The sequence below is a fragment of the Apodemus sylvaticus genome, chromosome 4 (genome assembly GCF_947179515.1).
Source record: "Apodemus sylvaticus chromosome 4, mApoSyl1.1, whole genome shotgun sequence".
NCBI lineage: Eukaryota > Metazoa > Chordata > Mammalia > Rodentia > Muridae > Apodemus > Apodemus sylvaticus.
In genome coordinates, this window is record NC_067475.1 from 85,681,390 (window position 1) to 85,825,568 (window position 144,179).

A 144,179-nucleotide genomic window follows, 5' to 3' on the forward strand; every position below is an offset into this window, starting at 1 on the left:
AGCTATAAAAATACAAAACCAGACCATGGAGGGAAATATACTACAAAGGAAGTTTCATCATGTGGATTTTGCATACTACAGTGGAACAAGTAGTATTTTCAAAATATCTGTGGATCTCCAAAATTTCACAAAATTACCTCATTTGGGTAGGGGGTTTTGCCAGATAATTCTTCAAGGATGTTGTAATAAGATCTTAATGGAGTTATGATAGTCCTAAATCTAAACACCGGTGTCCTTGTGAGAGACAGAATGAGAGGCAATGTGAACACCAGGACAAAGAGAAAGGAAGGCAATAGAAAGAGAAACGGATGCAGAGATTAGAGCCGTTGGGCTAAGGAATGCCAGCCATGCCTGAAGCTGGAGGGAGCACGCCAGAAAAGATCTTATTTAGGTCCATTGCAGTAAGAAGTCTGAAAACGGAAACCAGGAGGATAGCTCAGTGGTTAGGAATATTTGCTGCCCTTTCAGAGTTTGCTTCCTAGCACCCATGCAATGCCTGATGTCAAGGGATTAGATGGCTCTACTCCTCCTGCTTTGCTGAGTGCAACAAGGATGATCTGTTTCCACTTCTTGTCTAAAGCTGACTGCTACAGCAATAAGACTTCCAACATCCTAGAGTTTCATGTCAGAGCTTCAAGAAACGCCCTCTCAGGAACTCCCTGTCACATGCCTGGCCTACATGTCTCTCTTAAACTGTGCAGAGAGAAAGCCACAACTCCTTTCTTTGTGTTTTCTTCATGACTCTAAAGCCAGAACCACATGACTGATGCTACACCTGATTTGGCTGGGCTGCAGAAATGGAGACTGACCCCTTTCTTGAATTACAATTGCATACTCTTTTCTTTGTTGTTGCTTTTCAGAAGCATAAAAGTCCCTCAGGTAGTTCCTTCTCACAAGTTAGAATCTTAGGTGAGTAGAGTCTTGCCCTGAGGCCATCTATCCCTTTAGTCTATTTCTTATTAGGCTTCTTATTTCTTTCAGCACAAGCCTTGACTCCAACATTTCATTTCCTTTTGACCTTTTTCTACCCAAACTATGAGTTTCCCCTTGAACCTTCTCATTGTAGATGTGCAAATGGGTGAGTAGTAATAACTGTGGGACAGAGTCAATAGTAAGCGGTCTTAAAACATTCTCTGCCAATGAAATTAGTCCAAAGCTTTTTAGTTTGGTCTCAGGTATATTTTTTAAAGAAAAGGGCAGAAAGCAGCTGCATACTTTGTCAAAATATCACAAGAGTAGTTTTTTGTTTTTGTTTTTGTTTTTGTTTTGTTTTGTTTTTTAGCTCAGCTGCCAATATTAGTCCCCTCTGAACCACCCTTTTGATCTGGACCTCTATAGTTCTCAGCATTAATGTTTACCAACCTCCTGCTGAGATGGCCTATTAAGCCCACTTAGAATACTCAACCACTTCCCTAATCCAAACTCCAGTCAACCCCTGGTACCAACTCTTAGTCACTTTTCAGTTGTTGTGACAGAACAACATAACCAAAATAACTTATAAAAAGAAACCTTTATTTGGGGGGGGGTCACAGTTGCAGAGGGCTAGAGTTTGGAACCATCATCATGGGTAACATGGCAACAGGCAGGGATGGTAGTGGAGCAGTAGCTGGGAGCTTACATCCTTTTCCACAAGTGGAAGGCAGAGAGCACTAACTAGGAATGGCATGGGCTTTAAAATCTTCAAGGCCCTTCCCTGTTACACACCTCCTCCAATAAGGTCACACCTCCTTATCCTTCCCAAAATCTTCCACCACTATTTTGACCAAGATTTCAAATACATCGGTCACATGATACATGGATGCCATTCTTATTCAAACTACCATGAGAAGCTTGTCATAGTGTATATAAACTGCTCTCCGGAGCAGTGCTGCTGAGTGAAGCAATAGACTCTGGGGTGGAAAATGTAATCAGTAAAAGCCTTCACAAGCTAGAGGAATAACAGCATACTTATTTATGCTTTATCCACATTTACAGAAATTATCTGATCAAGGAACTATGAGGGGAAAGTAAGAGAGAGCATTAGAGTGGTCTAGTATGTTTATCTCTTTGCTTTTCTTTTGGCTTTGTGTTTGAAGACAGGATCTCGTGATGTAGCCTTGTCTTGCCTGGACTTGTGGATCTCCTGACCTGACTTCCTCAGTACTGGAATCACAAGTACATGTCACCATTCCCAGGATAGGGTAGAATTTTTAAGGTGTCTAAGTAGTTCATGGTACAATATTTGAAGGAGAGAGTTTGAGAAGATAGTACATTTGCACAATGAAAAGCAAGATGTTGAAATATAAATATCTTGGGGTAGCTGTAATAAAACACCATGACCAAAAGCAACTTGAGAAGGAAAAGATTATTTCCTTTTCTTCAGCAGGCAACAATTGGTTGTAACTTCCAGGCTAAATTCCTTAGTTTGAAATCTTAATGAAAACATTTAGTTTTAATTATCTCATAAGAATGTGTTTATATAATACTTGAAAGTTTCATCACTGCAAGTATGCTATAATTATTCTGCTGTATTTCACAACAGAGCAGGAGGGCAGTGGGCTCATTAAAGAAAATGAATGCATGCAGGTAGTTCATTAAAAATACACTTATTTCTCCTTTGTCTACACATTTTTTTGTTGTAAAGGGAAGTTTATACCTGTAAGGTCTTAAGCCATAGGGCTATAGGAAATGAACATACAACCTTTGCATGACTAAACAGATGGAGAGGCTTAAATTTAAATGACTCTCATTGAAACGTTGCAAGAATTCTGTCAAAGAGCTAGTACATGGAGCAAAATTTGGGAAGTCCTGAGCTAGAAAGACTGAGCCCAACCCAAAGCTCATCAGAACCTAAAGATCACATTTGCAGATTTACATTTTTCTGAATTGACTCAGTTAAATAAATGAGAAAGACAAACAGTGTGACTAGTACTATAGCTTGAATAAAAAGTATCCCTCACAGGCTCATGGATTTGTACAGCTGGTTCCCAGCTGGTAACACTATTTGGAGAGTTAATAGAACTTTTGGGACATGGAACCTTGATGAAGGAAGTGAGTCACTGCAGGCTTTGAACAGTTATCTTCTCCCCCTTCCACTGAGTCTGCCTATCCACCCCATCCCCTCGTTCTGCCTGCGTATGAGATGTGATTGCTCACATTGCTGCTCTTGTTTTCATGTCTTCCCCATCATTATGGGCATCTAGGTCCCTGGAACTCTAAGCCAAATTAAACTTTCTTCCTTAAGTGGCCTTTGGTCATAGTACTGTAGCTAGCTACTGAGCTATAGTTTTGTCATCTCATGAAAGTATTCTAAACATTCTTAAAAGTTTAAAGTAGCTTTTGTACTCTAAAGTAGCTTTTGTAAAACTGGTCTCTGGATCAGCCCTAAATTCCTATAAATTGTGACCCTGAGATAAAGGTTAACTGCTAGACCACTTAACTGCTATCTCTACACTTCTGTAAACAATGAATTGCTCTCTGCAGATGTCCAGAGCTGCCTTTATGTATACAACACATTGTATATTTTGCCCTAAATTACTCTAACTGGAGAATGCTTGCTTCCCACTAATCTGTTTGGGCTGGTCCCTCCAACAGTTAATGAAAACTCCATTTAACTTATTCAGGTCTCTTGGGAGATTTTCTCTTTAAGTACACATAACAATACTCTATTACAGCAACATCAACAAAATAACTAATACTACTACACAGTGATAACTACTGAATTGTTTTAGTGCTGTAATTTTTCTCAAGAAGCAAGAGGAAAAGTAGGTTAAAAACATTCACTAGAGTCCCTGGTGTTAGAAGAAGAAGGAACTTGAGTTTATAGGGTGATGGATGTCTCTTTCACTGCCCTAAGGAACAAACTCAGTTTCCTAAGATGCTGTGGTGTGGTTCAAAATTCCAAGGGCAGCTTCAAACACTTCCTTAAACATTAAGGCTTGACCTAAATACTTACACTATCATGTATTTTTCCAGTGGCATTTGTTCCCAGTAAAGTGAATCTCCTAACATCTCACGGGTGTCTACTGTTGAATTTCATCCTGCAGATGTTTGCTTTGCTGCTTCATTCAGTTTTTTTCCTATTTCAGAGTGAAATCTTGTGTTTGCACTGTTTTCACTGAACACTCAGAATTGCTACTGTTTGCCCTGTTTGGTGGTTCTTTGTTATTATTTTTAACTACTTGTTAAAAGTACACACAAAGCCGGGCAGTGGTGGCGCACGCCTGTAATCCAGCACTCTGGGAGGCAGAGGCAGGCGGATTTCTAAGTTCGAGGCCAGCCTGGTCTATAGAGTGAGTTCCAGGACAGCCAGGGCTACACAGAGAAACCCTGTCTCTGGGGAAACCCTCCCTTCCCCCAAAAAAGTACACACAAATGGTCCTGGAGATGGGTCAGTAGGTAAATATACTTGTCATAGAAAATAACTATCTGAATTTTAGTATTATTATATATGGTAGAAGGAGAAAACTAACTTCTGTAAATGTCCTTTGACCTACCTATGCATGCAAAAATAAATAAATAAACATGTAAAGAAGTTTTCAAACACAAGGGAAGAGAAAATACCATGCAAGTAATAGCATCTTTTAGAAAGAAAAGTCCTGAAAAGCATTTGGTTAGACTTTCAGATGAGAAGTTATGCCAGGTCAAAAGATGTTAGGAAAATAAAGAGGTGATTGAAATTTTCTAAAAAATATACAAAAACAAATCAAACGATAAACTATTGTAGAAATGCTAGATCTCAGAGTACTGGCTCCCAGAAATAACAACCATCAAATTAAATAACACCTTTTCCAAATTTAATGAAATGATAGTTTTAAAAATATTTTTAGATAACATTTCATTGAAATTTTGTGTAGATTTGATTTGGGAATTTGTGTGCAGGTCAGTCTCTGCAAACCAACTTCCTAAGAGTTATACACAGCCAGGTGTTGGTGGTGCACACCTTTAATCCCAGCGGTCAGGAGACAGAAGTAGGTGACTCTCTTTGAGTACAAGGCTAGTCTGGTCTGCAGAATGGGTTGCAAGCTAGGCAGGGATGCATAGACAAACCCTTGTCTTTGAAAACAATAATAATAATAATAATAATAATAATAATAATAATAATAATAATGGTGGTGGTGGTGGTGGTGGTGGATTTAATCAGATTCACTGACTCTAGAAAACCTCTCTTAATGCAAAGGGTTTCCTAGAGGACTCCTCACACGCTGGCTGGAGAAGATGTTGCATCGATTCTCTCACAAGTGAGGACAGAGCCAGGGTTGTACTAAGATATTTGGCAAGTAGTGTCAGCTAACCATTTTTCATTGTTGTTTTCATTGTTGTTTTGCTTTGTTTTAATCCCTTGTTGTTTATTAAAATACTCTAGAAAAGAAAAAAATTAAGGGGAGATGAGTTTATTCTAGTCCATCATGGAGGGGAAGGAAGGCAAGCCAGCAGGAGCTCAAAGTAGCAGGTCACACTGTGACTTCTGTCACTGTAGAGCAGTGAGGAACTGCTTTCTGGTGCTCAGCTCACATTCTAGTTCTCCACCTTTATTCTGTCCAGGATTTCCTGCACTGGGAAAAGGTGCCACACACACTGAGCAAGTCTTTTCCCCTCAATTAAGCCAATTAAGATAATACCCCATAGAGATGCCCAGAGGCCAGTCTCCTAGGTGATGTTAACTTCTGCCATCTTGACTGTTAACATTAACTATTGCTTATCTTATTAGGTATCTCAGAGATTGTGGCATTTTATTTTATTTTAGGGGCAGTAGAATAGAAGATTTTATGTGTAATCAGAATTACTTTTAAAACAGATTCATACTATCCACTTTAATATCTGAAGTAAAATAAATACTACACGGTCCACCTTTATTATTCTTCTGCACTTTATATTTTTCTGAAACCCCTGAAAAGGGATTTAAAATGAAATTTAAAAAGTGGTTTATTTATCCCAATTGAGTGGCAAGGATTTACATCATTTCATATCAGAATTTTAGCTGTTTTGTATCTGTTAGCACGTAACAACATTCGATATAGCAAGTGGAAACTAACGAGGAGTCTGACTGTAACCCTGGAGCTCTGAAGATGCTGGGCATGACAGCTCTAGCTTTACCCATTAGGAACGGCAAGGCCTGGACTTCGGTTCACACTCCTGTCCCCATCCAGGACTTCTGTAGCTGAGATAAAGGAGACAAAAATGCAGGAAAAAGTGTTCATCTGACCCCTTGTTCCAAGGGGAAAGTGGAGCACATCAGTGTGTCCTTTTGAAAAACACTCTCACAAATAAGATTACACAAAATGACTCAACCAGTTGAGCTGCCATGTGACCCCGTGGTCGTGTATGAGCAAAGCTTAGAACCACATGTGCTGAGACATGTGCCGGCAGTGTCTGCAGCTCTTCTGGCTCCAGTAAAATGTTAATAAGAGTTGTGGATTTGAATGCCCTGGATGATCAGTTTGTTTTTGATCAAACAAGTACACCCAGTCTGGTGCCTCACACAGATCTGTTCCCCGTGACTCCTTGGCTTTCAGCTGGCGTCTCCTTTACCCAGGCGCCTCTTCCAATCGCCGTTGCTTTCTGTGCCTCCCTGTCTTAGCCCTGTTTTATTTTCTCATGGCCTAGTAAAAGAAGAGAATTGATAAAGATATACTAGAGTCTAATCATTGAGAATTACGTGACAGTCTGCATGAGAGAAAGAACATGGACATCACATGAGCAAATGCTTGGTTTGCATACTGGCTCTTTCAATAGACAGCTAATGCAGCCCAGGAAAAATGAGTTCTCAGAGGGCAGAATACAGTAGCAGGCTAGTTGAGAAGTTCCTGGGTCTAGAAATTTCAGAATAGTCTGGAGAGACAACCCACTTCCAAATCAGACACAAGGCATAGCTAGCTGCTAGGTAATAAATAAGTGAATTAACCTAGTGAGGAATAAAATGAACCTGGCATAGGAAATGCATTTCACATACAGTTTTGTTTTGTTTTGTTTTGTTTTTAGACTTCAATAAGTGTTTTGTAATCATCTATACAGGTAACTTTGCAAACATAAGACAGTGATAAATCAATCATGAGAATTAAAAAAAAAGTTATCATTTGGACATGAAATGTCTTCCACACGTTCATGTGCTAAGCCTTTAGTACCCAGCTCATAGTACAATTTTAGGAAGGGTTACAAACGAGGGGCAATGGGCTCACTGGAAGAGGTACGTCACTGAAGGCTTGACTTTGGAAGTTTTACCTATTTCTGATTTCTCATTCTGTTCTTCTGCTCTCTATCAGGACATGAAAGTATCTTCCATCTCTCTCTCTCTCTCTCTGTCTCTGTCTCTCTGTCTCTCTGTTTCTCTCTCTCTCTCTCTCTCTCTCTCTCTCACACACACACACACACACACACACACACACGCGCGCGCGCGCGCGCGCGCATGCATGCATATACCTGTTAACATGGTGCCCTGCTTGGGCCCAGATTCAGTGCAGCAACAGACTATTGATTGAAACTGCTACAAGTGTACTAAAATGAAGTCTTCTTTCGTTCTCTTGGGTATTTTGGTTAAAGTGACAATCGAGAAAGAAACAATAATAAAAACAACAACATCAACTAACCAGGCAGGAATGACTGGGCCACAGCCACAACTTTCACTGAAAAGCGAGTTGTAGACTTACTTTCATTCACGTGGACAGAGATGAGACATAAACAAGGCTGCAAAGCTTTAATCTTGTGCACTGACTTTCCTTTGAGTTCCTGGCGCCTCTTTCTTCCGGGCTCCATGGATGGGTAAGTTTTTCCCTGTGCTTCACTTGCATTCATCTGTGATTGCAATGAGCAAAGGGCAAAAGGAAGGTTCAGTTTTGTTGACAAATGCAAGCTGTGTCCTTACATTCCCGTTCGATGCTGAGTTCAGAAGGTATAAAAAGAAGTGACACACAGAACCTGTGTACTATAAATACAGCTTCCTGAAAAAGTTCGATATAGAACTAGATGATAACAAGCAAATTTGATCAGGGCTACGAATTTGAATAGGAAACAAGTAGGTGAAATTATTGAGGAGGAAGAAATCACTTCTTGGAAGCATCCTCTAGAAAATGGTCGGATCCATGTTTTAAAGGCCGAGAGACCATGAGTAAAGATGTCTGGGGTCAGGGGAGGAGGCCCATCGGCATTGAGACCACAAGCCTAAGGTCTCCATGCTCACCCTCCTTGGGACCTACAAATCATAAGCTGAAGAGCGTGGCTGAAGTCTTATGTTCTGTGTGGGTGCCTCACAGTTCAGAAAGGTGGCATCCAAGCAACTTCTTCTTTCTGAAGTTTGCACTTTCCCACTGGAGCATTTCCCAAGTTTGCCAGAGTCACAACTTCTTATCATATGTCTAATGTTTAAGGCTTCATCATATTTCAATGGCAAAAGCAAAAAACATTGATATTACTGGCATTCAGTCAGTAAGGCCCAATGAACAATTGGGCTTGAAACCCAGTCTTTCAAACTGTGTATTGCAGTAAAGGCCACAGAGGTTTCCGTCATTCTGTTGATAGTAATATAGTGGGTGATCATTGTGCTTCTTAGAGTTTTCCAAAAATCATACATTATGAATGAAATAAGATCTTTATGAAAGTTTTTTATATAATGTATATTTTGTTAATTTTAATATTTTCTCAATAATACATTATTTTTAAAATTCTACTGAACTGTACACTAAAGAATCAATTTTGACCAGTTCTATTGTTTGAGTAAACATTTTATTCATTCATTCATTCATTTATTCATTCATGAAGTATGAAGATGGAGCCCAGGATCTGATATAATCTAAGCAAGCAATCTACCAATGAGCAAATCATTTTCAGGGCTTTGTTGAAAAAAATCTTAATGGCCAATGTATCACCTTAATCTTAAGAAAACTTATTTGTCAAAATGTTCATTAAAATTTTACCACAAATTACATCAGTAACAAAAAAAGTAGGTTTCATAATAAGTCTGGGTCAAAATAACTGAACTTGTGTTTCAGAGCTCATTGTAATTGTGTTTACAGAACACATTTTAATAAACAGAGAAATAAAATAATAGTGTGTTTCTAAGATTTCTGCACGAACTCCTTGTTCTCTAAGACAGAGCCCCAGGTCCTGGTTCCTTGGTGACTGAAGCTGTTCTAGGCCTTTATTTTCTTATTTACAGGACTGGTAGAGAACATACAGCTGTACTCACCTTCCCAGCATGCTTTGCTCTCTCCTTTGAAAAATAATAAAGAAAAAAGTCCTACAGTTGTTCTTTGATAGCTTCATTCCTGCTTTTTCTCCAGTCTAACACAATTACCACCAAGCAAATCTGTTCTTTGGCTTAACAAAAGATGTGTTGGCGAGCTCCAATTGGTGTGATTAAGGTACAACCTAGTTAAAGGATACTTATTCCTTCTAGACTCCCATCAATGAAAAGAAACCAAATACCACCAACAGAAAGCTACTTCAAATACAGTGATTCAACCTGTCTGCTGCATTGAATGGCTGACACTGCTTTGCTGGGAAATGATTAAAACTTAATAGAAAACAATCACTTAGTCTCTAAATATATTAGACCTTGTGGTGTAAGTATACAGGTGTTTTCCTTCTTCCAAAGCACAGCCTTAGTAGACCTGGGGAGCTATTTGGCTGATGTTTTTAGGTAAACATAATGAAAGGGTGTGGAGGTACAGTCACTAGGAAAACAGAGGAAATCAGAACAAGAATATGTACTTGGGGGTGAGGGCTGGAGAGATGGCTTGCTGTTCTTCAAAGAGACCTGGGTTAAGTTCCCAGAACTAATACAGCTGTTTAAAAGAGCCCATTCCACAAACTCTGGTGCCCTCTTCTAGCCCTATTGGGTGCTGGGAATATGTGTGGTGCACATACATATATACATACAAACACTTGTACATACAACAAAATAAATAAACAGATATGGATGGTAGACATTTCTGTAATCCCAGAGCTTTGGAGGCTGTTTTCTCCATTCTAAGATATCTTAGAGTACATAATCAGACCCTTCCTCAAACAGTCACTGAGTCAGGTTGATAAAATAAATCAACCAATCAATGAATTAATCAATCATAAGACCACAACAAAGATCTGGGCAGCCGACACCTAGGCAGTTCCTATGGAATATTTTAATGAAAATATAAAGTTCTTTCAGAATTCGCTTCTAAAAGTTAAGAACACCGGAGCACGGATTCATGGCGGCATTCCTACTCGCTCAGAATGTTCATGTCCCCTGCAGTATGTAATTGCTACATTTAAAAAAGTCAACAATTGGCTTGGAAGGTGGAGGCAGTCAGTGGAAGACAATGAAGCATGCACATCAGAGCAGACGGGCTGTTTGTTAAAGGAACACCATCATGTCTGGAAAAGTAGCATTTGGTAGTGTTTAGCATCTCAGCGTAGCCCAACACAACCCCCTGCATATACTTTTCATGGTTCTAACCCCACAAGATCATGTCTGCTCGCTAGAAATCACAAAAGGAAACCTAGAGATAAACAATTTGCCTTAAAGATTCTTTATGTTTCAGATAAAAGCTCCTATGACCTGACAGCAGTATGCCCTGAGCCAGCAACAAGTCTGGACCAGGTCATCTGTGTATATATTATGGATTCCAGTTGGATGTTTTTGTGGGATTCCTGAGTGTGGGAACAAGTTGGTTTCTGTTTTCATGACTTTTTTTCTTAAGTTCTTTTCCTTCTGTTTGTCTTGTGTAATTCCAAAGTGTTAGTTTTTGTTTTATTACATTGTCTTTTATTATATTATATTTTATTGTTATCCCTTAAAAACCTTTTTGTTTGTTTGATTTCTAACGTGAGGCAGAAGGGAGTGGATCCAGATGGCAAGGGAGGTGGAGAGGAACTGGAGACACCATAATGAAGGTATGTGAGAAAAAAATATCTATTTTCAACATTGACAACAAACCATTATGCCTGTTTCACATTCTTGAGGTTCTGTTACTCCAAACCACAATGAAAGAATGTTTTATCTCAAAGATTTCCATTTTAGCCAGGTAAGTAATTATAATTTGAATCTTTTAATTCTGCATGTTGGTCACTTTTCCCTCCAGGACAGCTCCTTGGATATCTATGTGTATATAGTTACATGCACTTGAAATATGAGTTCACAATATGACTAAAGGACATTACCTGTGCCCATGTATTCTTTGGATCTGCCATAATCCCTAAATTAGATCTGCTACTTTGAATTAGAGCATATTTTGTCAAGAGCTGTGGAAAATTCCCAATATAAGAGTGGAGGTGTAGCTTAGGCAGAGAACTTGCATAGCACGCCCGTGCCCCTTGGTTCCATCCCAGGTTCTGAGAAATGAATGGAGAGGAGATTAGAAAGGGAGGGATGGAGAAACACAGGAAGACAAAGAGACTATAAGATGTATTGGGCACCACCTATGGATAACTGTAAAACTTTGAAATAAGATTCTGAAGAGGGCTGGGCATGTAGCTTAGTAACAGAATTTGCCTAACATGCACAAGGTACTGGGTTCCTTCCCCCATATTGAAACAAACAGAAACCAAAAATCAAAATAAAAAACAAAGGAGAAATAATTTCCAAGTCTGAAGTAAACTTCAAATCATAAAATTTTCCATGTAGAAAAACAATTGTGTATTGGCCAGACTATTTGGGTGTTATAGCAAAATATTATCAACAGTGAATGTATTTAGGTTCTGCAACAGCAATTTACCCACCCGGAGTGGAGGTCCCATTCTCTGACACATCAATTTTAAATATTTGGATGATTTGTCTAGAATTTGGAAAATGAACCACTAACTTGACACTTCTTAGGAGATCCATGCAGAATGCAATGTTACAAAAAGGGAAATTATTCTGTTCTTAAAATAATCTACTTTCTCTAATTTAGAGACCAAGAGCCCTTTTCTATCCCTGGGTATCACTATGATGAGCAGTAAGTAAAGAGCACTTTGCAGCACTGATGCCTTAAAGAAAGTGAAATAAGTCATTTCTCTCTCTCCTTTAAGTATCTACCTCGCTGCAAACTTAAGTCAATCAGGTGTTCTCTGACCCACACCCTCTGGGCCAGAACAGGGGGCAGTGAGCGTAGCCCTTTCCTATAAAACGCCCTGTCTCATATGGGTAAGGAATGACTAGGCCAGTGCCTGAGCATAGAGCTTGTGAGGCTGGTACACCAGAGGAGTGTGGCAATTTCCAACTTCTCCAGTAACACAGCGTTTCTTTATCATATACTATTTATCAATTAAATATTTAAATTTATCAAACAGTAATAAAGTAAAGAATTGAATGTGCATTGGATTCTACCAAATCACAAAACTTAAAAGCTTAAGGAAGTTACTATAAAATTTAAATCAGTTTCTTTTTTCCTCACATTACCCAAATTACAGTTAGAGCTAAACCCAGGAACAGGTTCTGGCTTCTGATTACTCTGAGAAACTTGAAACTGAAGTATCTCTTTTGGAGTGGGCTAAGTGGGCAACATGCTCTGTGTCAAGTTCCCAATAGCAGTGCGAATTGCCTATGGGCAGGGTGATGGAATTTCTGACTTGGCTCAACAGAACTCGAAGCCATTACGTGTGAGAGCAGTGACGTTGATGGAAAGGCCGTTGTGCCGCTGCTGTCTCTCAGAACTGTAGACAAGTGGTAATTGCTCGCTTTTTCACCAGGCACCAGCATGAATGGGTCACTCCTTGTCACTGGCAAGCCTCAGCCGAGTATACATGTTTAAGGTTGGTACAGTGTGCTTCTGTTGACTACAAGAAAAGAGCTAAGCCAGATGGGCTCTAATATGGACAGGATGTGGCTCTCAGCAGCAGCAGCTTGTTCTGGTGAATTTCATTCTCCAAGAACATTTCAATTCTTTTACATTCCCAGTTTCCCCTTAACAAGCTCCCTATCCACTCCTCCCTCCACACCCCATGGGGGTGCTCCCCCACTCTCCCAAACACTCCTGCCTCAGTGACCTAGTGTTCCCCTATCCTGGTTCATCAAGCCTCCACAAGACCAAGTGGCTTCCCTCCCAATGATGCCAGATAAGGCATCATTGCTTCATATCCAGCTGGAGCCATGGCTAACCCCTGTGTACTCTTTGGTTAGTGGTTTAGTCTCTGGGAGCTTTGGGGGTTCTGGTTGGTTGATATTGTTGTACTTCCTATGTGGTTTCAAGCCCCTTCAGCTCCTACGGTCCTTGCCCTAACTTACACATTGGGGTCTCCACACTCCTGATGTTTGGCTCTGTACATCTGCATCTGTGTTGGTCTGGCTCTGGCAGAGCCTCTCAAGGGACAGCTATACTGAGATCCTGTCAGGAAGCACTTCTTGGCATCAGCAATAGTGTCTGGGTTTCGTGCCAGCAGATGGGATGGATCCCTAGGTGGGGCAGTCTTTGGATGGCCTTTCCTTCAGACTCTGCTCTACTCTGTCCCTGTGGTTCCTTTTGACAGGAGGCATTCTGGATTAATATTTTTGAGGTGGGTGGTGGCCCCATCTCTCAACTGGGAGCCATGACTATCCACTGGCTATGGTTTCTACAGGTTCTCTCTCCCCTTTGTTTGGTATTTCAGTTAATGTCCTCCCTGTTGAGTTCCGGGAACGTCTTGGGTTCCTGGCCTCTGGGATTTTCTAGTGGCTACTCCCAATTCCCTCTTTCCAACTGCTATACATGTATGTCCTGACCCGCAGGACAGTCAACAGGGCCCACGGACCACCTAGGAGAAAATGTGAGACAAGAGACGCAAGAGATGGACAGCAGGATAGTATTTTGATCAAGCTGTCAAATTTTATTTTTTATACATGGCAACATAAAGCGAAGCAAGCAAGGTGTAGGGAAGGGTAAAGGGGGCAAGACATTGTTTTGGGGGAACAATCTCAGGGAGCACATTGTTTCTCAGGAACAGTTTCTCAGAATTGTCTCTCAGAATTTCAGGAAAAGGCTGGCTATTGCTGCAGGAAATTGGCACAGTAAATCGACCACAAGGAGGTGAGGTGGAAAGGAGTTGCTATGGTAAACTAACCACAGGTGAGCTCTGTTTGCTCTAGCCCACTCAGGTGAGCTCTGCATGTACTAACCACCTGGATACTTGGCTAATCTTGAAAGCTAGTATTTTTCCTACTGAAAGCAGGCTTGAAATGGCTGAAAGGGGGAGGTTTTGAGATCTATGTGAGAATGGCTCCTGGCACACATACTTTCAAATTCCTGACCCTTTTTTACTTCTCTCCCATCTCCTCCCATATTTGAACTGCCCCTCCCCCATTTTCCCTCCCCTTTCTCTCTCCCTCCTACATGCCTCTCTCCCTCTACTTCCCCAAAATTAGTGTCTACCCACTACTGAGTAGGACTGACATTTCAATTCTTGTTTCTCAGGAGTTGGAAGATGACCCTACTGGGAGAGGTTAAACTTTTGTCTATAATGTCATTCTCTTTAAGGATTCTTACAACACTAGAAGAACTTTATTGGAATTAAGTAGTTAAATGTAAATGTCTATGGACTTGGCCTCTATTGATTTATTTGATGTCTTCTATGTTGGATATAAAAGCTCAACTTGGCAAGTTAGAGGGTTCGATTTGGCTCACCCTGCTAGCAAACAAGGCTGTGCCCAACACAAATCCACCCTCAAGTTACAGAGGTTCAGTTCTGAACCAGTACAAATGAGATCCTGGCTAAGAGTGTAAGCTGGGTGCTGATTGGCTGTGTCTGGTAATCAGAACACATAAAAGGCGAGTACTAAAGTATCTGGGAAGGCCGACCCTGCTCCTGACCTAGCAAACTTGTGTGGTCCTGAGACACTTCAGTACTATGAGTGGGTGCCCGTTTTCAGGAACCAGTGTAGGGTGAGTGTTTATCTCTGTTCAAATGGAAGGAAACTCTCCAGCCTTAGCCTACACACAGTTAAATTTCTGGACTTAAAAGTTAACTCCTTGCTCATTATTTTCTTCACTTATTAATAATCCAGACAGAATTAGTAACAGAATTACACTTCCTTATTTTATGGTCTCTGCGTTTTTGTTTTTTGATTGTTTTTGTTTTTTATGTTGTTTGCTCAAACTGCAGATACACTTTGAAAAAATTAACTATGGAAGACAATGAAGAAGACAGAGCTCAAACTGGGGTAAACAGAGCCAGCAAAGGAGGCCTTATCTATGGGAATTACCTGCAGGTAAGTAAGTGGTGGCAAGCCCTCACTGGGGTTCGCTGCTGTCATCAGCTACTAAATTGGCTCCGTGGTCTTTCATTTGCCTGTATTTTTTCAATCATCAATACTTCTCTTAACCTTAGGACCTAGCCATAGATATCTGTGCCTTTTCAAATTTGCCATAGCAAGTTAAGGGGTGAAGTGTACCTTCCTAGAAGAGGTTCAGCAAGAGCAGAAAGTTCTGTATCTGGACAGAAGACTGTGAAAGATAAAGCACAGTGCAGATAGCAGACAGGCTCTGCACAGCACATGCAAAAAAATGTGGTCAGAACTCTGAATCACCATAGGAAGTCTGCAAATTCCACATTACAGCGTAGAAATGTTAAGGGTACACAGAACGTTTTCAAAATCATTAGTAAATAAAAGACAGCTTTCCATCAGGAATTTATGGTTACTTTTCAGATAAACAGTTAAGGTGGAAGTGGTTAAAGTTCTCATACCCCTCACCCCTTTTTTGATAGTTTTGTAAGGATAAAGTGATAAAGCATGTAAAACCTGCCAGAACCCTTTCAGGGGGAGGAGAGGAAAGTGTTGCAGACTTGAAGCTGGCCAAACAAATGGTTAGCTTCTCCCCACACTTGCCGGACAACATAGGCTTTTGAGAGGATGCTCACGTTGAGAGGATTCAGTGCTGTCTCACTGAATATTTTGGAGAAGAATGGCAACTACAATTATTCCTAAAACCACAAATTTAATCTACTCTTTTTGATGAAATGCATTTACTATTTTTTAAAAAAGACAGATCACAATTTGAGAGTTTTGGACTTGGGGTTACTTTTTCCAGAATTGTAGTCTGCTTCTTGTTAATGTCTGCTCTCACAACCCAAGAGCTGAAATCTTAACATCAGTCTTCTCATTTTCTTATCAAAAGTTGGACAAGATTTTGAATGCGCAAGAACTTCAAAGTGAAATAAAAGGGAATAAAATCCATGACGAGCACCTTTTTATTATAACTCATCAAGGTAAGCCGTGAGGGTAAGAAACAACTAATGAGTAGTCATCAAAGTAATCGTGAGGGTAAGAAACAACTAGCGAGAATTGCAATTATTCATCACCAGCAGTGCAAATGTGTCTTTATCTGTAAGGCTGTAAGTGACTGAGAAGCTGTCGCTATATACTCTTGAGAATATTTCTTGTCATGAAAAATCTCCCAGGAGCCTCTCGGGACTTTTGTCCTCACCTTTCTGTTCCTTTCAGTGCCCAGATTGTACTAGTCTCCCAGCTTTGTCCTTAATTCAAGAGAGACCTTTCAGTTCTCTAAGTTTCACAGAGGATTTGCAAGTGAAGAAGCCATTTTATTTTTCATGAAGCACTTAAAATTCTGTGTTCCAGAAATATTTTTTAACTTTTTTACAAATTCATATAAGTTTGTAAAAATGAAATAATAAGCAAAAATGTATATTTTTATATTTTGTGATATTTTTCAGATTTCTTATTTCTAGATAGCAGTGTTCAGGCAAGAAGTCTGTGTTTTCAGAAGGGCCTTGTTCTCCAAGATGTCATGAACAGTTTCACACATATTAAGAATGTTTGCTGTATGGTTGACAATTCCATGTGACGTTGTGCATCCATCCAGGAACTCTTATCTATTCTATACACTCAGAGTCTTTTTCCTTTCCATGAGTTCTTGTCCTTTGTCCAAATGAGTTCTTACTTCAGTTACTAACATCAGAAACTCTTTAAGTGAAGAAATTAATGATTGGAAAGAGTTGGCTCATTGTATTGTCTGTCTTTCATTTGTTTCTCTTTAATTTTTATTGGGTTGTACTAAACATAAAATCAGTAAGAGAGGAATCCCAGATAATCAGCATAAATGGAACTCAAAGATAAATTTGAATCTCATCTCTACTGTGGCAAATTACACAATCTTAGATTTCTTAGAATTAAGACCTCTTATACCAATTGAGGAGTTATTCTGTATTCATACTTGTTTCCATGCCAATGAGATGAAATAATTCTCAGTAAACACTGAGAGTCTAGCACACACTAAGCTTATAACAGGCTGTGGCCATCATGATTTACTAGTTTTCTGCACTTTGGTTACAATGTGCTAAGAGTGGCTCATAGAGCTACCCACATGATGTTAGACCTGGAAAGAGACATGCAAAATAATTAACAAGCATCTGATTTGTTCATTACTTAAATATAAAAATTAGATCTTCCCCAAATCTTAACCATAACTGAAATTATAGTTGATCTTACTTTCCTAATTATCACAGATACAGCCTTTATCCATCGAATGGTACCACATGGAGTCTACCAGGGATATCAGAATGTTAGCTCTTATGCTCATCTACTTATTACACTGATGAATATATTTGCTAATTCATTAGGTAGACAGCCAGTGCCAAGCATTGTGCTGGTTACTGAAGGAAAACATAGACAACTAAGATGAAAATCCTTCTTTTGTGGGATTTATACACTTAGGTGAAGGGCAAACTAATGGAAAACAATCATTTTCTTTGCCACGAGCAGTCTGGAAACACAGTGAAACAAACTGCCTTCCCAGGTCTGTCATGTTGTTACTATAATATAGAAAATAAAAATATAATAATAATAACAACAACAACAACAATAATAATAATAAAGCTATGGAGTGCTAGGATTTCAGGATCTAAACTGACAGAAAAAGGAAGCTGTCAATTTGAAAGAAAGTTGGGAGTACAGTGGAGTGAAAAAAAAAAAACCAAGCTCCCACTTAAACAATGAATTCATGAGATTCTTAGGCAAATGGATGGAGCTGGAGAACATCATGCTAAGTGAGGTAACCCAGTCTCAAAAGATCAATCATGGTATGCACTCACTAATAAGTGGATATTAGCCTAGAAAATTGGAATACCCAAAACATAATCCACACATCAAATGAGGTACAAGAAGAAGGGAGGAGTGGCCCCTGATTCTGGAAAGACTCAGTGTAGCAATATAGGGCAAAACCAGAACAGGGAAGTGGGAAGGGGTGGATGGGAGATCAGGGGGAGAGAAGGGAGCTTATGTGACTTTCGGGGAGTTGGGGGGGAGGGGCCTGAAAAGGGGAAATCATCTGAAATGTAAATAAAAAATATATCTAATAAAAAAAAGAAAGATAAAATTTGTTCACTGTATAGAGGGATTAACTAGCTGATAATAAAGCAAATTCAGTTCTTTATCCCAAATAAAAATTTAATTAATCAGATATTTTGGCCCTTACTATGCATTTTCTCCTATGCTAGGTTGTAGGATTTTTTAGTATCAGTTGTATTATTTGGTGGCATCCTGGAAGGAAAAGAAAGAACTTATGTTCTTCAAAAGAAATGCTCTCACAGAATTCAGGCTCAAGGGGCCCTTGAGTGAAAGCAGGAATTCTCGGACTGGCTGACTCACTTAGAAGACAGGGGCATTTGAACTCAAAATGTGATTCATGTGATGCTTCAGGGGGCTGTCTGCTTTCTCTTCTGTTTTGAGACCACAGGGCTCTAGAATTTTTCAAATAAAGAACAGCCAAACTCAACAAATCCCAAGAAGCAAGCACCACTACCACCACCAACAATGAAACACTACTGTAAAATATAAGACCTTACAGTTTTCATTTAGGTTGGAAATTGTTCATCTCTGTGGAGGGGTGACACTGAGGAGCATGCATCTATGCAAGAAGGAAGAATGGGCTATCCTAAAAGACCCAAAGAAATACATTTCTAAGGAGGGACCACTGTAATAATAATGTAGATACCATTTAAAGTAAAATATCCAGTATATTAGAAATTCAAAAAATTAGGGATGATTACAATTAAATGCTCATCTCTAACATAAATGATTCCATGATCACATTTATTATTTTTAAAGTTCATTTTTTAATTTGTCCTATGCATTTGTCCTATAATTGTAATCAAAAGGGTACTTTCTGACTGACTTTTTAAATTTTACAGCTTATGAACTCTGGTTTAAACAAATACTCTGGGAACTAGATTCTGTTCGTGAAATCTTTCAAAATGGTCATGTAAGTTTCAATGTCATTAAATTGATTGATTTTTGCATAACTTCTAAAAGCACTTAGAAAGTATGAAGTTAATATTTTAACATATATTTAACTAAATCCCAAAACGAATCAAGAGTTTTGGATATTTTTTTTCTGAGAAGTTTCTACATATTTCACATCTTCAATTTCCTTTAAAAGACTTACTCGTCACTTTAAGTTGTTATAAATGGGGTATATCGCAAACCCGGATAGTGATGATCCTATAGCAGGTAACAGAATTCTATTTCTATTTAGTATTACCTATGGCAAGATAGGTGAAGGGAAGGTAAGATAGACTAGATGAGGGAAATGAAAGAGGATGAGTTGGAAGAGTAAGGAAAGGGGGAAAGATGAGAGAACAGCACCCAGGGACTAGAAGTGCAGCTGTAACTGAGAGACCCACTCCCAGCTCCTTCTGTCCCAAAACACTACCATAGGTCCTTTCTCTGAGTCTCTGCTCCAAGAGCAGTGGTTCATTCTCTCTCTCTCTCTCTCTCTCTCTCTCTCTCTCTCTCTCTCTCTCTCTCTCTCTCTCTCTCCTCTCTCTTCCTTCCCCCCCTCTTTCTCTCTCTACTTCTTTTCTACTCTTTCTTTCCCTCTCATGTGAATACAAGACCTTGACTTGTCAGTGGCCACCTAGGCTTTCAATGAAGTATAGATGAAGAGATTTAGTCATTTATCTAATCCTTTCCTAGAAGGGTTTCCTTCAGCTTTCTTTTCTGAACAAAGCAAACTAAAGCAGAAAGAGGCTTTGAAGTCAGTTAAAGCTGCTCTCCTGGATAGCTTCTTGCTGCTTGTAGCTTTTACTACCGCACCTAAGCTTAAGGAATGGGCGGAGCTATCAACCCCCACCCACCTTCCCTTGACTCCATGGATTAATGACACAGACACACCCAATTGTTGAATTTCAACTTGCCTTTTGACACAATTGCTGGGCACTACTATCTCCCTCCTGGAAAAGTGTGCCCTTATCAATACTCTTAGCTCTGTACCTCTCCACCTGCCCTAAACTTTAGTTGCCCAGATACATCTGGTCGCTGCTAAACACTCCTGACCACTCTCCTATAGGAGTGGCCTGTGTGGCCACTCCATCCGAGATCTCACATAGCTGGTCACCTTTTATCCATCAGAAGCAAGGTGAACTCTTCTCTCCTCTCCTTGCATCTGTCTCTTTGCCTCCAGGGATCTGGAAGTACCACCCAGCAATTGGCCAATGGCTTCTTTACTGACAGATCAAGAACCAATTGGGAAACTGGACCTTAGCATCGGAACCACCCTTACACCTTCTAGCTTGTATCTATGTAATTTTCTACTTTTATTTTCTTTTTTTTAAAAAAAAAACCACTTTGTATTAATCTCTTGCATGCAACTCAAAATTGTTCTTATCTTAAAATATGGCAAAATTCAGTTCCAACTTTCTCTGTTAATGTTTACACAAAACTAATAGCAAACATTATCACTCCAAATCTATTCTGCATCTTCTCTAAATCCATTTGACCACTCAGTGTTTTATCCCCCAATATCCCAACATCAGGTCAGGGATGAGAGAAACATGCTCAAGGTGATAGCTCGGATGAACCGTGTGGTGGTCATCTTCAAGCTCCTGGTACAGCAGTTCTCCGTTCTGGAAACAATGACTGCCTTGGACTTCAATGACTTCAGGTGTGTGCTTCCCAATTCAGAGTGTAATGGGGCTCACACACTCCTCCTGGTTCTATAAAAAAAGAACATATATGGAATGAATGGAGAAGCCTGTTTTGTTAGGGCTTGAAGGACACTGGGAGCATTGGATCACAAGCAATTCAGAAGTGGTTAAAAACACTGCATGACTCATTTTTAAATTCAAAACTAGATGATAAACTAATTTTTTACAACAAAGGTTATTAGCTGTAAAATGGCTTAAGTAAGCGTATGATATAAAAATACGAGAAATAACAGGAGTATATAAATTAATACAACAGCTGAAATGTCAGTGTTCATCATATACTGTCAATTTTAGCTCCAAACTCTTAAACACACAAAGCCATCTGCATATGTCTGTGTGTTTATATCTACATCTGAGTACAGACTTACATCTTTAAAAAGCACACATGCAAGCATTTTTTCTAAAATTAGATAAGAAAAATTCTCAAGAAATTTAAAAGGAATCCATCATATTGTGTAATAGGCAAAATTCCAAATAAGTTTCAAAGTAAAAAAAAAATGAAGTTGAATAATTTGTGGTAGTGGCTAAGAAATTAAAGTCTTAGCATTACTTAGGGGATTTAGAAGATATAAGAGTTTTGATGGTTTAGTAACGTTTCTGGTCATCTTTGACTGGACCAGGCAGAATTTCATTGTTTAAAGCTATTTTATCTCACTGATACCCATCTAGGTAGGAGGATGGATGATAATATTCATGACTAGAATTGGTAGGTAGGATTACATATTTGTATACAATCTTTAGCCACTGCTGAAAAACACAATTTACTAATATTCACCTGTCTTTTTCTTAGGAAAGAATATACACTGTTATTTATGTGTATATTTAATCAATGTTTTCTAATGGGAAATTTTTTTATTATTTTTATACATTACTATATACTAAAGTATATATTCTATATAAATTGAAATATACGGCATTTCATAACTATCAAACGTTCTAACCAACTTCAAATTGGTCCACAGTTAAAATGATGTTTAAGTACCTCATTTTTTTTATTTATGTAAGGAGCTCCTTATGTAGAATCAGGTGCCTGTCAGCTCCTGATATTTTGATAAACCATCTTTTTAGAAGAAAACATTACAAGGATAAAGAAATCACATATTTTCCTTGCTTTATTTCTTCCCTTCTCAGAGAATACCTATCTCCAGCATCAGGCTTCCAGAGTCTACAGTTCCGGCTGCTAGAAAATAAGATTGGTGTTCTTCAGAGCTTGAGAGTCCCTTACAATAGGAAACACTATCGTGATAACTTTGGAGGAGACTACAATGAGCTGTTGCTGAAATCAGAGCAGGAACAGACGCTGTTGCAGCTGGTGGAGGTAAGAGCACATGAGTAGACTCTCAAGTAGTGCTCCACCCTGCTTGTAGCATAGCATCTCTTGTATCAGAATTCTAACAGTCATAGGTATTCCAAGTATCTGGGCTAATATCTACTTATCAGTGAGTGCATACCATGGGTGTTCTTTTGTGACTGGGTTACCTCTTAGGATGATATTTTCCAGTTCCAATCATTTGCCTAAGAATTTCATGAATTCATTGTTTTTAATTGCTGAGTAGTATTCCATTGTATAAATATACCACATTTTCTCTATCCAGTCCTCCATTAAGGGACATCTTGGTTATTTCCAGCTTCTGGATATTCTAAATAAGGCTGCTATGAACGTAGTGAAGCATATGCCCTTATTACATGCTGGAGAATCTTCTGGAAATATGCCCAGGAGTGGTATAGCAGGGTTCTCTGGTAGTTTTATGCCCAATTTTCTGACAAACCGCCAAACTGATTTCCAGAGTGGTTGTACCAGCTTGCACTCTCACCAGCAGTGGAGGAGTATTGTTCTTTCCCCAAATCCTTGCCAGCACCTGCTGTCTCCTGAGTTTTTGATCTTAGATTCTGACTGGTGTGAGGTGAAATCTCAGGGTTGTTTTGATTTGCATTTTCCAGATAACTAAGGATGTTGAACATTTCTTTAGGTGCTTATCGGCCATTTGATGTTTTTCAGTTGAAAATTCTTTGTTTAGCTCTGTACCCCACTTTTTAATAGGGTTATTTGTTTCTCTGGAGTCTAACTTCTTGAGTTTTTTGTACATATTGGATATTAGCCCTCTGTCAGATGTAGGATTGGTAAAGATCAAGAAGAAGGAAGAACAAAGTATGGATACTCTGGTCCTTCTTAGAAGGGGGAACAAAATACCCACAGGAGGGAAATACGAAGTGTGGAGCAGAGACTAAGGAAAAGACCATCCAAAGACTGCCATCCTAGATCCATCCCATATAGGGTTACAAAACCCAGACACTATTCTGGATGCCAACAAGTACTTGCTGACTGGAGTCAGATATAGCTGTCACCTGAGAGGCTGTGCCAGTGCATGACAAATACAGAGGAGGACACGCTCAGCCAGCCATTGAACTGAGCATAGGGTCCCCAATGGAGGAACTAGAAAAAAGACCCAAGGAGTTGAAGGAGGTTGCAGCCTCATAGCAGGAACAACTATACCATCCAGTACCCCCAGAGCTCCCAGGGACTAAACCACCAACCAAAGAGTACACATTGAGGGACCTATGGCTCCAGATACATGTGAAGCACAGGATGGCCTTGTTAGATATCAAAGGGAGTAGAGGTCCTTGGTCTTAATAAGGCTCGATGCTGTAGTATAGGGGAATACCAGGACAGGGAAGCAGATATGGATGGATTGGTGAACAGGAGGATAGGGAATTTTGGGGGGGAAACCAGGAAAGGGGACAACATTTGAAATGTAAGGATAAATCTAATAAAGAATAAAAATAAAGAATATATCTAATAAAAATGGAAAAAATTCTAATACTCTTATCAAAATGGTGTTGCTTTCATGATAAAGACAGGATAAAAGATACTAAACTTGTAATTGAGCTTACTGAAACATTTAAAATATTAGAATCTGACTGATAAATTTAAAAAAAATTATATAATAGTATGTCAATATCTAAGAGATTCATCATCAAATATTCCTACTGAGAAATATGCACTTAGCTGATTTCTTGCCTTGATTGTGCTTGATTATTCAGTCAACATTGGTTCTCTGTAATATTACATAATTAAAAAAATGTACCAAGAATTTTTACTAATTAAATAACTAAAAATGTTCTCTTCATGAAAATTCCTTTCTTATTCAAATTTTCTGGGAATTTATAAATGGTGTTTATGGATGGTTAATTTAATTTTTTATGATAGCATAATACAAGACTTGTCTTGATTTTTATCACTAAGCTTTGTTCTTAGAAATTAAAATTTTTCTCAAACGAATTGGTCCTTTAATCTCCTGGGTATAATAAGTGTGAATTTGGGTTACTATTGCCTATATACTATTAAAGAACTTATTACGATGGAGAAAAATGAATAAAAAGCTAATTTCAAAACTAATGCACATTAAGAATGTGTAAAGTATAAAGTTAGTTTGATTTCTAGGTTTCAAGGCCATTCTTAATCTTAGAATGATTACAGGAGGGGTGCAGAGATGGCTCAGTGGTTAAAAGGCTTACATCTTCCCAGGGTTAGTCATTTGGTAAAACAGTAAAATAGTAGACAAAACATATTGGTGTTATTTCCTAAATTAACAGAATGAAGGTGAAGACTAAGTTTTACAAGTAAGTTATCATGTTTCTCAAAATTATGAAGGTGTTAAAAATTTAAGTTTAACAGGTATTAACCTAAATAATTATTTACCTAAGGCATGGCTGGAAAGAACACCTGGTTTAGAGCCACATGGATTTAATTTCTGGGGAAAGTTTGAAAAAAATATCTTGAAAGGCCTGGAAGAGGAATTTCTAAGGATTCAGGTAATTATGAATTCATATAATAAACTTACTGAGAAAGAATTAGAAATTTAACCCCAAATTATCTGTTATTTTCATAATTTTCCTTTTATAAATGTATCTTCTTAGACTATATATTGCATGATTGATTTAACTTTCTCCATAGGTGTAAAATTTATGCCAAAATAAGACCTTCATTATAAAGAAAGATTTTTACCTGTTGTAATCAAGTATTGTTTACATGGTATTGATATATTTTGATCCTAATTGAAAATTATATATTTTGATAATTCAAGGCCCAAGTGGCACAGAAGAAAGAAACTAGGCAAATATAGTTAACCACCTATGTTTTCCTTTGCTATTATTTTTGCTAGGATCTCTGCATTGGCTACAGACAATACTAATTTGATCTTTTAAAATGAGATCATCTCGAAATTTTCTTCAGAATATAGGTCTCACACCCTGTCTTCATGATTCAACTTCTGTAGCCATTCAGTTTTGGCAGCTTGAGAATTGGTTCTTAAACCATCTACTTCAAAATCATGTGATATAGATTCAACTTTCATTTAAACGGTAGACCTCTGTGACAGCAAACATTACTTCTTGCATCATTTTTCTTTCACACAACATATAAAGTAAGGATGTCTGCTCCCAAGGAGTATGATTGTGTATTCATGTTTTAAAGCATTTTGATGTTAGGTTACTTATAGCTTTGTTTCCCAAGAAACTCTCATCCCCCTGCCTTTGTACTTTCGCATTCTCAAGTGACATTCATATACATGAGTCCAACAACCCATCTCAATTTTCTCTATGACTCCAACCGATTCTCTAACTCTCCCTCCCCAGCTCTTACTGTTCACTTTACCTTCTGCTTCAACCAGTGGCGCTCAAACATTTATCCCCAGCTTAGATGTCCCCTTAGATCTCAAATCATGCATCTAATGTTCTGTTTAGTCTCTTCTCCTGATCCTTTTAAAACAAGAAAAGAAAATTAATAAGGGAAATTCCCTCCCATGAGTCCTCACCTTGACCCAGTCTTTTCAGAGTTAAGTAAGTTTTCCTCCCAAGAGCCTTCAACTGTCAAGTAAGTCACCTAGGAGTGGTCCTTGTTCCTACTCCTTTTCAACAACGATTTTTTTTATTTTAAACATTTATTTACTTTATTTTTATTTGTATGAGTATTTTGTCTGCATAGAATTGTGTGCCCCAGGTGGTGCCCTCAAAGGTCAAATGAGAGTGTTGGATTTCTGAGCCTCAAATAACAGAGAGCTGTAAGTGAACAGGTAGGTGTTAAGAACTGAATCATGGGTAAAAACAAGGATTCCTAATCACTGAGCCATCTCTCTAGTCCTTCACCAATATTTCTGTAGGATGGCTGAGTCAGCTTTGTATCTTTCAATTGTTCTTACATGTTTTTTACACCTACCACCAAGACTAACATGAAAGTCTCTTGACTGCCCCATGCCTTCCCCACTGTATGCCTTTTGGTTTATTCTCTGTGCTGCAGACATAATTGTCTTTCCAAAATGCAAACCTGATGGTCTCTCCCTGTTGCCTAAAACCTCGTGCATTCCATTGCTGTTTGCAAGAAAAAGATAAGCTATTCACAACATATACCTAAAGCTTTCATATACCATGTGGGCCCACCTCACTATGTTGCTCCCACTAGCTGAGATAGCTCAGTATTCTGAATCCTCTCAGTTTAAAATGTTTGCCAGCAGGTCTACGCATTCTAACTTGGCCAGCCTTCTGGCTGCTGCCACTCCCTATGATGATGTTTGGACTTTTGTGTAGTGCTGTTCATGATTTTAATGCTGTGCTTGGGTGACTAAATGCATCCCATCTTATTCCTATTAAGTGAATGTTTTTGAGGCAAGGTGATTCAGTTTTTGCTCACAACTTTTATGGCTGTTTCTTTCCAGTGGACATTTACTTAGTAAATGAATAATCCTTGGCAATATTATTGCACTCAGGCTCTCACCACTGGTGTACTTGCTCAGACGAATTGAGGATAAGTGGGCCGGCCACTCAGCTCTCATCCAGATGACCAAGTGCAACTGAATGGGGGTATGGGGGGTAGGCATGCAGATAAAGCAGACTTTCGTTAACCAATCAGAGACTTTTAAGGATTTTAAATAGCATTAATACTAGTTCTGATTAAGAAGTAACATTCTTCTGAGACTGGCATTATCTCTACCTTAAATGATTATTATAAAATAAGATCAGTACATATCACTTGTTAATCATTTTGATCCATCTCTAAGGAGTTTTCTCAAGAGAATTAGGCATTATTAATTTATTTAAACATAAAGAAAATGAGAGACCAGCAAGTATATGGAAGATTCCTACTTGTTGGACCTGTCTTCCATAGTGTACTATTGGCTGTTAAGATTAATACTTGAGGTACACACTTGTTATAAGCTGAGAATCTATTTTTTCTCAAAGAATCAATTTAAAACATCAATGCAATCTCTGCTGGGGAAGATTAATGCAATATTTTCCCATAAGGCTAAAAACGACTCGGAAGAAAAAGAGGAACAGATGGCAGAATTCCGGAAGCAGAAGGAGGTGCTGCTCTGCTTGTTTGATGAGAAACGTCATGACTGCCTACTGAGTAAAGGTAATGTGCTGTCCGAGAGTCTCAGACCTCAAGGGCACATGCAGGAAGATTAAATACAAGCCATAAGCCTGTCTATCCAGACTAACTTGGAGGGAATCAGGTAAAATGGTTTACCTACTCAGAGAAGTGAGAAGTGGGTTAATACTGCTTCTGACAGGCCTACATTAACCATCTTGATGTTCAGTGTAGTTACAAGACTCTAGCAAACATTTCCATACTATGTGCTACACCCAAGGGTACCAAGGTAAACTGTGATTGTGAAGTATTTCGGAAAGCTTTTAGAAATATGCAAAACAGCCGGGCGGTGATGGCGCACGCCTGTAATCCCAGCACTCTGGGAGGCAGAGGCAGAGGCAGGTGGATTTCTGAGTTCCAGGCCAGCCTGGTCTACAGAGTGAGTTCCAGGACAGCCAGAGCTATACAGAGAAACCCTGTCTTGAAAAAAACAAATTCAAAAAAACAAACAAAACAAAACAAAAAAACAACGTGTTTTCATCCGCACCAGTTGCTAGCCTCCATTATCTAGAGATACTTAGTGAAGCGTACTAACATTTACCTCTCACCATGAAGGGCAGAGCATTTTCTTAGCTTACAAGTCACACTCTAGAAAACCAATTTTACATAAATTAGAATGAACAAACACAAACCAAAAGTACAATTTTTGGGTTTCTTTTTTTTTTTTTTAGATAGAATCTTAGTATGTACCCCCAGCCATTAAATCCATGATTCTCCTGCCTCAGCTTTTAAGTATTGGGATTACAGATGTTCACCACCACACCTAAAACAAACAAATCAAACATAGACAAACAACAAATCACTTTCAAATAGGGATCTTGGTTAGTTTTTGAAGTGATTGGAAAATATATGTGCCATGGGGGTTACTTATTCTTTATATCAGGCTTTCCTAATATAGCACTTAACATTTCAGAATATAAAATAATATATATATAATACTAAAAATAGACAATATATTATTTTGACTTTTAAAACTATAGATTAAGTACAAGCTAAGGAATAAAAATCTAAACTAAATGTTGGCTCCTTTCTCTGAAAACACATAGTACATTTAACTAAGATGACAATTCAAATTAATATGATTGTCTGAAACTATCGAGTTGAGACTTGCTGTGAACTTCAGATCAGTGCTAAAAGTCCTTGGCTCAGGCAAGCTAGAGCCTTGGACTCTATCCCTAGAATCAAGAAGAAATGTTAATGTTGAAAATTTCCTATGTATCCTACAGGTGAACGAAGACTGTCATACCGTGCACTGCAGGGAGCACTGATGATATATTTTTACAGGTAAAAAGAAAATTATAAAAAAAGTTGGAAGGAAAATTGAAGAGTGGATATGGTCTATCAATTGCAATCAAAATTTAATTTAGTTTTTTAGTAATTTGTTTTTTGGTAAAAACACTGAAAAGGATTACTTTAAATAACAAGTCTGTCTTTACTCGTGTAGAAGGCTACTTATCCACATGTGCAGACAAGCAAATATACATTATATATTTAACAGAAAGCATTGTGTATTAGTCATTAAGTGACCTAAAAGATCAAAGCTAATCTTTTCTTAGAAGCCCAATTGTGAAATTATTATTTTACTAGGAAATAGTTTCAGAGATTTCTCTGTTTTATAAAATGAAAATTAGAAGCCAGTTAGTTCAGCAGGTGGGTAAAGGAGCTGACACCCTGAGTTTGATTCCCAGAAACTACAGGGTAGGAGAGAGCTGATTCCCTCCAGTTGTCTTCTGCCTAAAGGCACTCCAGCCATTGCATGCACATAGCCTGCATAAAGAAAATATAATGAAAGCTAAAATAAAAACGTACATCAAGGAAAATGTTTCATAAGCAGTTTTCTCCTTGGTCAGTGGTTTTATATAAAATCACCTTTAATGTTTAAAATGTTTTCAGGTTCTGCTGATTGTTGGTCTTCTCCTTGGATCCCAAGAATATGTGTTCAGGCAGTATGCACTCCTTTGGCAAACAAGCTTCAAGGAGCTTTTTGTAGAATCTGTAGAATATTTTGCAAATTCTTTTGGACCTATTTCTTTAACATCAGAAGAAACAAAATCTTTTAGCTTTTTACCCATCCTCTCTAAATAGATACCCTAAGTACAATACGTATCAAGAATGTTTATGGCTTCAATGAAAAAAGAAATCCCAGGACACTAGGGGACACAGAAATGTTTGCACAGTTTAGTATCTGCTTAGAAGCATTTGGTAACTGTTAGCATTCTATATAAGATATTGTAACGTGTCTCCTTTTAAATAAGACCATATTAGGTAGGGCTCTTTGGCTAATCACTTCATATAAATTACATATAAGTTACATGGAACTATCTACACATCTGGGCACTGAATGGTGACTGAGAAGACACTCCTAAGTACCAAGTTAATCAAGGCCAACCAATACACAGACACTTCGGCCTGTCTTGATGCACTGGATTTTCTTAATCAGAAAGGACTTCCTTCTGCTTTGTCCTATAGGGAGGAGCCTCGATTCCAGGTCCCTTTCCAGTTGCTGACCTCACTTATGGATATAGACACACTCATGACCAAATGGAGATGTAAGCCCTTCTTTGTCAAATCCCCTCACCTGCACCCTGTGCCTTTACCATTAGACATTTTAGGGATCGAGGAAAAAAAACTATTTTAATGTATTCTAGAGTGAAAAGAAAATGAACGTTCTGTCAGTTTTAATATATATCTTAATCCTCATTCTAATGCTTTGTAAATTAAAATCATTTGTTTTATTTTGTCTTATTACATTAGCCTTTAGTTAATTCTTGGCTGGTGCTTAAAATAATGGGTCTCATTATGACATTTACAAACCCAGTCATCATTGTACCATATGCTCTCCTGCCAACAACCTCTCTTTCATTCCATCTCTATCTGATGCCTTCTTCCTTGCACATGTCCCCCTTTGTATGTTCATGTACATGCAATTAAAATGTGGCCAAGTGAGGAAAAGCATTCAGTATTTTTTATCTTACTCCTGAGGACTCCCTCAATCCCTTGTTTCTCCATCCATCCTGAGTCTTGGTTTATATAAGTTAACATGATGACCCTCCAATGCATAACTAACACTGTTTTGTTTTGTTTTTTATTTTTAATTTTCCTGGAAGAAGGATCCCTCAGGGAAACAAATGGGAAGGATTCAAAAGCCACTATGTGACCCTCCCTCTGAGTTACTGGGATCACAGGCCAAAAGCAATGAAGAATGAATTAAAATGTGTATAGGCTAAACCACAGGGGTGCTAGGCAACCGGATGGTCTCCTCTGGTGCTCCTATTTGACCTTTCCATCTGGCTAAGTGATAAGGTGTCAGCCTTTGCTGAAGCAATAATCATTACCAACCCTTTGGTTTTAGAACTCTGTGAAGCTAATGGCATAAACATATTCATGCAGTAAATTTGTATGTTTGTCTAGATAATCACGTGTGCATGGTGCACAGGATGCTGGGCACCAAGGCCGGCACTGGGGGATCCTCAGGTTATCATTACCTGCGTTCAACTGTGAGGTAAGTCAGGCTTCTCATCACGGTGGAGGTCTGCAAATCTTGACATCTACAAGGCAATGCACATCATTTTGGGAAAGTTATGTTTGATTCTGTCTGAACTGCTAACAGCACACTCTAGTTAGATGCTACTATTCCTGTGGAAACGGAAGGTCAAAAACCTCAGTCAAAGAATTTCATCTTTTTTTACCCTGTGTCGAAAAGTGGTCTAGTATCAATGGCTGCTGAATCAGCAATAGTACAGAGCTGTGATTCTCAACATGCCAGTAGTGACCCCATGACACTTTCCCAGGGGTCACCTAACACCATCCAAGAGAAGTTATGTATTTACATTGCAGTTCATAACAGTAGCAAAATTACAGATATGAAGTAGGAACAAAAATAATTTTATGGTGTTCACCACAACGTAAGGAACTATATTGAAGGATTACAGCATTAAGGAGGCTTGAAAATTACTGGTATAGAGGAATCAGTAGTCCTTATATCCAGAAAGAAAAGTCTTCAATAAATTCCAGATGAAATTTTTGTTCGTTTGTTTGTTTTTTAACCAAATTTATTCTTTGCATTTTCATAAGTGTATTCTGATTACTCTCATCCCTTATCCTCCCTTCTCTCCTCCCTTTCTTTCATATAAACCTACTCTCTTCCCTACTGTTCTCTTATTCATGTGTTTTGTTTGTTTTGAGATCCTATCCATTTACCCAAGGCCACCTGTTTGACCCTGGGTTTGGAACTCTCCCTGGGAGCCTGGTGGTTTTACCAGTCCTTACTCTGTTGCTGTCAGTGTCTCTCCAATCCCCCTAGTGTATCAGCAACCATCAGCTCAGTGGGGGAAGATGTGGACTCTCCATCCATGGTTTTTTGTTGACTGACAATTCTCATGCAGGCTTGATGCAGGCAAGCACAGTTGCATCAGATTCAAGAACTTAGTGGCTGAGTCATTCCCAGAAAATACCATCCCATGGCCTTGCTTTTCTTATCTTCTGATCCTTATATTCTTTCTATCCTCTTTTCTGAAATATTCTCCGAAGGTTATCAGGCAGCTAGGGGGCAAGTATAAGTGTCTATTTATGATTATAGCTCATTTTGATTAAACTATAATTCTTATCATTAATTCATCTAATGTCTTTGCCAGACAACTCTGTTTCTTCATATACCTGTTTTATTTTAAAAGTATTTTCAACTACTCACAGAGTGCCTTTATAAAAAATGTCTATAAGAAAATGCTCAGTGTATATTAAGGACTTAAAACACGGTAGCACAATTTCTGGGAAATTCATGTTCCTGTTCTTTTTTTGTATAATATTAATATTTACAATTTTTTATTTTTTATTTTATTTTATTTATTTTATTTTATTGTTATGTTTTTTTTTTTTTTTTTTTTGGTTTATCAAGACAGGGTTTCTCTGTATAGCCCTGGCTGTCCTGGAACTCAAGTGCTGGGATTAAAGGCGTGTACCACCACCAGCCAAGTTGAAATTCTTATCATTGTTATACATGTTAACTTTCCCTTGGAAATGAATTCTATGTAAAACAAAAACAAAAACAAAAACAACAAAAAAAAACCAATAGTTTTTTACAAAATGATTCTTTACAAAGTGAGCACATTGTACAGCATGGTCAGGGACATAATGAATGTTGACGATGGATAAATCATTATCTCATTTAACTCTCATGAAATCATGGCCAGAGGAAGTATTGTAGGCTTGGTTTAGAGAGTTTCCCCTCTTCTGCTTCATATCCATGGCCCCATATGATGTGGACAAGTGACCGAAGCAGGAGTCCAAGCCAGATTTAGTTGACTTCAAAGGCAAAGAAAGGTTCTTCCTCTATAAAACTTTACCAGGGTTTGCTACCTTAAAACTATTCATTCAAATAGCTGGCTAACAAACAAAAAAGTAATTTTCATATGAAAAACAGTCTATAAATATGTGTAATAAAGCCAAGATGATCTTTAAATTTACCAAACCTTCATAGAAGTTATATGATAGCTACTTTGCAATTAGAAAATATTTTCCAATGAGTAATTAAGAACTTTATATTTTAAATGTCTAACTTTACATACCAGCCTTTTATAATAAAAAGTGAGGGGCCTAGTGCCATATCTTGGCAGTTAGAAATATTTACTGTTCCTCTAGATTTTGATTCCTAATACCCATATTACAGTTTACAACTGCCTGTGATTTCAAGTCCAGAGTGACCTGACATCTGACACCTTTGGCCTCACTAGTACCTACAAGCACATACCTGCATACAGACATATACATAAATGTATTTTAAATTAATAAAAATAAATCTTAAAACAAATAGGAAATAAGGGCACAATCTTATCTACATGAATACAATAGCACAATAATTAATCTCTATCACTCTGGTCTGAATCAAACACATTACTATCTATAAACATTAATCTAGGATGTGATTAAAATTTACATAATATTTACCAGTGCTATCTAGAAACCAACCTATGTACAATGTACATGTAAGGTATGTTGAATATTAGCTATTTATGTGAAATATTTTTGAAGAAATATGAAGTAAAACAGTTTTCATACCCACAATCTAACATGTATGCATGTATATGTTTCCAGTGACAGGTACAAGGTTTTTGTGGATTTATTTAACCTTTCAACATATCTGGTTCCCCGACACTGGATACCAAAGATGAATCCGATCCTTCACAAATTCGTTTACACAGCTGAGTACAGTGACAGTTCTTATTTCAGCAGCGATGAATCGGATTGAGTTCTTCTGAATATCAGTGAAAACTACAGGATTTACAGTTGGCTTTTATTTTATAAATTTTTATGAATACATGATTGGTGTAATATATTTATATATGTACTTCAGTGACATGATGTTTTGGTCCAATTCTGGAAAATCGTTCATGATCTTGCATATTATGATGATGTGTGAGTAAGCAGATTATGCATTGTGATAAATAATTTAGTAAAATGTTAGCATTGTCATACATATGATGAATTCTTGTTACGACTCAATTTACCCAGACACTTACCTCAGTAGAACCACTTCATGAAATTATTACCCTATTGCTTCATACTTTATAAAGCTTGTTGAGCAGTTACTTTATATTATAGATACAATAAATGCTATTTTTCTGTACAAAATTTATCCAAACAAATCCTTAATAAATTTAGTTTTTGCCTGTTCATTGCTTGTAAGAACTCAGGAATCTTATTTTTTTATGACTATCTTTATGAGCAGTGGCAGAAATCTGTCTGAACTTTAACCTGAGGGATGCTATGATACTATTATTTTGCCTGCTCCCAGAACTCAAAGGCACTTAAATATATCACAGGAACCCAGCTCAGTTCCCAAAATATGTTACCCCTGATACCTTTTGAAGATGCTCTCCTCTCTTGTGTCAACAGCAACAGCATTTGTTACTTATACTGAGGACCCTGACACTTTCTCCTGCTCAAGTGCTGGACTGGGAGGGACATGGTTAATGCTAACACATAGAAATGCTGCAGAAATAAGTAGCACTTTTATGGGAAGAAAAGATCTTTCCAATCCACTGAACAGGTCAACTGAATAAACAGAAATCATGTCCACTTGTAACAAGAATATGATGCCTACAGTTTATGTCAGGTGCCAAGTATTAGCCTTTGTTTTTTCTAGCTTGTTTTGGCTGTTGGTGGCATTTAGCTAAGTTCCTGATATGGGAGAAACTACAAAATATTGTATAAATTTTCTAAAGATTCAAAATTTGAATTAACAAGTTATTTCCAAGAATCAGGAAGTTCTTGAAAGAAACAGACTATAAATCAGTCTCAATTAAACTCATTCTTAGCTGCTTTGTGATATGCATGTAAAGTGAGACCATTTATGTACTAGGTTCTGCAGTGTGGAAGTGTCTACTTTCCAATTTTTAATATGTAAGAGAAGAGATATGGTACTTTTGCAGACTTTTTGTCAGTATTCTCCACACTATAATAGCATGCATTGTGTTCTTTTATCCCAGATAACTTAGAAATGACTTAAGAGTATAGAAAATGCCCAGATTATATCGAAATAAATTATATTTCACATATAAAAATGGAGTGTTCCTACATTTTTGGACCTGTGGGGCTCCTGGAACTGATATTCCAAGGTTGTAGAAGGAAGATGACCATGGATTTCAACTACACCACTTGTGTGTATGTAGTATGTGCATGTGTGCACACTCACATGTGTACTTACATAACACACAATGAGGGTTAAACAGATATAATACATAGGAAAATACCACGGGTACTAATGGCAGAATCTGAGAAATCACTAGACTGAAAAGCCAATGCTGAAATTGTGCTTTGCTAACTCTCTGCATGGTATGATCCTAATGAAACACCAGTTTCTGTCTAAATGGGGAATACTTATTTTGTAAGCTTCATTTTCTCTCATAAAATAATGAAAAGGCTTAAAAATAGCTGTTTTATGACTTGACTGCCTTAGAATCCTGGAATAAGTGATACCTGTCAATGTTTAGCTTTCTACAATAGAACTCAATGATTGAGTTCTTTGTATCTATATTTCTTAGTGCCTAAGCTATAAACCATTACAGGAATTCTCCCTCCCAAAGGATTCAATAATTCTGAGTGTAAATATCACAGTCTGACTGCGCTTCATATTTAGAGTACTTAATGCAAATATCATATTTGTACTAATGACTCCTCCACTGGACCCCATTCCCCTTTTCTCTGGGGACCAAGGACCCAATTTAATGATAATTCTTAGTGGAGTTTCAAAGTCACTGCAAGGTTGACTGATTTAACATTTGCAATGGGGAACTTGTCAAATCACTTCCAGGACCTGTTGGTGACCTTCAGTATGAATCCTATGTAGTAAGTAACACATTCAGCTGCTCTGTCTCTGGTTTTCTGGGGCAGGAGCACCTATGAGCTGGTATATATGAGTCATCACTCATTTACAGAGGATACAAAGATAGAGATGCTCTACCATGATGCTTATTTGAAAAAAAAAATGCATATTATTTTACAGATATTTTGGGATTTCTAATGGTATAAAACTTATGAGTAAAATGATACCATTATTTTAGAAATGTAAATCTGGGCAAATACAATAGATACATTATAATAGTATCTTTCACAGCCATCTGGATTCTGTTCTGGAGATAGTGTTGACGACCTACTATGTTAAAGGTCATAGAGTTTAGTTACTAATAAAGGTTGTCAGAATAAAAGGGAGTTACTTATACCAGGCTCTAATAAGAAAACAAAAGTAATAAAGCTAACAAGTCACTGAATGGGGGTATTGCATATAATTGCTACATAGCAAAAACTATCACAAAATGTGTTTGAAGTATATCACATCACATCAAAGGTCATCATAGCTCCATATAAAAACAAACAAACAAAAAACCAACCAACCAACCAACCAAAAAATCAAAACTAAGCTTTCATGAAGATATCTCCCTGGTGACTACCTAGTTAAGCTTGAGTGCAGATCTCTGAGACTCTGGGCAGTCATTTACAGTCATAACAGAACAGCTTAATGATCTTTGTTTTACCAGTAAAATCCCCTGTCTCCCTTTACCTCTTAGACACACTCATACACATCTCCAGCTGCATTCATTGTGGAACAATAAACTCATTATCTCCACACAATCAGCCTTAGTTATTTTAATTTTAGGTTGGCTGGAGACAACTGACAAGTGTAGATAGGAGATAGTAAAAGTGTACCTCCCAGAAATGATGAGAGAAAGAGAGGATGGAGACAGATGTAGGAATGGGTTCTAAGGAGGAGTCACCTTGATTGAGGTCTAGAATTCCTTTTGTCTCTATGGCCTGCTTACACAATAGCAATGATGCTGACAGAAAGAAAAGGGTAAGGAGCAAAGGAACGCTGGGCATTGACAACAGATATGGGAAGATAGTAAGGGGAATCTTGGGCATGGTGGGGTTAGAAGTATCTATGGCAGAAACCACATTGGATACATGGCTTTGAATCCAAGAAAATGTGTGAATATATAAAGCTTATCGATACCAATAAATAAATATATTAGTGCTCATAAATAATGATTAATTATAGACCACATATTTAAGAGTTCTTTTTAGAAAGGGGCATAGTTCAAGATCCACACATCTTTTTATGTATTCTGCCTCTCTTTGCTGAAACTACTTTCCTATCTTGTGGTGTAGTTCAAAGGAGCAGAGTCAAGGATCCAAAGCAAACTGTCATATGGCTTGACAGAGTTGAATGCAACTTCTGGGCACAACAAATACTGCTGGACAACAACAAATACTGCTGGACAAGCCTCTAACTCTCTAAAGACCTGAGGCACCTCATGACTTCCAAGTCATTAATTATAGGTAACAATGAAAGCATAGTTGCTTCTTTCCATTCCATTGAGTACAAACCCCCATATGGATCCTCCCACTCCCACCTTGACTTAACATGCCAAAAAAAAAAAAAAAGAGTTCTTTTTAAGTCAAAGTCAAATATAGGATTCTTTATTATAAATGTTATCAATCCAGGACACTTAGGAGGTAACAGTCATTTTGAAAATTTAAAACTGCTTCTGCATTTGAAACTGGGTATTAGACATTTGCTGATAACATACTGAAAGTCATTAAGAACAACTATAGCTGGACTAAATTCCTTTCTGGATTCCTTCAGTAATTAGACTACCTTATTAAAAATGTTAAGAACTTTCTTCTGCCACTTCCCTACACTCTTTTGCACATTTGTTTGAGATTGCTTCTCAGTGGTACAGACAAAAGAGTACGGAGTTTTGTTCTTGATGCTATTATTCCTCTAAAAGACATAAACAAGGAACAATGTGAGTAGGTGTCGGAGAACTTTGTTTTTTAAATAAGAGATTGGGTAACAGAAATGGAATATAACCAATGGGACTGAGGTTTTTTTGGACTGAAAGGTGAACCACCAGGAAACCATAGAAACTGTATGGTAAAGGACAAGAAAGGTAATAAATGTGGACCATACTTCGTTCTCTACTACATCAGGAAGAAGGCAAGAAGCTAAACATTTTGGATGCTTGACAGTGAAGCTTTATAGACATTATGCCTCCCCAGAAGTAGCACGGGATACTCCCTATCACATAGCCATTGTGTGTTTCACTAAACTTCAGTTGGGTTGTCTCTCTGAAGATGGGATTCTCACATTTCTTCTTTGTGCATAGTTGTTCTATTATCTAGAGTAAGGTCCATTTGCTGAGATAAAACAACTGATATTTCAAATCTGTACACGTGGATTCCCATTTCAGAAGGCCACTGTAATTAATTGTGCGGTACACACCGAATCAGACTGAGAGTTCTTGTAGATGAGGTAATCTAAAGCTGGTGATTGTAAGTCACAAAAGAAAACAAACTTCATCATTTCTTTGATGAGATTTCTTCAACCTGACCAAAGTACTTCATTAAAATAGCCAGAAAGACAATAAGCAAGCAAAAATCCCAACTGCTTCCAGATGGAGGACACTCTGTGACTTCCCACCCAACTCTCAGAAGTATACTGTCCCACAGATTCTGTTGACCAGTCAATGTGCTGGGGAATTTCTATAAACTTTTGCTGTTCATCTCTGCAAAAATAGAATGTCCCGTGCTGCTTTACAAAATGCTAGTTGGCTCTAAGAACCTGTCCATAGACAAGATGTTGAAACCTGATGGTGCATAATGCTTAGAATTGAATATTATATTAAATCACACCATGAAGTGCATCATATTAGTAGTTATCTCTTGAGGAATCCAAAACATTTCATGATCACACGAAGACAGCAGCAACAGAGTCTGCGATGCCTGATACAAATGGTAAAAAAAGGGGAAAAAAGCATTAACAGTAATCAATTTCCTCTACACAATTTGAATTACAATTTGAATTTTCACTCATGTTTGGCATACGTTAGTGTCTTCTAACAAATTAGCAATTATGTCTAGAGGGAAGAAGACATCTGAGAGGTGAGAAAAGGCAGAGCCATGGAGGTAATTCTGAACCACATCTTCACTGTGTGCACTGGACTCACCAGACCCCACACTCCGGTCAGAGCTTTGAACACAGTCAACTTTGAAAGCAAACTAGACACAGCTCCCTGCCACCTTAAGAAGCTATGTGAGTCAGCCGCAGAGGCTCATGGGCAGCAGACTCTCAGCTGTGAGTCCCAATGGCACCAAGTGACTGAGCAGCAGGGGTCCAGGTGACTGCCTTGCTCTGAGAAGTTGGCTATTTCCAAAATGGAAATCATTTCGCTGTCTAATAAGACAGGTCAGTTATTAATTTTCATAGACTCTATGCTATGGGCTAAGTGAACAGTAATCACTAGATTGTAGCAAAACACTTAACTCTCCAATTTTGTTTGTCTCAGAGGCTTAAAGGGCCTGCACGTTTGTGAAGATTTGTGTGCCACATGATTAGAACTCATTACAATGAGAAACAAGTGTTTCTGCATGCACTTTAGTTTAACTCAAAGATTTAGAAAATATGATGGTTTTCCACACCCAAATCTTACACTACAGCTCTGAATACAGGTTTCAGCATCAGTTGGTGGACACTGAACCACCTCTTTCCAGATGCTCTTTTGTTAGGTTTGTTATACAATATAAAGGCATCTGCCATTTTGGTAAGTCTTGCAGTTTCTATGGGCATTGTGTAAGTCTTTTCCAGGTGACAAGTTGCAAATTAAGTCAAAAGAAGTGGTTGTACAAATTTTCATACTTTAACACAAAGAAAACCTAAATCCAATTTTTTTCATGTTTTCTTTGCTTTTGCAACATCGGAGATCAAATATATATATTTCTCATTTCATTAACAGGGTAAACAATGAGATTAACACTACAAAAGTACACTGAGCCCATTGGAAGCACTCATGTCTGTCATGATAATATATTCAAAAACCCTTCATATTTAGCCTGGAGTTTTCAACACAAATTTATGACTTACCACACACATTACCTCCCATTTTCACATGGGCATAGCCTTCTACTCCCCAAGAGTTTCCCCAGGAATTTCGTACCATCCAATATGGAGTATTTCCTACAAAGGTAAGATGATACACTGATAAACCCATACTGATTAGGAACAAATACATTTCCGTATTTAAATTGAGTATGCCATCAATGTATTTGCTTTGAGAAGCATACTATAAATATACAGCAATAATGTGCATTGACTTTCTGTAAATTATTTTCTGCAGGTGGTCTCTAAGTTCATTTTGTTTATTACAGAAGCAAACAGCCCAAGGCAAATGCGTTCCCATGGAATTAGCAGGTGGAGTGTTAAACACGTTTGATAAACTATCAGGTACTTCACTCCTGCCAACACTTACCCTAAACATCACAGATGAAACATTCACTTTATGTGAATTTAAAATTATCATTCACAGACTAGGCTGTGGCTCAGTGCTGGTCTTGTATATGAAAGCCACGGGATTGAATGCTTAGAACCACATGCACACACACACACACACACACACACACATACACACACACTGGCACACCCACACAGAGTGGGGGGGAGGAAGGAAGGGAGGGAGAGAAAGAGAAAGAAAGACGGGGAGGAAGAGAGAGAGAGAGAGTAGGGGAGAGGGAGGTGGGGAGAGAAGGGGCTATCAAAACCCTATTGATCTGTCAAGACAATTCCATGAAGACCATAGACAGGCAACTTCTGAGGCACAGCAGAACACCTCAGCAGCATCCACATAGCCTTAGTTATGAGCCCAATTTGGAGCAGGATTTGGTGACCTAGTACTTACCTGTTTTATCAAAGCCTGTGATGAGAACTGCATGGTTTGCCTCCCCACTGGAGCAGTGATGCTGAATTATGCCCCCCAGATAATCCTGCCAGCTCACCGCATCAACTATCACAACCAAGGGGCCAAAGGACAGAAGTGCTCTGGCCATTTCGTCTTCTTGGTTACTATCAAATGAAAATGTATACATAGGTAAAGAATTTAGCTTTTAAGGTAAAAGTAAAAATGACATTTTAAATCTGTGTTACATCAGTGTATGTTTAAAAACAACCACAAAAGACTACACAATGACATTAAAATGCAAGAAAAAATGACAGTCCAGGACTGTGTAGGACTCAAGGATGTTAGGAGCTCACCCTATTTCCATATCTTTTGCTATGAACTATTTCTGTTTTACAGTCTTCCCAGGGACCAGGAATTTTGGCCTTCCAGACATGTAACACATATTCCAATCAGCATGAAACACAAAAGAGAAACTCTGCATCCCTGTTGAGAAGATTTCCAGCAAATAACATTTTTGGGTGTATGAATCTCATTGGACAGAACTCTGGGACCAGCTCAGGCTTGTAAGGAGATATAGAAAAAAGTTTTATATTTGGTAAACAAAGCATTTCTTTAAACTTCAGGGTTCCTTTTAATAAAAGAAGGTGTAAAGTTTTGATATTTGTAAATACTTTGACACCTCTAGAGATGAATATCTGAAAAACAACAAGATCCACTTTTGTCAGTGAATGTTCAATGTTGGAATTACAAAGAAGACTCACTCAGAGGAACACTGGGAGAGGTGTCAAAAAATAAGGAAACTTCAAGATGCCAAGAGAACTAGGTGCTAGGTTACCAAGATTGCAAAGCAAACAGTTACTGATTTATAGCAAAATCTAATGCTACTCAACATTTGGCCTTCATCCATCCTAAATGTGTATGATCAAGCCACTATTTACATCTTTCAAAGGCCAGGTGAAGGATACTGAAACCATGGTACTGATAGTTAAGGCCGTAAAGATAGCATGTGGTGGTTTATTGCTACCACAAGCTATGAAGGATTAGCGGCTTTCAGAGTAAATGCTTCCTTACTGAGCCAGCTGCAGCCAGTTTCCAATGAGGGGACAGTCTACAGATGAAGGTCCTCTGAAAGCCTATCAGTACAATTGACTACAACAGAAACGATGACCTCATTGTACACAGGGGTCTTTCAAACTGATATTTGGCTTTTGGAATTGTTGCTCTAATAACTGGTGCACAGAAGCATTACAAATATGGGGAGAGAAATATAAAACTTTAAAAATTTTCATGCCCAAAGACTGGCTTCAGACTTCTCTGAATATTGGGTTCACATCCCACCTGTATACTGTAGTTATACCATCTACCATCCATACACTACACAAGTCTAAAATTATATAATTTAGCTGGGTGTGGTGGCACATGCCTTTAATCCCAGTACTTGGGAGGCAGAGGCAGGCAGATTTCTGAGTTCGAGGCCAGCCTGGTCTACAGAGTGAGTTCCAGGACAGCCAGGGCTACACAGAGAAACCCTGTCTCGAACCCACCCACCCCCTAAAAAATTATAGAATTTAATAGACTGTATGTTGGGTGGCATGTCTAGCATGAGTTTTCATTCTATACAATAAATCTATAATGAATCTTATATGGTTTTTAATCTTTATAATCTTTCTCTGCTTTCTCAGTTACCCAAGAACTAATTCAGCTCAGTCTAGGTTATAGTATACAATTCAACCTTTTTGTCTTAAAATTTTTTGAATATTTTGTAATTCATATATATTATCTATATTTACACGAATACAGTAGCCCCTGTCTACTTAAGAGAACAAAAAACACATAATAAGTCCCTCTCATCAACAATCCAGTTTCAAGGACACCAAGAAAGATGCTAAGCACTCAGGCAGAGAAGATGCAGAATGTCACCATTCTTCAGCGCCAAGTAGGGAGTCATCGACATAATTTAGTAACAATCTCTGCTTAGAGCCAGATAAGGAAACAGGGAAGGTGCTAGCAGATTAGATATAAGCCAGCCCATAGTCATGACTCTCAGATATCTGAACAAGTGACACTGCCATCATTTCTTCTGCAGAGAGCATAGCTTTCTCCAAGTTAAACTCTGTGGCCTGCCCTATGTGTGCCCTTTGTCAGTCCCATATGTCCTACACTGCTGAGAGCCAGTATGGATTTCCATGTGGTGACATTTTATTCTACAAATCAAGAACTTAATAAAATCTATAGTGATCAAAGAACACCCTTAAATTTTCTTGTCACCAGGTTTATTGTTTTAGGTCAATACTCTCTGTTACTGACACCTGGATATTATCTCCTCTTCCTGAGAGCTTGGTGTGATAATATGCTCTGTCCTGTGTCTGGATCCCCTGCAGGGCAGTCACTCCCTTCCCTTTGGTTATCTGCATAGAAGGTCTCACAGGACAGTTTGAGTAGTATGAGTCCTGGATCTGAGGAGCAAGAGTCCACGGGAGACAGCTAGCTTGATGGTGTTTTGCCTTAAGCCTGGGTGCTGTCTGTATTTTGACTCTACCCTCTTTGTTGATCTTTTCTGTTTCTGCATGATGTCTTGTGGAGGACTGGTGACTCACTTTGCCCTGCATGATATGATTTGAAAATTAGACTGTGAAGACTGTAGACCATGATCTCAGATCTAGAGAGGGTTATGAACAGGCTCAGAGGTAACAAGGCATGATCTTCATCCCAGCCTTATAGTCCATAACTCAGTGACCCCAAGTCGTAGGTTCACATCTGATACAAGGAGCGAGCCATGCCTGGGATCTGGACCCTAACCGATATATCTTCCTTGGTATTTTCCTTGGCAGATACCAAGGAAGACCCTCCAGCCCCAGCTCCCAGCACAGCAGTACATACTGCTGCTTCCTAGAATAAGGTGACCTTCCAATAAACCCAGGAATCATGCAGCATGGGCACCTCTACCTCAGAGGCACCCTCATCTAAAGGGTCTTATAAGGTGATTGATAGCAGTTTCGATAAGGCTCAGAAGTATGCATCTCACATGCAAGCGCAAAGTTCCTCAGTCATTGGCAGAAGTCATAAGTAAGATCCTGGCTGAAGAACAGAGCACTTTGCCATGTTCTTCTCCCCTGTCATGGTGTCTTGTGGACACTGCCCACATCTCTCAACTGTGCCGATATTTCCTTGATAATCTCCTCCTGCCTGAGACATTCTTACCTCATTCTGCTAATTCCGGATTTTCATTTTTTTTTTCAGTCTGAAAAGACTAGACTTTTCCATCAAGAAGGGTGCAGTACCAGGCCCTCAAAAAAAGAACACCCCGATTTTCACCTCTAGTCCCTTGGCAGGTCCTCATATACTGGCCTTGATCTCTTTTCTACTGGAGACACACTGGTCTCCTCCTTGCTCTGTAAGCTAAGCAGGCTTCTGTCTCAGGACCTCTGCACTCCTCTCCTCTGGTGGAGCAATGATACTACCTTCATGAGCTCATTAACTCGGGCTCACTCCTCAGGAAGGCTCCTCTGGTCAGCCCTTTCTTGGACTACATACCCTCCTTTCCCTGAGAGGATTCCTCGTCCAAATCTTTTATTTTGTCCCTTTTAGAAGCTCATTCACCAAACACACCATGTTTCTATTTGTGTTGTCTGTCTCCATCACCACAGCATGATCCTCAAGGACAGGACTTTGTTTATATTGTTTATTGTTCAATTTCCAATAATAAACACTGATCAGTAGTTATCAGACTAAAGGAATGAACATAAATTCATGGTCTTTATGAAGCCTGATTCTTGCAGTTTGAGGTTACTATGAAATGTTGAAAAAATTCAGAAAATGGCTGTAGGTATTATATAGCACTAGAGTATTCTCTCTCTCCATCCTCATTCATCACCCCTCCCCCATTTAGGTGAAACTATTCTTCTTTCTCTTTCCTATTCTCCACTTACTGTCTTGTACCCAGGAAATAGCTATTTCCTTGATTCCATGTAGAAGTCTGGCTTCTCCTTTGAATAGCTTTCCTTTACCCTCCAGGAATTGACAACTAATAAGGACATATTTTCTTATTTCAGGAAGTGGATTACTTTCATTCCCTAAGGGGACAATGGCCAAGGTCCTTATAGCCAGAACCTGTGCAGCCAGCCATGAAAGCAAGGTTCTATTGTGTGCTCTTAGGGTCATGTTCATGTCCTTTGCAGCAGGAAATTCATTGATAATCTTTAGTGTTCTGGGCACTTATATGTTGATTTAAAGGGCCATATTTTGTTCAAAGATCTAATTTTACCCCTAATTGCAATTATGTTCCATGTAGATGGCACTGGGACTAAGGCATAAGACATTCTATGTCCATGTCTGAACGAAATTCTTTTATTCCTGGTGATGTTTCAATAATGACAGAACAATCCAAAAAGTATTTAACAATGGTGTCAGGAGTTGCTTGCTTCTGTTGTTCAACTTCCTACTCTAAATATCCATTCTACTCTTCTTTGGTACTAAATGGCCTAAAGAGTTCTCTGGCCAACTTTGATTTTTTTATGTGATTTTTAAAGGTATTTTAATGATGATTTACTCTTGAACTCACCCAGATTCCCCCTGCTTTTTTATTTCCAGCACTCTTCCTTCCCTCTTGACATCTTTACTCATCCTGTATCATTGCCACACTCACACTACAAGCATGTCTCGCATTTTATCTACATTGCTGCAATCTTAGCTCCAAGTTTTAATGTGATTGGCCTGAGTTTTTCTAATAGTTGCTTACTTGAAAACTCCAAGGAATATAATGTTCAGAAGGGTTTCTTGGTATGTATCTTTGAGAGATTATAAAAATCACTTGTAAGCAGGGCAGTGGTGGCATACACCTTTAATCCCAGCACTTGGGAGGCAGAGGCAGGTGGATTTCTGAGTTCAAGGCCAGCCTGGTCTACAGAGTGAGTTCCAGGTCAGCCAGGACTACACAAAGAAACTCTGTCTCAAAAAACAAAAACTAAAACAAAACAAAACAAACAAACAAAAAAACCCAATCCAAACCAAACCAAACCAAAACACTTGTATTCCACATCCAATCCAAATCCATTGTATTTCATATAATATGAATTTGGATAGACTCAAATATTAAGACTGAGAAAAGGGCTCATTGTTTAATTATCTGAATTTTGTGAGTGGTGGTAGATATAAGTTATAACTTTAAACTCAGTTAAAAGCTATTCATTTTAAATTTCTTATTTATAGTGTGACTGTACATAGAATGTATAGATTAACTTTAATAGCCTTCTTTGACACCCCACTGTGACCATCAGTTGAATTCTTTAGTAGGAAGTTGGTTCTGAACTGAGAATATGCAATATAAGTGTGCCTTCAACAAAGTTATTAATTCTGAAAACAGATTGTGTAGAAATACACACACACACACACCAGTTACCTGAAGTCATATGCAGAAAAATCCTTGACAGAAACGCCAGATTGTGATGGAGGAAAGTAGCGGCACAGGCCATTTTCTGCCTTGAATGGGTATTGTGAATCCGCCACCAACCTCAACTGCGTCTAGAGGAAACAGAAAGTATTCTCTGCCAGTTTGAAAGGTTAAGTAGAGCTTAACTTCAATGCAGCCAAAGAGGTCAGGCCTAACCAAAGCAGCTTGTGGACAGTTTAATCTTAAAATTCTATCTGAAACCCGGGAGGTGATAGACTCTCAGGACTCAAAGGGAGGGACCTCAGATAAAATGCCAGAGTAGGGAGAGGGAACTTATAGAGCCCACCTCCAGCAGGAAGACTGGGCATCCAATGAGGGAGAGGGGGCAATCCCACAGGCACAACTCTGGCCCATAAGTGTTGCTGTCTGAAAGAATTTCAGGGATGGAAATAGAGAGGAGTCTGAGGAAAAGAAGGTCCAGTGACAGGCCCAAAGTGGGATCCAGCTGAAGGGGAGGCCCAAAGTGGGATCCAGCTGAAGGGGAGGCCCAAAGTGGGATCCAGCTGAAGGGGAGGCCCAAAGTGGGATCCAGTCTCCAGGCTGTGGAGCACTCACAAAAAGGTGAATAGCATGATCACATTCCAGATGACCCAACAAGCAGCTGAAAGAGTCAGATGCAGATATTTGCACCCAACCAATGGACAGAAGCAGCTGACATCTGTTGCTGAATTAGGGAAAAGCTGGAAGAAGATGAGGAGAAGGGCAACCCTGTAGAAGAACCAGCAGTCTCAATTAATCTATAACCCTGAGATCTCTCAAACACTGGACCACCAAAGAGCCAGCATATACCAGCTGATATGAGGCCCCCAAAACACATAAAATAGAGGACTGTCAGGTCTGTGTTCATTCAGAGATGATGCACTTAACCCTCAAGAGACTGAAGGCCCCAGGGAATTTAGAGGTTAGGTGGGGTGGGAGATGGGCACATCCACATGGAGACAGAGAGTTGGGGAGAAGGTATGGGATGTGGAACAGTTGGAGGGTGGACAGAGGAGGGATAAAATATGGAGTATAGATGAATAAATAAATAAATAAATTTAAAAATAAAATAATAATCTAACTGCCATCACTAGGTGCTTGTACCAAACATCCAAGAAAGTAGGAATCCTCAACTTTTACTTTTTTTATGCTTTCCCTCTCAGGATCACATTTCCTGAGGGCATACTAGGGCAACACACTTTCCTTCCAGGGTTCCTAAGACCAAGGCAGTAATGCGCTGTGGCCAGACAGTAGCCAAATATTCTTCCTTCATACTGCCGAAATATCTCTTGATGTGCTGCATTTCTTGTGGTTGCCTGTACAGGTCCACAGGCTGAACTTCTTCAAAGGGTGGAGGCACAATCACTGTTTTCTATAATGTGGCTAGAGCAGTCACTGGCCTGTAAAGTGAATGTGGAACTGGAGGGCATTTGGGTTTGGTCAACACTGACTGGATGAATTTTACAAAGGCCTCTTATTTTCTCACTTCATGCTACTGGTGCTGAATGTGGAAGAGTCAGAGGGAAGAATAACAAACCCAGGCTGTGACAAAGGGCTGCTGTGGCATGTGTGTATGTGTGTGTGCGCGCGCTTGTGTGTGTGTGTGTGTGTGTGTGTGTGTGTGTCAGCATATAGTTTTATCTGGCTTGGTGACATAATTCCAACTTGTGGTATCCCAAAAGTCATTCAGAACAACCATGGAAACAAGTTTCTGCATGTCCTCATCTTTCTGAGAATTTAGATGACAGGTTTCCATGCGAAAATTACCTACTAAGAAAAGTGAAGAAATCTTTACAATACCTTTCTGAAAATGTGTTTAGGATGTCTTCACCCCTCGATAGATTGATAGCTAATTTTCCTGGAAGCCATTACTTCTAGTATCTTCAGGGTATGGGATGTAACACACTTGAGCTCTGGCCAAACACATGCCTGGCCTTGTTTGATTCCCTACAGTATATAATTTTCCTGATTAAGTCATTCAAGCTTTGTCTACTTAGATTTCTGAACACTGAACCTTGCTTAATATAGGAGGAGTAACTGGATTCTGTGAACACAGCACATAAGAGGAAATGGGGGAGTAGAAAGTGGAGATGATTACCTCATTTAGCCAGCTCAGAGCACCGAGAGGAGAGCCACCGTGGCAGCCATAATTATTATAGGAACAGTCGATGACTTGCTGCACACTCAGGTAATCCAGAGGTTTCCCTTGAATTGCACATGCTGACTCTATTGCACTCACCACGCTGAAGGCCCAGCATCCTCCACACTGCTCAGAAGACAGGATTAGTGAATGCTAGCATACAGTATCTAAGTTAAATTAACCAGTGTCTGTAGATACAGCCATACAAAGAAAATAATAATAATAATAATAATAATAATAATAATGTTTCCAAATATCAGAAACATATAAAGTAACCATTCATTCAAAATGAAATTAAGATTCTCTCTTGAGCATTGCCATCTCATTAATTATTAAAACTAAATCAGCAATGTCACTACTACAAACTAAGTAAGCCAGGTTAATAAATCAGGGGAGGTCAAGAAAACACTTAGAGGGATGATTGTTTTATGATTAGTCAGTAACTTCTGCTTATGAATCACTGCTTCTTGGAAAAGAGTAAATGGGTTCTAAGGAAAGGCAGTCCCCACATGAAAATTTTACAGTCTGAAGGAATAGCAGGAGGGGGAGGGAGGGGAAGGGTAAGAATTCAAAAACTTGGCGAAATCATAAAACCACACCATATCCTGCAGAACTAGCACAACGAAGTCTTGAGTGTACTTGTTGGATGATGCTCTGAATAAAACTGTGCTTTTCAAAGGTCTTACTTAGGTCTCTAACCTCAGTCCCACAGCAAAGGAAAATAGTCACCAGCTGAAGATGAACTGATCTTCTAATCTGAGAAAAGTGAGCGTGACTGGGGACAACACACCCATAGCTACCATCAGTTGAGCCACTGAGGAGGATCCTATAGAAACCCACTACTGCTGAGTATTTAAATTCCTCTGGGAAGGACTGGATTCACACATAACCTACTACTTATTTGCTTACTTACTTACTTACTTACTTACTTACTTACACACACACACACACACACACACACACACACACACACACACACACAGATGCAATGATTCTAATCTAATTGGTGGCAGATTCTAATGACCAACTATAAACACCTAACCTGAGAACTAGGAAAGAGCAGTTTAACCAGATAGAAACTAGCACCCTAGTGGGTACAATGCCCTTCCCATGCATGGAGGGGGGGAGGGACCTAGCTGCTGATGCCACCTGTGAGTGCCATCCTGTGGCTGTATGGTCGTCTGTGATTGGCTACATAACCTATGCTGATGGTGGAATACATTGTAGTAGGAAATGTGATCTGAAAAGAAAAACGGCACATACTCTTGAAACTTCCTCAAGCTACATGGGCCACTGTGTATTACAAGCCCCACCCATCCCACACTGTGCTGCCATTTTCTTTCCTACATAAGTCACTTTCCAAAAAAATCTTCCCTCTCAGCACTCACATCTGAAAGCATACTGTGGGTCCTTTTCATGCTATATTCCATTGACATTTTTATGTCTATTGTTGTCCTTAGATATTTGTAGATCCTTCAACAAACAAAACCAAAAAGTATTGCTTTGTTTGTTAGGTTTTGTGTTTGTTTTAAAAATGTTTCAAAAAGCTTTTAAGCACTGTGACCTAATCTGGTTGTTCCATATCCACTCTCCCCTTACCATCAAACTTGGACTTAGCTGATCTGTAACAAGCATATGTAATCTTGAATCTATTCCGAAGACACTTCTAGGGACAGAGGTTGGGTGATATATGACATTATAGGTGAGTATGCAGAACTTGCCTTCCAACAGAGCTCACAGGATGAAGTAAAGGTTAAAATCCAGACACTGTGTGACTAGACTCAGTTCATTCTCTGGTGCACTTTCCTTTTGAATTATCTATACAGCTAGTAATTGCATTTTTCTTCCAGCAGTTAGTCCTAGATCTCCTGGTTTGCATAGTAGTATGGCTACTGGGATATATATATATATATATATATATATATATATATATATATATATATATATATATATCCTTGAGGTGTATATGCATCCAGGGCAAAGGTCATGGGTAAATCAGCACACTCGGGCAGGTTTAAAAGTCAGACCTACATAACTATCTCTCCTTCATCAAAGAGACTTCTCTTCTCTTTTTTATAATGGAGGCGTGATTCTACATAGAAAAAAATCATGGGTTCCTTGAATTTGACCAATAGTTACCTTCTAATGCTTAGAAGACAAAGAGCAAAAAAACGATGTCGTGCTTACCATTTTCTGGTTTCTTACTTCATTTATAACATGCTTGTCCCTCCAGTCAAATCTCAATGGTAAAGACACATTGGGGACAGGTCTCTGTCCTTCTGCTGGGTATCTGGGAGCCCAGGCAGGTTTGCTGCCTAAATACAAAGCTGTACAGAAAGGAGAAAACACAATGGAGAAAGTATAAGATGAAGGGCTTCTCTGGGGACTTGTTTTTGAAATACCTTGTAAAGCAAAACAGCCACTACCTAGTTGGCCTGTCACATGGGATTTTTTTCCTCAGTGCTTTTTGTAACAATAAATGCACTTTACTGAAACCTAGGAATGCAATTTTAACAATGGGACTAGAGCTGATGTAACATGACTTGCTTGAGAGAATTAGGCCACTCATGACAAATGTGTATAATTGACATTGTTTCTTTTATTATTACTCATGAAACCATGAATATTTGAAACAGAAATGGTGCTAGACAACTACCAGCATGATGAGAAAATTGATAATTGCAGCTACTTGGATGTGCATATAAATGTATTTAGTTATTAAATAATGATCAGTGAGAAGTAGTCCTTAATTCACTTCCCTTATGTTTAGCACATGGTACATACTTCAAAGTTGGCATCTTAAAATACCAATCATCACATGATTTATGAAATTTTCAATTAAAATACTCCTTATAAAATCAGTAAATTAATCAAAAGTACTGCCAGACCTTACCTTTAAACTCTTCAGGAAACAGATAAGAAAACTGATTTACTCCATAGAAGGCAGTAGAGTTTTCACGAGGAAAAGAATTCAAGTATCGGTGTCTATTAAGGCTTTCCTAAAATAAGGAAAACAAACTTGATATATCTACTATTTCAGTTTACAGAAGTCATAAATGTATAACTAACTTGGAGGTATTTTTTGGGGTGCAAATGTCAAATCTGATTTTTCAGGCTGGGCAAAATGTGCTGTATGCATCTGCAATTCTGTAATTCCCCACACATTCTGACATTGTGTCACACACATACTTTTTAAAGTGTCGACAAGCACTAGACACTGGTGACATACTGTAATTAAACAATTATACATAGGAAATGTGTCCTGCATGCATTTTTCCCCTCTGTGCAGAGAAACAAAGACTAAAAAGGGGCTAAGTTAATAAACGAATGAAGTCCATTCTTTTAAGCTGAATTCAAGATTGTCATTTGGGACAAAAAGGTTTTACAAAAGATTCAGTCCTAAAAATCTCCCCAGAAGAAGGCCTGGTTTTCCTAGTTAGCTAAAAGAAAAAAGTGTAATCATAACTATGTGTCATCAAAATTTATCTTAGGTTTGCTTTTTCTATAAAGATCCTTAAATTTCCCAACACCGGCTCATCACGCATGCTACAAGGAAATTCAGGGACCACTCTTCTCCATGCTAGCCTGTGTATATATTGACTTTTGCACTTAAGTGCTTTTGTTTATGACTTAGAAAACAGTAAGCAAAACAAGGACACGTTTATCAGTCTGAATTATCACTATGTGACCCACACTGAAGACATGTCCAGAACACAACATCTCCCCCTCAGCCATCTGCCTTTTTATAATGACACATGTGAAATTTCCATAGGCTCCCCTCTTAATGACCTTTGCCTGTTGATTTTCAGCAAAATCATGGCTGAGACTCAACATGGTCTTGCTCTAACTGAATGTGACTAGAAGGACTGCTAACTAGTGAATTTTATAAGTCGTTTTGAGTTTCAGGAACTTGCTTGTGGAGAAGCAATGGTTTGAATGTAACCCACAGATATACATCCAAAAATAAAACTAAAGTTAGAAGGCAATTTTTCATTGACAAGAGTGATAACACAGGCCACCAATCATTCATAAGATGGCTGATTACTTTCCTAAGCTGGAGAAGGCAGGGCAGGAATGGAGAATGCAGGGTGTTTGGAACCCTCGTCAGCCATGGCCACATGCAGCTGCGAGAACTTGTGTGGCAAGCCTCCATCTGTGGGAGTTGAGCTGTTGGTGGCAGAATTGTCAGGAACCCTCTGCAGGAAGCTACGGTTGTTAGGGTGGCAAACAGCTGATGTCTGAGTTCTAAGGCGGGCTATGTAAGACAGACACAGAGAGTCTTCTGATAGATTACTATTAAATAACAGCCACCTGGAGATTTGACCTGTGCAGAAAACAAACAAACAAAAACCAGCAAAAAGCCCAAACAAACAAACAAACAAAACCAAACAAGAAACCAGGATTTCTGTCTCGATGTTCTCTATCTCTATCATTCAAGGTCAGTGTTAGGCTGCAGTCTATGGCCGAGCCTGGCTCTTCCTGTTCTCTGATAAGTGAGTACCTGGGATGAGGTAAAATGTGAAAACAACACATAAATTACCATATTGGGCAGGAAAAGGCTGTGATTACCATGCTTCTGGCATTAGGAAACTAATTATTTTGACCAATAAATTTTACAACTTGTATGAAGTAGAAAAACTGCTTAAGAACATGGACAAAATAGAAAACATGAACCTTTATCAATTTACAGCATTAAAACTGTAATAAAATTTGACCAGAAAGAAAACACTAGTTCCAGATGGCTTCAATGATGAATTCCATCCAAATAAGAAGGAAATAACATAAATATGACAGAAAACAAAGGCAAAGGATATTTTGCAACTTAAACAAGACCAATGTGACCTTGAGTCCGAACCAGAAAGAGTCATCCCCAGAAATCAGGACTGCACATGAATAACTCTCATGAATATAAATGTAAAATCCTTAGTGAAATATTAATAAATCAAAACCTGACAGCATTTCAGGCAGACAATACATCATAATCAAGTGGAGCAGATACAAAAGTGGTACACGCACTAGCACAGGAAAACTCCAACATAAGGAATCTCTTTAACCTAATAGGGAGCCAAATGACATGGAGTTCTTCCACAAGACACTGTGTGTTGTCTGGGATCTACAGCATGTTGGGGTTTGTGAAGCTCAGACTATCTGGTCACCAAGCAGAGTAACAGTATTAAAAGAAAACAACATAAGATTGATCTATTGCAAATACTTGCAGACCTAACTGGAAATGATTAGAAGACAACTACCAGACCTCCTCTAAGATGTGGCTCTCACAGCAGCAGCAGCCACCCACGGAGAGCTCCTGTGAATGATGATCTATTTCACTTGCTATACCAGACACCAGTTTCAGGCTTCCCTATGTCAGTAGTATCACTCCTGCCTTCCTCAGCCCTCTAGATCTCTGCCAGGGACAGTCTACTTATCACTGCTGAAGTCTTGGAGTTCTGTGTCATTCTGTTGCTACCCTAATTTCACCTCCCTCCTTTTAACTCTAGTAACACTAAAAACTCCTCCCTACCAGATTCTGAGGAAACAGAATCCTCTTACCTCCCTGGGCTCAAGATTTGAAATAAACTGAAATAAATGTCTTACCATCAAAATGCAATGTAAAGGTACGTATTCAATCTCTGCCCCGCTGTCTTCATGGACAAATTTGGTTACTAGCAGAATATAGGGACTAACTATAATATTGTTGGGAATATACATACACATCATATACATGTATACATACACATATACATATTGCAATCACAGCAGGATAAGTGCCCAGTTAAATATCCTCAAGCTCTATCTTCATTCTTAAAAGCAGAACATTATAGGAAACCTCATTCAAAGACCCTGGTTTTTCACCTTGCTTAGGTTAGAATGCAACAAGTATTTCTTGTGGTACTACAAATGAAGCCTAGCTACTACAGCAAACAGTCTGCTATTGTACTCATGATACAGCAATGCTGTCAGAACAGGCGATCTCAGAGCAGAATGCAAGGCTAGCTTTAACCTAACACGAGGCTCACAGTGTTTGAAATTGCAGTTCATTTCTGGGATTTTCTGTTCTTTCCAGCCACTGTACTCGTGCCCTCCAATTTGGACTGCTGAAGCAAATGTCTCGAAGCCTTAACGGCTGGGAGTCTGCATATGACAGAGAGCAGGCTAATGGTGAATTAGTGAGTTCCAACATAAAGCAGCAGAGGCTATGATGGTGTGTAGGTACATGGTAACCATCTCTAAAGCTACATGCAATGTGCACAAGTGCAAATTGGGGTAGAATATGAGGCGTTACATATGTGAAGTACATATCCTACCACTGAACTGCACTCCAGCACTTAGGTTGGAATCACAACTGTATTTAAGAGGGAAAGACATGAAGAGGAAGTGAGATAGTCCTTATACAAGAAAAATCAGAGTAACAAACAAGAGCCTTTCAACAGATATAATGGGAAGACAACTACAGCAACCTACTTTCTATTTTGTTTAATTGACTGATGTACAATGAGATATCTGATGCCTTAGTGAAAGAGAATTTAAGGATAAAGAATTTGAGGAAAATTCCCAGTTTTTATAAAAAAAAATAGGAGAAAATCTGCCTCTTTGATTTTGATAACTATCATACACCCACAAACGTCTCTAATCAACACTGCATCTTAAGATCCCAACTCTAGAAAACCCTATCTTGTTACCCTTCCAAAGACTTCAGACAGCCAAGCTTCTTCTACCCCTGCCAGTTAATTGTGTGATAATATTATGGAATCTCTTCCTTACTAACTTGCTTTACTGGCCTAGCAAAGTTGTTTCTTTAGTGCTTGGAAATGCTTCCAATCCCACAGTTGGAAAAGACAAAAACAATGTTTACTGGAAGTCAGAGGCAGAAAGAGCTGTTCGCATCTGGTAGAGATAAAAGATAGCACTGCAGATAAGGGGCCTGGACTGCTCTCAAGTGGAAATTAGGCTGGAGTTTTAACATTCTTCAGAAACCGACATTTTTTCCGAGAGATCAGAAAGCCTCTCATTCCACCTCTGGTGTCTTGACTATCCACACCTTTCCAAGCAGGAGAAACAACATAGCACAGGATTGTTTTGTGTATGACAGTTGATAGTCACAGATATCTTCAACTAGAAACCCATGGGGTATTAGGGAGGTCTTCAGTCTACCCCCTAGAGAACAGTCAGAGAACTTTTTTTCTTGCTGGTTGTTAATATAAAGACCAAATTAGACATATACATTTTTTCCTTTCAATAATGTCTGCAAAAAAGGCAAATTCTGAGGAACAATTTCTTGGGCCCTTTGTTCTCTAAGAAGAATGTTCAAAGCTACCAAGCCCAGTTGAGGAACGGGAAGGTTAGATGCCGCGGTGGCCCAGTGATGTCTGTAAAAATGATATTTTACAGACAGAGGCAGAAAAGAAATGCCTCCTGGGAAGAACGGAACTCTCTGGAAGCTGTGGAAGCTGATAATCTGACCTGGCAATTTACTGTACTCTCTTACTTTCTTGCTATTTAAAATGAGCCATTAGTTCCCAAGTAGCAGTTTGCCTTGACTTCCTCCTTTTCTCTCTTCACCGGGATTCCTAAGGCCTGGCTGATAATTGTTCCTCAGAATTTTTCATTAGGTACCAAGGCTGGTCTTGAACTCCATGTCTCCAGTGACCCTCCTGCTTTAGCCTGTCAAGTACCTAGGGCTGCATGAAGTCACCCCATTGCCCATCTTGTAAGGTCTCTTTATTCTGAGCTCATTTTTTGTTAAGCTTTGATCTTATTGGTCCTCACTGGCAAATCCTCAAGTGTGGTGGGTAACAAATCTGTTCCACATATGCATGGAAGAATGTTCTCTCTGGAAGGTCTGGTAAATCTAAGCAGGAACAAACATACACAGACTACAAGCAACATGATCTTGTTCTCTCAAGACATGGGAATTGTAAATCCCAGATAAGAAGATGAGACTTATGATATCCCTCATTAAAATGGGATCATTTTTACATGTGCTTTTATGAATTGAGAGAATCTATTAAAATGAATTATAATACCCCACATATATAATATGCTGTTTATTTTCAGTTAGAGTACATTGGATGAACTTGTTTCTACCTTCAAAACTACTATAACTATTGAGGTGACATGTGTCAGTGTAATATAACCTCTCGGAGGCCCCCCACATACATTATTCTTCACGTGTCACTAAGGGCATCTACATCAGTTCCTAACACAGGATAATTGACAAATAAATTGTAGGACAAGTAAATGGTCAGAAGGATTAACGAACAAACATTATCAGATCTGAGGTTTTTACAGGTTTTACTATATTTCCATTTAGATGATCTGTGCTTTAAGCTAAAAATAACCTGAAAATATCTGTGGAACAAGATTGTTTACTCTCAAAGTCACCTCTTCATGAAAGTTCTCAAGCAGACACAGATGAGGTGTACTTGGAGGAGATAACCTAGATATCTGTGGCTCATCATAAACACTCATTTAAACACGTTATAATAATCTACTTATATATAAATGAGCTCGGACACATACACAGGTTAATGAAGACGTAGCATGAGCCATCACAGTGTTGAGGCAAAGCTCCTCATTGTATGTGAAGCCACACACTCGGTGGCATGTGAAGATTATTCTGAAGGGAGCATGAAGACAGCTTCTATTGAATCCCTTGCTGCATCTCTAGCCTCTAATGTCCTCCTACGCTAAGAATACAGACTGCTTTTGGTCACTGGTGGAGGGCAGTTAGGGCCCTGGCATTTCCCTTTTGTTTTCTAGAGAGACAAACAGGTCTCCTCTACTGCATGCTTCACAGAGTACTATGCCTCCTCAGATTCAAAGCTACAGCCAAGCATGGACAGGAACATTAAGTAAGCATACAGCTCTCCTCTATTTTAGTAGGCCTTCCATGGTGGTTTTTGTCGTGGTATCAAAAAGCTGAGTCTCTCATCCGCCTTCCACGGGAAAGGTGAAGGTAAAGTGACGATCATCAGCCAGTGCTCAGAAGAGACCAAGAGCAGAAAGCCAAGCCCACCATGCAGGAGCGTGGCTCCCCTTCCTCCCCTTCCCCTCTCCTTCAGGTAGCATGTAAGACATCCCATAATAAGCCACGGAGGAGTCTTGTCTCATTGAATAAGGATGTAATGATATTTGGGAGGGCTGCAGTTTAGCTTTCCTTTAGGGAATATTCAGTGGAATTGAGAGTGTTTCATGACTCAATTTTGCTTTGTAACATACTTTAAAATGTTTCATTTCATTGTGAAACAAAGGGATTTTGTAGATTCTGTATACAACGTGCCTAGTAAGAAAACAGTAGAATCTCTAATCAACTAATTCAACAGAGGACATGATTTTATAAAAAATTGACGCTTTTTTGGACGTATAAGCTGAGTTTTACTTACCATATATTTTAATCCTTACTGCAAAGCCAGAAGAATCCTTAATACCCTTACTCACCAACACTGCTCTCCAGCTGGCATTATCCAGGAGGACTCACTGCTTGTAGCTACCATTTAAGGACTAAATGCTCGGAAAGCAGGCCACCCAACTTATCAGGAAAATTCCTGCTAACAGGAACTGCTTGGAAAGCTGTTTCAGTGTTTTTAACCCAAAGTTTTAAAAATGTATTAAGATTTGAAACATTTTCTTCAACTTCCAACCTTTACTTTCCCACACAGAACCTTGGTTTTATTTCTGCTCAAAAGAGAATCTAGACATATGTCTGGGAATTACAATTTCTTCATGAGTAAAATATGAGTAGGCATGAAAATTATAATTCACACACACAAATTTGATTTCATAATAGTGACTATGACTGCTGTAATTGTGACTGTACATTTACTAGAATTAGGAATTTCTGTTGAAATAAACCTTTGAGCATATTTCTGTGCGTGTTTCTACATAGGTGTAACTGAGTAAGGAGCCCATTGTAAACTTAGGAGGCACTGTGTCATGTGCTGGGGTTCTGGAATGAGTAAAGACGGAACAGTGAGCTGGGATACAGTATCTGTGTGCTTCCCTCCCTGGCTGTTGATGTAGTGTGGCCAGCTGCTCCACACCCATGCTACCATGACATCCCCACCATGAGAGACTGTCCCCTGAAAGTGTGAGCCAAAGCAGACCCTTCTTTTTTTAATCTGCTTTCGTTGGAAACCTCCCTTTATTTCAACAAGGAGGAAAGAAATCATACACTTACATTGTTGGCCTTCAATATTCAAGATTAAAGATAAAAAACGATTTTGCCAATAAACACATTATCAACACCCACGACACTGAGTACTTCACCCCAGTGTGTCTGGTGCATCAGGAGATGGAGTCAAGGACAGGACTCAGTAACACACAGGCCAAAAACTTTGGTGAGAAATAGACAGACAGCTCTCTGATAACAAGAAATGACCTCAAAAGTAACAAAAAGGAGGGGGGGGGGAAGCACACATTTTGATTTGAGTACAACACAAGAGTAGCTAAAGCCAAAGAAGGCCTGACTGAATACTGGAATTTCTCAGGCCAAAGAGGACAAGCAGAAGAGGGCGGAGCTATGGAGTCCCATGGAAATTTCAGAAAATGACGTCAGGAAACATTAGCTAACTGGCCCACCAGCGCCATTCCTGAATTCAGACAGACTCTTGAGTCAGAACAGGTGAGTTTTCTTTTCTAATCAAATCAGAATGGCATCTTCTCAGATGTCATATCCTATCAACTATAGCAACTAGGGCCAACTGGAATCCTCATTCCGGTTAGTTTTCCTGGTTACTGGGTATATGTATCTGTGGTTAGCTAATTGCTCCATTTCAGAATTTTAAGGTTGGCGAGTAATTGAAGAATTATTAAGAAAAATTTTAAAAAGCAATCCGAATTTAAGGCAATGAAATGTTTCCTTCTGATACACGTCAGTCTCCAAGTCAGAAAGAACTTTATAGGAAAGCAGTAGACAGGCAGTTCGAGGACAGAGAAATCATTAACCCGAATCAAGGAAGAGGGAGCCAGTGCCCCCTGCAGGCGGCTTTATATACGACAGGGGCAAGTTTGGTGTGGGAAAGGCTTTGGGATTGAGAGGATACTTCTTCCCTTTAGCTTTGTCTTGGACGTCTTTTGGTGCTTTGGGGTGCGGCGCTTAAATCCTTGCCCTGGGGAATGAAGGCTCTACTAGGGAAAAGCGCGCTTGGAATTTGGGTCCCTCCCTAGGATTCCCGGGGCAGCGGACAAGTAGAGGGAGGGAGCTTGGTACCCGCAAGGCTGCCGCCTCCCGCTGGTGGCTCCATGGCCGCGTCCCGGCGACCCTTCGGCCTAGACAGCAGGAACACAGAAGCAGGAGGATCGCCAACCGAGGCTCCATCCCGGCCAGAGGTCCTCTGCGCCCAGCCCGCTTTCTCTTTCGGTTTCTCGGCTCCGCCCAGTGCCTGAGTTGGGTGCCCGCCCAGAAGTAGAAAGCTGCTGGGGTCCCCGCTGTTATTATTATTATATTTTTTGGTTGGTGCTTCTTGGGATTATTGACTTTTTGTGCTGCTATTTAGCATCAAGAGTTTCCCTCTTATCTAATGGGAAAGAGAGCAATGAGGGATTTATACGAAAACAAGAAGATGCGAACGATTGTGTTTCCTGCTGTCTGAGATTAAGCCCATTATTTTTCTTCCTGCTGTTTCAAGTTGAATATGTGTTCGTTTAATGTGTGTAAATTTAAATCAGCAGGTTGTATGAGGGCATATGGTGTGTGCTTCCCTCTATGGATGCTTACAAATACTTGACAAAATTGTTGCTGCACAAAACCACACAATTTCTTGTGGCCATCACCACTTGTAGAAAGCTGCACCCGCTTCCGAAGTTTGTAATGAAATTTAGCTAAGTAATTCTCAACACTTCATTATATGCTGAGCACGTTCTGTATATTTCTCTGTTTCACTGTTAAGGCTGCTTTAATTTTTCTTATTATTTATTATTTTGTTTGCTTCTTGCTTGGCTTATTTCATAATCCACCCACCTCACTTCCTGTCCCTTGCTTTAATTAGCTGCCCCCTGCTTTAATTATTTTTTTTTTTAAATCTTGCTTCCTTTTACGGTGGTGCTGGTGTTTCGAGTGCAAAAGAAACAAGGGGAACCTGTTCAAACCAGTCAATATGTCTGCCTGCTCACACACATCTCAACTTAGGTTTCTGGTACAGTGTGTCAGAGCTTTCCTTAAAAGAAACTGGGTGACTTAAGATCTGTGATCCCTGGTTACCCTTGGGAGAAGGTGGCCGGCTGCTTCTCAGAAGGGCTTATGCACACGAAATGCAAACTATTGTTTTGGAGTGAATCCTTACTCTGTGTTTCTCTTTTATCCCTTCTCTATTGTCCAAAAGCAGATCCTTCATAGATGAACTGTAACCAGGTTCCCAGAAATGGGAATGTCTGTACTGTTTCTGTCTTAGCTTCTGTTCTGGCATCTATCTGAATAATCTAATCCTAGTGTTCATTTTCTGGGTCCCCCATCCCCAGGCCTACCCCAACTGCCCTCCTTAAAACCCTAAACCCCTCCCCTCCCCACCCTACTCTTGTTGGATTGCCCCATTGCCTCTAAGCATCTGTAGCCTTTTGAACCATAGCACTTTTCTGGAATTACAGCTTCCTGAGAGCGACAATTTTATTTCTTTAGTCTCTTATAAACCAACAACATATAGTGGGCATTCAATCAGTAAATTTTTGTTGACATTAACTTACTAAATTTAGTTCTTTATTTTGATCACAGCAATTATCCTGAGGTTGGCCATTTAAGCATAAATGTTCTAATTCAAAGGATTGTCAAACGACATAAATTATGATCAGAAAAATAACTTCAGTTTAGTAATAGAGGAAGAGAATGCATAGAGATGAGTCAGCTGCCAGAAAGGGTCACTTGCACAAGTATTGCTGAGATTAGCATAAGCAGGAATCTGTGGGCTCCTTGCTATCTCAGTTACATCTGCATTGCTAAACTTTCCTAGAGGAACATCGCCTTATCACAGAGGGTCTAAAGGACCTCCCTGGTGTGTCTCTTCATGCCCAGCTCATACTTTTTATCACTAGGTTTGCATCAGAGAACACAGTTACTCCCTGTACCTAATAAAAACTAAAGCTATAAATCAGATGTTGTTTCTGCAGATATGAGAAGGCCATGACATCCACAGTGAAGACATCTGGAAAAGGTATTTAAAATAGATTATAATGGGTCCCGGAGAGCCAGGTTCATGCATCGTGACAGTGATAAAGTGGGTGATAGAAATCACTATCACTGGAGGTAAAATTCATAATACTTCATGAGCAAAGAGGCCTCTATTTTCACTTTACAATGATGGCTTCTGTAACCATGTCTGTGGCTCCGAGAAGAGAGAATTCTTCTTAGGCTATTGCTCAACCAACAGAGATAAACAGAGATAAAATGTGCAGAAAAGCAGACAGAATTTTCTCTGAGATTGATAACCTAGCCATATCAGCCAGCTTCCTATTACTGTAACAAAATAGCTGACACCACCAATATACAAAGAAAAACGACTTCTTTAGACTCTTGATTATGAAGGTTCCAGTCTAAGGTCGGGCAGTCGGATTCGTTCCTTTGGCTATTTGTCACAGTTGAAAGATCAAGGCAGATGTGGCAATGGCCAATGCAGGAGCCTGAAGGCTGAGAGCCACTTCAAGGGCACGACCTAAGAGAACTTTCACTGGGGTGTTCATTGTCTTCCAGTAGCAGTGCCTAGAGACCAAACATTTAACAAGGGGGCCCTCAGGGAAACTCTGCATCCAGACTCCAGGATTAACTCTGGGTTCCTCGAGTGTAGAGGGGTCTGAGAAGACAGACTGAAGACCACTTTTTGCTACTCACAGCTTGGTGTGTGTGACCATCAAGGCAACATCACCTTCGAAAGTGTGAGGGTAGAAATGCATCCAGTGTGTCCCACAGACCTAAGGGAAATAAATGCAAAAGACGCATGGAGTTTCAAAATAATAAGGGTGGGTGACTGTGAGATAAATAACAAGCAGAAATCCCGAGGCTCTTCATTAAATTAATTAACTAAGAATGAAATTAGAATTATATGCTATATAGTAAATATACAATTATTTTAAGGGCCTGGAAAAGGCTTTTATCTGGAAGAAGCAGAGGTAAATATCTACTGTTTTTTAGGATGAATGTATACACAGAGGAGAGTGGCAGGAACTACTAATGTTTGATGGCGTGTGTGGATGGGGGTGGGGCAGGGTTTGTGTAAGGGTCCAGCCACTGAGACATGGCTTATGACGTGTGCAAGTCGGCCTCCTTGGATTTTAAAATTTAAAATCAACCAAAAAACAGGGGACAATGAAGTTGGGATGGGGTGAAAGTGGGTCTGCAAGGACTGGGAGGTGAACATGATAAAGATACATTATATGTATGACATTATCAAATAAATATTATATTAAATATATAAATTACAAAGAATGGCATTACATAGGAGGAGACAATTTCATCAAATGTATAAAATAACATTTGGAAGATATTTCCACCTTGATTTAGTTATCTATAGTACATATAAAAATAATCTCCAAACATGGGAACTCACAATACTATATCCTGTGCACTCAGGATAGCTCACGTCACTGCTGAGGTCTCAGACACCGCCGATGATATGTGAAGTTGTCCGAAGTTCGTAGGACTTCCTTCCTATCTGTAAGCAAGACTTCTCAGTTGTGCTGACAGCTGATCTCCTCCAGAGTGGGTCAGTGTGGATGCAGAGGACAGGCAGAGGAATGAGAAGGGACCACAGCAGAGATGTTAAATCCATCCTGGACACATCAGCTCTTCTGTCTGTCAGAGACCAAGCCTAGAACAGCACCACAGCTGGGAGGCCACACACTTTCGAGATGTGTTGAGTGTGCCACCATCTGCTGCCATCTTGCAGGCCAGTTATGCTGCCTCTAGCTTATGTCTGCCATGTGTGACGCTCTAGGCTAGTGCATGTGTGCACGTGCATGTGTGTGTGTATGTGTGCCTGTGTGTGTGCACGCACACTGTGTGGGTGTCTGTGCCTGTGCGCGGGTGTGTGTGTGTGTGTGTGTGTATGTGTGTGTGTGTGTTTATATAATAGCTTTAGTCATTATATAGTCATGATATCCATCTCCTTAATTCCATTTTTTTGAATCTTTTAAGTTTTTTCAGTTATTAATCATTTTACCTTAATCTTAAATTGCTTTTCTGGGACGTTGTGTTGTCTGTTTCTGCTATTACTTAAAAAAAATTAGGTATTTATAATTTGCGAGCTACGTAGCCTTATAAAACATTACAGAAATTTTAACTTTTCTTATAAGAAAATGGTAAGAATTTCTCACATTCAAAATCTCATAGTAAGTTCCTACTGTAGTGAGCATCAGCATTTCCATTTGAAGATGAGAAAATGGAAGCCCCGAGAACTTGTTCACTTGTTTGAGGTTGCGTGTTTACATACGCAAGACTCTGTGACTGGAGTCTGTGGACTTGGCAGTAACCCTTCTCACACCACCAGTCAGCTCCTCACTGTCATGGTGACATAACTTATCACATAGCCCAGACCTTCCCAAGGCATGCACCATCCTTGGTTATTAGTGGCAAAAATGAATTGCATGACATATTATGGGCATAATAATAAAACAAGACAAAACTAACTGAAGTAAACTATAGAGGATGTAATAGTTTGACTCTCAGACTGAGACACGGTGGATCTGGGGCCATTCCCACCTCTACAGAATGGTGTGAGCTTTGCACATCACTTAGAGACATGGCTGACCTTTGATAATGCATGTGAATAAATATATTCTCGACACATTGAATTATTTTCTTAAGTTTTATTTGTCAACCTATATTATGAGGAGGGCATCATTCCTATAGGGAATTAATTACCAAAAACCTGTATGAAAGATTTCATTTTTATCTTTTTTTTTCCTGTTAATTTCTCTTTCAGAGCTAGTTTGATGTTGTAGCCTAATGCTGCCTTGGAATTCACTATATAGTCTAAGCTGGATTCAAACTCATGATCTTCCGTATTTATCATTTAGAGTGTCGAGACTGCGTGCTAACCCAGCACACAGGTAAATTTTGCATCTGCATTTTTTGTTTGTGCCAGGCACCTTAGTTCCTTTTCTAACAGCTTTGAGAAAATGATCTGACAAAGGAAAAGGCACCTCAGACTGGCTCACAGCTCAACGGTTCAGTCAATAGTGGGGGCTTGGAGGGAAGTGCTGGGAAAGCAGGTGCTTGAAGGAGCTGGTGACATCACCTCTAGTCAGGAAGAGAGAGCCAAGATGTGCACTGCTCTCCCGCCCCTTTTCTCTGTGTGAGCAGTGCAGTATCGCAGTCAAACACTGAAACACTAGAGAGCAGGTCTTCCCAGATCCAATATATCAATCCGGATACTTCTCCGTAGTCGTGCCCACAAGCACATGGGTGACACTTCACACCAGCACCAAACCATGACAGGCCCCGCCTTTTTATTTTAAATCTTTGCTGTTGTTGGTGTCAGTTGGGTTTCCACAGTCATTGCAGTTGTTTTTAATACCTTACACTGATAGCATTCCAGATGGATGATATAAAGTCTGATCAAGAAAGCATGCCATGCCAGGTCCCAAGGAAGTAACATTCACATTTCCTTGCTGATCAGAAGGGAAGAAAACGCAGTCAGAAATGGGCAGGCGTTGTCAGCCTTCTAAAGCGGCTCTGTGCCACGTGGGCACAGCAAATGGCAGCGAGACAAGTTGCTGGGACTGTGGGCCAGCCCAGGAGAACATGGGCTTCCTGCAGTCAGCCTCTGACGAAGGGAGAATGGAGGTAGTGAAAAGCCAGGGTGCTCACTTTCTTTTCCACTCAGCTAATGGAACAAAATGCCCCCGAAAAACACCTGAAACCATGGCAAGTTTCTATGGTAACCTCAGTCCTCAGTCCGCTTTTATTCCAAAGGCATTTGAGTAAATGTGCAGAGATGAAAGTTTTCGGCCTGCTGTGTGTATGCAGGGTGGAGTTTGTGTTCTAAAGGCATGATCTTAGCCTCATTATCTACTAAAGCAATATTCTCTCTCTCTCTCTCACTCTCTCTCTCTCTCCTTCTCTCTCTCTTTCTCTCTCTCTCTCTCTCTCTCTCTCTCTCTCTCTCTCTCTGTCTCTCTCTCTCTCTGTGTGTGTGTATGTGTGTGTGTGTGTGTCAATTTAAAATACCAAACAAGTGTCATTTTTGTTGTCTACAGAAATAATTCTGGTATATTTTATCTATGGTTGTATATTAATGCTGTATTATGATTTAGAAGGTATGTGTTTCCCACAGGTTATATAGACCCTGCAAGTATCATGCTTGTGACTTCCACTACCTGTGCAAATATTATATTATTCAGAAGGAGAGATGTAAATAAAGCTAGGCTTACTCAGGGAAGAAATATATGAATGGGGGAAAACAGTCTAAGGTGGAACTTTTCACAGTCCTATAATGTAAAAGCTGTCTGTCTTTAACACAAGGGAATATGATTCCTGATGACTTTATCTTTTATAAATATAGCAATTCCTCCCTAATCCATTCCCTCTTTTTTTATTCGATATAATTTATTTACATTTCAAATGATTTCCCTTTTCTAGCCCCCCCACTCCCCGAAAGTCCCATAAGCCCCCTTCTCTTCCCCTGTCCTCCCACCCACCCCTTCCCACTTCCCCGTTCTGGTTTTGCCGAATACTGTTTCACTGAGTCTTTCCAGAACCAGGGGCCACTCCTCCTTTCTTCTTGTACCTCATTTGATGTGTGGATTATGTTTTGGGTATTCCAGTTTTCTAGGTTAATATCCACTTATTAGTGAGTGCATACCATGATTCACCTTTTGAGTCTGGGTTACCTCACTTAGTATGATATTCTCTAGCTCCATCCATTTGCCTAAGAATTTCATGAATTCATTGTTTCTAATGGCTGAATAGTACTTCATTGAGTAGATATACCACATTTTTTGCATCCACTCTTCTGTTGAGGGATACCTGGGTTCTTTCCAGCATCTGGCAATTATAAATAGGGCTGCTATGAACATAGTAGAACATGTATCCTTATTACATGGTGGGGAGTCTTCTGGGTATATGCCCAGGAGTGGTATAGCAGGATCTTCTGGAAGTGAGGTGCCCAGTTTTCTGAGGAACCGCCAGACTGATTTTCAGAGTGGTTGTACCAATTTGCAACCCCACCAGCAGTGGAGGAGTGTTCCTCTTTCTCCACAACCTCTCCAACATCTGCTGTCTCCTGAATTTTTAATCTTAGCCATTCTGACTGGTGTAAGATAAAATCTTAGGGTTGTTTTGATTTGCATTTCCCTAATGACTAATGAAGTTGAACATTTTTTAAGATGCTTCTCCACCATCCGAAGTTCTTCAGGTGAGAATTCTTTGTTTAACTCTGTACCCCATTTTTAATAGGGTTGTTTGGTTTTCTGGAGTCTAACTTCTTGAGTTCTTTATATATATTGGATATTAGCCCTCTATCTGATGTAGGATTGGTGAAGATCTTTTCCCAATTTGTTGGTTGCCGATTTGTCCTCTTGATGGTGTCCTTTCCCTTACAGAAACTTTGTAATTTTATGAGGTCCCATTTGTCAATTCAGTATCCCTGACCTCAAGCAATACTACAGAGCAATAGTGTTAAAAACTGCATGGTATTGGTACAGTGACAGGCAGGAGGATCAATGGAACAGGATTGAAGATCCAGAAATGAACCCACACACCTATGGCCACTTGATCCTCGACAAAGAGGCTGAAAACATCCAATGGAAAAAAGATAGCCTTTTCAACAAATGGTGCTGGTTCAACTGGAGGTCAGCATGCAGAAGAATGCGAATTGATCCATCCTTGTCTCCTTGTACTAAGCTCAAATCTAAATGGATCAAGGACCTCCACATAAAGCCAGACACTCTGAAGCTAATAGAAAAGAAACTGGGGAAGACCCTTGAGGACATCGGTACAGGGAGAAAGTTTCTGAACAGAACACCATTCCCTCTTGAATATTTGCACTGACCCAGCAAATTTTGAAAGGTTTTGGTCATTATTAAATCTTTTATAGTCCCAAATAAATGGACAGAAGATTTGGGCATTTAGAGTAGAGAAAGAAAGAAAGAAAGAAAGAAAGAAAGAAAGAAAGAAAGAAAGAAAGAAAGAAAGAAAGAAAGAAAGAAAGAAAGAAAGAAAGAAAGAAAGAAAGAAAGAAAGAAAGAAAGAAAGAAAGAGGAATGAAAATGGAGGAACCGTTCTTTAGTGCTGGAACATGCGGAGGGAGAACAACATGAAATTGCCTGCGTGCCTTGCTGAGAAGGTCTGATGTTACAGTAGGGAAGATAAAGTTGCTATTCTGGGTGTGAAACAATCACAGTAAGTTCAAGAGCTTCATGAAGCACACAGCCTCTGGCAGGGGCTTCTGAATCCTTCCTGCAGCTGTGGTATTTGTTTGTCAGGTGAAACATTTCCCTGGCTGGTGAGGGGCATCAGAGCCTCCTCGGATTCTTTGTTTATCTGCTTCTTAGTTTTCTTCAGTTCTCAGTTTCTCTAAGACATTATGCTTTTAAAACCACCACGGATTGTTTTGTTTTTTAATTTAATTTAATTTAATTTAATTTAATTTAATTTAATTTTTTTGGTCTTTTGAGACAGGGTTTCTCTGTATAGCCCTGGCTGTCCTGGAACTCACTCTGTAGACCAGGCTGGCCTTGAACTCAGAAATCTGCCTGCCTCTGCCTCCCAAGTGCTGGGATTACAGGCCTGTGCTGCCACGCCCGACTTCGATTTTTTTTTTTTTAAATCACAGCCACTGCTCACCTGTTTCATGAAGTGATCCCACTAGTAACTTCTGGTCGATAGCTCTACCCTTCTGTGAATTGATAAGAAGGGTACATTTATTGGTGGCCTAGGACCATCGATCTCTATCAAGTTCTCATCTCCTTAAATCATCAATATTGCTCATAATATGATAAATGAATAAAACATTAACAACCTTTGCACGTTAATTTCAAGATGGCTGTTGTACTAATAGAATTTCCACATTATCTGGCCATATTTTTAAAAACTTTATGCCCATTTCTTCAGAAATTTTTCCCAGAAACAAAGGAATATGAAAAAATAGGATGTCTCAAAATTAAGGTATTGAAAGATAATACATTCAGCAAAGTGGCTGGTTACAAAACCAACTCAAGCAAAGCAGTAGCCTTCCTATACTCAAAGGATAAGCAGGCTGAGAAAGAAATTAGGGAAATGACACCCTTCACAATAGCCATAAACAACATATTTTGGTGTGACTCTAACCAAACAAGTGAAAGATCTATACAACAAGAACTTCAGGTCTCTGAAGAAGGAAATTGAAGAAGACCTCAGAAAATGGAAAAATCTTCCATGCTCGTGGATTGGCAGGATTAATATAGTTAAAATGGCCATCTTGCCAAAGGCAATCTACAGATTCAACGCAATCCCCATCAAAATCCCAACTCTGTTCTTCATAAAGTTAGAAAGAGCAATTCTCAAATTCATCTGGAATAACAAAAAGCCCAGGATAGCTAAAACTATTCTCAACAACAAAAGAAATTCTGGGGAATCAGTATCCTGGGCCTCAAACATTACTACATAGCAATAGTGTTAAAAACTGCATGGTATTGGTACAGTGACAGGCAGGAGGATCAATGGAACAGGATTGAAGATCCAGAAATGAACCCACACACCTATGGCCACTTGATCCTCAACAAAGAGGCTGAAAACATCCAGTGGGGGAAAAAAATAGCCTTTTCAACAAATTATGCTGGTTCAGTTGGAGGTCAGCATGCAGAAGAATGTGAATTGATTCATTCTTTTTTTTTTAATTGATCCATTCTTTTTTTCTTTTGTTTAAAAATTTTTTTATTCGATATATTTTTTATTTACATTTCAAATGATTTCCCTTTTTCTAGCCCCCCTACTCCCTGAAAGTCCCGTAAGCCCCCTTCTCTCCCCCTGTCCTCCCACCCACCCCTTCCCACTTCCCCGTTCTGGTTTTGCTGACTACTGCTTCACTGAGTCTTTCCAGAACAAGGGGCCACTCTTCCTTTCTTCTTGTACCTCATTTGATGTGTAGATTATGTTTTGGGTATTCCAGGTTTCTAGGTTAATATCCACTTATTAGTGAGTGCATACCATGATTCACCTTTTGAGTCTGGGTTACCTCACTTAGTATGATGTTCTCTAGCTCCATCCATTTGCCTAAGAATTTCATGAATTCATTGTTTCTAATGGCTGAATAGTACTCCATTGTGTAGATATACCACATTTTTTGCATCCACTCTTCTGTTGAGGGATAACTGGGTTCTTTCCAACTTCTGGCAATTATAAATAGGGCTGCTATGAACATAGTAGAGCATGTATCCTTATTACATGCTGGGGAATCTTTTGGGCATATGCCCAGGAGTGGTATAGCAGGATCTTCTGGAAGTGAGGTGCCCAGTTTTCTGAGGAACTGCCAGACTGATTTCCAGAGTGGTTGTACCAATTTGCAACCCCACCAGCAGTGGAGGAGTGTTCCTCTTTCCCCACATCCTTGCTAACACCTGCTGTCTCCTGAATTTTTAATCTTAGCCATTTTGACTGGTGTAAGGTGAAATCTCAGGGTTGTTTTGGTTTGCATTTCCCTAATGACTAATGAAGTTGAGCATTTTTTAAGATGTTTCTCCGCCATCTGAAATTCTTCAGGTGAGAATTCTTTGATCCATTCTTATCTCCTTGTACTAAGCTCAACTCCAAGTGGATCAAAGACCTCCACATAAAACCTGACACACTGAAACTAACAGAAAAGAAACCGGGAAGGACTCTTGAGGACATGGTCACAGGGGAAAAGTTTCTGAACAGAACACCAATAGCTTATGCTCTAAGATCAAGAATTGACAAATGGGACCTTATAAAATTACAAAGTTTCTGTAAGGCAAAGGACACTGTCAAAAGAACAAAATGGCAACCAACAAATTGGGAAAGGATCTTTACCAACCCTAAATCCGACAGAGGGCTAATATCTAATATATACAAAGAACTCAAGAAGGTAGACCCCAGAGAACCAAATTACCCTATTAAAAAATGGGATACGGAGCTAAACAAAGAATTTTCACATGAAGAACTTTGGATGGCTGAGAAGCACCTTAAGAAATGTTCAACATCATTAGTCATTAGGGAAATGCAAATCAAAACAACCCTGAGATTTCACCTCACTCCAGTCAGAATGGCTAAGGCTAAAAACTCAGGAGACAGCAGGTGTTGGTGAGGATGTGGAGAAAGAGGAACACTCCTCCACTGCTGGTGGGATTGCAAGATGGTACAACCACTTTGGAAATCAGTCTGGCGGTTCCTCAGAAATCTGGGCATGACACTTTCAGAGGACCCTGCTATACCACTCCTGGGCATATACCCAGAGGATTCCCTGGCATGCAATAAGGACACATGTTCCACTATGTTCATAGCAGCCCTATTTGTAATAGCCAGAAGCTGGAAAGAACCCAGGTATCCCTCAATGGAGGAATGGATACAAAAAATGTGGTATATTTACACAATGGAGTACTATTCAGCCATCAGAAACAATTAATTCATAAAATTCTTAGACAAATGGATAGATCCGTAGAACATCATACTAAGTGAGGGCAACCCAGTCTCAAAAGATCAATCATGGTATGCACTCACTGATAAGTGGATATTAGCCTAGAAATGTGGAATACCTAAGACATAATCCACATATTAAATGATTTCCAAGAGGAACGGAGGAGTGGCCCCTGGTTCTGTAAAGACTCAGTGCAGCAGTATAGGGGAATACCAGAACAGGGAAGTGGGAAGGGTTGGATGGGGGAATAGGGGGATGGAAGAAGGCTTATGGGACTTTCGGGAAGTGGGGAGCCAGAAAAGGGGAAATCATTTGAAATGTAAATAAAAAATATATGGAATAAAAGATTTACTGATTGGAGTGCATCTTCATGTCTGACCACATGAGGGCAGCATAGTATCTCTTAAGACAGTATACTGGCGACAAGGCTAGAATCTTGTATAAATGCCATGAAAAAAATCATGACTATATGATTAAAGCTGGAGGACTCAATAATGGTCTTTTTATCCATATTTTCACTTTCCAGCTGAAGGAACTGAGGTCCGAGGAGAGAAATTAACAAGTCCCTTCACACAACTGATGTCTTTAAAGGTAGGCAGAAGAACGATTTGATATTAAAATAGGTAGTAATAATTACATTCACCAAGCACCTAGGTATTTTAAAAGACTTCTTATTATACTGTAATATTATGTGTGAAAACATTTTGGCTGAAATTGAATATATCTAGTAAGGAATTAGCCTCAGAAATGTTCCTTCCTGCAGAATTAGACAATTAAAATGATAGAATTAACATTTCCAAAAGACTTCAGGATAAACTTGGAGGCAGTAACATGAAGCGTGTAATTCTTAGGGTATTCATTAGCACTTCTTCACAATCATGCCTTCATGAGTTCTTGTAACACCATAGCACTGTCTCCGAGGAGACAGAACTGCAACCTTGGGAACAGGGCACGGCGGTGCTACCTCGACATCTCTCATTTTTATATCTTCACACCCACACCTTGTTACATAACACACAAATACGTGTTCATTTAGTGAGAATTGTTATATAACACACAAATGCATGCAAATCCAGTGAGAAACGTGAAAGATCTGCTCTCAGGTAAGATAAAGATAGACTGGAAAATGTAGATAAATAGAAAAGGCTTCCTATACAGCTGGCAATCCTGCCCCTCTGCCTCCTGCAGGTCTTGACCTGCCCTCCCAGTTTTTTTTCCTTCCCTGGTGCTACTGTTGTCACTCCCCACAGCTTCCTTCCAACAACCTCATAAAATGGACTCTGTGGTGGGTAGTGTATGCATCAACCTGCCAAGTCAGGGAGGGTGATGTTATTTGATCAAACATAATCCTAAATGTTTCTGGAAGGCCGTTCTTGGATGAAGTGTTTGCAGTGGCAGAGCAGTAAAGACACTTGCTGTTCATAATTGTAGGGGGACAGGAACTGGCATCAGTCAGTGGTCAGTCTGAATAACATCTTTCTGGGCATCAGAGTTCTCTGCACATGGTTGCCTTTACCATTAGATACTGGTCATTCCTGCCCCCAGACACACATGGACACACTGGTTTTCTAAGATGTGTATTTTTAGGCCTTTAGACCGGAATTTCCCATCAGCTTTCCTGGTGAAAGAACTTTGGAACTGGGGCTAGTCTTGATCTTCAAGCTTCCTGCTTCCTGAGTTACCCTGCAGATCTGGGGCCTTGCTACCCTCCCTAACTCAAGGAAACCATCTCTTTAATATGTGTCTCTCTTTGTATATACATTGTTGGTTGTCTTTCTCTGAAGTATTCTGGTAATTGAAATTCATTTTGTCTTTAATACATTTTTTGATTAAAAACAGAGCAATTTGACAGTAATTTTAAGCTGATGCTATATATGAGTTCAGTGCATAATGTGTTAAATAAGAATCTTGATCTCATGTTGACAATGACTCGTAAGTCTCAAGGAATCTTACTGTATTTGGCTTTTAGTAGGCATTTAAACAGGCATGTGCTGAATGGATGGACACACAGATCCTATCAATTCTATTGTGAAAGAATTTTTATTTCTATCAGAGCACCAGTGTTTTTCTTCTCTGTGTGTAAGAGAATATTAAAATTATTAGTTTACTGCAAAGAAAGTGCTTAGCATTTTGTTGCTAGGATACTGCTTGGCTCAGCTACGAAGCCATGCATCTTATAATTTCCTCTGAAAGGATCATGTGAGCCTAGGAAGCTTTGAGTGGATGTGGAAAGAGCAAATCAAGTCCTGGGTGAATGTGTTTTGTCTGACATGGGCTTGGCAGTGTCAAGGACCAGTGCCTCTGACTCATGAGAAACTGATAAAGCCTTCCTCACAAGGGTCAAACAACACCATACTCCGCTCTGTGGGCAAATATTAGCAATGTGTGCACAAAGAAGCAAGCACAGCTTCCTCCTGGTTGTCTTCAGCCTGAGACTGCTCATGCAGATACCTCCTACTTGGCCTACATAACTCCTTCTCACTGTGCAATGTGTAATCAGCAAGCTGAGGTGCTTGGTTCCTCAAGAGTTGGTGCCACTCCTTGCAGTGTGCACATTCTACCTGACCCCAGATCATCTGCTTCCCTATCTGTCATTTCCTTAGCATCTTGTCTGTCTTCATCCCTTCACTCCTAGCCCCTCATGGTGGTGTCAGGGTACCACACCATGCAGGATGTGGAGGGGCACAGCAGATTCCAACTGTGTTCAGCCTACTGTGAGGAGTCTTGATATAAGTTGCAGTCTTTAGTCAGTGTGTAAATGTTTTTGTTTAATTCACTCTGTTAACATATATAAGTACTTTGAAAATCCAGCTTTCAATATGGCATTGGTCATACAAAGGAAACCCACAAGAATGACTTAATTTCCAAGTTTATGTGAGGAACAGAGAGGTAGTATTTTTTTTTTTTATTCTTCTGAAAGAAACTGGCTCTTTTATTCTTCTAAAAGAAACTGTGGGTAGTCAGAACACATTGTTCCTGAATGCCATGGTTATCTTTGCCAGAACCTCTCGGTGACCCAAGATCCCTGCCCACTGCAGTGAATCTCCTGGGTGCCATCTTCTCCTTTCCTTACTTGGCGCTCACATCTGGTTTTTCCCTTTCTTTGAATGTTGAAGGACATATACTTATTCACAAAGGAGATTTGCTCTCTTTCACAATACAGTATCGCTGGCTCATTTTAATCTTTTGATGATTTTTCTTCTCCGATCTTACTCTCTCAAGCAACACACATACTATTTTCTTCATAAAAAAAAACAGGAGCTATTTTCTTCATAAAAATTTACAGCAAAACTACAATTTTCTTTTGAATTTGTTTGGCTCACTTAACTTCCTACCATAAAATATCAGGAAATTTATCATGGCAAAATCTTGTTGGTATTTCTGGCTGGTGTATTTTGCTGCACGTATAATGCTTTATCCAAAGCAAAGGATCAATAAATGCCTTTAGAAATAAATTGCAATAATAATTTAAATTCATTTCATGAGAATTGAAGTCAATATTCGAACCTAAATCTCGCTTAGTACAAATGTTAAAGAAAAACTTTGGATATTGATTTTCTATTGAAAATACAGATGTGTAGCATTTTAAACTTTAAATGTGTATTTCATTGTGATCAATTTGAATCAAAGTGCTTGTATGTCTTAAGTTAAAATAAAATATTCTGGGATATTGTTGCTGTTGCCTAGGATCAACCAAGCAGGATTCCACAAAACTTCAAAGCTCAAAGCTCATACTTGAATGGGGCTAACATGAGATCAAAAGCAGGGCATGTATTTTGTGTTCAGAACCTATAAATCTTAATGACAGAGGTCAAGATGAAAGCATGAACTGTCCTGCCTTACTGTATTTCATAAGCTTGCTGATACTTAAGTGGGTTTTTCTGTTTGTTTGTTTAAAATAAAAATGCAATACATAAAACCTAATGAGGGATTAAGTCTATTAAGTAGTCAAGATTCATTACAGAGTTACATTGATTTATAATTTCTGTATCTGAGGAACAATTACTGTTCTTCTAAAGAAACTGAGTTAATGGTAGGAAACAGAGATTGACAGCTAACATCTGCCAAACTCTCATGATGAACCTTGGGTCTTATCTACGGTGGGTGATTGAGTATTTGAAGTACCTTCCTGTGGTTGAATATGTAACAATAAAGACTTGATGAGATTGACTATGCAGAGACCAGAGCTAAATTAAAAAAGAAAACACTGCTTGGCAAAGCATTACCAAAACAATACAGCAAATGGGACAAATGAAAGTCAAGGGGGTGTGCAGTAAACCCAAACCAGGGGAGCATCTGGAACAAAATGGGAGGAAATAACAGGGCAGAGATACAGCTGCTCCTGATTTGTGTACATGTGATGTTCAAATCTTGTGTTTGCACCACAGCACTAGACACTGGGCTCTAGTAGCCATCTTGTACTTGCATGACTGGCTCAGTTGTGCTATTTGGCATTAATCTTTATTTTTTTGGCTGTACCTCTATAAATTCTCTATAGATAACTTTTTTCTCCTAACTTACTTTGGATACCAGGTCTCTTTATTGACTGTCAGACCATGCATGCATTGTTCTGCTGATGAACCAGATGAAATGATGGAGTACGAGTTATGAGCTGACCCCTCGATTAGCATATTGAATTTCATCGGGTTATGTTCTTGGAGCCTGTGCTGTTTGCCATGAGAAAGACATTCCTCAAGGAACATCCTTCAGCCTGGACATGGAGATAAAGACCGGAAGCAGCTCATTCTAGTGCAGGAAAGCCTACGCCAGTGCTGATGACCTTTGCTAGTCCACACACTGCTCACTAACGTTGGAAGGAAAAAGGATTGTTTCTATGGCCCATTAAAATTTGGCAGGGGTGTCTGTTATATAGCATTACTATAACACTGATAAAGTGCCCCTAAATCACAAATTTATTAAGGGGGAAAAATAACAGAAAAATACTTCTTTTATGTCTGTGATGAACAAGTAAAGATTTACTTGTGTCAATATCTAAAAGCAAGTAGTGGGAAAGGAGCCACTCTGACCTGTGAGGTGCTGGTATCACCTCTTCATGCTAGAAAGTACGCCTGATATGAAATTGTATAAAGAGGCACTACTACCTGCCCAGTGGATCTTCCTAGTGAACTTGTGAAAGTGTTTAAGTAAACTGTGTGTAAATTGCATATGCAATTGCAAGGCCTGTCATAACTCCCCTGCATTATAAGAGAAAAATCTTGTATTACTTAACATTCGGTTCTTCTTGATTACAGTGTCCTTTCCAAACAAGGGGGCATTGTGGGAACACCCTTTTCACTACAGGATGTGTGCTGAAGGTTAAAGCACTGACTGCTCAATTGTCTGTTTTAAAAATGCTACCAGGGCATTTGAGCGTATTGAAGGTGTCTGAATTTTCCTCACTTTTCAGCACTATGAAGAGAATGTTGTTCCCTTTAAGGTTACTGGCAGGCACACACTGTCAGTGTCTGTGAAGAGTTGAGTATTCAGGAATTGTTGCTAATTGCCTCTCCTCTACACTTCACATCGCTACTACAGAGCTGGCAAAAGACTCTTTTGTTGCAATGAATTCCATCTTTGTTTTCAGATACTAATCAGTCTTTTGGAAGGAATGAATGTTGCTGTTAAAAGCAAGCAGCAAATATAGATCATACTGTGAAGGAAAGTTCTAGCTAATACATGCATTACCACACACAACCCTGAGATCTGAATTAAAGGGCAAATTATTTTTCTCCTACAAATATTCAGAAAATCCAACTTATGAGGAAATTTTATGTGATTAATCATATATATATATACATGTATATACTCATGATCATATTAATAGCTCTTATTCCTAACACATTGCATAATCAGCAGAAACAAAATTGTTAGTACTGTTACAAATAAATCAGTTAAACATAAGCATATTTTCAAAGATAATTTGGGATAGAAATATTTTTACATCCTAAACTTAGAAGTATTGGTTTTGAGACTCTGAAGCCAAATCATGTTATATTCAGTAACACCAGCCTTATAGGTCAATAGCAGTAAATATTTAATGAATAACTTATATGATGAATGAGATATACTTGCTGAATCGGATCATTGTTTCCTCTGCAGTGATATTTCCTACGTGTTAAAGATAACTGCATACTCAAGTATCAGGTTAGAGACCCCATACTTACAAAATCTAAATAAAATTAATGTATGATTTCCTACAGGGAACAAGCAATGTGAGCTGTGGAGATATTTATTTGCTGTGATGAATTGAGTTACTGCTAGCTGCCATTTATAATCTTTGTTCAACAAAACTCCATAGCATACACCAATCAAATAGTAAAAAAAAAAACAAAAAACAGATTTATAGAGACTTGGAATTTTGTTCTACTTTTCTGTCTTTAATGGGTGTAATGAGATTTGTTTGTATTAAATTGAAGCAATAAGTAACGCTAATCTAGTAAAGTAACTATCAAAAAAAGGTCCTTTAGTAGCAATGGCTCCTTTCTTCTGACTATGACCATGGAATGAGGTGGTTGTTCAGATTCTTAGCTCACTGGTGATTAAACATTTCCAAAGAAAACTGACTGGTATAGAGAAAGCACATGTAGACCCTATATGGAGGACAGAGAGGCCTTATCATGCAAAGGGCCAAAAGAGAGACTGTGTAGCATAGCTCTCCATGGTATTTTATGTTCAAAATTAAAAGTTCAGATGCTTTCTAGATTCTGTGTAGAGGGACTGCGTGTCTGCCGTGGCTCTCTTCCAGGTGGAGGTGGGGCCAACTTGTCTCAAAGGCGATTGAGGTTAGAGGATATGATGGAGACTATGAAGTCGTTAGCTGCCTACATGCCAGGGAAGGGCTTAGTCATCAGGGAGAGGTAGCTGCTCCCAGGCAGCATAAGCACTGGTGTAACAGCCAGCTGCAATTCAGCCAAGAGACAGAGCTTGGGGATTAACAGGACCCAAGAACTATCAGGCTGGTCATTATACATTATTCATTATTCAGCATACATTATACATTCAGGCTGGACCTCAGGCCGCCCGAATGAACTTGAGACACTTTATATGATTCTTCCTCAGCTTCTCTTGGGTGACCTTGACTCACAGCAAGCACCGTTCATCAAGCATCAGAGAGGGGATGGCAGCAGGAAGACTAGACTACACGTCCTTAATCTTTCTAGGTGAGATTTAGGAGAAAACCAGCTTCATTACTAAGGTTCAGTCGGATGGGGCTGGTACTGCGGAAGGTAAATAAAACCATGTACAGACAAATATCTGTACTTTTGATATTTATTCCACTCTAATATTTAATGGGGTTTTTTTTTGTTCTCATTCTACGCACTACAATGGTATTATCAACATGCGTGAGGATTTTCTTTTTTACTGTACGTATCGTAGGTGTCTGTATCCATGTCTGAGAACTAACAATATCTTCTTCCAGCCACATGTTAAAAGGCACCATGAATCATTGTGGCCAGAACCAGACCGGGAAAATAACAGCCCTGCGTCTGGGGACTGTCTGAGGAGGGATGAGAAGAGAGGAGGAAGGACTCCTTAGCCTTCAGGGAAGGCAGTCCTGAGTCATACCAGCCCCAACAGAGATGGCAGCACTAAGGTCTCCATTTTACTGCCAGCAGCCAGGATAAATGCAGAGAGTATAAACCATGGAAAGGATGGAGAGTCAACGGGAAATCCTAGCATTCTGAGCCACATCAGAATTCCCATTCACCAGCACAGCTGCCTGCCTGCCTCCTGCTTTCTACACAAGGCGGACGCAGGCCGCAGGCCGTAGAGGAACTGACTGACAAGCAATCCTGGTCATGTGGCTATAACAAGAATGAATACCTTTCCCTAGCACAGTGGAACTCTCCAAAGGTAGCTTTAAGCTGCCCTGCTGTGGAACCCCAGGGCATGGTCTCAGGTGAACTACCAAGAGCTAGAGTTGTGGGTGACTAGAGGGTTCAGATGGAGTCATTCCCTGCCAGCATTACAAAGAACTGTGAGGGGAATCTACAGAGCATTTCCTACCTGTGCTCATGCCAGTGGCAGCACCGACGTCATTTCACAGCAGGTCTGCCTCAGATAGAGGACCACCAATGCCTCGTGTGGTCCAGCAGCAATTTCCGTTATACAAGGACATCTATCCCTGTTCCCTGCCTGTCTGCTGGTCAGTGTCAGGTAAGGGAATATGGTTTAGGCGTGTGGAGGAGGCAGTGATTGGGAAACCTAAGTCTTTCATTAGATCATTTTGTAAGCATATTAAGTACATGCAGGAGGGACAGACTGAATTAGGTCTGAGATTGCAATTTTATCTTGCACAGGATTGCATTTTAATAACAATAAATATTCATACCTTATGAAATCTTGCAAGATGACATCCAGTGGTCGGAGAAGAGCATGCAAATGAATGTGTCTGGAAAAACTGTGGCTGGAAAAATGTAAATTCATTTTATTTTTGTAGCAGCAACAAACTACTTATAGTGACTGCTATGAAGCTTGATGAAAGCAATATGAGATAATTGCTTAGGAAGGCATAAAGAAAACTTGCTTTTACTAATAGGTGCATATTAATACATAATTTGTCTCAGCTCAAGATCTAGTCACCCTGAACTCTTTTAATAAATAGGACATTCTTCTCTTTATTTACACAGCATGCTGTACCCAACGGATGTAAAATAACACTCCCTAAGATGAACAGCTAATAAGTGATGGATGTGGGAAAAACTTAGGTAAATAGCCTGCCCAAGCCAGCCCTTATTCTGCTGAGACTCCACTGCCACCAATGGAGGTGGCCAGTCAGACAAGGTTAACACTGGGTGTCTGCGCTGTTTATTGTAGCTCAAGGGACATGAGGGCATCCGTTCAGGATGGGGATTCTAAACAGACATGTCAAAGGTCTATGATCATTCCTTGTCAGTTCGAATCTTGATTCTTTATTTTAAAAATTAAGAAGATGGCACAATTCTGGCTTCCCTGTGGCTCTCCTTTGTTTGGATGATGTGCTTGGGTACCATGGAGACTGTGTCTGCAGACTGGTGTTAGCACGCCATTACAAACATTGCCTGTTCTCGCTATGCCCAGGAAGAAGACTTGTGTTAGCCTTGTGTGGCAGCCTGCCATCTGGGCTCGCTCAGGCTTTCTCTCTTGACACATGTTCACCAAGTGACTCACTTCCTCTTTGTGAGCTTCTGTACAGACTTTCCAGTGTCTCTGTTCATGCCCATTTGAAGAATCAATGACAAGAGAAGAAAGAGGCAGAATCCAGGGTCAGACACAGAAAGTGACCTTCAATTTTTTTATTTTAATTTTGTAGATACTGGAAGAACTCTGAAAACAGGCATTAGCTGGGAGCTTTATTAAGATTTTTTTCATCATTAGTTTTCCAGGATTGAAAAACACAAATTACATTATCTGATACATGCCTATACTCCCAGTCTCCTATGCTTTGAAATTCAGGGAATCTTTAGAATTAATACTTGGTCTGGACTCAGTATTTAGTTGCATCTTTCTGGTCTATTCATGATTTCTGTGTGTCTGCTTAAAACTGTTTATTTTATCATTAAGCCATGACATACTTAAGTTTGATGCTTTCTATATATTATTTATATACTTTAACTTTTACCAGGACGTTGCATGTTTCCTCTCATTGATGCTGCAACTATTCCATAGATTAATATCTGAGGAATTTGAATCTTACTTTTTATACTTGTTTTGGATTTCTTTCCTATATATAATGATTTAAATGACTTAAGAGCTAGGTAGTGGCTCGTAGATGTAATTTCAGCACCAAGGAAGCTAAGGCAGAAGGATTGCCATTGCTATAAGTATGGGGATAACCTGGGATACACAGTGGGTTTCAGAATAGCTTAGGCTATCAACTGAATCCTTTCTCAAAGACCAAAATCAAGCAAACAAACAAACTGTAAAATAACTTGAGCTTGATTGGCACCACTGCACAACTGAGCAGATAGGCTAAGCACTAGTCTCTTAACCACACCATGGAAGTTATTTCTTAGCAGAGGAGAAAATAGTAATAGAACAAAAGGAAGGATTTTTAGAGACTCTTATTAATAATGTCATAGAAATCAAGAGGTTTGGCTCAAGCACATTTTGTTCCCAACACCCATGAAAGGAAGGAAAATTTAAACAGAATATCTAACTCCACTTGAAGTCTTAAGGCACAACTATTCAAAGTATATTTCTATTTTGCCCTAGTGTCTTGGATAAGCTTCTGCTTAGTTGACTGGAGGCCAAGTCCATGAGTGGACATATTGGTTTCAATGGCCAGCTTCATGTTATTCAACTCTGTTGAAGTTTATATTCTTATACCAAGCAGTAGCTCTTTTGTTGTTTCCCACAGTCTTCATGAAAGCTAAAACATCCAAATAACAACATAAATCATGCTTTATTGACAAAGAAGGTGATGATAGTATCTGAATTTATTGGCTAGACTCCATGCAAAGAAGTAGCTCAAAATATTTAGCTTTTAGATGCTGTATGAATGTCCAAATCTCACAAAAGGAAGGTAAAGTCATGGCTGGCAGTGAATACTATACATGATGATAACATGTATAAAAGTTGAACTGAAGAAATATTTTAAGTTTTACATTTACGTTCCAGTACATAGAGACAACACTTTGATGTGTATTTTTTTTAAGTATACAGATTACAACCAGATTGTCTTGACTGATGCTGCTGTTTGGGTCATGGGGCCATTTGGTATCTTTCCTGATTTCTTTCCTAAAGAAGAGAGATGATCAGTGGTCTAGAGACAAGGGCTGTCATTAGTTTAGTTGCTCTGAGATCATGGGTTAGACATAGCAGAGAGCTCGCTGTATGAAAGCACACAAATTTTGCCTTCATGTAACCAGTTAAGTGGCCCTGTGAGCAGGCTGATTACCATATGCTTGCTCTTTAGAGTTGGAGGACAGGTGCATTACCCTGGAGTCACTGTTAAAACAATGATATCTACCAGTTTCTTTAGTATCCCTTTGAGTCTTTCCTCCAAAGCAATACAACCATTGTACTGGATGGTTATTTGAAAAGCTCAGTGGGTAAAAACCCTTTGAACTGTACTTTTCTATTTAGCTCAATAAGGACATCTGAAAGCCCATTTCCCATTTTCTTTCATTGAGACTAACTCAATTTGACAGTCCATACCCAGCAGAACTATATATCACCATGTGAACTAGAGTTGGCCAGCTATTTAAATGCTCTCACTGAATATACAAGACAATTTCTAACTTCTATTTTGTTTACAGCCTGATATGCTAGGAAAACTTAGACATACAATGACTGCTTTTGTCCTATGTAGACTCTACATCTGCTTATTAGATAAGCAACATAACATTTAGTATTCGTTACATGGAAAGGTACTTCAGGAAACCCCCTCTTTCATAATATTCTTTTTTATTTTAATATTCAGTCTTTTGTAAATTTATAACATGCCAGATGTCTACTATGGCCACCTAAATCAGATGGTTATCCATAAACATAAATTATGCACATAAATATAGATATAACACTAGCCGTGCAGTAGAATGAACATTTGGGACACGCCTTAGATCAGTTTCAATGGAGGGCATAAATTTTGTCTATGACTTTCTGATGCTTTTAAAAACTGTTCCAAAATCAAATTCATCATTATAAAATATTACTTATACTATGACTATAAACCTTCGAACTCTGATTATGTTTGGGTCACATCATTTGAAGTGCTGAAGGGAATATCACCAGACATCGTGACATTTGCTCTCTTCCTTTCCAGTTCAAATGAAGCTCTGACTCCAACAAACTCATCTTTGATCTCTTCATGCCTTAACACCCAACATTTGCGAGTGTATTGTAGTGGTCTGATTACTGAAGCAATGGGGGTTTTGCTATAAAGCTCACTTAGGAGTTGATTGTTCCTAAGAACAGCCTGTAACCTAATATGTAAGACAGTTTTAAGATAGACTCTTCTGAACATTGACTTGGTTTCTTAAATAGCATGTCCAGGTGCACAATCTAACAAGCCTGATTCTCTAGAGATGCAAGACACGGTGTGGGAAGGCCCAGGAAAAAGAGTCTCTCACAGGACTCTTCCAATCTAAGAGAATGTGACACATCTGAAGATAGCTAAGAATCTGATATGCACAAATGCGGTGGAGGTAGGAAGTGGGCAGGATGCCACCAACATTCCAATGGTTTGGCTTTTCTCTTAGAATCAAATTCAAACTTGTTCCTTTACCACAGGCCTACATTAGTGTTTTTTCCTGTTGGCTAAATGTCAGAATCTAATGCCTGCCTTTCAGAATGAGATATTTAAGCTTTACCCGCAGGGGCCCTTTGGCTTAATCATCCAGTGGTGATCCCCTCATAGGGACAGAGCTGCACCTTCATGCTGAGAGTCATTGCCTACCTAGTACATTCTCCTGTGTCCATTTAGCTTCTCCCACCTGCCGCCAACCTCCCCTCCCCTGACCCTGCTCCAAACCAGTGACTTCTGTGTTCCCAAGCAGGTAGCTGGTAGCATCCGTTCCTGGTTACCTTTTTGCATGTAGATCCAGTGGTTGGTATTGACAGTGTTCTTCCAGGATCTTTAGTATATTAAACAATACATGCCTTGTGACTAATGATAACCTAATTAATGCTCTTATAAACTGTGGGTGGGTTTCACTTTATAGAAGGAACCCAATGTATAAAGCACCAGTGAAATATACACATACATGGCAGGGCTAGAATTTGAGGTTATGTAGTTGGTCCTTAGTGCCACGAAGCCCAACATTGTCAACTGTCTTTTCCTTCGCATCATTTATGCCTTTATCCAATGTTATTTCTACGAGCCAACCGGGCCCCCTCAGCTCAGTCCCATTACTCTCTTGCTCCCTCTAAAATCATCATGTTTACTCACATGCTTGAGTAGATGCGAAGCTTATTTTTACAGTATAACGACATATCTTTATTCATCACCATGTTTCTAGTACCATAATCTATCAGAAAGAAAGTTTCAACAAACATTCATGAAAGTGAAAAATAAATTTCTTATGTGCTAAATATTCAAAGTGTTGATGAAACTGTTTAGAGAATTGTTCTCTTCTGATGCTGGGCTGCCATAAAATCCTGTTTGAAATGCTGAAGGGATGGCACAGAGGTTAAGGAATATTTGGTTTTATGCACCCAGTATTTTATCAATGTGTGCAGATAACACGTGTGGTGTCTGCTGTACTGCATGTGTGTGTGTGTGTGTGTGTGTTGTGAGAGAGACAGAGACAGAGACTCCACACTCCGTGTTTTCCTTCTCTAAGATGCTTCGGGCAGCCTGGTTGCATATGGAACATCACAGAGGTCCTGATCCATTGACTTAACGATTAATAAGGTCCGAATGTCAGAACTCTGCCACAAGAGGAACTGGTTGAAGCCTTTGAGGTCCTAATGGCAATGCTCTTGCTCTGTGAAATGAAAACAAGGAGCTGAATTCCACTGCCTTTAGACATACGAAGACACATTGTGTCCTTAGGGAATTCTCACTGATGTCATTCCATCCTGAGACAAGAATTTTGAATGGCTTAAGGGATAAAAATAAGGGTTACAGAGTCAATTGGCTGGTGATGGTTTTCAAGTCTGCATTCAGCACTTGTCAGATCTGTGAACCTGTAATTATTCTCAAATCTCTTCTTTGTTTCCATATTTTTCAGTGGAGTAATAATAATGTGTATTTAGCAAAATATCAGAAATGAGATGCATTAATATTTGCCTCAAGGTCACTCATCTATGAGAACGAAATTGTAAGTCATATTCTTACATCTATTTGAAGTATACATGTCCTAAAGAGCACATTTGAAGCACTTACCTGAGAATCTCCATTCTAGTAAGTGTTAACCATAAACCAAATACTGTACCATGAAAGCAGATCCAAGACAGAATGGGGGCATCAAAACTTACCTGGATCTGGAACCATGTAGATTTTGAAAGAGTTTTTGTAATGCTGGCCTCAACAAATTCACAATTTGTTGCCACTAAATTCACAATTTCCTATGTCCTCTGGAAATAGCATTCCTGGCTTACTTTGTGACGTCTGGAAATACTGTAACTACTGTCTACTGTATCAGAGATCCTGGAGCTATGAGTTTCTTTTGTAATAAAATTCTGATTAGAACCAGCCTAGCAATAAGAGACAAACATTGAACACTCTGCTGTCGCCAGGATGCATATGACTATTTGGCTTTAATCTTTGCCATTTACATGTTCTCAAATTTCATGGCCAGGAGAGCTAATGACAACTATTGGATCTGATTCTGCCCTGGGCATGCCTCAATACCCTAAATTCCTGTATGACTCAAAATACCATCATCACAGGCTAAGGGAAGGGTGAGAACTTTGTGTTTCATTTTCTTCCAAATCTAGCTCCCATGATTAAAATTCTGAAGTCCAGAACATGCAGTGCTTAATTATCCAACCACCACTGAATCTCATTCGAGCAAAAGCAGTTTGATCGATGGGTCCAGCTGTGACCATTGTGCGGCTTGAATTTTCTGATGGCTTTAAAGTGTTGGCTGTGCAGCTGTCATCTGGAACTTTATAATGCGCTAGCATTAAAATGCCAAAGCTATTTTACAGTCCTGTCGACATCCATGAGAGAGATGGCATTCTTAAGGAGAACCTCAGTGTACAATTTGTTACACATCCGAGTGATGCTCTAATCAGCACTAATGTTTTTGTTTCTCTTAAATTCCCGTATTAGTGTAATTGAGCAGTTTTGAATAGAGTTAACCCAGGATAGTTTTTTCCCCCTAAGTGGAGGGCGATTAAAGTATTGAGATCTCATTTTGCTCCTGCCTGCACAATGTTGCTTATGATGGCTGAGACCATGGAATGGGCTTCTTGCTTTATTCATTTCCATAAAATTTGCAGTTTATTAGAGACTTGAGAGAGGAGAATGAGTTCCAAATTTCTTCTCAGCAATGTTGGCAGAATGAGTAGGGAACAGAAGAAGCTCCACAAACAGGAAAACTAACTTCTCTTTTAGCAAGACAGGACAGAGAGACTGAGGCAGTGGCTTCTTAGTTTGTTTCTGACTTATCTGTGATTACAGGATGTGATTAGTCGGAATCAATCCCAACTGCCATGGACCACACTCGGCAGTTCATCCACAGAGGTATGGAGGTGGAATTGGAGAGAAACACCTATATCAACATAAGAAAGAAAGAACTGGGTATGCAAATAGTGAGGAAAGGAATAACAATGTTTTCATGCACTGAGACTTGGAATGCTTATAGTCTTTTGGGGGGGCTCTATACTGTGTGGCAAGGCCTAATTTATTGTAGCTAAGGCATAAGAACAAGCAAACCCTTTGTCCTGGAACTTTGTATAGAGTAGATAAAACCTTATACTGGGAAGATCTGTAGTATAGCCCATAGGATTACATAAGGGCCCATTCCATAGAATAACTATCTGAGGCAGGGCTCAATCTAATATTCTTGGTTCACAAGTCCATTTCAACAACTGACATCACATATTGTGGCCTTTTATACTATTTTGTACTTTCATACTATTTCAGCACTGTGCTTATTTTTTTTATTTTTTATTTTTATTTTCTATATTCTTTGTTTACATTCCAAATGATTTTCCCTTTCCTGGTTCCCCGCTCCCCATAAGTCCCATAAGCCCTCTTCCCTCTGCCCTTTCCCCAGTCACGCCCCTCCCACTTCTCTGTCCTAGCAATCCCCTACAATGCTGCATCAAGCCTTTCCAGGACCAGTCTTTTCAAGAAGCAACAACAGACACGCCTGTTCCCCAAGTCTGCAGGACAAAAGCAATTTAAATATAAGTAGGGTATCCTGATGTCTAATGTTGAGTAAATAGACAACAATTTAAATATAAGTAGGGTATCCTGATGTCTAATGTTGAGTAAATAGACAACAATTTAAATATAAGTAGGGTATCCTGATGTCTAATGTTGAGTAAATAGACAACAATTTAAATATAAGTAGGGTATCCTGATGTCTAATGTTGAGTAAATAGACAACAATTTAAATATAAGTAGGGTATCCTGATGTCTAATGTTGAGTAAATAGACAACAATTTAAATATAAGTAGGGTATCCTGATGTCTAATGTTGAGTAAATAGACAACAATTTAAATATAAGTAGGGTATCCTGATGTCTAATCTTGAGTAAATAGACAACAATTTAAATATAAGTAGGGTATCCTGATGTCTAATGTTGAGTAAATAGACACTCATTGACATGCAAGGTCATGTCCCATGAGAATATTTTTACATCTTAAAAAGTGAGCAAATTTGGTTCATAATGTTTTTCATGAAATGTATAGGCTGTTGTCTGGTGTGTGTATGAATGTGTGCATGTGTGTTTGTGTGTGTGTGTGTGTGTATGTGTGTGTGTGTGTGTGGTGTTGTCTTTTTCCTTTTTCCTTTTAAAGGCTATTTCTAGTTAATCTCAAAGGATTCTCAGAAAATGCTTGTTGGGGTTTTCAGTAAAACTGAGGAAGAGAATTAACTGATGAGAGGAAGGCTTGCTAATGTGTTTATTACAGTATGCATTAAGACATTGCTAGGAGACTATTCCACACGAACTAGAAAATCCTTTGCAGCTGTCAGTGTAACTTATCCACCCACATGAAATATCTTAACCTCTGTTTGCTTTTAGATGAACTGAATTTTTCAAGTTAAACTTCCTTCTAGTGACTGTTCCCACTTTTCACACTTAGCATTAGCCATTAATGTTCTCCATCTCTTTAGTTCAAAGAATAGAATTCCCATTTGGTGCTTTTCAGTCCTAAAGACTGGAAGTTTGACTTTGTTCCCGTTATCCGTTGGTCATTACCCAGGAATCAATCCTGCTGCCATGCAGCTCATACTGCACTATCTGAGATTTCTACAGAACAGGGAAGGAACTTGCTGATTGTAATTGAGGACAGCACTGGTCCTGTGGGGAACTTCAGCTGGAATCTCAGCATTGGGCTTCACAGTGTTAGGAAGGATGGTAAGAGTGTACACTTTCAAAACTACCCATGTCTTCATTTCTATTTATTGATTTATATCTTCAGGCATTCACAAAATGGAAGAAAGTAACACATTTTATAAATGCCTATTGTTTATTTTTATAATAAGCATCAAAGTTAAGCTTAATAATTACAGATAGCATACTGTTGGTCAAACTAAAAATAATCACATGTAATATACATTTTATGTTATTTGTTCAGATAAGATCTTTTTATGTACCCCAGAGTAGCCTCCAAATCCTGATTCCCCTCTCTTCAGCCTTATGAATGCTGAGATTACAGCTATGTGCCATCACAGCTGGATGGGTTTTTAAAATTTTAATTTAAAAAGGAGTGTTAACTATTTTATACCAAAAGTGGCTTCTATATAGCATATTTCCAAACATTGATATTAATCAATAAAACTTGTTTTAGTAATAGTTATTACCTAAGCAGCTCTGGATTAACTCATCCTTTACCTCCTCACATACTAGGTTGTCTGTATTTAATTATACCTACTTATACCATATATTAAATTGTTCTATATGTTGTTTCAAAATCTGTTCTTCTGGTGTTAGTTAGCAGGAAGTGAAGAAAAGGAAGGTAATTGAAGATAGAGGAAGTTTGAACTGGAAATGATAGCTAATCCTTGCAAGCCCAGGATCCTGTTACTTGGGATACTGAGGGATGAGGACGCTATGAGTTTGGGTGCTCTATGGAATACAGAGTAAGATTCTGGGGAGAGAGAGAGAGAGAGAGAGAGAGAGAGAGAGAGAGAGAGAGAGAGAGAGAGAGAGAGAGAAAGAAGATTAATTATAAATAGATATAGGGAAATAAATGATATATAGAGATGATAGATGTATAGATAGATAGATAGATTGATTGATAGACAGACAGACAGATAGATAAGATTTAACAGCAAAAATAAAGGATATACTGAAGAGATACACCATGTCTAAATAGCAAAGTCAAATATACATAGAAAAGCATTGATATGAGGATGAGTAGCAACCGTACTCCTTTTCTTACAAGCACGTTAATTTCACAGGGTAAATATAAAGCAAAATATAGACATAAAATATAGCAGAGAAAACAACAAAGATAAATAGGAAATAATAAAAGAAATAATGATAAATCACAAATCACAGCCAATTAATTGCAAACGTATACATCAACAGCAAAGTGCATTAGAAAAACATATTGTAGAAAAACTTATCTCAAAGATGCTGAGAGAAAATTATCATCAAGCCAAAGTATTGCTTAACAGTGAGAGTAAAATAACTTTACAGGGACGGCTTTTAACACTTTTGTAGTTCTGATAAACAAATCACTAATCAATGACATGTATTAAGAAAGAAACCAGTTAAGACTCAGAAAGGAGCTACAATGAAGATAAAAGTCTGGCATAAGACAATGAGAGAGAGAGAGAGAGAGAGAGAGAGAGAGAGAGAGAGAGAGAGAGAGAGAGAGAGAGAGAGAGAGCTTAGTAATGATAAATAAAAATTCAATATGTTCAACACAATGAGAAAAAGACAAAGATATGCAAAAGTTGAAAATGAAGATGATTTAAATATTTTTTTAGATACCTGTGCTATTTAGGGATGAAACAGCACAGATTAATTCTTGCATTTTCTTAGACCAAATATGAACAATAAAAATGTAAAGATGGGCCGGGCGGTGGTGGCGCACGCCTGTAATCCCAGCACTCTGGGAGGCAGAGGCAGGCGGATTTCTGAGTTCGAGGCCAGCCTGGTCTACAGAGTGAGTTCCAGGACAGCCAGGGCTATACAGAGAAACCCTGTCTCCAAAAAACCAAAAAAAAAAAAAAAAAAAAAAAAAAAAATGTAAAGATGGGAGTTGGAAAACAGATTTAGTGTTTAAAAGTACCTGTCACTTTTGCAAAGAAGTGGGGTCCTATGGGAACATAACATACTCTTCTCATCTTTGTACCCATCAGACATGCAGGGAGACATTCTCTGCATTCTGTAAAACATTCATATATCTCAAATAAAATAAATCTAAAAAAATCATAAAAATGTAAGCAATAAAAGATTGTTTTTCTTTACACTGAGAGAGACCAAGGGGACTTGCAAGCATAAGCATGCCAAATGATATCCTTTGGAACAGACACATAAAACAGAAGGAAATTTTAAGATAAATGAAAGTGATAATTTCTATTAGTTGTCAACTTGAGATCTGGACTCAAGTAAAAGAAACATCTCTGTGTGTATCTGTGAGGCAGGTTTCCAAAGCATTATAGAAGAAGGGAGAGCAGCCACTATGGAAACTTTCAGTGGGTGGCCCAAATGTCAGGAGGTTTGAGGAAGAAACCATGTTATCCACCTTTACTGCCACCTTCCTGATACTGCTGTAATCATCCTTTCATGGCAGGTCCAGACTCTTCAGCCTAGCCATGCAGGCAGAAAACAAGCAGCTCCTAGGTAAGCCCCAGGCCTTTGACACAGATTGAAAGGGCTAAGGCCTTGGACTGAGCAGCTATCAGCTTCTCGGCTTCTTCAGAAAGAGCACGACCTTTATTAAACTTCCCATCCCCTAGCCTACAAGGCATCCTATTAACTCTAATATATGCAGACTATTGATTATATTCTCTCAGAGAATCTTGCTTAATGCAAACAGCTTCCAGAAGCATTTTCAAAGCATTGATTAATTTTCCAAAGCAAGAGAAGAACAATTAAAGTGGAAATTATTTGTGGACCTATTGAGTGTATACAAAAGATGGCAAAATATTATAATGTGTAGACTTAAGACATCAGATTTCAAAAGACCATGTTGACATTTTATCACTCTCTTCCTATTCTCAAATACCTACAGCTCTTTCCTATGGAAGAAAATATTTCTCTACCTAAATGAACATTGGGCAAATGGTCAAGCTGTTCACAGCTGCAACCACACTTCTTATATCAGTTTTTGTGGATTAGTTATCTTCCTCTTTATTGTGAAAAGATATCTGACAGAGACAAGTGCAAGATGGAAGGATTGTCTTTGCTCACATTTCCAAGATTCAATTCATGGTGGAGGAGGCACCATTTTGGGAGCTACAGTTGCTGTGGAGTATGTGCGTCCAGGAAGAGGAGAGGAACAAAGAATCCACAGTTAGATATTTCTTTGTTGATTTTTTTAAATCAAGTCTGGGATAGTAGTCAATAGGATGATGCCACCCACTTTCCAGAAGATCTTCCCTTTCTAGACTATCTTGAGAGGCATGCATTAAGTGTATCTTCTAGATAATTCTAAATACTTGTGATAGTCAAAACTAAGTCATTCCACTTGGCCTTTGTTTACTCGTTGGTTCATTCTATTGATGGGATTTTCTTTTTTAACAATCTTCTTTTTTGTTCTATGTGTTTCTGTTGAGATCAGAAAGTCTTCTGAAGAACAGGATGCTGCTACCGCATTCTTTCATTTTTTAATGCAAAATTTATTTGAAGTGATTCATAAAATTGCAGAAAATAATTGAGTTGTGTAGTGGTTCTATATACTTCTTTATTGTATAATATCTAAATTATGGTAAATTTATGTCCTCAAATATTTATCACTTCTTTTTGGTAAATCTTTCAAAATCCTATTTCTAGCTTTTTGAAATATAAAATGTATCAGTGTCAACTGTAATCCTCCTATATCAGTAGTTTATAGGAATTTGTTACTCTTGTCTAACAGGAAATTAGTACCTAACTCTACATCATTTTGCAAAGAATCTTTTTCATTTACAAATTCTATGAAGTCAGTTTACATTTTGAAAGATTCAGCGTGACTGAAATCAAGGTGTTTGTCTGGGTTTGACTCATTTTGTAAGGGTCTCCAGGTACAAATGCTAAGAGTCCATTCCTTTTAATTCCTGGGTAGAATTCCACTGTGTACATGTACTATGATTTCTTTACCATTTATTGACTTATAGACATTTGGGTTATTTCCATTAATTAGTAACTATGGATAATTAGACTTGCATGGTCTTGAATTCACTGATTATATTTTCATTGAATATTCATTGGTAATAGATTGTTGCCCCTTATGGTAGTGCAGAACATCCATACTGATGTCAGTGATGTCAGTAGTATAATGCACACTAACAGCAACACTGTTCAAATATTCCCCTTTATTTTCTGTCCTGCCATTGATTGTTTTCTTTAACCATTTTGTCAAAGTTTTCTTTTTGGAGTCTGTTAATATCCTTGTGGCTTTGAATTTTATTGTCACGGTGATTAGTTATGTTAAACAGTTTTTGTATATCTGTTGGTCATTTATTTATCTTCTTTTGAAAACGTTGACCTATTGTAAATGATCACTGGATGAGCTAGTAGGCATGCTGGTCAAGAACAACTGGGAGAGGGGTGACTCGAAAGATAGTTCTGCAGTTAAGAGCATGCACTATTCTTGCAAAGGTCCTGATTTGCTTCCTAACATCCATGTCAGGAAATTCCCAGTTCCCTTTAACTCCAGGTGTATTATATATCTTCTTCTCATTGCTATGTGCATCTATATGCAGGGACACATAGCCACACACATATCCACATATAAATAAATAGAGTTCTGCAGCTGTTGTTGTAGTCTAACAGAGAGACAGAGGTGGTTTGTCTATTTTGAAAGTATAGTCAGAGACAGATTCTCATAGGAGCCAGTTTTTATATAGAATTACAATGATGAGAGCATCTGCTGCCTGTCCTTACTGCTGGGCAGACTTTTGGAGGGTCTGATATAGTGATCCATCCTAGAGAACCTACTGTACTTGGAGCAGTTTGTAGGAACCCCCTCCCATCTCTAGAGTCCCAGAGCTGCTGCTGGGGGCCTGACTGGACTCCCTACCCAGCAACCTCCAAGCCTGCCCTCCCGAATACCACTCCCCTTCCATTCCTTCTGCCCGTTCTGCTGCCTGTCACTCTGCAGGAGTGCAGAGAGGCCTGAGAGCACAGGTACCACCACTGCTGTTACTCAGAGGAACCTGTCCAGAACCTTTGGGTGGAAGCCTTCTGGTTTCTGTCTCTGGATGGAGACCATCCTCTGCCACAGTGTGCCATATCCAGGTTGTACAGGGAGATAGCTAGCCTCCCAGGACTCTGTGAGAGCACAGAGCTGATCCTGGGCCACAGAGCTACATACACAAATACTACCACAAGAGAGCTGGTCTCCCAGGAGTGCCTACATACCTGTGTGCACAGAGAGAAAGGGAATCCTAGGAATACAGATACACAGGCTTGCAGAACAGATAAGCCACAGTCTAAGACAGCAAAACCAGCTAACACCAGAGATAATCAGATGGCAAAAGATAAACTCAAGAACATTACCAACAGAAACCAAGGCAACATGGCACCATTCAAACCCAGTTCTCCCACAACAGGAAGTCCTGGATACCCAAAAACAATGGAAAAGCAAGATGTGGATTTAAAATCACATCTCATGATGCTGATAGAGGACTTCAAGAAGGACAAAAATAACTTCCTTTAAGAAATACAGAAAAACATGGGTCAAAAATTAGAAGCTCTTAAAAAGGAACCACAAAAATGCCTTAAAGAAATACAGGAGAACATGGGTCAACAGATAGACACCCTTAAAAAGGTAACATAGAAATCCCTTAAAGAATTACAGGAAAACAAAAACAAACAAGTGAAGGAACTGAGCAAAACCATACAGGATCTAAAAAGGGAAGTAAAAACAAAAAAGAAATCACAAAGAGAGACACCTCTGGAGATAGAAAACTTTGGAAAGAAATCAGGAGTCATAGATATAAGCATCAACAACAGAATACAAGAGATAGAAGAAAGAATCTCAGGTGCTGAAGATTCCATAGAAAACATTGACTCAACAGTCAAAGAAAATACAAAATGCAAAAACCTTGTAATCAAAAACATCCAGGAAATCCAGGACACAATGAGAAGACCAAATCTAAGGATTATAGCTATAGAAGAGAGCAAAGACTTACAACTTAAAGGGTCAGTAAATATCTTCAGCAAAATTATATAAGAAAAGAAAAGAAAAAAAAAAGAAAAGAGATGCCTGTTTACATACAAGAAGCCTACAGAACTTAAAACACCAGAACAGAACAGAAATTCCTCCAGTCACATAATATTCAAAATACCAAAGGCATAAAACAAAGAAAGAATATTAAAAGTAGTAAGGGAAAAACGTTAAGTAACATTTAAAGACAGACCTATTAGAATTACTCCACTCTTCTCACCAGAAACTATGAAAGCTAGAAGATGCGGGAAAGATGTCATACAGACCCTAAGAGAACATAAATGTCAGCCCAGGCTACTATACCCAGAAAAACCTCAATTACCATAGATGGAGAAGACAAGATATTCCTTGACAAAACCAAATTTACAAAATATCTTTCCACAAATCCAACTCTTCAAAGGATAATGGGTGGAAAATAACAAAACAAGGAGGGAATGTATTTGCTTCTTTTTGTTCTAGAGCTTTCCGTTGTGTTACCAAGCTGCTAGCGGTCTGAGGCTGGTCTTAAGTTCAAACAAAAACAATGGAAAACACACATACACATGGACTTTGAACAATGTTCTACTCAATGAAAGCTTGGTCAAGGAAGGAATAAAGAAAGAAATTAAAGACTTTTTAGAATTTAATGAAAATGAAGACACATTATACCAAAATTTATGGGACACAATGAAAGCAGTGCTAAGAGTGACTCCAAAAAGAAAATGGAGAGAGCTTATGCTAGCAGCTTTATAACACACCGGAAAGTTCTAGAACAAAAAGAAGAAAATACATCCAAGAAGAGTAGATGGCAGGAAATAATCAAACTCAGGGACAAAAATCAACCAAATAGAAACCAAAAGAACTATATAAGGAATCTACAAAATCAGCAGCTGATTCGTTGAAAAACTTAGCAAGATAGATAAACCCTTAACCAGAATAATGGGAGGGCACAAAGGCACTACACAAATTAATAACATCAGAAAAGAAAAAGGAGACATAACAACAGAAACTTAACAAAATTGGAAAATCTGGATGAAATGGACAATTTTCTAGACACATACCAGGTGCCAACATCAACACAGGATCATATAAACCATCTGAATAGTCCCATAAATTCTGAGGAAATAGAAGCAGTTGTTAATAGTCTCCCAACCAAAAAAAGACCAAAACAAAACAAAAAAAACCCAGGACCAGATGGGTTTAGTGGGGAATTCTATTGGATCTTCAAAGAAGAGCTAATAACAGTATTCTTCAAACTATTCCACAAAATAAAAACACAAGGAACACTACCCAATTCATTCTATGAAGCCATAATAACACTTATACCTAAACCAAACAAAGACCAAAAAAGGAAAGAAAACTTCAGACCAATTTCCCTTATGAACATTGATGCAAAAATATTCCAAAAAAAATTCTTGCTAACTGAATCCAAGAATACATCAAAACTATCATTCACCAGGATCAAGTAGACTTCATCGCAGGGAGGCAGGGATGGTTCAATGTATGGAAATCCATCAATGTAATCCACTACATAAACAAATTCAAAGAAAAAAAAACCCCACATGATCCTTTTGTTAGATGCTGAAAAAAGCATTTGACAAAATTCAGCATCCATTCATGATAAGTGTTGGAGAGATCAGGAATTCAAGGCCCATAACTAAACAAGGTAAAAGCAATATACAGCAAATCAGTTGCCAACATCAAACTAAATGGAGAGAAACTTGAGGTAATCCAACTAAAATCAGGGACCAGACAAGACTGCCCTCTCTCTCCCTATTTATTCAATATAGTACTTGAAGTTCTAGTTAGAACAATTAGACAACAAAAGGAGGTCAAAGGGATACAAATTGTAAAGGAACATGTCAAAAATCACTATTTGCAGATGATATGATTGTACACTTAAGTGACCCCAAAAATCCCATCAGAGAACTCCTATAGCTGATAAACAACTTCAGCAAAATAGCTCGATATAAAATTAACTCAAACAAATCAGTAGCCTTCCTCTACTCAAAGGATAAACTAGCTCTCAAAGGATAAGAAATTAGGGGAACGACACCCTTCACAATAGTTACAAATAATATTACATACCTTGGTGTGACTCTAACCAAGCAAGTGAAAGATTTGTATGACAAGAACTTCAAGCTTCTGAAGAAAGAAATCAAAAAAAAAATCTCAGAAGATGGAAATATCTCCCATGCTCATGGATTGGCAGGATTAATATAGTAGAAATAGAGCTAGAAAGAACAATCTGAAAATTCATTTGGAATAACAAAAAAAACCAGGATAGTGAAAACTATTCTCACAACAAAAGACATTCTAGGGGAATCACCATCTCTGACATCAAATTCTACTACAGAGCATTAGTGATAAAAAAGTGTATAGTATTGATACAGAGATAGGCAGGAAGATCATTGGAATAGAATTGAAGACCCAGAAATGAACCCACACACCTATGGTCACTTGATATTTGACAAAGGAGCTAAAAAAAAATCCAGTAGAAAAAAGACAGCATTTTAAACAAATGGTGCTGGATAAACTGGAGGTCAGCATGTAGGAAAATGCAAATTGACCCATTCTTATCTCCTTGTACAAAGCTCAAGTCCACATGAATCAAGGACCTCCACATAAAACTGGAGACACTGAAGCTTATAGAGGAGAAAGTGGGGGAGAACCTTGTATACATGGGCACAGGGGAAATTTTCCTGAACAGAACACCAATTGCTTATGCTCTAAGAACAAGAATTGACAATGGGACCTCATGAAACTGCAAAACTTCTGTAAGGCAAAGGACACTGTCAATAGGACAAAACAGCAACCAACAGATTTGGAAAAGATCTTTACCAATCCTACATCCTATAGAGGGCTAATATCCAATGTATACAAAGAACTCAAGAAGTTAAACTCCAGAGAGTCAAATAACCCTGTTAAAAATTGGGTACAGAGCTAAACAGAGAATTCTCAACTGAGGAAACTCAAATGGCTGTGAAGCACCTAAAGGAATGTTCAAAGTCCTTAGTTATCAGGGAAATGCAAATCAAAACAACCCTGAGATTCTACCTCATACTAGTCAGAATGGCTAAGATAAAAACCTCATGGCACAGCAGATGCTGATGAGGATGTCAAGAAAGAGGAACACTCCTCCTTTGCTGGTGGGATTGGAAGCTGGTAAAACCACTCTGGAAATCAGTTTGGCAGTTCCTCAGAAAACTAGACATAGTATTACCTGAGGACCCAGTTATACCACTTCTGGGCAAATACCCAGAAGATACTCCAACATGTAATAAGGACACATGCTCCACTATATTCCTAGCAGCCTTATTTATAATAGCCAGAAGCTGGAAAGAACCCAGATATCCCTCAATGGAGGAATGGATACAGAAAAATGTGGTATATTTATACAGTTAAGTACTATTCAGCAATTAAAAACAATGAATTCATGAAATTCTTAGGCAAATGGATGGAATTAGAAAGTGTCATCCTGAGTGAGGTAACCCAATCACAAAAGAACACACATGGTTTGCACTCACTGATATTAGCCCAAAAGCTCAGAATACCCAAGATACAACTCACTGACCACACAAAGCTCAAGAAGAAGGAAGACCAAAGTGTGAGTGTTTTGGTTTTTCTGAAAAAGGGGACAAAATACAAAAATAATTATCGAGACAACGTGTGGAGCAGAGACAGAATGAATGGCCACCCAGAGACTGTCCTTCCTGGGAATTCATCATATAAACAGTCACCAAACCCAGTCACTAATATGGATGATAAGAAGTGCTTGCTGAAAGGAGCCTGGTATGGCTGTCTCCTGAGGGGCCCTGCTAGAACCTTACAGATACAGAGGCAGTTGCTAGCAGTTCCCAATGGAGGAGCTAAAGGGGTTTACAGCCCCATGGTAAGAACAATGATGTTGGCCTACCAGAATCCCCAAGGCTCCCAGGGAATAAGCCATCAACCAAGGGGTACACATGGTTCCAGCTAAAATTGTGCCTCATAGGGCAGTGGTGGGAGGAGAGGTCCTTGGTCCTATGAAGGCTCAATAGTTGCCCCAGGGCTTTCTGGGAGGAAAGGAAAGTATAACATTTGGAATGTAAATGAAGAATATATTTAAGAAAAAAAAAGAAAGAAAGAAAGAAAGAAAGAAAGAAAGAAAGAAAGAAAGAAAGAAAGAAAGAAAGAAAGAAAGAAAGAAAGAAAAATGAGAGCAGGCTCAGAGTAAGCCAGGAAAAGAGCCTCCTAAGCACAATGGTGGCAAGCTAGGGTATGGGCTCCAGAATTACTGATCCAAGGGAAAGTGGGCTGTACAGAGCCATATTGGGGTAGTCATGCACATGGTTTGAGTTTGACATTGGTCAAGGACAATCCCTGGCTTCGGGCAGGAATCTGCTGTTAATAAACATAATAGGGAAGTAGGTTAAAGCAGGAATTTTTATCCTTGGGTGGAGTACTAAAAGTGTCCTTGACTATGGTCAAGGTTAACTTCTCCCAGATAGCCAGGATCCTGCTCCACCTAGGGTGGAGTGCTCGAAGTAAAGGTTAAGCTCATTGTTCCTCCGGGTCTAGGAATTCCTGAATTGAGCAGGACCCACCCAGCTGCTGGAGCAGTCAAGACAAGGACCTCCAAGAGAAGCTAGACAACTTCCACAGGAACTCAGTCTGGAGTCTGGGGCGAAGGGTTTGCCCAAACAGTTAAAAGGTCTGGCGCCATTAAAGTTTCCGGCCTTGATCAGTGAAATATTGTCTTGGCCCTTCTTCTTTTCGCCCCTTCCCCATCCATCCCTCAGCTTCTGTTCCAGCAACCCAGTTTGTAATAGCTGCAGGCAGCTAAGGAATACAACAGTGGGAGATTGCCCTGTAAACTCTAAAATGTTTGAAGTGCACATGACACCATTTCAAATGATGGATCTGCCCAGAAAGAAATTGGAACATGGGTCATAAGAAAAAGAATGTCCCAAGTATAGACGGAATATAAACTCAATGTTTTATGAGAGCAGAAAGAACAACCTCATTTCATTTTGCATCAACATAAATCCTATGGAAGAAATGAACTAAATTTCTATATTCCATTTATATACTAAAGGATCAGAAGACTTCCAGTCGATGTGGAAAAAGGATTTGAGAGCTTTGCATATTTTGCAGACTCAGAATAATTAAGTGTGATGGAAAACTAGCTATTGAAGGCATATTCAAATACATGCAGTAAATACCCTTTACTTTATATAAACAAATACCCTAGCACTCTCAGAAAATTAAATTTAAGCCATAATAAATTAGCCTTCATTTGATGCTATATTAAGATGATTTATGGGTGCTGGAGAAAAATTGAAGGTGACAGTCATAGTTCTACTTCATTTCAAAATTTACTTGTGCTGAACCACCAGAAGAACTGGGCCAGGTTTTCTAAATATCAAGGCTACTGTGCTTGTTCATCTCCTAACTTATTCAAGGGACAGCTAAGGACATGGATCTTTGACACTGCTAAGTTTATAGAACCATATTTATGTTAGTGGCCAGTTCTTAGGATCATGTGCTTGAATGAAGAGCTAGCCCCTCTATGTTAAGAGGTCTTTGCATGGGCTAGGAGGATGGCTTAGTGGTTAAGAGTACTGACTGCTCTTCCAGAGGTCCTGAGTTCAATTCCCACCAAACACATGGTGGCTCATAACCATCTGTAATGGGGATCCAATGCCCTCTCTGCTGTGTGTGAAGACAGTGGCAGTGTACCTATATACATGAGATAAATAAATAAAAAAATAAAAAATCTTTTTTTTTAAAAAAAAGAGGTATTTGCATCAGGCTACCAGATTAAGAAATAATGATTAAACAGTTTATGATAATATTGCCAATTTTCCTGGCATATTTTCTTTCTGCTCATGCAACTAATGTAAGCACTGCAAATAATAAATGCCAGTTAAGAAAGGTTTTCCCAAGGGCTAGGTTGATCTCATTTTTAAGATACATTGGTTAGTTTGTTATGTGAGTCAGATTCATCTTGGCTGTGCAGCTGTTTAAAAGCTAGCTAGCTGTGTGCCCTTTAACAGAAGACTATGCAGGCTGATATTTCATTACTTTCAGATTAGTTGATCAACAACCTACAGCACAACATTAACTTTGGTTCCTGTGAAATTGTTCAGGCTAATAGGTTTCAAAGGTTGTTGTTCAATTTATCTGCCTATTAGAAGAAATCATTAAGTAGAAGTAAACAGCTTTTAGAAATGAGTTTTTCATTTACTGGTGGGAACATTTTTCTTTAAGAAGGCACAATGTATCATATAGTTAAAGCACTAATTAAAAATGTTTTCCTTTGATTTACCTAATTTTCCTCAACTGTATTAAATAATAGTCAGTCATGGGGCTGGTGTGGAGAGATCAAAGAGCCTTGTGCTCAAGTTTGTCACTGAGGAATTCGTAATGACTCTCCTCTGTACCTACTCTTGGGCATGTGGGGACTGGGGGTTGGGGGGAGGAAATCTATTTTATCACACAAATGAGAAAAATCTTTTTCATTAAAAGAAGAGCTATTTTTAAAATATAGAAGCTAAGTCAAATATAGAAGTGACCGTTTGCATATATGGAATATGTTAAAATATAACTACCTGATCATTGCTGCAGACTATGCTTGTATTTATATTGTTTTTAAACTAGCATTATTGGAAGTTCATTTCTCATTACACCATTGAGTCTCAAGGTGAACTGAGAAGCTTCAGTCTTTGCTTGTGTTTTGTTATTTATGTTAATAGAGCACATTCTCCATTCTGCCATTGGTTTGCTCTAGAACCAGAATGTAAAGCTCTTTGGATCACAGCTTTCCCAAATGACAAATAGAGTTGGAGCTCACTAAATCACATTTCATCCTGTGTCTAACATTTCATTATGTTCAACTCCCATTTTGTGATATATTTTCTGTACTATGTGATAAACATCACATATTATAGAATATTTGTGTCTGTATATATATATATACATAAATTCTCCCTTTTGCCTGTTAAAATTGATAGCAATGAAGATACAGAACTCTCCAGATGTTGTGGCATACCCCTTTAATCCGTTCACATAGGAGTCAGAGACAGGCAACTCTCTATGAGTTCAAGACCAGCCTAGCCTACATAGATAGTTCCAGGCCAACCAGTAATGAATAGTGAGACCCTGCTAATAAATTAAAAATAAAAATTTAATTAATATTAAAAGAAATATAACTTGAGGTATAAGATTATCATCAAATCATAATTTACTTGAGTACAATACATACTATTTGTATAACTTCTAAGCCCATGGCAGATTTCCTATTGATGGGTGAGTTGGTTAAAAAACAAAAACAACTTCTTGAGTTCTTTATATATATGGGAAATTAGCCCTCTATCTGATGTAGGATTGGTGAAGATCTTTTCCCAATTTGTTGGTTGCCGATTTGTCCTCTTGATGGTGTCCTTTGCCTTACAGAAACTTTGTAATTTTATGAGGTCCCATTTGTCAATTCTTGCTCTTAGAGCATACGCTATTGGTGTTCTGTTCAGAAACTTTCTCCCTGTACCGATGTCCTCAAGGGTTTTTCCCAGTTTCTTTTCTATTAGCTTCAGAGTGTCTGGCTTTATGTGGAGGTCCTTGATCCATTTGGATTTGAGCTTAGTACAAGGAGACAAGGATGGATCAATTCGCATTCCTCTGAATGCTGACCTCCAGTTGAACCAGCACCATTTGTTGAAAAGGCTATCTTTTTTCCATTGGATGTTTTCAGCCTCTTTGTCGAGGATCAAGTGGCCATAGGTGTGTGGGTTCATTTCTGGATCTTCAATCCTGTTCCATTGATCCTCCTGCCTGTCACTGTACCAATACCATGCAGTTTTTAACACTATTGCTCTGTAGTATTGCTTGAGGTCAGGGATACTGATTCCCCCAGAATTTGTTTTGTTGCTGAGAATAGTTTTAGCTATCCTGGGTTTTTTATTATTCCAGATGAATTTGATAATTGCTCTTTCTAACTCTGTGAAGAATTGAGTTGGGATTTTGATGGGTATTGCATTGAATCTGTATAGTGCTTTAGGCAAAATGGCCATTTTAACTATATTGATTCTACCGATCCATGAGCATGGGAGGTTTTCCCATTTTTTGAGGTCTTCTTCCATTTCCTTCTTCAGAGTCTTGAAGTTCTTGTCATACAGATCTTTCACATGTTTGGTAAGAGTCACCCCAAGATACTTTATACTATTTGTGGCTATTGTGAAGGGGGTCATTTCCCTAATTTCTTTCTCAGCCTGCTTATCCTTTGAGTATAGGAAGGCCACTGATTTGCTTGATTTGATTTTATAACCTGCCACTTTGCTGAAGTTGTTTATCAGCTGTAGGAGTTCTCTAGTGGAGTTTTTTGGGTCACTTAGGTAGACTATCATGTCATCTGCTGACTCCAGAAAACCAAACAACCCTATTGAAAAATAGGGTACAGAGTTAAACAAAGAATTCTCACCTGAAGAACATCGGATGGTGGAGAAGCATCTTAAAAAATGCTCAACTTCATTAGTCATTAGGGAAATGCAAATCAAAACAACCCTGAGATTTCACCTTACAACAGTCAGAATGGCTAAGATTAAAAATTCAGGAGAAAGCAGGTGTTGGAGAGAGTGTGGAGAAAGAGGAACACTCCTCCACTGCTGGTGGGGTTGCAAATTGGTACAACCACTCTGGAAATCAGTCTGGCGGTTCCTCCGAAAGCTGGGCACCTCACTTCCAGAAGATCCTGCTATACCACTCCTGGGCATATACCCAGAGGATTCCCCACCATGTAATAAGGATACATGCTCTACTATGTTCATAGCAGCCCTATTTATAATTGCCAGATGCTGGAAAGAACCCAGGTATCCCTCAACAGAAGAGTAGATGCAAAAAATGTGGTATATCTACACAATGGAGTACTATTCAGCCATTAGAAACAATGAATTCATGAAATTCTTAGGCAAATGGATGGAGCTAGAGAACATCATACTAAGTGAGGTAACCCAGACCCAAAAGATGAATCATGGTATGCACTCACTAATAAGTGGATATTAACCTAGAAACCTGGATTACCCAAAACATAATCTACACATCAAATGAGGTACAAGAAGAAAGGAAGAGTGGCCCCTTGTTCTGGAAAGACTCAATGAAGCAGTATTCAGCAAAACCAGAACGGGGAAGTGGGAAGGGGTGGGTGGCAGGTCAGGGGGAGAGAAGGGGGCTTACGGGACTTTCTGGGAGTGGGGCGGCTAGGAAAGGGGAAATCTTTTGAAATGTAAATAAAAAATATATCGAATAAAAATATATAAAAAAACAAAAACAAACAAATAAACAAACAAACAAAAAAAAACCAAGGAAACATATGGCATACAGAAGGGATAAGGAGTTGTGTACTTAGAACAGCATGGTGCTTATTCACAAATCATAATTTTTTTACTTTCTTCTCAAAAGTTTCAAAGTTGCTTTAACCATTTGGGGTTTTGGAGACATGGCAAGTTCCATTTGAAAATTTTGATTCATAATTCAATCTTGGTGAATCTAATTTACACCATTCATGAAATGAGTCCAGCAGTGTCTTGTTCACGGTGTTATATGATGGCTGAATAAGATGGGGGTCATCCATTCAAGAGAAATTATGAGTGCCTGCTCATTCTCCTACCAATGGAATATATTGGAGAGTATGAATGCTAAGGCTCCTCAGTTCCAGAGGAGCCTCAGAGTAGGCAAGTAAAGAAATTTGTGATATGGTGGTCTCTTAAATTGGTAGTTGTCCAGCATCCACACAGCCTTTAATGAGAGTTATTTGATTCTTTTGTGTAACTCAGGGAGACAATATATATATATACCAAGCCACTGTCAGTATTTTGCTTGTGGTCACATGAAGTTTGATCATAAAAGTCTCCTGAAGGTCTGTCAGATAAAGTCTTGGCCAGCAGTATGGTGGGGGTTGGAAGAACTGGAATGTAACAGGAGAAAGAGAGCTTTTCTTGAAGAAGACTCTAGGTTGCAGTCCCTTCTTCATCCTCTGTCGTTTCATCCCAGAAGGAAGCTGAGTGACTTTGGTCTGCTACAAGCTCTTGGTCACGATGTGTAGCTTTCCCATGACGTAAAGCAACAGGGATAGCCAATCACAGGCTAAAACCTTTCAAGCTGAGTTGAAATAAACCTTTTTTTTTCATATAAGGTGATTGACTTTAGGTGTTTGTTATAATGGTGCAGACGTAATGGTGCACCATAGCAACTAGGCATTCTTTGGGCTTTCTCTGGTTATGAGACTCAGTTGGTTCTGTCCTTTGTGGGCAGTAGAAGCTTATTCTGTCTACGTCTAACAATCAGATTTCCTTCTTTTCAACTGGAGACTTAGATACCATTTATAGAACTAATGCAATATTACAGAATTGACAGTCTATTTAATTACTGAACAATTATATAAACTGAGCAGAGACGTTTGTAGCTTTGTACAGGGGATCAGGCATTTCCCAAGAAAATTACATTTCTTCAAAATTACTCAAAGTTGGTTCAGAACAACCAAATAAATATTGTCAGATTTTGACATTTACCTCTATTTTAAAAGTAAAATTCAAAATATTGATATATACTGTATGTAATCCTAACAGTTTAACTTTCCACATTTAAAATGCCTTTTATACCAATACCATGTAGAGGCTTTATTTATTTATTTATTTATTTATTTTTTTGTTTTGTTGCTTTTTTTTTTTCCTATGGTTTTTTGAGACAGGGTTTCTCTATGGAGTCCTAGCTGTCCTGGAGCTCACTCTGTAGAACAGGCTGGCCTCGAACTCAGAAATCCGCCCAGCTATCCATATAGTTTTATCACTATTGCTCTGTAGTGCAGCTTTAGATCAGAGATGATGATTCCTACAAAAGTTCTTTTATTGTTCAGGATTGTTTTAGCTATCCTGAAGTTTTTGTTTGTTTGTTTGTTTTGTTTCCATATGAAGTTGAGAATTTCTCTTTCCAGGTCTGTAAAACATTATGTTAAAATATTGATGGGAATTGCATTGAATCTTTAGATTGTTTTGGACAGATGGCTATTTTTACTATATTAATCCTACCAGTCCATGAGCATGAGAGATCTTTTCATCTTCTGATAACTTCTTCAATTTCTTTCTTCAGGAACTTGAATTTCTTGTCATACAGATATTTTACTTGCTTGGTTCGAGTTTCACCAAGATATTTTGCATTCTTTGTGGCTATTATGAAGGGTTTTGTATCCATAATTTCTTTCTCAAACCATTTATCCTTTGTATTAAGAAGGGCTTCTGATTTCTTTGAATTAATTTTGTATCCAGCCACTTCCTGAAGTTTCTTATCAGCTGTAGGAGTTCTCTGGTAGACTTTTGGGGGTCGCTTATGTACATTATCATATCATCCTCTAATAGTGATACCTTTACTTCTTCATTTCTAATTTGTATCCCCTTAATCTCCTAAGTTGTCTTATTGCTCTGGCTAGAACTTCATGTACTATATTAAATAGATAGGGGGAGAAGGGCAGCCTTGTCTGGTCCCTGACTTGTGCCATGAATTTTCTCTCCATTTAATTTTTTGTTGGTTATTGGTTTGCTGTATGTTGCTTTTATTATATTTGGGTATGTGTCTAATTATTCCTTATATCCATGTTATTTCCAAGACTTTTAAAATGAAGGAGTTTTAGATTTTGTAAAAGAATTTTTCAGCATTTAATGGGATGATCATGTGAATTGTTCCTTTTAGTTAGTTTATATGGTGGATTATGTTAATGAATTTTCATATATTAAATCATCCCTGCATCCCTAGGATAAAGTCTACTTGAGCATCATGGATGAGGTTTTTGATGTGTTCTTGGATTCTGTTTGAGAATATTTTGTTGAGTAGTCTTGCATTGATGTTCATAAAAGATATTGGTCTGAGATTCTTTGTTGAGCATTTGTATGTGTTAGGTATCAGGCTGACTATGGCTCCTAGAATGAATTTGACAGTGTCTCTTCTGTTTCTATTTTCTGGAGTGGTTTGAGACGAATTGGTATTATTTCGTTAAAAGTCTGGTAGAATCCTTAACTAAAAACCATTGTTCATAGACGGTTTTTGGTTGGGAAAATTTTAATGGTTGCTTCTATTTCCTTAAGGGTTTTAGGACTGTTTAGATAGTTTGCCTGGTCTTGATTTATTTTTGGTAAGTGTTATCTGTCTAGAAAATCTCCTATTTCATTTAGATTTTCCAGTTTTGTGGGGATTCAGGATTTTGAAGTAAGATCTACTGATTTTTTTAAATTTCCTCAGCTTCTGATTTTGTTAATTTGTATACTGTCTCTCTGCCTTTTAGTTATTTTGGCAAAGGATTTGTCTAACTTGTTGATTATCTTGTTGATTTTCTCAAAGAACCAGCTGTTGGTTTTTTTTTTCTTTGCGTTGTTCCCTTTGTTTGTTGGTTGCTTTCAGTCCTGAGTTTGACTATTTCCTGCTATCTTATCCTCTTGAGTGTATTTGTTTCTTTTTGTTCTAAATCTTTCAGGTGTGCTGTTAAGTTGTTAGCATGAGATCTTTTCAGTTTTTTATGAAGGCACTCAATGCTACAAATATTCCTTTTAGAACTGCTTTCATCGTGTCCCATAAGTTTGGGTAGGTTTTACCCTCATTTTCATTGAATTCTAGAAAGTCTTTACTTTTTTTCTTTATTTCTTCCCTGGCCAAGTAATCATTGGGTAGTTCAGTTTCCTTGAGTAGGTGGGCTTTCTGTTTTTTCTTTTGTTGTTAAAGTCCAGCTGTAATCCATGGCAATCTGATAAGAGTCGTGGTTTTTTGTTTGGTTGGTTTTTTTGCTTTTGTTTTTTTTCAATCTTCTTGTAACTGTTGAGGCTGTCTTTGTGAGTGATTATATGGTCAATTCAAAAATGGTTGCATGAAGTGCTGAGAAGGTATATTCTTGAGTGAAAGGTTCTGTAGATAATGTTAGGTCTATTTGGCTTATAACATCTGTTAGTTTCATTGTTTCTCTGTTTAGTTTTTGTTTCAATGACCTGTCCTTTGATGAGATTGTGCAATTAGAGTCCCCTAGCAACAGGAGCAGGAGCCTGTTCTAAAAGCTTTTGCAGATATTTTCAATCAGTTCCCCTTACTGGACTGCTTTGTCTGACCTCAGTGGGAGAGGCTGCACCTAACCTTTCAGAGACTTGATGTGGCAGGCTCCGGGTGTTGTATTCCATAGCTACCTGCAGCTATTATGAACTGGGTTGCTGGAACAGAAGCTGAGAGATAGATGGGGAAGGGGCGAAAAGAAAGAAGGGCCAGGACAATATTTTACTGATCGAGGCTGAAACATTAATGGTGGTCAGACCTTTTAACAGTTTGGGCAAACCCTTCCCTCCCGACTCCAGGTTGAGTTCTAGTGGAAGTTGTCTAGCTTCACCTGGAGGTTCTTGTCTTGACTGACTGCTCTGGCAGCTGGGTGGATCACCTGCTTAATTCAGGAATTCCTAGACCTGGAGGAACAATGAGCTTAGCCTTCACTGAGCTTCTCCACCCTAGGATAAAAATTCCTGCCTTAACCTATTTTCCTATTATGTCCTAATGGCAGATTCCTGCCTGAAGCCAGGGATTGTCCTTGGCCAATGTCAAGTACACTCTCAGCACTCACCCAAGGATCAGAGAAGGGAAATGGGAGGATGGGAGGAGGGGCCATGCAGGGGCAGCCATCAGATGCAAAATGAATATGTAAATGAATGAAAAAAAAGCCATTTAGTCTTTGTCCCTGCAGTGAGAGATACTGAGGACATCAGGAACATGAGGGATCCATGGAAAGTTCCACACAAATGCATAAAAAGCCATAAGTTACATCTCTGCAAACCTGTTATACAGGCAACAAAAGCCATTCTGTTTTTGTTTAATGACATCCTGTGAAGATGCAAATCACCCGCAAGCTGGCAGGAAATGTTTCGCATTCAGCACCTGCACAGCTCAGCTGTCAGGAGGACCATTCCCAGGGAAAAGTTGCTTCATAAACAAGGTGCATCATTTCCGAGCCATTCCACATACGATCATTCTCTTTTGACAGTTAGAATAAGAATGTTTCCTTTTCCCTTTTCCAGCTGGTAATCATTAATATGAAATTGTTAGAATAAATATCTCTAAGATTTTAACCCCATTCCTCTATTGTGTATTTGGGTTTTTCATTCCAGTTACAAGACGGAATAATATTGTGGTCCCATTCTACATTGTTTGTGCCTCCTTTCTTCCCCTGTCACTCAATAAAAGAGAAATCCGAAGAAAAGCGTATCTGGCATGAATCTCTGTGGTAAGGCTGCAATATGTCTTATTTTGTTCTTATGTTTTAAACATGAAATTCTGCATAGGAGGAAAGGTTCTCAGGTCATGCTGAGTATCTGCACTGAGTCTCACATAGCTCAACTCCATGCACTCCAGTTGTCTGTCCTCCTTTGGTATGTTTCCGTATTTTGAAGTATTGAAAGAAAAAGAAAAACCACAAAAATGGCTACCTCCCTGTGGATTCATTGTCCATGTGGCTAATAGCAATGAGGCTGTAATGCTACAATACAGCTTTAAATAGCTTTAATGCTGAGATGGATTTTGCCATTTCTTTATGTGAGAACATCTTTGCTTGTTTCTAGCTGTAGTTCTGCAGACATTGAAAAATACCCTTTATTTGAAATATGGTATGAATTATTTTATGTGCATTATTTCATTGCTCCTTAAACTTATTAGACTACTTAGTGGCTCATTTGTATGGGTGAGAAAATTGAAATTAATACAAAATAATCTAGTTATGAAACTAGCTGCAAGTCAATAGTGTAGAAAGACTCCAGAGCTCACTGTCTGACTGTGGCCATTGCCATTGGCACCTGGACCCTAATGTGATAACTGGCTCCAATGATGGCACCTTGAATACACTCTGAGGACCATACTCACTTTTGGACTTTTGAAAGCTAAGAAATCCAACACCCTACCCATGTCCTACCCCCTCTCATTTCCTCCCCCACCTCTCATTCTTTCTTCCTCTCTCTTTCACTATCCTGTTTCCTCTCAACAACCCTCCCTCCCCCTTCCTTCTTCTTTCTTCCCCTCATCTCCTTTTTTAAAAATGAATATAATCTTCATTTACATTTCAAATGCTAAAACCTTTCCTGGCTTACCCTGTCCCAGGACTCTCATCCCCCCCACCCTCCCTTCCCTCCCCCTGCCTTCAAGTATATGCCCCTCCACCTGACCCACACCCACCTCTCCCCACACACCTCCATTTCCCTTTTCTGGGACATCTATTGAGCCTTCACCAGACCAAGGATGACTCCTCCCACTGATGCCCAACAAGGCCTTCCTCTGCCTTCCACACTTTTGGCTGGAACCATGTGTACCCCTTGGTTGTTGGTTTCGTCTCTGGTAGTCTTGGGGCAGCTGGGTGGCCTACATCATTGTTCTATTCCCTCTTCTTCTTCCCATCCATCCTCTCCCTTCCTCTCCTTTTCCTTTCCCTTATACTTTTCTTCTAGTTCCAAACCCCTTGTAGCCCTTGACATGTTCTTTCCTATATCCCTTTGTGAAGATATATACCTTTTATACTGAAATTAAAAACAAAGACCTTACAAGTGATCTCTTCACTTCACCATAATATTTGAAATTTATTTGGGATTACTATATGGAGGACTGGCTGATAAGACTATGTATTAATTGCAACTTCTATATAGGGAAGCAGGTTTTTTTTTTTTTTTTTTTTTTTTTTTAGCACAGGTCTTTTTGTTTCCATCAGGATTTACTATTTGTGCTGTTGATACAGAGTTAGTATTTGGCATACGAAGATATTGGAAAACTAGCCATAAAAATATTTTATATTATTGAAGTTGCCATATTTAATGAATGGAAACTATAATCTTAAAATTGTCTAACTGGACTTCTTTTGTTACCTCACAGAGGTTCATATACATTCTACGAACATAAAACTAGTCTTTCTACTGCCAATAGTATTAATATGAATGTTTACAGTCACAATGCAATATTGGCTCATTAACCTAGGAACTATCCAATTGCATTAAGTAGAATTCTATTTATGAATGAGCAGTAGAGACTTGAGCATGGCAGATTAGGGTTGTAATGAGATTATCTATAAGAATGCAGGTTCTTCAGAGTCTTTCTAACTCTGCAATCTACAGTGATGTCTATTGTGAAGAGCTTTTGATTTGATGTCAAAGGACACAGATCACTTATCTGAAACACATACTCATTGGTTAATAGGACATCATAATTAGATGATTGTTTTTCTCTCTCTCCTATCAAGCTGTCCTTTACCTTTGATGATGACAAGAAAACCAGTAATAATGTTTATGACATAGGACAAAGACATTCTTCTCTAGGTATTTGTTGCATCCAAAAAGAACATAAACTTGCCTTCAGACTATAAGGCAAATTCCATCATGTTATTAAATGGTTCATGTTTTAAGCCAAAGCAACTTTAGCTAGTGACTAAAACCTGTGTCTTCTCATGACTAAGCCTGCTTTAAAAAAAATACCTTCTTATTTCACTATGCTATTGTATTAAAATGTGTCTGATGTTGTGACCACAGGGAACTTGTTAAGGGGAGTGTAAGAAAACGAAGAACATCTGTACTTACTTTCGATAAATCTAGAGCTTTCTATAAAATGTCATGACAGTCCAGAATACTGGAGTCAGTAGATATGAATAGCTGTCAACAGCCTCCCATCAAACAGACTGCCTACCAAGTGTCTTATCTGAGATCTCCTTAGGAAAGATCAGTTTTCTTTTAATTAAAGGAAAAATATCCTAACTGTCTAAGTGATGAACTTTTGCTTGAGGAAATATATGATTATGGCTTCTAGTTACCTTTGTCTGTATCTCCTGTTGTAACAAACCCTGTGTTATATCTCCAGAGTGAATACACACACACACACACACAATGTTTCTTAAGAAAAGATAAAGAAATCTTTTTAATGTAGTTTCATCTCTACAAAATTTCAAGACTAGTGTACCAAGAGATGTTGTAGAGGCAGGGAACATGGTAGTAGCTTCTGTGACTCATACAGCCCATTTTACATTCCCTCAGGTATGCATTTCTGCTGTTGAGTTTGAAAAAAGTCAATTGTATAATGAAACAGCCATCCACAAGCAAGGAAAATAGTTTTTATTGTCTGTCAGTCTTGACCTAGAAAGACATTATTTACTGGCTTAGTATAAATGAAGACGTATCTTTACATAGTGTTTTTAGCCTTTCAAATCTCAGTTTTGGAAAGAGCCAACATAAGGCACAAAGAAACACAATTATCTCAATACTGTAGACAGGGTGGCATGGCGGAAGAAGAATCACCAGCCCACTGGTGATTAGAGTCAACCGAATCTTGATCTATGTCCACAGCTGTTGGCTCAAGGCCCCACCAGCACCTCATAATTTCCACGACTCTCCTCCTGCATTTGCACAGTCATTGCAGATGGCTCCATCACTCCCAATATCATACTGAGATGTTAGACTTTGTACTCCATGAGATATCATAAGCATATTGAAATTTGTGGTAGCAGAGGAATGATCTCATCCTTCAAGCATAGCATCTACCGCCCTGAAAATTCAACTTTCTTACTCTCTAAAACATTCCAAAGACCACTTTAGTAACCAAAATCCCTCAGGAAAAGCTAACTACTGTTCCCTCTAGTCAATCCTAGCAACTGGCCTGGGGTATGCATAAATAATATTCTCCAGATGTAGAATTTATGACTGATAGGAGGGAAGTTAACTCTAATTTCATGAAAAGGTATTACTATTATACAGAAAAACCTCTAGCCTTCCTGAACTGGGTGAGGTCACAGGGGCAGGGGACTGCTAGGCCTTTCTTTTTATGTCTATTCTGTCTCTGCTGATTTTAATAGAGTCAAAGTTGCTGGTGCACAGTGCTGTTGTTTTTGTTTTTTGCTTTTTTTTTTTTGACAACCAGTGGCTATAGGCAATGTAGTGTGTATGCTAAAGAAGTCTACAGAGCAAAGAGAAACACCTTGGAAAAGTGGATCCATGCTTCAGGCTGAACTGACCATACATGGACCTCAGAGGAAGCTTACAGAGAATGATACCAAGGATGCACAGTCTGGAGTGTGTGTGTGTGTGTGTGCATGTTGGGATAAGAGCCATTGATCTCAGGTAACTCCTACTTAGAGATGATGCTATCATATTCTCTTTTACAGTGTAGAGACAGCATCTGGTAATTGAATGATGAGCTTTTCATTCATACAAATAACTCAAATATATAATTAAAATCAGTAGCAAATAATTTCAAAATGTCACAAAAATTCCTCTGCATTTGGGAATGCCTCTATAAGTCCTGACTAAGTTTATTAAAAATTTAGTTTTCCTGTATTTCTTGAAGAGGAAATTCTACTATAAAATGTGCTTTAAACAAAACAAAAACAAACAAACAATGAAAGCAATAAACCCGCCAGTTAGTAATGCATGGTAGAAGAAGGGTAGAGGGCTGAGTCTAGAAAAGGAAATTTTACCTTGACAGATAGAATTCCATGCCCATATAGAGCCTGAGAGGCCATTTGTTACATTTACCTGGAATGTAATTTCCACTTACATTTCCCATTCATTAAAAAAAAAACAAAAAAAAAAAAACTATTTTGTAAAAATTTTACCACCCCTTGTTTTCCTCTTTCAATCTGGGAAATGGACATCTTTTAGTGTTTTCAAATGTATAATTTCTGTATCATTTTAATTCTGGATTCTATATTGTCTATCATGCATTTTCTCTATTGCACTTTGTACTGGCTCAATACAAAACTAAATAATTCTGAGGTCACTTTCAGGAAGAGATTCTAATTCTCATATTAAGGAATTGAAAATATACATCTAGGTTAAGCATTCATTAAACATAGTGTGAATCTTCCCAGGGGCTATGGGAAAACAGGAGGAGCCAGAGACACTCTTGCCCTAGGGAAGATCTGCCTGGAGGATTTTAGAAGTTCTTCCAGTCATCTACTGAGTACTTTCCTTGACATCCATCCCCTAAGTGTCAGACAGAACTATCACTTTAGATGGACCCTAAAGGTACACACATGTTATGCACTCACTGATCAGTGGATACTAGCCCAAAAGCTCAGAACATCCAAAATACAGTTCAGAGACCACATGAAGCTCAAGAAGAAAAAAAAATCAACAGAGTGGTCCTCAGGTTTTTAACATTGAAAATGTCCTGAATTGAGGAAATAAAGTTTGCCCTTTCTTCTGTCCCTTTTGTCCTGGCCCTCCCACCTGGCTAGAATTCAGCTTCAAAGAACCAGCAGGCAACTCACAGCTCTCTCTGACTCACACTGGGCATTTCTCTGTAGGCCACTAATCTAATAAACGATTCAGCCTGACTGCTGAATTGATGAGTCTCAGGGGTGAGCTGTAGGCAGAACAAGGACTTGCCAAAGGCTGAAAAGCAGTAGACAAATATTCTGGAAGGTTTGCTAAAAACAGCTTTTTACCCACATATGGTCATATTGCTTTAGAAGAAACTTCTATCCTGTGCTATAGTACACTCACTGCAACTGTTTCATTGTCCCGTTGACAGCTTTCTGAAGGTAAGAAAGACATACAATTTTCTATTTACCTTATCCTTAGGGTACTTTGTAGATCTTGAAATGTAATATTTCAATATCTTTAAGTGCATACAGACTTTTGGGATTTTCATTTTTGAAGATGGTCATCCCCATAGAATAAGCATTTCTCTAGAGTGGTCAGATATTCTCAACCAAAATACATAACAAAGGTTGGGCTACAAGGCAGATGAAATCTGTGATTCAAAGCCATTTCAGGCAGACACATGAACAGTAAGAAAATGTGCTTATTATAATTTTTTGTTCATAAAAGATGATGTTAAAAAAACAACAGCATTTTTAACTCATTTTTTTCTAAAAAGAGTGGCAATGTGAATGTAACCATGAAAAATTGCTACACACCATTTTTACATGTTGGGCTCTCATTATTCTTATTGTCCAATAAATACATTAAAATAACAACATCATGTGATTTCTATGATGAAAATCATGACCTAAAGCAACTTGAGGAGGGAAGGTTTATTTCAGTCACACTTCCACATTATAATCTAACATGAAAGGAAATGAATGTAGGAGCTGCAGGCAGGAACCTGAAAGCAGGAACTGAAGCCGGGCACCACGAAGAACTATGAACTGGCTTGCTCCCCAGGGCTTGCTAAGCCTGTTTACTTATAGTCCTCAGGACCTTCCCAGCGATGGCATGATCCACTGTGAGATGTGGAACCTCTCACATCAATCATTAACAAACACAAAAATCTACAGACTTTCCCAATGTCGAATATTAGGACAGCATATTTTCAACTGTAGTTCTCAGATAACTCTAGCTTTTGTCAAATTGACACAAAACAAGCCAGCTGAACTTGTGATCCCAAATAGAGGGATTCTAGAAACTGATAAGATACGATAATTTAATACATTTCTAAATGATAAAAAGATGTTAGGGAAAAGTTTACAGTGTCCAGAAATTTCTCACTTTACTTGTCGCCTGAGAGCACAGCTCAGAGACAGAGCACATGGGAAGCACACCACAGGCTGTGAGCCTAGCCATGGACCCCAACACCACAGACAAAATTTCATAGGTTGAGGACTTATCTACCAAGCATGAAGACTGAGAAAATTCTTAGTTCTACAAAAGTGGGAAAATAAGAATAAAATAGCATGTTATTTTTAATTTTGAATGTTATTGTTAGGTTACAAACTAGGCCAAATGGCACTGCTTCTGATTATGTCCTAAGGTAAATGACCTGATGTTGTTTTTTTCATGCAGGTTGTTTGCCTGCATGCTGCACAGGTCATGGAGGCAAGGCAGAGATGCGGGCCACAATGAGGGACCACACCAAACCAAACAGTTCCAATTGGGGCTTTATTTAGGATGGGGTAAAGGGGCAGCAGGCAAAAAGAAGGAAGGAAAAGAAAGAGAAGGAGAGAGATGCTATCCAAATATATACAGTTGATGACATAATTACAGGTAAAGGTAGGCCCATTGAACTCTGGGTATATGGTGGCTGTTGCCTTGCAAACAGGCCTATAGTTTGTGCTGTGCTTCTTGTCACCTATGAGATATCACAGGTCTCAGTACTAACACCTGAGCCCTACCCCAGCTCAGTCATCTCCTCCTCTTTCTTCTCCTCCTCCTCTTCCTCCTCCTGCTCCTCCTCCTTCTTCTTCTTCCTCTTCCTTTTCTTCTTCTCCTCATCCTTTTCTTCTTCTCCTCTTCCTCCTCCCCTTTTTTCTTCTACTATAAATTTTTTTATAAAAATATTGGTTTTTTTTGTGTGTGTGTGTGAGTTTCACATCATGCACCCAATCCCACTCAATTCACATCTTCCCTCATATCTGCCCTCTACCCTTGCAACCCAACCCAATGGAGTAAAAAAAAAAATCTCTTTGTGGAAGCTGTGGTGTGTCACAGTGTGTCCCACGGCATACCCTTTTGTCCATACTTCTTTGCCTGTAGATTTTCATTGAAATCAGTCATTGGTCTGGTTCAAGGCCTCTGGCTTCTACTACACCATCACCTAAGAATCTGGCTGAGCTGGGATGGGCTCAGTTCATTACACTGGCTCTTCACCGGGACTCCCCTCAGATATCTCATCATTACCCTATGTCATAAAGATTGTATAGTTTCAGATCTGCAGGATAGGTCCTTTCATGACCTCAAGCAGTACATCAATGAGGAAGATATTTGGGTTGGTCAATTCAGAGCTCTGGATTTGGGCCCAAGAGGTATCTGAACTGGTCAGCCTGCCAGCTCTCCTATACTCCCACCACTTGGGTCACCTCTCCTGCCCTGCTCCAACTGGCCCATCCAAGGTCACCACCAGCGAGGGGGCAGAGCCAGATCTCCCACTCTCATGGTCTCTAAGCTGGCTTGCTGACAACACCCAGATCCAGGGCCAGCTCTACTATGCTGTTCAGGCAGGGTTCAGGTTCTACTCTCCAGAGTCCTAGAGCTGTCTAGGGGCAAGAACGGATCTCTTGTTTTTACATCCCCCAGGGCCAGTTCTCTCATGATGCCCATGTAAGGGGTGGGGACAATTCTGCATAGCCCTCAGACATCAACATGTCCCTGGATGGCACCTCAGACTATGGATATCCACTTGATCTTTGGTGGTAACAGACCCCTGCTGCTGTAGGGCCATGAACTTAGATGTGGCCCCCCAGTGGCAGCACAGGCCAGGGCCCTACCATGGTCCTAGGTGGCATCTCTGGCTACTCATATCAAGCTGTTCCTCAGTACCCTCGAGTCTCCAGTTCTGTCTCTCTTCATTGTGCCCAGATTCTTCTGTTTCTCTTTCTCCTTCCATTTGCCCACCACTTACATGCTCCTCTAAGTTGTGCCTGTAGTCCCGGAGTGCTTGGGGTTCTCTCAAGAGTGCTCTCAGGAATGTTATGCCCAGCTCATGCATTATGGCTCCTGGTAGAGTCATCCCAGCCACAGTCTTTCCTGCCTGGACTATGTGGCACCATACTGGTGGTTACCGCAGGCTAGCTCCTGTCCAGGCCCCATGGTGTTTGACTGATGGTTATCTTGGACTCACTTCCATCAGGACTCTTGGACCCAGACAGGCTTCTTCTAGTATGTGACTTGTTCCCAGCTATGGTAGCTCATTCAGACCTGCGTGGTGCCTGACTGTTGCTTTTGGTTTTCTCAGGCCAGCTCCCTGTGGGAGTGAGGTGGGTGGAGTGGGGAGGAGCCTCCTGGAGGCAGACAGGGGTTCATTTCAGGCTTGCTCTTTTTAAGGGAATGTTAGGTTACTAATCATTCAGATGGTCACAGCTCAGATGACTGAACATACATGTGGCCTGTCTCCTTTCCACCACCTACTGGTGTACATATGACATAGCAGCCACATCTGCAATGCCTCTAAGGGTAGTAAGAGAATGATTCTTTTTTTTTTTTTTTTAATTTTTTTTATTCGATATAATTTATTTACATTTCAAATGATTTCCCCTTTTCTAGCCCCCCCACTCCCCGAAAGTCCCGTAAGCCCCCTTCTCTTCCCCTGTCCTCCCACCCACCCCTTCCCACTTCCCCGTTCTGGTTTTGCCGAATACTGTTTCACTGAGTCTTTCCAGAACCAGGGACTGCTCCTCCTTTCTTCTTGTACCTCATTTGATGTGTGGATTATGTTTTGGGTATTCCAGTTTTCTAGGCTAATATCCACTTATTAGTGAGTGCATACCATGATTCACCTTTTGAGTCTGGGTTACCTCACTTAGTATGATGTTCTCTAGCTCCATCCATTTGCCTAAGAATGATTCTTAATGGGTAAGATAAGAAACCAATTCTCAGCATTCCTCAGGAACCTGGTAAAGATTCTGTTTGTAAGGAAATCCACCACTTCTTTTCTCCACCCTTAATGGTCAGTTAATAGGGGTAAAGGGTATTTAGGTCACAATTAATCCACACAACCTACATCTGCTCAAAGACTCAATTCTGCCCACTATCAAATAAAACTGACTTGCATTCCTGCGCTGCTGTTGGAGCTGTTGTTGTCTTTACTTTGAGGCAGTCTGGTAGATTGTTACCCAATAAAATGTTTTTCTACCCAAGGAGCGGTGTAGGTCAGTGGTTTCACCTGAGTACACTGGGTTCATTCTCTGTAGTACTCAATACTAATAACTAAATAGAGTTATTTATTTATTTATTTATTTATTTATTTATTTATTTGTTTTTTTTTTTTTTTTGAGACAGCGTTTCTCTGTGTAGCCCTGGCTGTCCTAGAACTCACTCTGAAGACCAGGCTGGCCTCGAACTCAGAAATCCACCTGCCCCTGCCTCCCGAGAGCTGGGATTACATGCGTGTGCCACCACCGCCCGGTGAGTTATTTATTTTCAATGTCCAGTTTATTGAGAAAGGGCCTCAGTATGTTGCACAAGCTGATTTAGAAATTAATTTCCTCCTACCTCAGCCTCCCACATCCCAAGCAGTGAGTTTATAGGTGTCACAAAATATTGCTAATACCATGGATGTTTAAATTTCTAAATGTTTCAGCAACACTATCAAGAAATATAAATAGAAGATTTCTGCTGTGGGTAAAGTATATGGTTTTGAGTTGTTTCCTGCTATAGTCATGGCTATAAACCCACAGAGCTCAGATTAGCCTCACCCAAACAGCATCCAGATATTAGCCATAATTTTAACACTAAAACTTTATTTAAATATCCTGTAGACATTCAAAATTCTTTGGATGTCTCAATTTCTTCATAGGCCTGTAAAAAACAAAAATAAAAATACTATCATCTCTTAAGTGCTTAAATTATTTAACAGGTTTTTTTTTTTCTGTGTCTAGGACTACTGTGATCTGTATTATCAAATTTTGATACAACTGTTGATTTACTTTTATAATGAAAAATGATAGATTATCTTAAACAATGTAATGTTGCCATATATACATATACATACACATATACATACATATATGTGTGTGTGTGTGTGTGTGTGTGTGTGTGTGTATGTATGTATGTATATCTTGTAAAGCTTTGTCAAGGGCAAACCTAAATTCAAGGGCAACCTTCGTGGTTACTCCTCCCCTTGGCCTATGCACCTTTCCTCAGGAAACTGCAGGGTAATCTGATTACAGGAAGGAAAATGCCTTCAGGTGTGCCTTTTGTGGGACGTATGTTCAGGAGGTAATGCTGAGCTGTCATGACCTCTAATGCTCTAGACAAGGTCTGACACTCCCATTGACCCTACTCTAATCTGCCCTTTAAATATAGCAAATTGTGTGATAAAATTCTTCTCTTTTCCACAAAAAAGAAACCCAGAGTGTCTGTGCATCTCTGTCCACACATTGTGGCCATCATTTTCCAGGAGATCCAAGCTATTGCTTTTGCCCCTATGGCCACCACAATGTATATCCTTTAGAATGATAAGGTCCCGTAGTCTCTATCTCCCAATCTTTACTTCCACAAACTGATGTCTGAAACATTCCCTCTTGGTAAGGTACACTGTGAAATATATCATGACAATGACCACACAACGCTCGGGTCATATGGGATTGACCAGTGAAATTCAGAGCAACAATGTGGGTTTTGTTAATGGTGCTCTGGAAGCCATCAATTACCATGTTTCAGTAAAAGGCTCTTCTTTTGTTTTGCTTCTCTATAATGTTGGACTCAATCTTCCTACTCTGTGGGGAGTTTTTCTCTTCAGTCAGAAAATTCTATATTAACACACCAGCCTCCTGGTTAGAAATCATGGAAGTAGTTGGTGCCTGTGGTTCAGATACATTTATACCCTGAGAATAATTGTTTCCGGGGGTGATCAAATTTATCTTCTCATATGTTGAAAGGTTTTTAAATAGTCTTTTATATCTAATTTTTTTTTTTTTTTACTTTGGCAGAGATGGAATTCACACATTGCTGTTAGTGTCTGATGAAGAAGTGCTGGAAAGTATAGGCCATAGAAGTAAAGATTTCATAAACTTAATGAATAGAAAGATCTGTCTCCCTATCCCTCTGCCTCTGTTCCATGCTCTATCTATCTATCTATCTATCTATCTATCTATCTACCTATCTATCTTATATACTATATTATATATGCATTTATGCCTTTTATTTTCAGAGCCTTTATATAAAAGGGATATAAAACAAGTTGATTTTGAGTGTCTTGAATGTGAAAGAGAGCAATTTGATTTTTTAGCTGTCACTTGTCTACTGTATATGAGTCTCTTTTTCAGTTATCCTCCAGAGCTAATCTAGATGGTATCTCTTCTTTGTATTTCCTGTTTGAGATGCTCAAATATCAGTAACAAAGAAAAAGGCTACAGAAGATAGCAGAGAGAACTATATGAAATACTTTATAAGCTTTTGTCTTATATATTAATTTTTAGTTATAAGAAAAGATGTTTCCTTAAAATGTCTTATAGCTAGTTTATACATAATAAAATTATGACATTTTTATTAACTAAAAAAAATATTTCTTTCCCTTGAACCAACTATAATAATTACACAGTACACTTTAAAATGGAGATGAAGATATTTTAAATGATTTTTAAAAGTAGTCATTTGTAATTCAGACTAATAAAAATTAGAAACTCAAAATAACTCAATAAATATATAAATAAATAAGAACAATAATAAATGAAAATTTAAAATTCACTGTTGTGCTGGAGAGATGGCTCAGTGGTTAAGAGCACTGACTGCTTTTCCAAAGGTCCTGAGTTCACATCCCAGCAACCACATGGTGGCTCACAACCATCCATAATGAGACCTGATTCCCTCTTCTGATGTGTCTGAAGACAGCTACAGTGTACTTTGATATAACAATAAATAAATTTTAAAAACAAAGAAAAGATTTTAAAAAAAAATCACTGTTGCCCTAGAAAACCTTTTTTACATTTATAAGAGAAACCTATTTAAAATTAACCTGAAAGGCATAGTTATCTGTGCAATAAAAATGTTTTTGTTTTTGACAAGTCTATCAAGATAGAAGGTTCTCTCCCCTTGCTCCACAACTGAGAAATTTAGAGAGGAAAAGAGAAAGAAACAAAAACAGTCTTAAAAATAAAGCCATGGAAGGTGAGACCAATGTAACACTACAAAACATAAAACCATGAAGCAAAATACTGCCAATGTACATTCCAGCAGAATGTGAAATATGTAGAGAGGTGGTATTCTCAGAGATCATTTCTATAATTCAAAGAATGTAGGCCACATGGCATACTCTTTTAAAATCATAAATTAATAGGAATAAATAAACTTAACAGGAAGTAGAACTCTATTCAATGTTCAAATAAAATTCAGTAGTTTTCTCAAGTCATTTAGAAAGATAAATGAAGGGGTTGGGGCAGATTAGGCCCAGCAAGTGTGAGCTCCTACGTTCTGGTGCAGTTCCCAGGTCCAAAAAGTAAAAAAGATAGTGCATAATGTTACAGAAAATCAGCTAGCAGAAAAATCTCATTCTGATAAAGTCTCTTTCACAGAACATCACATAGAGAAGGCATTCCTTGTACAGTAAGAAGACCAAAAGGTTTCCAGGACCCAAACAGAGAGGACAATAGCTGAAACACCCAACAAAGGGATAGATACCAGTAGAGACCATATCCAGTGGATAGGCACAGGCCCCCGTTGAGGGTTGGGGCCACCCACCCATTAGAAAAGTAATAATCCAGAACTCTTCCTGTCAAAAGGAAACACAGGGAAAAATAGAGCAGAGTCTAAAGGAAAGGTCTTCCAGAAACTGTCCCACCCAGGGATCCATCCTATATACAGTCACCAAACTCAGACACTTTTGCTGATGCCAAAAAGTGCTTGCTGACAAGAGCCTGGTATAGCTGTCCCCTGAGAGGCCCTGCCAGAGACTGACCAATACAGATGTGGATGAACACAGCCAAACATAGGACTGAATTGCGGGGATGCCAATGGAGGAGTTAGGGCAACCCCATAGGAAGAACAACAATATCAACCAACCAGAACCCCTAGAGCTCCTAGGGACTAAACCACCAACCACAGAGTACACATGGAGGGGGGAGGGACTCACGGCTCCAGATGTATATGTATCAGATGATTACCTTATTAGGCATCAATGAGAGGGGAGAACCCCTTGGTCCTGTGGTGGCTCAAAGATGCTAGGGTGGTGAGGCAGGAGTGGGTGGGAGATTGGGGAAGCACTCTCATAGAGGTAGGGGGAGGGAGGAGGGGATGGAGGTTTGTGGAGGGGAAATTGGGAAGAAGGATAATATTTGAAATGTAAATTAAAAAGTAACCAATAAAAATATGGGGGAAAAAGAAAACCAATGTACTCTCATCTGATAATATAGGAAAAAAAACAAAAGAAGTCTAGATTCAGATGTTAACACTGACAGTGTTCCTTTTAGACAACAATACCCTGACAAGTATGGAAATTAACCCTGAATCCACCATAGCTGACTCTGGAACTCATTATTTGTGAAAGAGAAGGATGAGAATAGCAGACACTGTCAAGAAAATGCACAGAGAAGTAAAGAGAGAGAAAATCCTATATGAATTATGAAAATATTCTAGGTTTGTCTGAGATCATTAGATCATAGCATTGGCTAGAGGGGAAAACATCAAGAGTATCCAGATGACTTGAAAGATGTGAGGGGGTTGTTTCAAAGAGATTTTATTTATTTTCTGGGAAATCAAATAGATGAAAAAAGAAGGCACTGCTGGAAGGAATGTGAAAAGGAAGAATCACAGAGGAAACAAAGAAAATGTCATAACAGTGCAAGCCATCTTCTGCCACCAGAAATGCCTCACATTAAAGAACTACATCTTTTCACATGTTATGGAGGTGTGTACTCTGAGCACTGGGTTGATTCCTTGAAGCAGATACAACCTATCGCTGTCCAGCAATAGAAAAAGAATAAAAAGGAGGGACAGGAAGAGGAAAGGGGAGATTGGGGCATGGGGGTGGGGGGATCGTAAGCCAGACCAGCAGTCTCAATTAACCTGGACACAGGAGATGTCTCAAACACTGGACCACCAACCAGGCAGCATACAGCAGTTGCTATGAGGCCCCCAACACATGTCCAGAAGAGGACTGCTGGATCTTGGTTCAGTCAGAGAAGATGCACCTAACAACCCTCAATAGACAGGAGGCCCCAGGGAGTTTAGAGGTCTGGTGGGGTGGAGGGTGGGGTTTGGGGGTGGGGACATTTTCGTGGAGACAGGGGGTGGGGAAGAGGTATGGGATGTGGAACCATGGGAGGATGGACCTGGAGGGGAATAAAATCTGGAGTGTGCAATAAATAAATAAATAAATAAATAAATAAATAAATAAATAAATGAAAAATAGGAAAGCTTATGGTTATTTAGCATTCCCTAATTTAAGTTATCTTTCTTAAAGTTTTTATCATTACAAAACACCAATAAATCCTTAATATTTAGTAAAATATATTAAAATAAAATAAAAGGAGGGAGAGAAAGAGGAAAGGGGAGATTGGGGAGTGGGGTGAAGTCAAGTGGGGGTGGGGGAGAAGCAAAGAAAAGCAAGACATATACAGAGGAAGTTGCTCCAAGATCACAGGAAAGAAGCCTCACATTTTAGTAATTAAAGTTTTCTTACTTTTTGGTGTGGGACTCAGGGCGCCATGCACATAGACTTTGCTTTGTTATGACGTGGAACTTGGACTAAGAGAAACAAAAGGACAGGCCTGTCACACAGTGCCTTTCCTTCTTCATCTATTTACATAAACAAACAAACAACACATAAAGTCTAACTAAGCCATTAGATTTAAAAAAAACTGGGTCATGATTTAAAGAAAGACAACTTAATATCACAAAACCATCTCATGCAAGCTTTTTTTATTACTTTAAAAAGTTTATAGAAAATTACAATAATTTTAACTTTTTCCCCTTTAACTAAACATTTATCACAGTGCAATTTTACAAGTAATGTGAACTTTTCTCTTGAATTGCAATGTCACTTTTTATTAAATAGTAAAATAGTCCATGTATACTTTAAAATGGTTGCTTTGTCAGTGATTAGAAGACAGTTTTAATGTGGTCAGTGTCCATCCTTTATGTCTTTGTGACTTCTGTGAACTTAATGGTGACTTAAAAATCATAACTCATTTGTTAAATATAATGAATGAGCTGCAGAGTCCATGATATGTAATATTAAGTTTGAAAGATAATTTTTTCAGGGGGGGGGGGTGATATTTTTTGATCCACCTAAAGGGCAATTTAAAAATTCATGTGATATACTGCAGAAAGACTCATAAAATTGACATTCAAAATTCATTATACAGAGTCTCTCCGTATATATTAAATTTCAGTTGCAATTTAGCACTAGAAAATTTCATCACATATTGAGGACCCACAATATGTGACTGGAGTCTCAAGTCAATATTCTGAAAATTGCTTTTTACATTGCAGGCATGGCAATGTCCCTTACAGAGTGGTTTCTGTGTTGACTTTCCAGGGCAAATGTTTTGGTTTACAGAGTAAAAGTGAGAGTGAAAAACACTACCAAGTGTTGTTCAAAAGAGCATGCACTTGATTTTTCAAAACCATTGTTTGATGCTCAGAAATACAAAAGCAGACAAACAAACAAAACTAATGATCAAAAGAAATCAAAGAAGAAAAGGGGAGGGAAGAGGAGAGGAGGAGAGGAAGGGGAAGGGGAAGAGGAGGAGGAGGGAGGGGAGAGGAGGGGAGGGGAGAGGAAAGGAAAAGAAGCGAAACAAAAGGAAAAAAATCAAAGGACTCATTTCTATGTGATAGTTACAGTATAGCTGGGGCTATGTATTCTAGGGTCTAAAAGAACATAACGTAACATCACATTTGCCTAATCACCTTTTGTGTAAATCATGCTAAAATAAATCATGTCAATGTCTAATGAAGGCTTACAACCTCCAAGAAAGACCAAAGTTAGTACCTAAAGTTCTAGTAGCTACTAAGCTTACATATGCTTTTTTATTCTTGATGTCTTCTTTTAAAATATTTCCTGCAATGAAAGCATTGGGTTTTCCGTTGTCTTTCTTTTACTTCTTCGGCCATGTCTTTTGCCTGAGAGAACACTGAATCCTGTGGGACCGTCAATCTTATCCAAGCACTTGACATACCATCGTAAAAACATCAGATGTTCTTTTTCACAAATATTCATATCTTGGAAACTCATATAAACGTTTGTTTCTGCATTCATGAATAAAATGTGTGACCCAGGAGATCTGAATTGTTGGATCTCCTGGATTTGGGATTGTAGATGGTTGTGAGTCCCCCAAAGTAGACTCTGGAAACTAAATCCAGGTTGGCAAGAGCAATAAATGCCCAAGGTTGGACCAACTCTCTAGTTCCTGTTTTCTAATATTTTGAGATTCACTGGTAAATTTGCTGTTCAAATTGATTTATTATTAAGTTTTCATCACCTGTCATTTATCATGGCCATAGAAAATTCTTACATCATTTATTTTGGACTTTAACGTGGACTTTAGCCTGAACACCTCATAGAAGAGATGACTAGTGTGATGGTAAATCCCAGGATGTCTGGGATCATCATTGTTGACCATTATCCTGAAAGAGTTATTAACAGGACCCCTTCAGTCTCAAAGTGTCTGGTTTATGAAAGCAAATTACATGTTTGCTCTTCTCAAGGCTTATTCTTTGTGGCTTAATTGAAAATTTCTCAAAATGGCATCTAGATAGATGCACAGGCTACAGGATGAGTAATTGACTTTGGTCATTCAAAACTTGGTAAGATTTTTAATGTAAACAAATTGAAGCCCTTAATTGCAATATTAAAGTAATCATGGGATATCTGGAATTGAAGTCAATCTCTGGAAACTTATTGTCCATCAAAGTAATTTAATCTTCAGAAAGACACTTTGATAATTAAGAAGATCAATTGGACCAACCCCCAACTGAAGGGCATCACATTCATACCAGTGCCCATGGATATTGGCAAAGAAAGTAGAGCTTATTCCCGTAATAAACACTAAAAAATTCTATAACGCATTAGGAGAAAGTTCTTCAAAAGTAATTGACTTAATTCATTGAAGTGTAGTTTTTAAAGAACTGATCTAGATCAGAGGTTTTCTACTGGTGATCAGTTAATCACTGTGGACAGTATGAAGTCTCACATGATTCTATTAATTGTACATCTTTTTCTCACCGGTCTGTTGCCTGATGTGAAAAGGATAAAACCATGCTGTGAAGTAAAATGTACTGAGCACAGATGCTTGTTGCTGTCAGGACAGCAATTAGGGCATTTTGATTTGAAACTCACATAAAGTAGTTGGCTGAGCATTTAATTGCTTTGACCATGCAAATCAATAAATTTTACCAACCATGTTTCTTGTGTTCAAATAATTGTGCTAAAGCAGTTGGAATGACCTGTTAAGAGATTAACCTTGAGAGGTGGTTCCTAGCTCCCTTTCAGTGTGTCAAGGCTTAAGCCTCAGCCCTTCTGCTTTGAATATTGGCATTTCCCTTGAATATTTTTCTCTTTAGTACAAAGTGAATTCATAAAAGAGACAAGCAAACACTAGGCTCAAAGAATAGCTTCATTAGGATTCCATAGGCCTTGTTGCATGTTAGGATTCCTCGAAGTGAAATGACTAGCATTTGTTACAGAAATCAACTGCTTTGCTCAAGTCCCATGTTAGGTTGCAGGCAAAGCCATAGAAAGAAGACAAATGTTCTTTCCACTGGGAAAGTTGCTTCATTTAATGAGGAAAAGATGCACCCTTAAACAAAACAAAATTCCATATGATCTACTTTTGGTCACTTTGTATGTTGTTCTTGTAAGATTCCTGGGGTAAACAGGGAAACCCTACCTTGGTTTCACAGAAAACCTGAGAGGATGAAAGGCAGAAAAGGAAAGAATCTTTTATGGTTACAGCAGGAGCCATTTTAGTGCTCAGGCTGTCTTAAAGTCAGACACATACTTAAAGAAAGCATGGCAAGACACACATGTTCTATTAGCAGTAAGTTTTGTGTGTCATAATGGAGATCAAACCCATAAGAGGAGGTCAGCATTTTATGAAGACTGACATTAAGTCTGTTGTAATTCTTTGAGCTAATCACTATGGCAACATCCATTTTTGAATAGAGAGCAGAATATTAAAAAGCAACATATGTCATCTCTTTTGTTTGTGAATAAAAGCCAGCATTCAAAGCAAACCTTGTAAATATGAAAATACTAACAAAGTAGAGACAGCTTTGTTTACTAAACATTACTTAATCCACATTTAGTATGTATTCACTCCTTACATTCCTTGTTGTATATTCTTTGGAGTAACTGAGAAATCTGTTCTAGTCATTCTTCCTGAAGGTAGATGTCTAGTGTTAAACTGCAAGATGTAATTCAAGAGACCAGACAACATCACCCCAAGATAGGCTTTTCTTGGCATAAGACTAATTTTGAACTGATTATTTTGAGAAACAACTAGACACAGAATAAAGAGAAAAAAGTTCTTCTTTTCTAACTGAAATCTATAGCTATACCCTCTGTGGGACTGTTCCACTTTGTTTCAGAAGGATGCTAACTCTCTGACATGCTTATCAATGACCACTAGTTTAATGATAAGCTTAGATCTGCTTGACAAATTTTACTCTGTTTCCTGTACTTTTCTTGATTACCCACTAATTGATCTCCTACACAGCCATTCATTTTTCTTTAACTCAGAATCGTGTTTATAATTCTTAACCCTTTCTGAGAATAACTCACAAAATTGCTTACATACACACAAGAAATAGGTGTGTGATGACTAATCTTTGTTGTCAACTTGATAGCATCTGTAATCAACTAAAATCCAAGCCATCGGGGGATTTTCTTGATTAGATTACTTGAGATAAGAGAACCTACTTCAAATCTGGGACATTTGAGGTGAGGACACCCACCCTAAACCAGCACCACAATTTCTGAAGGCTGCTCACATAAAAAGACATGACAGACAGCATTTGATTTTGTCTGCTTGGTTTTATTCTTGTTGGAAGTTTATGCATTCTATTGCTGGTTTAAGAATCAATTTCCTTGTGATTCCAAAAGAGGCTGAAGACTATCAACTCTCTAGGAATCCCCTGGGGCTCTAGCCCCAAATGAGGAATGATGACACATTCATTCTCATGGGCTGCATAACTATCAGATCCTCTGACTTTCAGTCCGGAGACAGCCATTTGCCTACTCAGCTCACAACCTATAACCTCTAAATATTCTAATCACACACACACACACACACACACACACACACACACACACACAAACACGTACTCTACAATGTATTAGATGTATTCTAATAAACTCTCTCTCTCTCTCTGTGTGTGTGTGTGTGTGTATGTGTGTGTGTGTGTGTGTGTGTTCTATCAGTTCTACTTCTTTAAGATAACCTTGACTAATATAAGGTGTTGAGACATCACTGTTTGTTTTTCTCTTGTTCTCTAATTATACCTTCTAAGTGAAGAGGTATGAAAAGAAAGGGCAAAATAACTTTTCCTCCTCTACAAATCTATATTATTAGGATAAAATATTAGAAGTTCATCCAAAATTAGGTACTTTATACATCTTAGAATTTTAGTACAAATGATAAGACATGCCATCAGTGGAGAGATGAAGGAAGATTTTATTCCTAGACTCAGTAGGAATCGTGGGAGGATAACTTTCCCATCAATTTCTAAACCCTTTATCATAAGAACATAATAGAAAGAGACTCAAAGAATCTAGGAGAAGTGATGGTGTAGTGTGTAGTTTTTTTTTCCTTTGATTGGATATTTTCTTTATGTATATTTCAAATGTTTTCCTCTTTCCAAATCTCCCTTTGGAACCCCCCTATCCTATCCTGCTCCCTCTGCCTCTATAAGGGTGACCCCCCTCCAGTTCTCCCGCCCTGGCATTCTCCTACACTGGAGTATCGAACTCCCTCAGGCCCAAGGGCCTTTCCACCCACTGATGTCCAACAAATCCATCTTCTGCCACATGTGTGGCCAGCGCCATGGGTCGCTCCATGTATGTTCTTTGGTCGGTGGTCCAGGCCCTGGGGTGTCTGTCCTGTTGACCCTGTTGCTCTCTCCATGGGGGTACAAGCCCTCTTAGCTCCTTCAGTCCCTTCTCCAACTCCTCCAGTGGGGACCTCAGTGCTCAGACCAATGGTTGACTGCAAGCTACCGCCTCTTCGCAGGAGCGGTGACCTTGGAGCTGTTGCCCATACTCTGGCCCATCCCGCTTTCACCTTGTTCCTCCTGGCTTAGCTCTGCCAAGCTGCCATCTCCAACTTAGCTTCTCTGTCTCTATCCTCCTTTATCCATAGATGGAAAACACTCAGACAGCTTATTACTTTAAAACTTGCCAGCTAACACAATTGCTGAGCACAGAATCTCCTGCCGACCTCCTTGGGTATCTGCCCCTGTGAGAGGCCGCTAGTCCTAGCTTCCCCAAGATCTTACATGTTTCATCCTTCTCCTCCCAAAGCCTGGCCAAAAAGCCCTTTCTCATTCCCTGTGTCTCCCTTTTCCTCCTGGGATCCAGAAGTCCCACCACTCCCTTTCTTCCAGCAATTGGCTCCAGGCCTACTTTATTGACACAATCAAGAACCAATTAGAGAACCAGACCTTAGTAACAGCACCCCTCCCCCCCTACAGGATGGTACAAGAAAGTGGAGGACTGCTCACAATTTTGCTTGCATTAGATGAGATTTCCTGGAACTCAGGCCTTGTCTCTTTCATTCTTTCCAGTTGTCCCTTGGGAGTTGTCCACTCTCACTACACTGGAGAGATAGCGCTGCACAGACTAGAGGTCAGCTGGCTCATTTCATTTATTGGTTTCACCAGATCACATGCAAAGGGACATCTGGCCTTCCTTTATCCTCTTCAAAAAGGTAAATACAATACATGGCAGTTTTGGCTAGGCAGAATGTAGGGTAACAACTGCTTGTGGCATGAGTGGGGTCAGGGTTTAATTAACTTATAGAGTGCATTTGTCTATTAGGAATACTGCATCAAGAGGTAAGAGTAGAACTGAGTTAACACTAAAAGAACTTGAATAAGTTTTGGGCAAGGGAAGAGAAATGTGTGATGTCATAAAGCCAAGAGTCAGAATAGCTGGTAACAAGAAAAGATTAAGACTAGAGTAATTTTAAATAATGGTAATTTGCAAGAATTCGTTTTAGATAAATTTATAACAGCAAATACATGTGAGAGGAACTAGAACTGTTGTTTTAGATAAAATGAGGAGGAAGAACAGAAGTGGTTCAACAGGGAGGCATAGAGGTCAATTGTCCTTCAAGTGACAGCCTCCAGTCCAACTATAGCTATTAGTTATAGCTAGATTTCTGAGGGAATGGATGGGTCCCAGACAACTGACATAGTTAATAAGTGGTAGAAAGCCACTCAAGGCAGGTATGTTGCTTCTGATTCCTGCACGGCAAAAGCAAGGGAAATATCACAGAAGATGCCCTGATAACTCCCTTAGAAGGTCTTGGAGGAAGAAAGATTTCAGGTTGGAGTGATCTGTGAAGCCCATATCTTAGGAGGTGTGCCCTAACACTGTTATTAATTACCATTGCTCTCAAACCTTACTATTGAGTCCTTTTCAATTGGTGACCAGTCTTGAGTTTGTTCTTCAAATATAGTGTCACCAAACCTCTACTTTTTACCCAGAAAGCCAATCCTTGCCCCCAAAGAATTTTGCATAGACAGTATAACTCACAAAGCACATAAACCTCAGGATATTGGTGCTCCTGGGCTAGCTTTGGCTTTAAGGGTATTGATGAGACAGAAGGAAGATGGTCTAAAATGTAAGCAAAGATGGACGGAGCTATAGGTGGTCTGTGCATGCCCATACAGACATCACTACTCTTTGTCACCAAGAATGGACTGGGAAGGTCAGTCTTCTTTGTGCCCAAGAGTTTGGTATCATGGATGAAAGAACTTATGATGAGCACTGCTTTACTTTTTTAAAATTGGAAGTGTGTGTACTCAGAAGCAATGCAGGCCACATCACAATATTGTGGGAAGGTTCACACACTTCCCTGACTTTATGTTCAGACATGCTGATGAGTAAACAGGATTTAATGGGGATTGTTTGGCCAGTTGTAACTTTATAATATATATAATATATATATATATATATATATATATATATAATATATACTAAGTATATATCATATATACTAAGTTATATGACAAATTATAACTCATGTCGTAGCACATGCTTACTACAGTACAAATTCAATGTCAATCCAGCCCCTGTCCTGGCTACAGTACCCACAGCAACCTTCTTTCAGAGATGATGCCAGGCACCCTGCTAAGAAAGAAATAGGGTTTCTCACATGGGGAGTAAAGAATATTAAAGTGAGTACTACCTGAGAGTCAGAGAGCATGTCTTAAAATATTGTTGTGAAGCATCTCACAACTTCAGGAAGCTATTAAGGATAGACTCCTACTTCCACTGGGCTCTGCGTCTTTGTTTCAGAGCCCCCACTTTGCTGTCAGTTTCTGAGGCTGAAGTCTCAACTTTTCATAGTGTTGCCTCTCTGTTATCCCAGGCATTAATGACTGTGGTAGAACATTTAGTAAAACTATCTCTTACATCTAAGAGACTGGAACTTTTTTTTTGTTTTTTGATTTTGTTTGTTTTTGTTTTTGTTTTTTGTTTTTGTTTTTTTTCCCCGAGACAGGGTTTCTCTGTGTAGCCCTGGCTGTCCTGGAACTCACTTTATAGACCAGGCTGGACTCGAACTCAGAAATCTGCCTGCCTCTGCCTCCCAAGCGCTGGGATTAAAGGCATGTGCCAACACTGCCCAGCAAGACTGGAACTTTTAATACTCATTGGTATGCATTAAGACTTAGCCTGGTATCCTGCTGTGCATTTGGCTCATTTATTTTACCCATCTTTTAAAAAACATCATAACAACTTTTTTTAAACATTGAAAGATTTGTTTATTTAGTGTATATAAGTACACTGTAGCTGTCTTCAGACACACCAGAAAAGGGCATCAGATCACATTGTAGATGGTTGTGAGCCACCATGTGGTTGCTAGGATTTGAACTCAGGACCACAGGAAGAATAGTCAATGCTCTTAACCACTGAACCATCTCTCCAAACTTATTTTACCCATCTTTAAGAGAACAATGGAACAGCTAAACTTACTTAGTTTGGATTTTAAGTAATCAGATTTTGCTAACTAAATTAATGCATAGCTTTAACCATATATTATGTATTATTTCATACCCCTTATGTAGATAGCAACACATGTACATATATACAAAAATGCATGTTTGTATATATAGTACAGTAATCATTTTTATTGCAAGTAGGTCAAAAACAGCCTTATACAAGTATTTATTATAAAGGTTGAAAACAATTTATACATAGTGGTTGATATAATCTGTTTATAGTATTGAGTTCCTTGAGGTCAGTTGAGGTTAGTTGAAATAGGTAATTTATTCCCTTTAAGACTGTTGAATATTTCCACACAGTATTCTATTCTTTCTCCATATGATACTTTTAGTGCTGTTCCGTAAACACAGAGCAAAGCCCTTATTACGGATGACTCAGAGACAGGAATAAGGATGCAGATGTCAGGCAGGCATTGGGACAGAGACACAGGGAATAGAGGTGGGACACATAGATACAAGAGACTGTCTGTGAACAAGCCTGAAGCCACAAATACAGAAAGGGAAGAACTGGAGAATTCAAACGTGGACTGACTCTTGGTAAAGTTGTTCCAAGAAGAAGTGTTGAATATTATTTCCCTAATGTGATACCAACAAATTTTGGTGCCTATGAGGGTATCTGTAATGCATTTAACTGACAAATTTTTATGCTCTGTGTGAGAAATCACTTACAAATTTAATCTACATGAATAAGTCATCTAATAAACTTCTTCATTGCCAGTAATTCATTTCAATGACTCCCTCCCCCACCCCATGAAAACCTGACTCTATTCAATAAAAACTGCCAGACATTCTCGGTGGAGCCACTTTCTTCTTAAATTGCCCTTATTCACAGCCATCACCCAGAGGAAGGTCATATGCCAGTCACTTGTTGGCAGCTTCAGGAAATGGTGTATATCATGAAGTTTTGTAATTGAAGGATCCTTATTTTTTGATTAGATAAGTGTGTGGTTTGTCTCATCCTAGGAAGATAAAGGAAGAAATACTATAATGGCAGATTTGGCCATTGTTTGGTGCCTGACTAGCTCTCTACCAGCCTTTCATACCTTGGTAGGAGGTGCTTTTAGGATGTGATGTTAAGCATTCTCTAAAGGTAGCATTTTCAACCCTGTATTGTGAAAATCTCCGGTGAATGCACTATGTGACCTAGTCTAACCTTGATTATACCTCAGGACAGAATGACTATGAGCTGGGCTAGTCCTTGACATTAAGTCAATACTGAGACTTTCTGTATGTTTGCTAGCACAATGGTAAAGGGTTATTAAAGGAAGCATCCTTCTGTTCAGGAGAATAGAATCACTGACCTGGGTGGCAAGCTAACTTACTAGTTAGGGCTGTCCTAGGGGCCATGCCCAAGAACTCAGGTTCATATTAAGCCATGCTAAAGAGTTAGGTGAAATAAACATTCCATTGATGAGACAGATTACTTTTCCTTCCTAGAACTCTTGTTCTCCCAGTTTATTCCTTAGGAGACACTCTGGGTTTGGGTAGAGTCTGCCCAATTTTTTCTTTATGTTTTACTGTTTTTCCCCCTAGAGGCTTGTTAGAATCTAAGCATACTTTTTTCCAGTACTTTGGGCTTCCTTACTTTTTATTTAATCTCCCTTCCCTGCCAAGTGGCTGTCTGCAACCAGTGTCTTACCTCCATGCTGCTAACTCAAATGGCATGGCTTTCACCTCAAACCCCTGTCTTTTCCAGGCACCTACTAAGGTTTGTCACTTGCCTGCTCTGGGTGTTTTGATTTTGCACAATATAACTATCCTCAAGCTTCTCTTTTATCCTTTCTTAAGTTATCCTTTAATGAGACTAAGAACCCCAATATAGGATCCAGATATTCTCATTATCATCTGGTCATCACTAGGGGACACATTAAATTTTGGCAGCACTCTGACCACAAGCTAATTCAAAGTAAAACTCATAATGGATTCAGTATATTTCTGGAAGCACTTGTCCATTTTGTATCACATGATTTCAATGAAGTCTTGGTTCTCAGCATGTCATCATGCCAGAGCAATGGCAGCCTGCATGATGTATCTCAGGTCAGATACAAGATCATTATATGTTTAGAATTACAGTGGTTTCCCTGTACATATGAAGTTTCTGTCTTCTATAGAAACATAAAGGTTGGACTATAGAAAATCAAGATTTTTATAATAAAAAGGTCCATTAAACCTCATCTACCCCGAATTACTGCCACAATATTCAGGATTGATTAAATAGAGAAAGAACAGGTGCTAGAGGTATGTATAATTAAGCAATGCTTGCTAGGTATGGTCTCATTGACCTCTGTCTCAGGTATGGTTCTGCAAAGGAATTCCATGACGTTCCTTTTGCTTAAAAAAGACTACGTCATTTTCAGGGGATGGTCCCTTTATTACTGGATGCATCCTTGCCTTCATGGATAACTACCTGGAGGGTGGTGTGTCCTTTGTGTCTTTGTTATGCCAGGAATGCAAGATAACCTGTAGGTTTAAGACAGCTTATGTAAATGTGAGCTTTCAGCCCAGGAAGGGGGCACACAATGGAAGGCAGAGAGGAAAGCAATTTCTTCTGCTTTCCAACACCTTAATCCTCCAAAAGGGATCCTAGTTAGGGATTTATTGTTTTCAGGAAACACCTTGACTGGAGTCAACTCTTATAAAGGTGAATATTTTAATTGGAACTAGCTTATAGTTTCAGAACTTTAGTCCATTATCACCAGGGTGGGGAGCATGTCAGGGTACAGGCAGACATGGGGCTGGAGAAGGATCTGAGAATTCTACATCTTGATCCAAAGGCTTCCAGAAGGAGACTGTCTTCTGCAGACACCCAGGAGAAGGGTCACTGGCTGGAATACACTGATCAGACTTGAGAATAGAGATGAGACCTCAAAGCCCCACCTCCACAATGATAAACTTCCTCTAACAAGGCTAAACCACCTCCAATAAGGCCACACCTCCTAATAGTGCCATTTTCTGTGGGCCAAGTATATTCAAATCACAACAGGAAGGGTCAGTGTTTTTCAGTGAAGTAGTTTCTAGATGCCTGTTCCTATACTGGACACAAAATTTTGTTGAGACCAAAGCTATTTTGAAAATCTGAGACAGTGAAAAAACACATAAACTCCATAAGAAAGAAACTGATTCTCATTTGGTAGCCCAGGATAGCCTAGAATTCATACTCTTTTTGGTCCTGCTTCTGCTTCCTGAGATCCCAGGGGTTTTCTACCATATGTGGTGAATTCTCACTCTTCTTTCTTAAGATTACAGTCTAGTGTTACTTGTAGGCATGTCTTCTCCTACCATTGCTTTATAAATGTAAGGAGTGACAATCTACCAGGCCACAAAAGTCCCTCACTGATCAACATAGCCACAGCTTCTCCTAAATGAAAAGAATCTCAGTTTTGTAGTCTTGTACTTGCAATCTTGAGAAAACTGGTTATGTGGTTATGAAAACATAAGCGGACTATGATTTTTTGAATGTTTTCAAAGAGACACTGAGCATGACAATGGAGTGAACAATGGCCTAGGCCACACTGAGAATAAAATCAGGCAACTCTGTTTCAACCTAGAAGGCACATCTAAATTTAGTTTCTTTACAAACTGCTGAGTTCTATGAGATGATAGATTCTCATAGAAGGCAGTACATGAAGGTCTCAAACACATATTAAAGTAAACTGCTCACCTCAGGTCAGCCAGAAAATAAAGGAGAGAAACTTTTGCTCCCAGAACTTCTGTAAGGCATACTGATGATCTGACTTTTAGGCAGCTTCCTAAAAGGTCTACTAATTTTCAGTAGGGTTGGTAAACTGCAACTACAGCAGACACTTCAATACAACTGTCCCTAGGGGACATTCATGTTCCAAATTACAGGCCAGGGAGAAACAGATAGATGATAGATAAATGGGTGGATGGATGGATGGATGCATGCATGGATGGATGGATGGATGGATGGGTGGTTGGATAGATAGATAGACAGGCAGACAGAAAGACAGACACATAGATAGATGATAGATAGATGATAGGTAGGTAGGTAAATAGACAGATAGGCAGGTAGACAGATAAGAGGGGAAGATTGAAGAGACATTTTAACACTGCCAAATAAAGAGTTTATAGCTCACCATGCAACAGCACATACTGGCTCTTAGAGTTTATAGATTTAGACATAACTGCCTTTAGCTAAAGCAACTCATACATCTTGCCTTTCATGCTATTCTCTGCCTGGTTTGTGTAGCCTGAAGTTGGGCAGCATGTTTTATCTCAGCATTCTGTATTCCCTGTGAACTTTACCTCTTACAGGCATCCTAAATAGGGCACAGATGAGAATCGCATTTCCTGCCTGGATGAAGACATTATAGCCTGGTGCTCTGCTACTGTTCCAACCAGTAATCTGGAAGTTATAGGATTATAGATACCTTCATGTATTTATTTGTTCACTTCCATTTCCTATTTGTAGCTAAAAATATAGATCAAAGGTAAGTTGCTTGCTTACTCTGGGATGTTAGATTCAATTCCAGCAACCAAGCAATAATAAAAATCTCACACTCCAAATTTGTCCAGTTAATTGCTTAACATTTTCAATAAGGAATATATTTTTAAATGGAAACAGTAAGAAAGCAAAGATGAAATACAGTGTACTGTAACCGTAAGTCAGTTCCTAAGGACACAAAAGGTAAAAAACACTTAAGAGCATTGCTCGTTGGCAACATGGACATGCCCGTGGGTACTGGAATGCTATAGGCCACAGCTCTCTCTCTGGTATGTGTACTCGGAATGGAGATTGGTAAACAGGGAGTGAAGGTATATGTGGTGATACACAGATCTGAGCAAGTACTTACAGCACAGTTTGTAATTAAAAGAAGACAACCTTTTGCCTCTCTTGCCTCTCTTTCCTCTTGCTCTTTTGCCTCTCCCTCTTGCTCCCCTCTCTCCACATTCCCTTTCTCCCTCTCTCCACATGGTCATGGCTGGCCTCTACTTCTCCACTTTTTCCCCTCTCTCTGTCTTTCTCCGCCTCTATTACCCTTTCGACTCCCCTCCCCATGCCTTACATAAATATTCTGTACTAAAAAAAAAGGCAAAAAAAGATGGTGAGGGCAGAAAGATGCTAAGCAGGCCTCTGGGAAGATGAAGAGCAGGCAGTTTGGGGAGCGGTAGTTAGTTTTCAGGCTATTAATCCACAAAAAAACTTGGCCTGATTTTCAAAAAAATAACCTATTGGCTAGAGCAACGACACTGTTTTTCGATTAAATGGGATGAAAATTCATGAAAGTGTCAAGAATTCTTTGCCTGCTGGGACAGCCCTAACCTTGACAGAGCATCATCAAAATTGGTTTTGTAAGGTTGAGTTGATGCAGGTCGAGTGCATTTGAGATCCCTCAGTGAAGAGCGATCAAACTGCCAAGGGCAGATCTCCATTAGTCTTGCTCACAGAGGCCCTTGGATCTGTCAAAACGCAATTGCTGCTGTTAAATCTGCATAATTTGACAGGCTGTGGTACATTATTGTGCATTTTTGTTTTACCAAACTGGCAAAATACACACACTTAGTTATTTTTGTAATTTAAAAATTATTACAAAAACATGCTTGATGGAAGTCTGAAGAGAGGCAGGGAAGCTAGGATTTTTGCTGTTTAGAAACAGAAATAAAGCTGTGCTAGCCTAAGAAATAGCAATAACAAGATAAAACCAACACAGGCAACACAAGGTAATGTTTTTCTTCCCTTGTTTCTTTTCAGAGAATTAATTACTATCTAACATAAGGATAGAACAACCTAGAACAAAGCAAGGACTCAAACTTAAGTATATGAAGTTTTGCCAAGCTTATTGTTGGTCACAAACAAGCAGGATAAAATCTTAAAATCAGAGTTCTGTGTTTAAACCTACAAGCACAGGAGAACAGTGTTTAGGAAGAATACATGTTTGTTGGATCAATTTGTAAAGAAAGCGTTGGTTTGTTATGATTATGATTATAAGGCAGAACCTCTGAGCCTGGGCACTCAAATGCTTTGGTTACTAAATGTCCTGTTAATTTAATCAGCTTGTTCTTACTATGAGTTTCATAATTTATATTGACGCAAAATATTTAAAAGGTGTTTAATCATATCAAGGTTGCAATTGAATGGTATTTAGTACATTCAAATTTTTGCTTAATTACTATTTCTACCTAGTTGAAAAGTACTTTCATTGTCTGCAAATGATGGTAATTTAGATTTTGGAATGGAAAATTAGAACATAGGAAAATATGTTGCTAAGAAGGTTCTTGAGAAGTCAAAAGCAACGGGATTGGGAATGTTTAGCTTCCAGGTTACCCACTACTAACCTGCCAAAGTTCTCATTGTCTCTTTCACCATGTTCTTGAAACAATAGTCTATGTTCTTTCCCTATGGGCCTATTTGTTGCAGCTATTTCATATTAATGGAAAAATACAAGACATTACAATGCTATTTCACATCAATGGAATAAAACAAGACACTACATTTTTTGATTGGCTTCTCTTACTTAGTGCAATATTTCTAAGGCTCATCAGAACAATAGCAGGGTCATCCCTTCATTCGCTGCATGCTTTAATATTATTGCATTTTTCGTATATATCATAATGGCCTTATCACTCATTATAACAATTGCATTGTTTGGTCTCTTGGATATTCTGAATAGCAGTCAAGAATATTTATATTTTATATTTATCTATTTATTGGGATCAACATATTTATGTGTATGTATATATGTGTGTATATATATTTCATGTGTTACTATGAAATTACTTTTTGTAAGAGGAAAAACATTTTGCTCATTGCTATCACTATATCAGTTTTATCTACATTTTTGCTATCATGATAGTTTCTTTAATTTTATTTTTTTATTCGATATATTTTTTATTTACATTTCAAATGATTTCCCCTTTTCTAGATCCCCCACTCCCAGAAAGTCCCATCAGCCCCCTTCCCTCTCCCTGTTTTCCCACCCAACCCTTCCCACTTCCCTGATCTGGTTTTGCCCTATATTGCTTCACTGATTCTTTCCAGAACAAGGGGCCACTCCTCCGTACTTCCTGTACCTCATTTGATGTGTAGATTATGTTTTTGGTATTCCAGTTTTCTAGGTTAATATCTACTTATTAGTGAGTGCATACCATGATTCATCTTTTGAGTCTGGGTTACCTCACTTAATATGATGTTCTCCAGCTCCATCCATTTGCCTAAGAATTTCATGAATTCATTGTTTCTAATGGCTGAATAGTACTCCATTGTGTATATATATCACATTTTTTTGCATCCACTCTTCTGTTGAGGGATACCTGGGTTCTTTCCAGCTTCTGGCAATTATAAATAGGCTGCTATGAACATAGTGGAACATGTATCCTTATTACATGCTGGGGAATCTTCTGGGTATATGCCCAGGAGTGGTATAGCAGGATCTTCTGGAAGTGAGGTGCCCAGTTTTCAGAGGAACCGCCAGACTGATTTCCAGAGTGGTTGTACCAATTTGCAACCCCACCAGCAGTGGAGGAGTGTTCCTTTTTCTCCACATCCTTGCCAACACCTGCTGTCTCCTGAATTTTTAATCTTAGCCATTCTGTCTGGTGTAAGGTGAAACCTCAGGGTTGTTTTGATTTGCATTTCCCTAATGACTAATGAAGTTGAACATTTTTTAAGATGCTTCTTCGCCATCCAAAGTTCTTCAGGTGAAAATTCTTTGTTTAACTCTGTACTCCATTTTTAATAGGGTTATTTGGTTTTCTGGAGTCTAACTTCTTGAGTTCTTTATATATATTGGATATTAGCCCTCTATCTGATGTAGGGTTGGTGAAGATCTTTTCCCAATTTGTTGGTTGCTGATTTGCCCTTTTGATGGTGTCCTTTGCCTTACAGAAACATAAGCAGGCTGAGAAAGAAATTAGGGAAATGACATCCTTCACAATAGCCACAAACAGTATAAAGTACCTTGGGGTGACTCTTACCAAACATGTGAAAGACCTCTATGACAAGAATTTCAAGACTATGAAGAAGGAAATGGAAGAAGACCTCAAAAAATGGAAAAACCTCCTATGCTCATGGATCGGCAGGATTAATATAGTTAAAATGGCCATTTTTGCCAAAAGCAATATACAGATTCAACACAATACCCATCAAAATCCCAACTCAATTCTTCACAGAGTTAGAAAGAGCAATCCTCAAATTCATCTGGAATAACAAAAAACCCAGGACAGCTCAAACTATTCTCAACAATAAAAGGAATTCTGGGGGAATCAGTATCCCTGACCTTAAGAAATACTACAGGGCAATAGTGTTAAAAACTGCATGGTATTGGTACAGTGACAGGCAGGCAGACCAATGGAACAGGATTGAAGATCCAGAAATGAACCCACACACCTATGGCCACTTGATCCTCGACAAAGGGGCTAAAAACATCCAATGGAAAAAAAGATAGCCTTTTCAACAAATGGTGCTGGTTCAACTGGAGGTCAGCATGCAGAAGAATGGGAATTGATCCATCCTTGTCTCCTTGTACTAAGCTCAACTCCAAATGGATCAAGGACCTACACATAAAGCCAGACACTCTGAAGCTAATAGAAAAGAAACTGGGGGTTGACCCTTGAGGACATTGGTACAGGGGGAAAGTTCCTGAACAGAACACCAAATAGCTTATGCTCTAAGATCAAGAATTGACAAATGGGACCTCATAAAATTTTATGCATTTTAGAATTGTGTATAGTATCTCAAAGTAGTTTTGGTTTGCATTTCCAAAATGTCTAAATCTTTTGGTGTGTTTCTTCTAAGAATATCATGCATCTGAGTCACAGGGCCATTTGAAGTCAGCTCCTTGTGTTTTCCTATTGAATTGGAACAGAGCCATATACATTCTGACTATCACACACATCTTTATCAGATAAGTGAGTTTTCAGTATCTACCTTTTCTGTAGGCTTTTGTCTTCTCTTGATAACATCTTCTGGCATAGCATGGTTCTTGATTTTGATGAAGTCTATTTTACCTGCCTTTTCTTGCTCCTGACTTTATTGTCCTATCTAAACGTTCATGTATGGTCGTGAATATCCATTCCCTTTGTCACAAAGATTTATGGGTTCTATTCTCATGTTAAAATCGTTGGCCTTGCTTAGTGTATGCATCTCATCCTAGAGCATGCCAGCTGGCCTCAAATTTAGAGATATTTCTGCTTTTGTACATGCCATAGCTTGAGTGTTAAGCTATCTTGAAATTTACTATACCCAAACAGCTCAGTGTATAACTTTCTACTTTCTCCAAATACAAATTGCCCAGACAAATACGTAGCACCACATATACAGACATTGTTTCTGAACATAACACACTTAGCCTCTTGTCCAGTCCTCAGCCAAACCTGATTTATATCTGAAGCCTCATGAACATAGTCTTTATTGTCTGCCCATTAACATTCTGGTTTTCTACAGTCCCAACCGATTACGCTCTATTTATAGCAGTCCATGCTTTCTATAGCCCACAGCACCACTCTTTCTCATAACCTTTCTATAAGCTAGCTTTGAAGCTCTATGAAGCACATGGTCAGGTTTACTGAAGCAGTGATTCTATTTCTTGATACTAAAGTTTTCTCTGTTAATTCTTTTCCTTGTTGTAGTCAAATACATGACAAGGAGTAATGTGGTACAAAGACATATTTTAGCTCAGAATTTCGGGAAATTGTGATTTATGAGGTGCTACCTCTGGGTGGGAATTTGTGGGTGGTCACATCAATACAGAGTTTCATAGGCCAGAAGGAAGGCTGGACTATAACCTACATGCCATTTCCAAATGGCCTATGGTTTTTCAGCTAGGTGACACATTCTAAAGGATGACACTACCATAAAGAGGTGATCACAGCTGGAGACCAAATGGTCAAACACAAGCCTCCATCTTACTGTGTCCTAATTCCTTCTTCTTCTGTGTGGGCACTCTTGTATGCTAGTAATATCCGTTGGATGATGACACACCCCTTTCTCAACTTGCACTCCTTGTCTAATGTCTACTGGTTGCAGCCTGTATGTGCTTTCTAGATAAGCTTTCTTATTTAGGCTTGTTTTTTTGTTGTTTTTTTTTGGGGGTGGTGGGTTATTTAAATTTTTTTGCACAGATTTTTAATTTTGTTTTTCCATTGTTTTGAAATCAAGAAAAGAAAATAGATTCTAGAAGCTTCAGTGATCTAAGCAGTGATAATTTTGAATCTTGCCCATATGTCTTTCATTTAAATGCTTTTAAATTATCATACTGGTAGCATATTATATTTTCATGAAATTCTGATCTATACATACTAATTGTAGTGAAGTTATTTACTCCCCTAGCCTAATACCAGGAAAGATAATTTTCACTGAAACCTAACCAAGCTACATTTAGTAAATTGGTATGGTTATATAATATTTTAAACTTTGGCCATTTAGTAAATTGGCATGGATACATAATATTTTAAACTTTGGCCATCAACTTAAGAAAATTGTTTGCTATATAAACTTTTGTATTTTAACGAAGGTACCATCTTGTGGCCTTTAGAACTGAAGCATAAGAAACATCAAGAAAAGAAAAAAATGTGTCTGGGTGATAAATGATGACAGCAGAGCAAATCCTGAATAGAGTGCAGAATTTCATAGGGACAACAAGGTAACAGTTGGATTGTTCACTTACGCAGGTAAAGTAGAATTTGCAATTATCAGTTCTCTTAAATGCACCAAATAGAGCTCCTAAATAGATCCTATAAGGCACTACCTTAATTTTTCTGGGCTACAACTGTGCATAATTTTAAAATAGTTTCTTACATTTACTTATTTTTTTAGAACATAAAATGAGAAAGGTGTTAAAATTGGTATAACAGCTCAATAGAATAATTATTCCAGATTTTTGGGGGGATAAAGAAGAATATATAAATAATATAAACAGGGCGCTGGAATTTTGGTAGGAATTAAACTGACTACAGATTAAGTACGTGAGATATTGTTATCCCTAAAAGAAAAAAAAATCACAATTTCAGCACATGAATACTGAATGTCTTTTCTTTTTTTTTTTTTGAGAAATTCTTCCATGTTTCTGAACAGTTTGTAGTTTTAAATCTACTCTTATTTCTTATTATTTGATAATTCCTCAGATGTTTTTATCTTTTAGATGTGATTGGTGGAGTCAGTGTGGATATTAAAAAACAACAACAACAACAACAACAACAACAACAACAAAACAAAACCAAAGCAGACAGGTGTCTGCAGAAGCAGAACTGATCTTCTGATCAGAACACCCAAAGGACTTCAATCTCGCCCCAAAAGTAGAGACTATGCACAGGCAGGCATGTGATGCAGGGAGGGTTGAGATGCTGGAGGATCAAGAGGAAGACTCTTGGGATGGAAGATTCCATGCACAGGTCAGATTCTTTAACACATCAATGTGGTGGATATCACCTCTTAAAGAGGTAAGAACACTTTATCAGAAGTGTTCTTGTTTTCCCTTGTCTACCTAAGACTTTTAGGTCATTAACTTTTTATTAATATAGATGTTTTCTTGTGGTTATGGTATTAGAATAATACAGGTCAGTAGAGTGAACTGGTAACTGTTAAGCAGGATTTCAGGAAGGTTTTGATTAGTTCATTCATGTTTGACAGAGTTCATTAGAGAAGACACCCATGCTACCTATCCTTGGTTGGGATTACTATTCCTAATTTAGTACATTTTCCCTCTCTACTTCCCTAACAGGTTTTCTTCTTTCTTTTTATGTCACCATGGTACTTGGTGGCTTCCTAAGATTTTATCTCAGCGAGTTCATCTATTTACTGAGTACAACTTGATCCCCCTGTTGTCTTTTCTATCTCTCTAATCACAGTGGTGATTTTTGTGTTATCATTCCATTCCAGTTATTTAGGCTGACTCATTTCTTTTCCTTGTCTGACTCCACATGTATTAACCTGAGGTCCTTTCTAATAACAAAACTTTTATTGTATTGAATTTCTCTCACATTTTTCATTTTTTCTTCTCTACTTTATCGTTACTGTAATATTTTTTTATTTTCTTCTACTAAATCTTAGTTCTGCTGTCTTTTCTTTTGTGTGTTTCTTAAGGTATAAATCTATCATTCAGTTGAGATGCCCATTTTATCAACCTAATTTTTTGCTACTTATGATTTCCTTCTCAGCTTCTTTCAAAGCCTCTCATGAATTTGTTTCATTGTCTATATTTAAATTCATATACACCTACTATTCATTTTTTCATGGCATTTCTTCTTTGAGTCAGAGACTGTTGAGGACTGTGCTGTTTAATTTGTATTTACCTATAGAAGGTAACTTTCTTTCTGTTACCACTTTGATGTTTCATGTCACTGTGGTAGATAAATCTTTGATGATCAAAAAATTTTTTTCCTGAGGCTTTCATTCTGGCGGATGGGGTAGGAGGTGTTTTAGAGAATGGCACAAATGAACTTGATTTTATAGTTATTTAGTGAAATGTTTACCATGGGCTAGTTTTAGTAGCTTTATAATGTTAGAACACCGGTAAGTCCTGTATTTATAAATCACAGTTTGGATATCCATGACTGAGAGTGGGGTATTGATTGTTCAAAATTGCTATTATAGATTTTATCACCTCTGCCTTTACTTTTACTCTTATTTTCTTCAAATATTTGACAACTCTATTGTCTACTGCAGTTATACAATTTTAGATTATATAACCCCTGGGCTAACACACTGATTAATGCACAGTACTTTTGCATACTAGAGTAATTAATATGGGGATTTTTCTGGTATCAGTATAAGGATGTTACATGACATTTATTAGTATTTATTTACTTGTAAAGATAGCATTGTTAAGTGCTTACTGCTATTTATACTTCCAAATTTTATCTTTTGACTGGAGCATTTAGTCCATTTTCAGGTAAAGTTAACAGTGATAATGATAGCTTTAATTTTGTACTGTGCTTTTGTGTATGTCTTGGGGCTGTCTGTTTACCACTCATTCTATTATTTTTCATGTCTGCTAAAATAATTATTTTGGTAGGGTCCCAGTTAGGTTTTACATATATAATTTCCTTTTATATCTTTTTGGAATGGTTTTCTTAGTGGTTGT

General features: G+C 38.8%; 2 protein-coding genes, 1 long non-coding RNA gene and 1 other non-coding gene across 5 annotated transcripts; 2 read left to right on the plus strand and 2 right to left on the minus strand.

Moving 5' to 3' along the window:
• Positions 1 to 12,435: 12,435 nt before the first annotated feature.
• Tdo2 (tryptophan 2,3-dioxygenase) lies at positions 12,436 to 34,017 on the plus strand. The gene is made up of 12 exons (XM_052180956.1): positions 12,436 to 12,587; positions 15,007 to 15,112; positions 16,020 to 16,110; positions 19,051 to 19,121; positions 20,674 to 20,801; positions 21,976 to 22,162; positions 24,550 to 24,657; positions 27,142 to 27,253; positions 28,495 to 28,552; positions 29,738 to 29,817; positions 30,680 to 30,770; positions 33,359 to 34,017. The coding sequence occupies exons 1-12, from the start codon at positions 12,436 to 12,438 to the stop codon at positions 33,510 to 33,512; spliced, it is 1,338 nt and encodes a 445-aa protein (XP_052036916.1). The 3' UTR covers positions 33,513 to 34,017.
• Positions 34,018 to 37,224: 3,207 nt separating this feature from the next.
• On the minus strand, positions 37,225 to 59,415 carry Ctso (cathepsin O). The gene is made up of 8 exons (XM_052180305.1): positions 59,272 to 59,415; positions 50,956 to 51,061; positions 50,250 to 50,389; positions 48,021 to 48,188; positions 45,893 to 46,014; positions 40,495 to 40,658; positions 39,684 to 39,776; positions 37,225 to 38,545 (listed from the first exon to the last, which is right to left on the minus strand). Exons 1-8 carry the CDS (start codon positions 59,377 to 59,379, stop codon positions 38,511 to 38,513), a joined length of 936 nt encoding a protein of 311 aa, XP_052036265.1. The 5' UTR covers positions 59,380 to 59,415; the 3' UTR covers positions 37,225 to 38,510.
• On the plus strand, positions 58,380 to 76,340 carry LOC127683234 (uncharacterized). 2 transcript variants are annotated; one of them, XR_007977506.1, is made up of 3 exons: positions 58,380 to 58,683; positions 71,142 to 71,206; positions 75,149 to 76,340. It is a non-coding gene; the product is annotated as an uncharacterized LOC127683234 (long non-coding RNA). The 2 variants fall into 2 exon arrangements; XR_007977507.1 differs by lacking the exon at positions 58,380 to 58,683 and adding an exon at positions 63,974 to 64,094.
• Positions 76,341 to 116,300: 39,960 nt separating this feature from the next.
• LOC127683909 (small nucleolar RNA SNORA17) lies at positions 116,301 to 116,432 on the minus strand. The gene has a single exon (XR_007977690.1). It is a non-coding gene; the product is annotated as a small nucleolar RNA SNORA17 (small nucleolar RNA).
• Positions 116,433 to 144,179: the final 27,747 nt, after the last annotated feature.

Bases quoted from the DNA above. Each gene is read 5' to 3' on its own strand.
- Tdo2 (XM_052180956.1), top strand. From the start codon at position 12,436: ATGCTCTGTGTCAAGTTCCCAATAGCAGTGCGAATTGCCTATGGGCAG. The intron at 15,113-16,019 runs GTAAGTAAGTGG...TCTTATCAAAAG, and splicing joins TCTATGGGAATTACCTGCAG to TTGGACAAGATTTTGAATGC. The intron at 22,163-24,549 runs GTAAGAGCACAT...TATTTACCTAAG, and splicing joins CGCTGTTGCAGCTGGTGGAG to GCATGGCTGGAAAGAACACC.
- Ctso (XM_052180305.1), bottom strand. From the start codon at position 59,379: ATGGAGCCTCGGTTGGCGATCCTCCTGCTTCTGTGTTCCTGCTGTCTA. The intron at 51,062-59,271 runs GTACCAAGCTCC...TCCTTATTTTAG, and splicing joins GGGAGGCGGCAGCCTTGCGG to GAAAGCCTTAATAGACACCG. The intron at 46,015-48,020 runs GTAATCATCTCC...TGTTTCCTCTAG, and splicing joins CTCTGAGCTGGCTAAATGAG to ACGCAGTTGAGGTTGGTGGC.